The sequence below is a fragment of the Camelina sativa genome, chromosome 19, assembly GCF_030686135.1.
Source record: "Camelina sativa cultivar CO46 ecotype springtype chromosome 19, ASM3068613v1".
NCBI classification, from domain to species: Eukaryota; Viridiplantae; Streptophyta; class Magnoliopsida; order Brassicales; family Brassicaceae; genus Camelina; species Camelina sativa.
This window is the reverse complement of record NC_141898.1, coordinates 24,924,379-25,027,094: the sequence shown is the minus strand read 5'-3', so window position 1 is coordinate 25,027,094 and position 102,716 is coordinate 24,924,379. Positions and strand designations below refer to the sequence as shown.

General features: G+C 35.6%; 20 protein-coding genes, 1 long non-coding RNA gene and 1 pseudogene across 23 annotated transcripts; 9 read left to right on the top strand and 13 right to left on the bottom strand.

Annotated features, from left to right (window-relative positions):
- Positions 1 to 590: 590 nt before the first annotated feature.
- LOC104767264 (homogentisate phytyltransferase 1, chloroplastic) lies at positions 591 to 3,911 on the bottom strand. The gene is made up of 13 exons (XM_087502042.1): positions 3,435 to 3,911; positions 3,126 to 3,176; positions 2,705 to 2,955; positions 2,528 to 2,611; positions 2,385 to 2,459; positions 2,197 to 2,280; positions 2,030 to 2,119; positions 1,847 to 1,948; positions 1,662 to 1,757; positions 1,491 to 1,562; positions 1,269 to 1,364; positions 1,070 to 1,174; positions 591 to 968 (listed from the first exon to the last, which is right to left on the bottom strand). Exons 1-13 carry the CDS (start codon positions 3,472 to 3,474, stop codon positions 927 to 929), a joined length of 1,188 nt encoding a protein of 395 aa, XP_087358168.1. The 5' UTR covers positions 3,475 to 3,911; the 3' UTR covers positions 591 to 926.
- Positions 3,912 to 4,310: 399 nt separating this feature from the next.
- On the bottom strand, positions 4,311 to 8,079 carry LOC109130915 (uncharacterized; annotated as a pseudogene).
- Positions 8,080 to 8,254: 175 nt separating this feature from the next.
- On the bottom strand, positions 8,255 to 9,574 carry LOC147920982 (uncharacterized). The gene is made up of 2 exons (XM_087501323.1): positions 9,176 to 9,574; positions 8,255 to 9,109 (listed from the first exon to the last, which is right to left on the bottom strand). The coding sequence occupies exons 1-2, from the start codon at positions 9,572 to 9,574 to the stop codon at positions 8,255 to 8,257; spliced, it is 1,254 nt and encodes a 417-aa protein (XP_087357449.1).
- A 717-nt stretch (positions 9,575 to 10,291) lies between these two features.
- LOC147920981 (uncharacterized) lies at positions 10,292 to 13,064 on the top strand. The gene has a single exon (XM_087500581.1). It carries the CDS (start codon positions 10,451 to 10,453, stop codon positions 12,953 to 12,955), a length of 2,505 nt encoding a protein of 834 aa, XP_087356707.1. The 5' UTR covers positions 10,292 to 10,450; the 3' UTR covers positions 12,956 to 13,064.
- Positions 13,065 to 13,901: 837 nt separating this feature from the next.
- LOC147920980 (uncharacterized) lies at positions 13,902 to 16,591 on the bottom strand. The gene is made up of 9 exons (XM_087501322.1): positions 16,277 to 16,591; positions 15,958 to 16,186; positions 15,638 to 15,899; positions 15,514 to 15,551; positions 15,244 to 15,443; positions 15,067 to 15,188; positions 14,884 to 15,007; positions 14,653 to 14,727; positions 13,902 to 14,294 (listed from the first exon to the last, which is right to left on the bottom strand). The coding sequence occupies exons 1-9, from the start codon at positions 16,589 to 16,591 to the stop codon at positions 13,902 to 13,904; spliced, it is 1,758 nt and encodes a 585-aa protein (XP_087357448.1).
- Positions 16,592 to 19,868: 3,277 nt separating this feature from the next.
- Positions 19,869 to 22,939, top strand: LOC104767260 (adagio protein 2). The gene is made up of 2 exons (XM_087500580.1): positions 19,869 to 20,540; positions 21,136 to 22,939. Exons 1-2 carry the CDS (start codon positions 20,293 to 20,295, stop codon positions 22,718 to 22,720), a joined length of 1,833 nt encoding a protein of 610 aa, XP_087356706.1. The 5' UTR covers positions 19,869 to 20,292; the 3' UTR covers positions 22,721 to 22,939.
- A 3,296-nt stretch (positions 22,940 to 26,235) lies between these two features.
- On the bottom strand, positions 26,236 to 26,968 carry LOC147920979 (uncharacterized). The gene is made up of 2 exons (XR_015590981.1): positions 26,857 to 26,968; positions 26,236 to 26,527 (listed from the first exon to the last, which is right to left on the bottom strand). It is a non-coding gene; the product is annotated as an uncharacterized LOC147920979 (long non-coding RNA).
- Positions 26,969 to 27,661: 693 nt separating this feature from the next.
- Positions 27,662 to 31,820, top strand: LOC147920978 (uncharacterized). The gene has a single exon (XM_087500951.1). It carries the CDS (start codon positions 30,362 to 30,364, stop codon positions 31,325 to 31,327), a length of 966 nt encoding a protein of 321 aa, XP_087357077.1. The 5' UTR covers positions 27,662 to 30,361; the 3' UTR covers positions 31,328 to 31,820.
- Positions 31,821 to 33,531: 1,711 nt separating this feature from the next.
- Positions 33,532 to 35,300, top strand: LOC104767259 (uncharacterized). The gene is made up of 3 exons (XM_010491310.3): positions 33,532 to 34,102; positions 34,382 to 34,479; positions 34,958 to 35,300. The coding sequence occupies exons 1-3, from the start codon at positions 33,556 to 33,558 to the stop codon at positions 35,009 to 35,011; spliced, it is 699 nt and encodes a 232-aa protein (XP_010489612.2). The 5' UTR covers positions 33,532 to 33,555; the 3' UTR covers positions 35,012 to 35,300.
- Positions 35,301 to 35,547: 247 nt separating this feature from the next.
- LOC104767258 (uncharacterized) lies at positions 35,548 to 39,827 on the top strand. Its single transcript, XM_010491309.3, has 16 exons — positions 35,548 to 35,862; positions 35,932 to 36,117; positions 36,214 to 36,405; positions 36,490 to 36,901; positions 37,043 to 37,161; positions 37,263 to 37,340; positions 37,454 to 37,594; positions 37,712 to 37,756; positions 37,844 to 38,010; positions 38,191 to 38,269; positions 38,347 to 38,423; positions 38,504 to 38,633; positions 38,716 to 38,848; positions 38,934 to 39,100; positions 39,186 to 39,348; positions 39,434 to 39,827. The coding sequence occupies exons 1-16, from the start codon at positions 35,743 to 35,745 to the stop codon at positions 39,646 to 39,648; spliced, it is 2,424 nt and encodes an 807-aa protein (XP_010489611.2). The 5' UTR covers positions 35,548 to 35,742; the 3' UTR covers positions 39,649 to 39,827.
- A 1,286-nt stretch (positions 39,828 to 41,113) lies between these two features.
- LOC109130913 (receptor-like cytosolic serine/threonine-protein kinase RBK2) lies at positions 41,114 to 45,296 on the bottom strand. Of its 2 annotated transcripts, none has more exons than XM_087502926.1 (7): positions 44,753 to 45,296; positions 44,407 to 44,667; positions 44,125 to 44,282; positions 43,936 to 44,015; positions 43,705 to 43,840; positions 43,267 to 43,416; positions 41,114 to 41,471 (listed from the first exon to the last, which is right to left on the bottom strand). In XM_087502926.1, exons 1-7 carry the CDS (start codon positions 44,946 to 44,948, stop codon positions 41,289 to 41,291), a joined length of 1,164 nt encoding a protein of 387 aa, XP_087359052.1. In that variant the 5' UTR covers positions 44,949 to 45,296; the 3' UTR covers positions 41,114 to 41,288. The 2 variants fall into 2 exon arrangements, with proteins under 2 accessions (XP_087359052.1, XP_087359053.1); XM_087502927.1 differs by having other exon boundaries at positions 41,114 to 41,921; positions 44,753 to 45,285.
- Positions 45,297 to 50,654: 5,358 nt separating this feature from the next.
- LOC104768238 (VIN3-like protein 3) lies at positions 50,655 to 52,798 on the bottom strand. The gene is given in 5 exon segments (XM_087500579.1): positions 50,655 to 51,660; positions 51,748 to 52,028; positions 52,130 to 52,238; positions 52,241 to 52,375; positions 52,468 to 52,798. Coding segments are annotated over 5 exon segments (1,689 nt in total). The 5' UTR covers positions 52,787 to 52,798; the 3' UTR covers positions 50,655 to 50,815.
- A 6,428-nt stretch (positions 52,799 to 59,226) lies between these two features.
- Positions 59,227 to 62,181, bottom strand: LOC104767257 (uncharacterized). The gene is made up of 13 exons (XM_010491308.2): positions 61,946 to 62,181; positions 61,811 to 61,848; positions 61,612 to 61,723; positions 61,414 to 61,511; positions 60,913 to 61,099; positions 60,716 to 60,778; positions 60,560 to 60,634; positions 60,397 to 60,462; positions 60,220 to 60,297; positions 60,036 to 60,146; positions 59,861 to 59,938; positions 59,650 to 59,769; positions 59,227 to 59,562 (listed from the first exon to the last, which is right to left on the bottom strand). The coding sequence occupies exons 1-13, from the start codon at positions 61,976 to 61,978 to the stop codon at positions 59,476 to 59,478; spliced, it is 1,146 nt and encodes a 381-aa protein (XP_010489610.2). The 5' UTR covers positions 61,979 to 62,181; the 3' UTR covers positions 59,227 to 59,475.
- A 1,782-nt stretch (positions 62,182 to 63,963) lies between these two features.
- Positions 63,964 to 64,664, bottom strand: VEL3 (vernalization5/VIN3-like protein; the record flags this gene model as incomplete). The annotated part of the gene is made up of 2 exons (XM_019241006.2): positions 63,964 to 64,451; positions 64,538 to 64,664. Coding segments are annotated over 2 exons (615 nt in total), but the record flags the coding sequence as incomplete, so codon positions are not given.
- A 4,298-nt stretch (positions 64,665 to 68,962) lies between these two features.
- Positions 68,963 to 70,906, bottom strand: LOC104767256 (uncharacterized). The gene is made up of 5 exons (XM_010491307.3): positions 70,643 to 70,906; positions 70,349 to 70,439; positions 69,628 to 70,233; positions 69,410 to 69,509; positions 68,963 to 69,310 (listed from the first exon to the last, which is right to left on the bottom strand). The coding sequence occupies exons 1-5, from the start codon at positions 70,726 to 70,728 to the stop codon at positions 69,285 to 69,287; spliced, it is 909 nt and encodes a 302-aa protein (XP_010489609.2). The 5' UTR covers positions 70,729 to 70,906; the 3' UTR covers positions 68,963 to 69,284.
- A 2,016-nt stretch (positions 70,907 to 72,922) lies between these two features.
- On the bottom strand, positions 72,923 to 75,646 carry LOC104768236 (uncharacterized). The gene is given in 11 exon segments (XM_087503351.1): positions 72,923 to 73,058; positions 73,146 to 73,246; positions 73,351 to 73,526; positions 73,622 to 73,811; positions 73,888 to 74,082; positions 74,171 to 74,247; positions 74,338 to 74,470; positions 74,559 to 74,677; positions 74,776 to 75,067; positions 75,170 to 75,298; positions 75,556 to 75,646. Coding segments are annotated over 11 exon segments (1,614 nt in total). The 5' UTR covers positions 75,622 to 75,646.
- Positions 75,647 to 76,072: 426 nt separating this feature from the next.
- On the top strand, positions 76,073 to 76,978 carry LOC147920977 (uncharacterized). The gene has a single exon (XM_087501321.1). It carries the CDS (start codon positions 76,073 to 76,075, stop codon positions 76,847 to 76,849), a length of 777 nt encoding a protein of 258 aa, XP_087357447.1. The 3' UTR covers positions 76,850 to 76,978.
- Positions 76,979 to 77,439: 461 nt separating this feature from the next.
- On the top strand, positions 77,440 to 80,786 carry LOC104767255 (putative glucose-1-phosphate adenylyltransferase large subunit, chloroplastic). Of its 2 annotated transcripts, none has more exons than XM_010491306.3 (5): positions 77,440 to 77,950; positions 78,063 to 78,185; positions 78,295 to 78,420; positions 78,513 to 78,611; positions 80,391 to 80,786. In XM_010491306.3, the coding sequence occupies exons 1-5, from the start codon at positions 77,738 to 77,740 to the stop codon at positions 80,400 to 80,402; spliced, it is 573 nt and encodes a 190-aa protein (XP_010489608.2). In that variant the 5' UTR covers positions 77,440 to 77,737; the 3' UTR covers positions 80,403 to 80,786. The 2 variants fall into 2 exon arrangements, 1 of the variants encoding a protein (XP_010489608.2); XR_015591559.1 differs by having other exon boundaries at positions 77,452 to 77,950; positions 78,518 to 78,611.
- Positions 80,787 to 82,348: 1,562 nt separating this feature from the next.
- LOC104767254 (protein YIP4a) lies at positions 82,349 to 84,634 on the bottom strand. The gene is made up of 3 exons (XM_010491303.3): positions 83,935 to 84,634; positions 82,964 to 83,038; positions 82,349 to 82,871 (listed from the first exon to the last, which is right to left on the bottom strand). The coding sequence occupies exons 1-3, from the start codon at positions 84,448 to 84,450 to the stop codon at positions 82,611 to 82,613; spliced, it is 852 nt and encodes a 283-aa protein (XP_010489605.1). The 5' UTR covers positions 84,451 to 84,634; the 3' UTR covers positions 82,349 to 82,610.
- Positions 84,635 to 85,913: 1,279 nt separating this feature from the next.
- LOC147920976 (uncharacterized) lies at positions 85,914 to 87,300 on the top strand. Its single transcript, XM_087501320.1, has 3 exons — positions 85,914 to 86,786; positions 86,895 to 87,188; positions 87,271 to 87,300. The coding sequence occupies exons 1-3, from the start codon at positions 85,914 to 85,916 to the stop codon at positions 87,298 to 87,300; spliced, it is 1,197 nt and encodes a 398-aa protein (XP_087357446.1).
- LOC104738424 (uncharacterized) lies at positions 86,901 to 89,457 on the top strand. Its single transcript, XM_087502967.1, has 5 exons — positions 86,901 to 87,188; positions 87,271 to 87,552; positions 87,880 to 88,349; positions 88,431 to 88,536; positions 88,622 to 89,457. The coding sequence occupies exons 2-5, from the start codon at positions 87,325 to 87,327 to the stop codon at positions 89,333 to 89,335; spliced, it is 1,518 nt and encodes a 505-aa protein (XP_087359093.1). The 5' UTR covers positions 86,901 to 87,188; positions 87,271 to 87,324; the 3' UTR covers positions 89,336 to 89,457.
- A 178-nt stretch (positions 89,458 to 89,635) lies between these two features.
- Positions 89,636 to 92,155, bottom strand: LOC104738425 (uncharacterized). The gene is made up of 3 exons (XM_087500500.1): positions 91,160 to 92,155; positions 90,180 to 91,052; positions 89,636 to 90,097 (listed from the first exon to the last, which is right to left on the bottom strand). Exons 1-3 carry the CDS (start codon positions 92,153 to 92,155, stop codon positions 89,636 to 89,638), a joined length of 2,331 nt encoding a protein of 776 aa, XP_087356626.1.
- Positions 92,156 to 102,716: the final 10,561 nt, after the last annotated feature.

The following is a 102,716-nucleotide window of genomic DNA, read 5'->3' as shown; positions in this document are numbered from 1 at the left end:
AACGATAAAAGAATCGAACTATTTTAAACCAAAAAAAGTGACAGATTTATTTCTTTAGATTGCGGTCAAAAGAAAATAAAAATGGAGATTTGTTTTCTTTTGTAAAATGATTAAGTTAATAACAAATCTAAACTATCTGTCTCTCACAGTTCCATTTGTTTAGGAAGCTTATAGGAACACAATTTACATCCAGGAGATTTGACTTTGTTGCAGTTAATTAAAATACAGCAAAATAAACCACTTGTCCTTCAAATTTAGTATGAACGCCATTCCCATTATACGTTACCAAACTGCGTTTCAAAATTGACGTGATGAGTTATGTCAACAAAATAATTGGGTTCCCTCGGTTCACCTGAGTCTTAGTGCAATATTGTTCCTAAGGAGATCTTACTAGGCTGCTAAGAGAAGAAAGCTCGGTAAAAGCCATCAGCATGAGCCACCTTGTTGTTATATATATCTTCTCAAGAAAAATTTGTTACGTGGCTTAACATCATCATTTGTGTCTTGGTTAAACTGGATTACCATTGAAGCATTTGGTAATCTTCTTGTTCGTTCAGATGGTCCACAAAATATAGTTTGAGATTGGTTAATGTTAATGAATTGGAAGAACTTGAAAGCAAAATAGCACCGCCAAGTTACACAAACACAACAAAGCTAGTCTCTTCATAGTTCATAAGCAAACAAGCCTTACTTCTTGAGACACTAGAATGGAATCCCTTTTATAACAAGCCCACAAAATTATTATTTTCATATGTGAAACACTTTGCAAGACTAAAGTACCCTAATCTCTACCAAAACATAGTGACTTAACAAGTCAGTGGGGCTCCAGCTGCTTATGTGCTGACCCAAAATGCGGTAAACACTTTGATGAACTTGTCTGAATAAAAACAGAAGCATAGTGATGACTTCTTCTTCTTCTTATAATGTCACTTCAAAAAAGGTAGCAGCAAGTACTCTGCATAAAAGAGCTGATGCAGCAAAAGGAGAAATTATCAGTAAGTTTTCATCAACAGACTCCAAATTGGAGAGAACAAAAAGGCTGTAAAGACTCTTTATAAACCAATCTAACCTTCCAAATGAACATATAACATGAAGTTATTTCGGTTTTGCTAGTCAGATCAACAGACTTAGCTCGAGTCCACAAAGTTGTTGCGAGTATAACATGACCGACAACCTAAAAGAGCAACAGAACGGAACAAAAATGAAACATTAATCACTTAAAACGATCAATTAGCACGCTTTTGATGGGGGTAAAGTAAGATTGTTACCGAGATGACTTTGCTCCAAATGAAAGGAGACGTGGCTCCAACCATAATCGCAACAGCGTAAGCCATTTGAAGTAGTGAAACACATGTCCAAAACACCTGAATTTTACAAGAAACAGAAAAAGATTTATGTTGTCTGTAATCTTATTAATCCAGCACTAAAGCTTCTTTTTTTTTTTTTTTTTTGACAAAGCACTAAAGCTTCTTTAAGTTTCAATATTATACCTTTTCCTGACCCAGAGTTACAGAGAACGAACGTATTCCGAAGATCTTATCCCCCTCAATGTCAGGTATATCCTGCATCAAACCAATATAGAAACCATCTCATGCATCCACAACAGTAGAATGCTTTACTATTGAGTATAGAAATAATGAACTTTCTCCATCTTTGTTAACCTTAAACAACGCAATAACAACAGAGAAAAAGCTCATAAACGCAGTAGCGAAAATAAGAGGCCTTGTGAACAAGATTGGTCTTCCAAACACATGGGTCTGCAACAAAGTTTCACAGCTTTTAGTAACATAAATATCTGATTCTGATGGAGAATATCAAAACATAAAGAAACTGGTCTAGCTAGCACCTGAATATGTAGATAAAAGGCGATTTGAACAATAATAGCTCGGACAGCGAGAATACACATTGCTGCAACCAACGCAAATCTCTTCCACCGTAACAGTGGCAACTGTATAGCAGTAGGAAAATGTTACTAAAAACCTCACTGAGCCAAAATCCTAGTGGTGAATAACTGAATAAACTTGCTTACATTGATAGAATATGCAGTACCGAGTATGAAACTCACGGAAAGGGCCCAGAACAATGGCCACGAACCAACTATCCACCCCAGCCAGAAACTCTATAAAGCAAATCAAATTACTTACTGTGTATAAAGACTTCTAAAAGTTCGAACTTTATGAAAATGGCATATCATACCATGATGGAGAAGGAAGCTACTATCGCAATGCCGGTTGTAACAGAATATTCCCCTGATGCCAATGGAAGGTAAGGTTTGTTAACCTGCAAAAAAACACAACACAGAGTATGATTTAGGCACTAGCAACAATTCATCTCATCAGTCTCTCAAAATCTCATAGAAAAGAATACACACATGTTAATGTTACCTTATCTATTTCAACATCAGACAATTGATTTAGCCCAACAATGTATATGTTCATCATGAGAGCTGCAACAACAGCCTGACAACAAACCCCAGTTGTTCAAACAGAGAAATGAAAAACAATGTATCTTCTCGATTAGTCATTACCTCCAAGATGCCAGTGAAAAGTAACGGAGATATGTCAGAAACCTTCTCTACTGCTAAGAAAGATACAGATAAAATGCTAAGCACCTGCAAATCCAATCACAGAGAGCTTAATGTTATCTACTTGTAAGATTGTTGTGGTTATAATTAAAGAAACACATTTCTTAAGAGAAACTTAACTGTGCCGATAACAGTATGAGGCCTAGAAAACCTGTAAAAAGCATCTAACGAGTCTCTAAAAGATTTCGGTTTGCTATTCGGCTCGAAAGCCTCGGGCTGACTCGCAGTAGCATTCACACGAAATCTCGACTTACGTTTCGGATACAGCAGCCACAATGAAGATGATTCTTTACCATCAAGCCTAACAAGATTGTTCCTAAACTTCGGTTTTGCAATAACTTTACATGAATCACTACGCAGAACTCGGATTTCTGCAAAAATTTGGGTAAAGATAAGTGTAAAGAGCCTAAAATTAATACCAACACAATGTGGATCGAATACAATAAGCAAATACAATTCAGATTCCGTAATGCAATTGCTTAGAACAGTGAGAATTAAGTTACAAGTTACCAAAACCCCATAAAAACCCTACAAAACGCACCTGATAAAGATTGGAGCTTTAGATTCTGCTTCCTCCAGCCAAATCCACCAGCTGATGATAATAAGTTTGAATGCATGAGAAAACAAAGATTCAAAAGTCAAGCCCAGAAATTAAGCTTCTCCACCACATAAAAAAAAGAAAACTTTGTCACCGACCTACTTCGATCTATTAAACAATTCATAAAAAAAATCGAACCTTTTTTTTATTTATATTCATAAAAACTCAAACTTTTGTATAGTTAGTACTCTCAATCACAAAACAGAGCCTAGTAAAGAACGAAATGGGAGAAAAGATCAAGACGAGAGTTACCAGCGGAAACAAGAGAAGAACTAGAGAGCAGAGACTCCATAAAATGAAAGCAAGCTTTTAGTACTTTACTTAAGGTGCAATTATATATAGGATCCCAGGAGGAAAAAAACAAATATATATCAAAATCAAAACAAAGAATTGATTTTTTTGAGAATCAAACAAGACAAAGAAACGATTTTTTTTAGAACAGGGAGCAAAAGAGAAAGGTTTCAGCATGAGAGAGCTTTGGGATTGTGTGTGGGTCGAGGATGATTGTGATTAATTGATGTCATTATTGTTCTTTTGATGTGTGTGTGTTTTTAATCATTTTTAATTAGATTTGAAAATCTTACTTAAACCATTTTGGGAAATTTTAGGGAATTTACTTGGAAACAATTATTCAAAGTCTCTGGAAAAGTATCTATAGATTAAGCAAAAAGAAATGTGGTGTAGGTTTGCCAAATTTGTTTCAAAGTAAAATAAAAAATCTGACGGTGCGAGGGACAACAATATCACGTGTTGCGTCCTTTAGTTTTCTCACCAAACAAAAGTATTAGTGCCTAAAATTAAAAATATTGAAACATATGGGCCAAAAGAAAATATATGTTTCCTGTCTTTTGGATAATGGGATTCACGGTACTACTCGTAGGCCTGGGGAAAAACACTAAACTGAATACTTAAACCAGAACCGAACCAAAAAATCCGTCCTCGAGTATACCCGAAATTTTATCTGAACCCAAATTTTTTTTTTTTTTTTTTTTTTTTAAAACTTAACTTCGATTGAAAATAAAAATTACAAGGCTTAAAAAGCCCATGACGGCTACAGGCCCTTAATTTAGTCAGTTGATCCAGTGCCTACATCTACTTACCAATATACAAAAAATAGGGCGAGATTTTTTACGTAAATGATAGTCCTAGACAATCCCCGAAACCTGTCACCAATAACAGACAGAATACCAAGCATCAATAATGCCAAAAAAAGGGGGGCAAGCAGGTGACCAAAGCCTTATAAAAAGAGTCTAAACTGAGTAAAGTTTCTCCTTGAGCTTGAGGAGCTTGAAGCATGGACAGAGGGAGAAGACGAGCTCTAATGAGTAGCTTGATCTCCTTAATGATGGAGGAGGCGTTCCTGATATTGGTGGAGTGGATGCGCTGGTTCCTCTCCTTCCAAACATGGTAAATGGACGCTTGAAATGCCAGTTTTACAATGGTCTTTAGGTTAGTATTCGCCGAAGCAGAGTGAACCCACACGAGACAAGGCATGAATGGAACCGGATGTTGTAATCCAAACTTGGCCATGAAGAATCTCCAGATCGCACCTCTGAATTCGCATTGAAAAAACAAATGGTCTCTGGATTCAGGATGATTATTACATAGAGGACAAACTGTAGGAACATTTAAACCTCATCCTCGAAGCCTATCTCTAGTGTGGAGACGATTCCAAGCCACTACCCAACAAATGAAGGCATGTTTCAGAATCCTATGCTTAAACCACACTGAATTGAACCAAGGGACAGAGGGACCTGCTGGGTTGAGAGCCAACCAAGTCTTTTGAGTAGAGAAGAGATCCGATGGAGGGTTATGATCTGGTTTCCAAAGTTATGTATCATCTTGTGTATTCACCAACATCTCCCCTACCTCTGGCAAGGCTTCATGTATTAGACGAATTGTGGGATGTCTGCTTCGACTAGATGAGAACCTCCAATCTTGTCCCCGTATAGCATCCCTCACCACCGCCTGCAAAGGTATTCCTACTATTTGGGAAGCATTGGGGCCAGAAACATCTAAAAGTGGACCTAACCCAGTCCAGTTGTCGAGCTAGAAGCTTACCGTCTCCCCAGAACCCACTTCACACACGATGAACGGTCGAGCCAGGGGTCTTAACTTGCATAATTTCCTCCATATCCAGCTTCCCCCCCCGTGAGGTGTTCAGACTCCAGAAGTTTTTGTTTCTGATTAAGTTAACTCGAATCCAGGACACCCATAGGGAACCTGCTGCAGTGAATAAGAGCCAAATAAGCTTCAAGGAAAGCACCTGATTCCATGCAGATAACCTCCTTAACCCCAATCCCCCACACTCTTTGGGAGTACAAACAGTTTCCCAAGAAATCTTCGCCCCTCTGGTCGAGTTGGGGGCTCCTCTCCAAAGAAAGGCATTGCAGATTTGTTCCAGCTTTTGGAGACACTGATTAAAGAGAAGGAAGACGGATGTCCAGAAGTTGATGGTGGAGTAAATAACCGACTTCAGGAGCTGCAATCTTCCCACGAAGGAAAGATGCCGAACTGTCCAGGACGCAAACTTCTGATGTATGCGATCAATGAGTGGCTGGTAGTCCTGCTTCCTCATCTTCTGAGCCATTAAAGGGACACCAAGATATCTTACTGGGAGAGAACCATGTATGAGTTCAAACTTAGCAGATAGAAATCTTGTTCTGTCGAAGTCTCCTCCATCAAGCAAAAGAGTTGTTTTCTGTCTATTGAGAGCTAATCCCGAGCCTAGTTTGAACTCCTCAAGAATCTTCAATATTCCTTCAATTTAGGACTCAGAACCATCAAAGAAAATGAGGATGTCATCTGCGAAGCTGAGGTGAGTTATCACTGGAGCGAGACACTTAGGATGGAGCTGGAATAGATTATTTAGGGCTCCCTTATCAAGTAGCTTCGCCAAAATATCCATTACCAGTACAAACAGGTGCGAAGACATGGGATCACCTTGTCTGATGCCCTTTTTCCTTGAAAGAAGCCAATTAACTCCCCGTTGAAAGCAATGTTGTAGGATGGAGATGTCACACAAGCTCAGATTCAATTGATGAAGGTAAGAGGTAACTTAAGCGCCATTAGAATTTTTAAGAGGAATTCCCAATTGACATTATCATAAGCTTTCTTAAGATCAACTTGTAAGCATCCTCTGGCTGGAACACCTTCAAGGTGGAAATTCTCCACTAGTTCTGATGCCAGGAGAACATTTTCGCATAATAACCGACCTTTAATGAAACCTACTTGGTTCCCTTGAACTGCTTGGTAAATAAACAACTTGAGTTTCTGAGAGATGAGGCGAGTGATCAGCTTATAAATGGTGTTGTAGCAAGCGACAGGTCGAAACTTCGATAAGTGATCTGCCCCTGGATCCTTTGGGATAAGTGTAATTTCTGTGGTATTGAACTTCCTGAGTAATACCCTGGTTCGAAAGAATTCCTGCACCGCCTGGATAGTACTATCCTTGACAATTGACCACGTTTCCCAAAATAATTCTACTGGAAAACCATCCGGTCCAGGAGCCTTGCTTTTTGGCATGCTAAAGAGTGACCTGGTGATTTCCTCCGCCGAAGGAATAGCAGACAGTTGCTCTGCCAGAGAGTCGTCACACCGAAAGGGGTGGATGGCTTGAATTTGGTCGACTGTTAGAGGAATTACCATTGTGTCCTCTGAACCGAGGAGGTGAGAGTAATAGGCGATAGTCATCTCCTTTAGCTGCTGCACATTCTCAATCCGGACTCCATCATTTGTTTCTCGATTTCTGTCTATAGAAGGATTCAAGAGCCTTTGCAAAGAAGTTCCACTTTTTACGAGCCATATGCTCTTCTCTGAAAAGAGAGTCCGTTGGAGTAGAAAGAAGCTCAGCCTGAACTTCCTCCAGCTTGGTCAGAGCTTCCGCAGTTCTCTGTTGCAAGTTACTAAACCCCTGCCTGTTCAATAATCTGCAAGCCTTTTTTGCTTCCCGTAAGTGTTCTCCGAGGAGGAACATAAAGGATCCCATCATTGTATCCTTGTCCCAGGCCTTTTTTATACACTCCATGAAGGTGGGATGGGAAGCTAAGAAAGAAAAATACTTGAAGCTCTTCTTCGATCTTCCCGGATGATTGTCAATGGTTAAGATGCAGGGGAAATGATCTGAGTCCCCTGGAGGGTCAAACATTGCTATGGCATCCAGGAAGGCGTTTGACCAAGCTTCATTCGCTAGGGCTCTGTCCAATTTCCTGATTATTGGATTGTCTTGCTGGTGGTCAGACCAAGTAAAAAACACTCCATGGCTTGGTAAATCTGCGAGATTGTTGTCAGTAATACAGCTTTGAAAGTCCTCAATACCGCGTAAAGGTAAAAGAGCAGGAATGACTGAAAAATGCTCAGTAGAGTCGGCTATCTAGTTAAAATCTCCCATCAAAACCCATGGAGTACTTCACAATGGTGAAGAAGCTACCAGAAAAGAAATATCCTCCCAAAGCTATCTTCTCTCCCCCTCTGTGCTTCTCCCATAGACAAAAGCGACGGCAAAGGACTGAGATAGAGAAGGTAGTTTGATACTACATAGTACCAACTGAGCCATCTTTGCGAATACCAAAAGTGACACTAAGGGATCCCACACTATCCAGATCCTCCCCAGGTCAGAACTACAATAGTTACTGGCTAATCTCCAGCCAGGTAGAGTTGCCGCCATTACAATATTGGCATTCTCCTCTGCTACATGAGTTTCCAAAAAACATCTGGCCACAAAGCCATGAGAATTTATCCAACTTCTTACTACCCGTTGTCGAGAATGGCTATTTAAGCCTCTTATATTCCAGCAAAAAATCGACATACTTACAGCAAAAAACTTGAAACCACAGCTTTTAGAGTTTACCAGCCGCACTCGAGGTCGAGCCTCTTGTGCTAGCTGGGGAGAGGGCATTCTGTTGTGAGAACCAAATCTTTTGAAGCTTCTTCTTGGTTTTCTTAGATAGAGTTTACCAATCCGGGAGAAGTGGGAAGCCCGAGTCTGGAATCTTCACATCATAGTGAGTTTGGCTTTCAGTTAAAGCCTGATACCGGTTTGTAACAGAGAGTGCATGTACTGATACCGCTAATTAGGCAGGGGACTCTAGCGGTGGAGGTTGTCGCTCTGAGGGGGGCTTTCCCAGTTCCACAATTGGATTCGGATTTCCTTTCTCGACCCACACCAACTGCTTTAAAGTAGAGCCCTTATCACTCGCATACCCTTTCTCCTGGCCAATTGACTTTTGTCCATTCCTCTTATGAGGGACACTACAAGATCTCCTCTTCGAACATGATCGGGAGCGAGTACGTTTTGGTTTTGTGGGGAGTGCAGAGTCCTCTGAAGCACGAACGGAGACACCCTCTACCATAGTCCCATCTTGAGACGGGAGGACCACGTTCTTGTGAAGAACTTCTTTTGATCTCGACGGTATATCCTTTTTGAAGGGGGAGCACTTCATTAGGGGCTTAGGGCAACGACTTAGAAGGTGCCCATATCTGCCGCAACTCAGGCATTTTGGAGGAGGTCGCGGATACTCCACTGCCACACATGCAGTGTTACCCTGGACATCCCTAAGAATAACCGTCGCTGGGAGAGGAGCATCTAATTTTATCACAACCTTAACTTTAGTTTGTCCGATATTAACTGGATCCAACCAGGATTTTTCCCTATGGAGAGGTTCACCAATACCGCTGGCTATGACACTGATACCTTCTAGGGAGTAAAGTTGAGGAGGGATATTCTTGAGGATCGCCCAGGTCGGAGCAGTGTGGAGCTCCTCCAATTCTAATGGACCATCTGGAGACCAAGGGTAGACTGTGCAGGAACAGTTATCCGCTTGCCAGAACCCAACATCCGCAACCCACTGTCGAGTAGATAGGGATGGAATGAAAATGAGGGCTGTTGTGTCGGCGATGATCCTGACGGTGATGTTGCTATAACGACCCTAAATAGGATTCAAGTCCGTAAAGATGCGGGATGATGGAGGACATAAGCCGTGAAAATGGGCTACAAGATGGCCCTTCCACATTTCTGCCGCTTTCAACAGAACTGAGGAAGGAGCCATTACCAAGGGAGTGCCGTCTTCGAGAAAGGTCGGTGTGGCCAACTGTTTAAGATTTCGGAGGGAAACCTTGAATGTTGATGCCCACGGAGTTTCCCACTTTGACTTCCTAAGGGCAGCATGATTGTCTTGTACTGTTGCAGGAATGAGTGGAATAGGAGTTGCCAAATCGAGAGGGGGTTCGGCTGGAGAGTCGATAGAAGCAACGACGGCTGGAGGGGAGGAAGCTTCAAACACTGAATTTTCCACCTGAGATAAACTCGGTGCTAATTCAGGAACCTCTACGGAACAACCCATACCCTCAACTGCATCAGGAATTACAATAGGAGAGTTGTTAAAGCTAGTCATTGCGATTTCGCTAGGGATTCCAGGAGTTAAGGGAAGAGATCCCTTTGCCTCGACCGAAATGAGGTAGTCACTTGAGACGAAGGACTGAGACACCCGGTCACCAGATCTGGAACGGGAGAGGATGGCCGAGGACTCGTCACAGAGGAGGAAGCCAGAACACGAGCAAACTTAGAGGTTACCGAAGAGGGTAACACCCTTCTGAGTTTTTTCTTTTTCCTTGCAGTAGTCATTCTCACCGGTCGGCGTGAGGCCAACCGGCGGCGGCGATTAGGGTTATCGGGGAACTAATCACCTAAAAAGGAGAAATTTTTCTCTCTCTCTTTGAACCCAAAATTTTACCCTCCAAAACCGGTTATTTACTCATTATTTCTGAGTATTCGAGGTAAATTTTGGGTATATGTGTATCCAAAAAGAATCTAGGTTTTTATCGATTTTAAGATTTCAACCCTGAACCGATCCGAACTTGACAGTACCTAAACTGAAATTTTACATTTACCGTATTGGATCCTAAATTCCCTTATATCTGCAAAACCCTAACCCGAGCTGAGTATCTGAATGCCTAGGCTAGTTTAACTTAGTATGGTTTGGTTGGATTTTGTTTGGTTTGGTTCGGTTTAATTGAGATTAGAGTCATACGGTTTAAAGAAACAAAATTGTTGGCAAGACTTTAGTAACGCATCGAAAGGCCAATCTTGTTATGCGATAAAGACGAGTCCTTTTTACGGCCATTCAAAATCTCCCAACTTCAACCCCAAAAAGAACCTAAAGGCGCTAACTTTATTTTTAATCTTTTGCTTCATCACTCTCTTCTCCTTCATACACCATTATCAATCACAATCTCCCAATTCGGATAACATCATCATCCAAAAAAAAAAAATGGATGGAGCACTCTTCCCTCACAAACCTCCATACCCAATTCAATCCAAGAGATCTCCACAACCTCATCAACCCTCTAACCAATCTATCAAATTCAGTTCCGCTACACTTCACTTACCTCCTCCTTCTCCTCCTTCTTTCCCTCTCGATTCTCTCCTTCACCATCTCGTTCATCTCTCCTCCACGCCTCCGCGACACGCCGCTGCTCGTTTCCCTTCTCTCGAAGTCTCGGCTGATTCATCGTCACCGACTCATAAATGGCGGCAGGACTCGACGAAGCCCATGTCGTCGAGCTCTGTTCTGGGTGTTGAGATTGAGAACGAGAGAGGTGGGTCTTTGAAACTCTTGTGTAAGAAAGAAGTTGTCTTGGTTAATTCAATCGTTGAACAGCCTTTGCCTGGATTGAATAGGTTCTTCGATTCTGTGAAATCTGAGTTGTTTAGAACTGATTTGGTTAGTTTGGTTAAAGGTCTTGATGAATCTGGGCATTGGGAAAGAGCTGTTTTTTTGTTTGAATGGTTAGTTTCGTCTTCGAATTCGGGAGCTTTGAAGCTAGATCATCAAGTTATCGAAATCTTAGTTAGGATCTTAGGTAGAGAGTCTCAGTACTCTGTTGCAGCTAAGTTGCTCGATAAAATTCCTCTACAAGATTACCTTCTCGATGTTCGCGCTTACACCACCATTCTACATGCTTATTCACGGACAGGGAAGTATGAAAAGGCTATCAATTTGTTTGAGAGGATGAAAGAGTTTGGACCTTCACCAACTCTGGTTACTTACAACGTGATTCTCGATGTTTTCGGGAAAATGGGTCGGTCTTGGAGGAAGATTCTAGTGGTTTTAGATGAAATGAGAAGCAAAGGATTGAACTTTGATGAGTTCACTTGTAGCACTGTGCTATCTGCTTGTGCAAGAGAAGGTTTGTTAAGAGAGGCCAAGGAGTTTTTCGCTGAACTTAAGTCGTGCGGCTATGAACCTGGAACTGTAACTTACAATGCTTTGTTGCAAGTTTTTGGTAAAGCAGGGGTTTATACTGAAGCATTAAGTGTTTTGAAGGAGATGGAGGAGAAAAACTGCCCAGCTGATTCTGTGACTTACAATGAGCTTGTTGCCGCTTATGTTAGAGCCGGTTTTAGCAAGGAAGCTGCTGGTGTCATTGAGATGATGACGGAAAAGGGTGTAATGCCGAACGCAATCACATATACTACAGTGATAGATGCGTATGGAAAGGCGGGAAAAGAGGACGAGGCTTTGAAGCTGTTTTATAGTATGAAAGAAGCCGGTTGTGTTCCGAATACTTGCACCTACAATGCAGTGCTTAGTATGTTGGGGAAGAAGTCGAGATCCAATGAAATGATAAAGATGTTATGTGATATGAAGTCTAATGGGTGTTCCCCTAATCGAGCCACTTGGAACACAATGCTTGCTCTGTGTGGGAATAAGGGTATGGATAAGTTTGTGAACCGGGTGTTCCGTGAAATGAAGAGCTGCGGATTTGAACCTGATAGGGACACATTCAACACGCTGATTAGTGCTTATGGGCGATGTGGTTCAGAGGTTGATGCCTCGAAAATGTACAGTGAGATGACAAAAGCAGGTTTCAACGCTTGTGTTACAACTTACAACGCGTTACTTAATGCCTTGGCTAGACAAGGAGATTGGAGATCCGGCGAGAATGTGATTTCAGACATGAAAATTAAAGGCTTCAAACCAACTGAAACATCTTATTCGTTGATGCTTCAGTGTTATGCTAAAGGAGGGAACTATCTAGGGATAGAAAGAATCGAGAACGGGATAAACGAGGGCCAAATATTCCCAAGCTGGATGCTTTTGAGAACATTACTTCTCGCAAACTTCAAATGCCGAGCACTAGCGGGATCAGAGAGAGCATTCACACTGTTTAAAAAGCACGGATTCAAACCGGACATGGTGATTTTCAACTCAATGCTTTCCATTTTCACAAGGAACAACATGTACGATCAAGCAGAGGGGATTCTTCAGTCTATCCGCGAGGACGGGCTAAACCCGGATCTTGTAACCTACAACAGCCTCATGGACATGTACGTAAGAAGAGGAGAGTGTTGGAAAGCCGAAGAAATCCTCAAGACTCTAGAAAAATCGCAGTTGAAACCGGACCTGGTCTCTTACAACACGGTGATCAAAGGTTTCTGCAGAAGAGGGTTGATGCAAGAAGCGGTTAGGATGTTGTCTGAGATGACAGCGCGCGGAATCAGACCTTGCATATTCACTTACAACACGTTTGTTTCAGGTTACACGGCGATGGGAATGTTTGAAGAGATAGAGGATGTGATTGAGTGCATGGCGAAGAATGATTGCAGACCAAATGAGCTGACTTTTAAAATGGTAGTGGATGGTTACTGCAGAGCGGGGAAGTATAGTGAAGCTATGGATTTTGTGTATAAGATTAAGACCTTTGATGCCCGCTTTGATGATCAGTCTATTCAACGGCTTGCTCTCCGAGTACGTGAGAATTTAGAATCCTAAGACAATTATACATATTTGTTTTTTCTGTAGATTTGGGTTTCTTTTTTTTTTTTTTTGTATTGAATTTACATTTCATTCACTTTAATTTAAGCAAAACTTTGATGATGAAGGACGAATAAAAAGGTTACATGTTTCTACTCTTTATAGAAATAGGAATTCTCAGTTAACAGAATAGAAATTGTCTAAATTTAGAAAGAAAACCAAATTAATAACATGTTTCATAAATAATGTCTTCAACCTTTAGCCATGAAACCTCAAAAGTTTTAGCGGGTGTCAAAATCATGCAGTGTTTGGCTACAACCACCAACCGTGTCTCTCATACATTCCTCGCTCGCAGGTTATTGTTTTTGTCCTGTTTTGCTCTCTGTTTCCGTTTTGGATTTTCTTCTTCGTTGTATATTCTCTATAGACTATAGATATTTTCTAGTATATGTTGATTTTGGAACTTTAAAGATGAAGCTTTGAATCGTCAATTTACACACTTGAGGTTGAGGTTTTTCTTAATTTCTGATGCCAAAATCGATTTTGTCCCTATAGGCAATCGATTTTGTACGTTAAGATTTAACCTAATATCAACTAATTATGTCAATTTATTGCTTGTTTTGTAATAGAGTGTATAACATTTTTTCTTTCTCAGACATAAAGTATAATTGTTAGTGATATTTGAATTATATTGATAAGAAAGCACTCTTCTTTATTATCACAATGAATCAATACAAGTGTTAACGAGACACTCTAGACGCAGCTAGACATATCTCTTGTTCCCTCAGATGACACATGCGTCAATCTGTTCCTTCACAACTAACAAGCATAATAAACTTTTTTCCTTTACAAAGTATATAAGCATTGAGTAAGCCGAGCTAATCACTCGCACGTGTTCCTCTCACGCTACATACGTGCTCCTTCTTCTTTATCTTTTCTTCTTATGTAGACCCGATGAGGCTTATCAATACCTCACTTCGAAATGAAGCTTGTCCTCAAGCACAAAGGTTGGGAATTGTTTTTGCAGTTCTCGTGCCACCTCCCATGTTTTCTTGTCCTCAGGTAAACCTTTCCAGCGAACTAAGGCCTCCAACACGCCTTTATTGTTGTAACGTGTATCGAGTACTTCCTCTGGTTCCAATGACACTTCCTCTGCTTCATTGAAAACTTCTAGTAAAGGAATAACCTGATGATGCGCTCCTAGGACTTTCTTAATCTGAGAAATATGGAAGACTGGATGTATCTTTGAGCCATCTGGTAACTTCAATTTGTAGGCTGCTTTACCAATCCGCTCCATAACTTCATAAGGTCCAAAGTATTTGGCTGCAAGTTTCTGGCACGCACGTTTGGTAACGGACTATTGCCGATATGGCCTCAACTTTAAAAATACCCAATCACCCACTTCTAACTCCACATCTCTTCTGTGATTATCGGCGTTATTTTTCATCAGCTGATGCGCGCATATTAATTGATTCTAAATGTGAGTCAGCATTAAGTCTCTTTCTTTCAGCATAACTTCGGCTTCCATTTTTTTCGTAGACTGCTCTTTGAACCGGACTATAGCAGGAGGATCTCTTCCATACAAGACTTTAAATGGTGAAGTTTTAAGCGATGTATGGTAAGATGTGTTATACCATAATTCTGCCCAAGTTAAGAACTGATGCCAAGTACGAGGATGTGACGATGCAAAATATCAAAGAAAAGTCTCTAGGCACCTGTTCAATACTTCCGTTTGTCCATCGGTTTGTGGGTGGAACGTTGTACTGTATTTCAACTTTGTCCCTGAAAGTCTGAAGCAATCCTTCCAAAAAGTGCTCAAAAGAATACTCCCTCTGTCTGATACAATAGAGGCTGGATACCCGTGTAGCTTCATTACTTCTTTAACGAATAGGTTGGGCACCTCCGAAGCATAGAATGGATGTTTCAAGGCAATGAAGTGGCTGTACTTGCTTAACCTGTCTACTATCACCAGTATCACGTTCTTCCCATGAGATGTAGGTAAGCCTTCTACAAAGTCCATCGATATGTCCTCCCAAACTTGTTGCGGTAGTGGTAAGGGTTGTAGTAAACCTGCTGGAGATAAAGTTGAGTATTTGTGTCGTTGACAAACTTTACATTCTGACACTTACTTTTGGACATCCTTTGTCAAACCTTCCCAGTGAAATGATTGCTGAATTCTCTTTACTGTTTTAAGCACACCAAAATGTCCTCCCAATAGTCCTGCTTGGCATTCTTCCAAGTGGAATTGAATCTGAAGTTTTTGGGATGACCAATTGATGTTTAAACCAAAGTTTTCCATCTCTAACAGTGAATTTGCAATGCTTGTCTGAATTGGCTGCATAAGCTTTGATATTTGTTTGTAATTGTTCGTCCTTCTCAATATCATCAAATATATCTTGCAGTTGCAGTGCAGTAGATACTGTGAAAGCCCATAGTACAATGGATGAAAATGTCCCGTCGGGTTGTGTTATCCTAGACAGTCCATCTGCTGCTGTGTTCTCGACTCCTGGTTTGTAAACGATTTCAAAATCGTAGTTTAAGAGTTTAATAAGCCATTTCTGATAATCCATAGTTACCTCCCTCTGATCTAGCAAAAACTTCAAACTTTTCTGATCTGTGTGTACCACAAAATGACGTCCAGACAAATAATGCTTCCACTATTGTATGGCTAAAACTATGGCCATTAATTCCCTCTCATACACCGGTTTTAGCTGTTCCTTAGCTGTTAATCCATGGCTGAAGTAAGCAATTGGTTTCCTGTTCTGCATCAATACTGCTCCCAAACTGAAACCAGATGCGTCTGCCTCTACTGTGAAGACGTCATCAAAATTTGGTAAAGATAGCACCGGAGCTGTAGACATTGCTTGTTTCAATTTATCAAAAGTAGCATGAGCCTCTGAACTCCATTCAAAGTTGTCCTTCTTCAAAAGCTCCGTTAATGGTCTAGCCAGCATCCCATAACCTTTGATAAACCATCTATAATAACTGGTTAATCCAAGAAATCCTCTTAACTCCTTTACCGACTTTGGTGTCACCCAAATTAGTCATGACTTGAGTTTTGGAAGGATTAGTAGAGACATCTTCTTTGGAGATTATGTGTCCTAAGTAATCCACCTGTTGTTGGGAAAACATACACTTCTTCTTATTTGCAAACAACTGGTTCTCCTTCAAAATTCTCATGACTATTGCTAGATGCTCTACATGTTGTTGCAGGCTATCGGTGTAGATTAAAATATCATCGAAAAATACCTAAATAAATTTCCTCAGGTATGGTCTAAATAACTCGTTCATCAATGCTTGAAATGTTGTTGGAGCATTGGTGAGCCCAAATGACATAACCAAGTATTCATAGTGTCCGTCATGAGTTCTAATTGCGGTTTTGGAAACATCTTCGTCCTTCATTCGAATTTGATGATAACCTGCTCTCAGGTCTAGTTTGGAGAAGAGAACAGAACCATTAAGCTCGTCCAGTAGTTGATCAATCATTGGGATCGGTAACTTGTCAGGAGCTGTAGCTCTGTTTAGTGCTCTATAATCCACACAAAATCGCCAACTGTTATCTTTCATTTTAACTAGGAGGACTGGACTAGAGAATGGACTTTGACTTGGTTTTATGATGCCTGAGTCTAACATCTCCTTTACCATTTTCTCCATTACTTCTTTTTGTGTATGTGGGTATCGATATGACCGCACACATACAACTGTGGTACCATTTATTAGAAAAATAGAGTGTTTTCTTCCTCTGATTGGTGGTAGAGATGTAGGAATCTCAAACACGTAATCGTATCTTGTTAAGACTGCTTGAATGTGCTTCCATCAAGAGGTTCTACCGCTGTTGGATTCACTTGTTGGTTACACAGCTCCATTGCTACTCCTTTTGATTTGATTTCATATCCACTCGTCAAAGACTTCAAAGACATATTATTAACCATTAGGTCGGATTCTCCTTTCAAGGAAACCATCTTGCCTTGGTTAATGAATGACATCTCATTCTTTTCCCAGTTCACCCTACAATCACCCAGGGTTCTTAGCCAATGCACTCCCAATATTACATCAATCTGTCCCAGTTCTAGAACAATGAAGTCAGTAGTAAACTCCAAGTTCTGAGCAGAAAATGTAACCTTCTCACAAACTCCTAATCCATTTACTAATATGCCAGTTCCAAGTTTGACATTTAAGTTTGGATCGTCTCTGTATTTAAGCTTCAATTTCTTCACCACAGCAAGGGAGATAAAATTGTGAATTGTGAGTTGCTTCACCATTGCATCTTTTGGCACTGACCCTCTTAATTTGGTTGTTTCTGGACCAGAGATTCCTCTAAATGAAGAGAACAAAAGTGCCATGCACTCACCCATAGGTTATGTGTATTCATCTTCATAGTTCTCATCTAACACTTCCACTTTGTATCCGTTAAACACTGTTAACACTCGCAACTCCTTGTTGGAACATTTGTGATCTCTGGACCATGTAGCATCACATTTGAGGCAAATCCTTTTTTTCTCTTCTCATCAAATTCCGCATTTGTGTTGTGCCTTCTCGGCCTTGGCTCGACTCTATTGGTCTATCTATCATTGTTTAGTATCGGTTTTGTGACCAAAGTCTTTTTCTTCCATGTATTAGTATTATAGAGAGAATTCCCTTTTTGTTCAGACCCGAAATTCTCCTTATTGGCTAACATAAGCTCCTTTTTAACTATTCTCCTCATAATGCTTGACTCCATAGCTCTGGCTTCTGCTACCATTTCATCCAAATTACGAGGTTTTTGCATATGCACCAGCTCTTGCATTTCTTGTGTTAATCCATTTAAGAATATCCCTTCAAGCTTTTGTTCATCAAGACTGCTTACTTGGGATGATAGATCCTCAAACCGATGTATGTAATCAGCTAAAGACCCAGTCTGTTTAATACAGAATAAGCTCTGGCTTGGTCCCCTGATCTTTAACTTTCCAAATCTCAACATAAAGCTTGACTTAAATTGCACCTAACTTCCAAATTGCCTTGTATTCACCACCCAGTTATACCAACTTAGCGCCTCTCCACTCAAGCTTACATAGACCAATGCTAACTTTTCATCATCGTTATATCTTCCAATTCGAAAAAATCGTTCCACACGAGCAACCCAACTGTAGAATCCAACTCCATCAAAGATTGGCAAGTCTACGTTCTTGATCAAATTTTCTCTAAGCCCAGGCCTAATGTTGCTATGGCAAGGTTCCAGGTTATTGAAACGTACCTGATTGCGGTGATCTTGCGTTTGTAACGACATTGAATGACGCGAACCCCCAACTTCACGAGTTGTTTCAATCCCTGGTAAGGAACTAAGCACAAGATCCAATTTCCTATTCAGATCTTCCAATTTCTGATCCCGCGATCGCATCTCGTTGCTCAAATACTCAATCTTGGATCCCATCTGCGAACCCAATGATTTAATTTGGGTCTCAAACTTGGTTTCCGATTTGCGCATTTCGCTCAACTGATCATAAACGTCGGCTAAGGACTCGTCGTGTTGTTCCGCCTCTGATAACTCGTGAACCGGAGATAACCCAATCTCCATCACCAATGTTGCGATCTTCTTCTTGATAAAACGTAAAAATCCCCAATTACGCGAACCTTATCTTTTCACAGTTGCGTTAGATTCAACCCCAAATCACGACGCACCAATTGATAAGAAAGAACTCTCCTTTATTATCAGAATGAATCAATACAAGTGTTAACAAGAGACTCTAGATGCAGCTAGACATATCTCTCGTTCCCTCAGATGACACATGCGTCAATCTATTTCTTCACAGCTAACAAGCATAACAAACTTTTCTTCTTATACAAAGTATATAAGCATTGAGTAAGCCGAGCTAATCACTTGCATGTGTTCCTCTCACGCTACACACGTGCTCCTTCTTCTTTATCTTTTCTTCTTATGTAGACTTGACGAGGCTTATCACATATACCCTTCATTTAGATATATGGGATACACATTAATTGATGTGTTTTGTACTATTATAGGAACGAGAGTCCATATCTAAAGAGACATTTGAAACCAACAACAGTGTGTTTTGGTTCATTCCCAACATGCTCAAGTTCACGAGAACCGATTATTCATCCATATTTAGGTATAATATGTTATATTATTAATGAAAGCTTGTTTTGTAACATGACGACTCTTCACAGTTCACACTAAAAAACTAATAACTGAAAAATGCATACATCATCATCATCATTCAACCATCGTTTTGCTCATGGCTTGCCAACATTAGCTCTTGCTTCGAGGAAAATTAACCAGAGACCAATAAAAGTATCTAACGATGAGAAAGTATCAGAAATCAAATGCTCGAAAACCGAAGAGAGACCTGAATGGTGGACTTATGTACCTGAACCACGTAACAGGATTTGGCTCGACTAGTTCATTTTTTCGATTGATGGGAGTTTGAAGTTTTGTATTTACTTTATTTTTTTGGGTGCGGCCTTGTTTGTGCATGTTACCGCCTCTAGCGCGACAACAATAAAATGTGATCATTTTGCTGTCTTAGCGATTTTCCATTGAATTATTCTTTTGTCGCGAGACTAGTGATTACGATTTAGTACTATTTTTTTTTTCTCATGTTTGATTTTATATTATATTAAAAAATATATATCAACCATTCAACCTTTGTATATAATTCATTAATTTATATTATATATACCCAAATTTAGCTAATATATATGTCACACAAGAGAGCTTGTTGAAGCATAAAAAGTTACAATTGGCGTCATTCGTATAATGTTTTTTTTCAATTAATAAAATGTGATAGCAAAAGAAAATGTGTGATACACACATGCATTTGGTAAAACCACCAAAAAAAATCTTATCAAAACTCCCAAGATATTTTGTGTAAACCGGAAAGATAAATTAAACCGGGAAGGTAAAATTGAGAAACCGGTCCGGTTAAAGATGGAAAAAAGGAGAGGCACTGAGAAGATCCGAGTCATCGACCGACCCAATCATCTATCTCTCTCTCTCTCTCTCTCTCTTCTTCTTCTCCTCCTCATAGAAGTGGGCGGTGGAGACTTCCATTACCTACAAATATCAGATTCCTCTTTCTTCGCTCGATTCAATTTCAAAAATTTGATCTTTCTGGGTCTCTCTTCTCCTGTTGCTCACAAATACGATTCCTTGGTTTGTCTAAAGTTTTGAGCTTTTTTTCTTTAGGTGGAGACTTCGAGTACCTAAAAATATCAGATTCCTCTCTTTCTCTAACTCTGCTCGATTCAAAACCCAAAATTTTGGGTCTTACTCTTCTCCTGTTGGTGGTGAGGAAGAAGATTCGTGGGGTTTGTCTAAAGTTGTAAGCTTTGTTCTTCTTCTGGGTGTGTGTGTGTGTATGCAAAATCAAATGGAGTGGGATAGTGATTCCGATCTCAGCGGCGGAGATGAAGTAGCTGCAGCAGATGGATGGTTCGGCGGAGATAACGGAGCGATTCCGTTTCCGGTAGGTAGTCTTCCTGGAACGGCGCCGTGTGGGTTTGTGGTCAGCGATGCTCTTGAACCTGATAACCCTATCATTTATGTCAACACTGTTTTTGAGATGGTCACTGGGTATCGAGCTGAGGAAGTTATTGGTCGAAATTGGTGAGTTTGCTTCTTCTTTAGCTTTACCCTAAAATTTATGGCCATGATTTTGCTACTGTAGCGAATCTTTTACCCTTTTGTTTTTGTCTTTGTTAGTTTTATTGGTAGGATGTTACAATAGAGCTTGTGGAAACCTGTTTTGACAGACGTTTATGTTTCAATTCGTTCTTATGGTTCTTGTTGATTTTATATTGACATATCATTTGGTATTTTTAGCTAGCTAGAGCAAATTTGGAATCATGGACTTGTTAATGAATTAGAAGTTGCTGATAGATGAGCAAATCTATGATGTGAGGATTAGATTTAAGCTTCTTGTGATTTGTTTAGCTCTGGATTACTGTTTAAAAACTGCCAACTTTGATAGTTTCTCGCACATGTCCTCATTTGGTAGACTTGGGGTATTGTTCTTCGTCTAATTATATATGTTTCTGTGGAATCCATTACTGTCGAATTGTAGTGTTTTTTTAATCTGGTTTCTCATGTAAATTATATGCATATAGTTTGATAGTTGTTCAGTTTATTAGCTATTTACTGCGATGAAGAGAAAAGAGGGTTTTGTATCTGATTTTGTGCTGTTGTTGGTTTTTTTTGGCAGCCGGTTCTTGCAATGTAGAGGGCCATTTGCTAAAAGAAGGCATCCAATGGTAGATTCTACGATTGTGTCGAAGATGCGACAATGTCTAGAAAATGGCATCGAGTTTCAAGGCGAGTTGCTCAACTTTCGGAAAGATGGATCTCCCTTGATGAACAAGCTGCGTCTAGTCCCTATCCGTGAAGAGGATGAAATCACTCATTTCATAGGTGTTCTTTTCTTCACAGATGCAAAAATTGATCTCGGTCCTGATTTATCTGCAAGGGACATCCCAAGAATATCTCGCTCGTTTACCTCTGCTTTACCAATCGGAGAGCGTAATGTGTCTCGTGGACTCTGTGGGATATTCGAACTGAGTGATGAGGTCATAGCTATCAGGATATTGTCACAGTTGACTCCTGGTGATATTGCATCGGTTAGTTGCGTGTGTCGGCGGCTCAATGACTTGACAAAGAATGATGATGTATGGAGAATGGTCTGTCAAAACACATGGGGTACTGAGGCAACACGTGTTCTTGAGAGTGTTCCTGGTGCAAAGAGGATCGGTTGGGTGCGACTGGCTCGAGAGTTCACCACACATGAAGCTACGGCATGGAGGAAATTTTCGGTTGGAGGAACTGTTGAGCCTTCCCGGTGTAATTTCAGCGCATGTGCTGTTGGGAACAGGATTGTTATCTTTGGCGGGGAAGGTGTGAATATGCAGCCGATGAATGATACATTTGTGTTGGACCTTGGCTCGAGTAGTCCTGAGTGGAAATCTGTTCTGGTCAGTTCTCCTCCTCCAGGTCGCTGGGGTCACACGCTTTCTTGTGTCAATGGATCCCGTCTAGTAGTGTTTGGAGGTTATGGGAGCCACGGATTACTCAACGATGTGTTCTTATTAGACCTTGATGCAGACCCGCCGAGCTGGAGAGAAGTATCCGGATTGGCCCCTCCGATACCAAGATCGTGGCACAGTTCGTGCACACTTGACGGCACTAAGCTGATAGTATCAGGTGGCTGTGCTGATTCAGGAGCTCTACTTAGTGATACATTCCTGCTTGACCTTTCGATGGATATACCAACTTGGAGGGAGATACCAGTTCCATGGACTCCTCCATCTCGCCTCGGACATACTCTAACTGTCTATGGTGACTGTAAGATCCTCATGTTTGGCGGTCTTGCGAAAAACGGTTCTCTGAGATTCCGCTCTAACGATGTATACACGATGGATCTTAGCGAGGATGAACCGAGTTGGAGACCTGTGATTGGCTATGGATCTAGCCTCCCGGGAGGCATGGCAGCTCCACCACCGAGGCTGGATCATGTGGCGATAAGCCTTCCCGGTGGTAGAATCTTGATCTTTGGTGGTTCGGTTGCAGGGCTTGACTCAGCTTCTCAGCTTTATCTTCTTGATCCAACGGAAGAGAAACCGGCATGGAGAATACTGAATGTTCAGGGAAGTCCACCTAGGTTTGCGTGGGGACACACAACTTGTGTGGTGGGAGGAACTCGGTTGGTGGTCTTAGGTGGCCAGACCGGAGAAGAGTGGATGCTAAATGAAGCTCATGAACTGTTATTAGCAACTTCAACAACTGCAAGCAGTTGATCAAGTGATGAAGTTAGTGGCTTTTTTAGATGTTTTAGGACAAAAAGATCTATACATTGGATCAAAAAAAACATGTTCATATTGCTCTGTACATGGTGAGTATGATACGTCCATGTTTTGTTCATCTGTTGATTGTAATGGGTTTTTTGTATATGCAAAATATTATGAATTGGATTGTAAATACCGTCTTCTGTAGTGAATTTTTTGTAAGTGGCCAAATGATCTAAAAACCAAAACCCTATTAGTACTTCCGTATATTTTTTTCATTTCTTCGATTAGAGTTTTGGTTATCCTGTTATCCACCATCACAAAAATCCATGTCCAATCCGGTAATGATAAAAGGATGGGCATGTTTTGCGATTATATCCGCAACTTGGTTTATAAGTGACACAAAACGTTACAAAATAGCAGTAAAAGGAAAAACTAGTAATGTAGTAGTATCATTTTGATACCTTAGGTAATATCACTTTGCGATTAATTTCAACGAAAGAGTGCAAACTACGAAGTTACCAATGCCCGTGGTCACAAGACTCAAAACAAAAGGATGCTGTAAAACAACAAGTAACACGATCAAACAAGACAACAAAAAAATTTAGTTATGAGGAAGTTGACAAAGAAGAGGAAAAAGAAGAGTATATAACAAAGAATCAGACGATAAAAGTAACGATGACAATTATCATGAAAATTTAACAATGAAAATGATGATAAAGAATATTAAGAGTAAGAAAATAATAAAAAAACATGGAGACATGGTTTGGTGGCGGTCAATTAAATATGAGAAAACGAGATTAATTTATAATTCTAAAAATGTTTTGTTTGTCTGGTGGTCAAAGAAACGATTTAGGATATGTGAGGTCACCAATTCGATCAGCTTCGCCTAAACGTCCAGTTAAATTCATGATTCTTTAGATCATATTTGATATTGTAACACAACTGATTTTTTTTTTTTTTTTTTTTTGTGTATCTGAAATAAAAGTTTTGCCTAATTAGTAATTTAAAGTTTTCAATAAGATATTGTATTTCCTAACTTTCATCAATCATATATAATTTTAACAAAAAATATGTCAAATAAACCCAGGCATAGAAATATCTTATATTTTGGTAAATATGTCTTTCATTTTGAATGGAAGTTGAACTTGGATGGCAGTTGCCAAAACAGGCTGCTGGTGTAGATTCTGACGGGAATCATGTGGCTGTTGAAAAAAAAACAAAACTTAGTGGTCAAAATCTGACAAAGCGTTGTCCAGATTCAATTATCTGGTACTTTCAACAACATTTGGTGACGTTTGCCGAGGTCAGTACTCATTGATTCGAGGATGTTGTGATCTGTTAGTGGGGGTGAATTGTGACATCCCGGTTTCAGAGACTTGCAGAGAGGTTTAAGAGAATTGATTTGGCCACCTATATCACCCAAGTGCACTTATTTTTTGGTCAAAGTTCCTAAGAGAACTCCAGAGTTAAGCTTGCTTGAGCTGGAGTAGTTTCAGGATGGTGACCTTTCGGGAAGTGCTTGTCGGAAATGTGCGAGTGAGGACAAACCACAAGGAAAGATCATGTGGTGATTTGTAGGGATGGTAACAAGTCTTTAAATCTCCCAGACATAGCAAACTAGCCGTCGGATATGAATGGGCTCACGGGTCTAGTGAAAGGACGTGATGCCCATTAAAGAAGGTGCGTCCATGGACTAGGACTGAACATGAGGCCCACTGATAGGTGACGATCGAGGCGTTACAATTGTAAACACTTAAGCCTGCTCAAAGATCTTTATCAAACCGGAGTTTCAAGGACTCGAACATCACTAAGCTATGTAAGTTGTGTATATAGATTAATATTAGGTTGTGTAATAAATTATAGTATTGTTGATACATTTTCCATATTTACAGCTCTGAATTTGCTGGCCATTATCACATAAACTATGTGATGAAGCATGGGCGTAAATCTTCAGGAACTCAAACAGAAGCAAAAGAAGTCTAAAGATCTATCTGCGTATATGAAAAGTTTTAATTAAATCTTAGAATGAGGTCCTTCTAATGAGAATGTTTATAGTAACAAATACTTTAAATCCATATATGGGTTTCTTTTTTTTTTTAACAACAAATAGAATCAGCTCAAACGAGCCAATTTGGAGGAAAAGTGTTCACAAACAAAACATGATGCGGAGACAGTCGCGTTTGGCGTGCCAGGGAGTCCGCAGTTACATTCGCAGTCACGGGGAATAGAGATAGGGAGAAAGAAGAAAACTCCGCTTGATCGATCTTGATGTCGTCAAGGTAGGGTGTGAAAGCCGGCCAGTCGTGAGGAGAAGACACCATCTTCACCAAGTCAGAACAGTCCGTATAGAACGCCACGTCCCGGTAGTCATGTCCAATCATGCACCACATAGCCCAAATGAAAGCTTCTACTTCAGCATGTAGGGGAGACAAACTTCGTCGGAAATTGGTTGCTCCCATATTTGACCCCGAGTCTTGAGGGGAAGAACAAACCCAACTTGCTCCTGCAAAAACGTCAGTCGCTTTCCAAGAGCCATCAACGAAACACCGATGACCTGTAAAAAAATTTGGAAGAGAATGTATGGGCCCCCTTTGCCTAGAGTTAGGGACAAAGGGAGGATTGGGAAGATCCTCATCCTCAGCCTCCACCTGGGCCTGTAACCAGGCATTTGCTTCTCCCTCTGCCAACCGAACAACATCTAGTGGATTCTCCATCACATTCTCAAAAAGACGAGCATTTCGCGCTTTCCAAATATACCACATAAGCCACAGAAAAGCTGTTATCTGAGAACCTGGGTTAGAAGAACTTAAGAAATGATCCACATTAGCGTACAGGGACTCTGTCGGAAAAGAATCTGGACCTACGGGTACCTGAGCTAAGGCCCACACCTGACGAGCCGGAGGGCACCGAAAAATAGCATGATTAATTGTTTCCTTCTCATCCCCACACCGTACACACAGTAAATCACACGCAATGCCGCGGCGGCGCAGATTTGTCAAAACCGAAATACACCCTGTCAAAACTGAAATATATGGGTTTCCTTTATCTTAAATTTGTAACTGAATTTATTTTGATACCAAATTCTATGTTTTTTTTTTGAATTTGCTTAGACTTTTAAAATATTGAAGGAACAAATGAAATTTAAGATCATAAAGTTATAATGTATTTATTTTTTTAAGAAACTGGTGATTGAGGCAAACTATTTTATTGAAGATAATTTACTTCACAAATGTTTTAAAAATTTTAAAATTACTACTATATCAAAAAACTATAAATTATTAAATATTTTAAAAAATAAATCTAAAATCAAAAATAATCTACAATTAAACTATTTAAAAATAATTATTTATAAAAACTATTTTCCCGCACAAGCCTGCGGGGAACTTTCCTAGTTTGCTAACTATGTTCTCCACAACTTGAAATACCTTTTCACAAATATTAAGATGTATCAATTGATTCTATTCATAAAAAAAAAAGAATTGAAATATGCAATATATGCTGTTCTCTAAATTCAAAAAAATATATATAATAGATATGGCATCACATCATGGCATGTTGTGTTTTCTTTGTATGATAAGTAAGAATTCTAGAAAGAAAATTTTGTAATTTTTTTAAAACAATACAAATATATCATTATCAGTTGTGAAAATCGTCATAACCACACTTGAGTAATATAATAATTATCAATATATATATATATATATATATATATTGCTTATTAAATAAACCGGAGTAAATGTGACCACCATGATTCTAGCAATTTGACATAGTTTTCCGGATCTAGAACTAGAATTAGTGTCTGCAAGCCATCAACACCTGCATTATGAGAAAAACGAAGTAAACAAAATAAAAAATCTGATTTGAAATGTGTATCTATATATTTTAAATATGACAAAAGTATTTCAAAACTGTCTTATGTTAGTAAAAAATACACGCACATAAAATAAAAGGAAGACTATACGCATGCTCCAAACACATTTCAAACCATTGCAGCAATAAATAATCATACATTGATATTTTCTTCTATACTTTCTAAAATGTCTTGTTCAAGAAATACAATTTCTATTTTCTCAAAAAAAAAAGAAATACAATTTCTCGTCAGTTTTTTATTCCTGATTACGCTTTTTGGGGAGGAGGAACCATACCACAATAACTACCAGGCTTATTACCACCACGGCAGCGATGCCAAACACAATCATCAGTCCCAAATCCATTTTCCTTTACTTGTTTTTCTCACTAAAAATTCTTTATGTGTTTTTTGTGTAGTTTTGTGTGTTATAAATCTTATTATTTATATATCTAAAAGTTGGAAGTACTCGTAGCAATATAAAAAGTAATATTTTATAATTAAAGAGATCTTAACATTGCATTCACATACCCAACTTTGCAGATCATAACATGTGTCTAATATATCTAATATTAAAATACATGTCATATGCAATTTAGTGATAACATATGTTCTAACTTCTAAGTGTATCTAATAGTAAAGAGATGTGACAATATTATATAGATTGTAACATTTGTCAAAGAATTTCAGTAAAACTTATAAAAAGTAATATATGAATATATGAGAGAAGATTTTTTTAAAAAATTTTACTGGAGGTTATTGGTTTGAGATTTAAATAGAATTTTAAAAAACTTTAAATTTTATGTAGATTCTACTGTTATTAGATTAGAATTTTGTTAAACTTTGTTAAAGTCTAGTATTATTAGTTTGTTATTTGTAAAACTTTATTTAAAATCTTAATAAATTTGGGTTATTCGATTTAAATTTTTATAAAGTCAAAAAAAGTTTTGTGTTATTCCATTAAAATAAAAAAAATATAAGATTGTTAATAAATTCAATTATTATGTTATTGATTCATGATTTTAGACACTTTCTTTACAAAATAAAGTCATAGAAAGTATCACAAAAATACATAGATTGTGTGACAGCCCGATTTCAGAGACTTGCCGAGAGGTTTCAAAGAATTAATTTAGCGAAGTGCACTTATCTTTTCGGTCAAGGGGCTGAGAGAACTCCAGAGTTAAGTGTGCTTGAATGAAGTAGTCTCAGGATGGGTGACCTTCCGGAAAGTGGTTGTCAGAAGTGTGCGAGTGAGGACAAAACATAGGGAAAGATCATGTGGTGCTTTGAAGGGACGGTAAACAAGTCCTTAAAGCTTTCGGGACGTAGTAAACCGACCGTCGAATATGGATGAGCTCACAAGCCTAGTGAGACGACGTGAGACCCATTAAGGAAGGTGGACCCATGGACTGTGATGAGACCATGGCCAGCTCAACCAAATCACATGGACATGAGGAGCAGCTTGAACCAGAGGAAGCATTGGAAGAGCAGCTTGAACCAAAGGAAGCATTGGAGGAGCAGCTTATACCGGAGGAAACATTGGAGGAGGCGTTGATTGTTCCGGCGGGCCCTCTTACAAGATCGAAATCCAAGAGGTTCAACCAAGCCATCAATGGACTAATTAAGGAGCTGGACAAGAAGCAAGAAGACGTGGCTCAAACCATTTGGACGATGCTCACAGCTCAAGGTGCTCGGTAAAGGGTTAAGTGTTACTTATACACTCTTTTTCCCTTGTCAAGTTTTGTCCCATTGGGTTTTCTTGACAAGGTTTTTAATGAGGCCTAAGTGACACTTTCAAACCCCTTTTGCCAGCCCAAGTCGTGGTCCAAGGCCCATTACAAAGTCTTGGCCCATTTTCTCTATCTCTTTTGCATTTAATGCTTTTGTAATTTCCTAGACATTGTGCATGAGCTTGCATGAGTGTGGACTCTTGCATGACCTTGCATGAGTTCCACCTTGTGCATGCTCTTGCATGTTCTTCCCCTCTCTTCTTTTCTCCTTCGTCCCCCTTCTCCTATATAAAGACAATGTAGTTCTCATTTTCTAATCATCAAACATTTCAATCAAAAACCTTCTTTCTACTTGTTTGATCAGAGAAATGTGTAGTATCTTCTCAACTTGTTTACTTCTTAGTGTGTCATATATAAGTTGTAATCAAGCTTGTAGTCTAAGAGATCTCCATCTCTTTTAGAAGTATACTTTGTTCTCCCCTTCAATCTGCTGCAATTCCACCTCTTCACCTTCTCCGCCGTTCATCTCTCTATTCCGTTGCATCTTCAATCCATTCATCTTCATCATTTCGTTCATCCCTCTTCAAGACCTTGCAAAGTGTGTCCTTGGGCATAGATCCTCATCCAGGAGTCTATCATGTGGTATCAGAGCCACTTTGCAACCAGGTTTTGAAATTCCAATCGTCACTTTCTGTTTTTTCCAGATTATTTGTTCATCTTGCAAGAATTTTATAAAATCTTATAATTGTTCAAAAATTACGAAATCAACTGTTTTCGAACCATCAAGGAGTCTAGTATTTTTGAAAATTGATTTCAGAATTTTTGGATTCGTTTTCATATTTTTCCAGATCTGTTTTTAGTTACGTATTTTTGGAACTATTTACTTGTTGGATCTTTGATTTGTTTTCAGGTACAATGGAAGAAGAAGAGTCATCCACCTCTAGCATGGAAAAGAGAATTACAAAATCAATCACAGCTGCTATAGCAACAATGCTCGACGAAAAGCTTGGTGCTCTACGACAAAGGCGACACCAAGATCTTAAACCCAAGCCACCAGACGACACATCTAGATCAACCTGGAGCAGCCCACAGAAAACCTCTTACACTCCCAAATCTAAATCTGTGATTCATTCTAAAATCTTTCTGGCTCATAAACTCTATAAATTTGCAGGAAAAGGAGACTACCTTGAGTGGGAGAAAAACATGGACGACTGGTTCTAATACAAGAACATCCCAAGAAATGAGAGATTAGCTTTTGCACTTACCCAACTCACATGAGACGCTTACAAATGGTGGTTGCAAGAAGTTAATGACTGTTGGTATTACAAGGAGCCGAATATCACATTGTGGAGAGATCTTAAGAAACTCCTAAGGAATAAGTATGCTCCACAAGCGCTACACCGTGCTCCCCAAGCTAATTCTACCATCCAACCAGTTCATGAAAAGAAAACTCCAAAATCTGTGGAGGCTAAGGCGCAATCAGATCTTTTTGAGGCATTAACCGAGTACATTAAAATCGAGAAGATGAAGGCTAAGTCAACATCTCAACCAAAAAAGGTCCCTGAACAGATTTTCGTTCATGAGAAAAGTCTAAAATCATCGCTTGACTCAAGTGGAGAACCAAAGCAATGTAAGTCTTCTACACTTTCAAAATCCAAGGAAATAACTGTTCAAGGTTTAGAAAATTCCAATTCTTGTATGATGCACTTGTATTTTCCCAAAAGTGTTGAGATAGGTACAGATTCTAATGGAGGACAATGGAAGTAAGCAGAACAAGAAAAGGAGAATAAGGAGTTTAAAAGAAAGGATCAGTCCAGACCCAAGGAGGAACAACTCAGAGACGGACCCAAGGAGAAACAGCTTGGAGAAGAAGCCAAGGAGAGACAGTTCATTGCTGAGGATGATGTTGTTATAACAATTGGACCTATGACTCCATCTCAAGCTAAGTGTGATATTTCTTCTAACCAATCTGATTTTGTGCTTGAAAAACTAACCTATTTGGAACCGGAGCAACCGAGTAGAATTAATTCTTTTTTACAGGTTTAGGAAGAAGAATCACTAGAAACAAAACAAATGAGTTTGTCATTGATTAGTGATTTGGAGCAGATCAACATTGTGCCAAACCCATTCCCTATACCATATCTTTGTGACTACCCAAGAAAGCACTGTAAGAAAATTGATTTGGTTAGGACATATCCTAATTATTTTGTGATGATTTCTGCTCAAGATGAAAAACTTTTTGGTTTAGAAAATGTGAAAGAATTTTGTGTTTCAAAATCTGTTTTTGACAAAATGATTCCAACTTTTGAAATTTTCGCTTTTAAAAAAAAATTTAACCAAAAAAGGTTGTTATTTGAAAAGTTTCTTGAATTTAACTCTTCTTTGAGAGTTTCTTTGTGTAGCACTGCAATGGAACCATTTAGAACTCAAACTGAGCATGTAATGGTAAAAACTTTTTCTGACATGAGACATTTTCTTGAAAAAGTGTTTTGTGATTTTAAACTGTTCATTGAGCTTTGCAAACCAGCTGTGAAAGATCATGTTTTTGATTTCTCTATTTCAAGTATAATGCATTTGTTTTATCCCATGAGTGCTAAGAAAGGAACATGTTACATGGAGAAACATAAGTACTTTGGAGAAGAAACATGTTCTGTTCAAATCAAGGAGAAACCACCAGATATATGCCGACAGATGATCTATCATTTTGGAGTTAGAATCTGGAAGTATCTCTGGAAAACAACTTCGATCGTCCAAGGATGCTTGATTCTAAAACTCTATTTTGATGAAAACTACATGAATATCTGTTTGATATTTTCCTATGTGCCTGCAATCATCGAAACATCTAAAACCCAAGCCCCCTTCTGGCTTGCTGAGACAAAGCTTGTCCCAAGCCACCCAGTGGAGCCCTCGCAATTAGCAAGACGAACTCAACCAAAAATTAGATATAGCACTAGTAAGCTTCCTCGTGACCGTTTTCGGAAGATGAAAACAGGATATAACAAATGTGGGAACGGGTGTGGCAACATACTTGTTGGGTAAAAAAATTTGTCGACTAATCAACGTGTGACAGTTGTTAAACCATGTGGCGAGTTGGCTAAAAGAGCTAAAAGGTTATTGATGATTTTTAACCGGTTGTTAAGAGGACCGGTTCATTTGATGGAAGATTCTAGACAACCTACAAAGGATCATAAACAACCTGCAAAAAGGTCTACCAACATATACAAGAAGCCTAATTCTTTACCTTGGAGGACAAACAACTGGAAACTAACCATAAATAAAATAGGAAGTTATCAAAGGAAAAAAGAAAGGAAGAAAGCGGTTCCTACAAAGAATTAAGGTTTGGGAACCTTATAAATAAACGATCTCTCAAAGGGAGAAGGGGACATGAAAAAAAAGGAGCAAGTATAGACTTAGCAAAACCACAACAACCAACTTAAGAGCAAGATTAGGATTCATAGTTGATTAGTTGTGCCTTGGTACTTGTACTTGTTATCAACATCTTAATCAATAAAGAGAGACTTTTGGACCTAAATTTCTTGTTTTCCGTAGACTCTCACGAACCGGTTACTTTTGCTCAAACAATACTTGATCATGACCTCTTCCAGCCTTTGGTCAACAGCCTGTCAGGCTATCCACCGGCCCGTGCCTGTAACCGGTCCTGAACAAAAGAAAACCCAAACTCTCTGGTATACCTAAGTAGGTACTCATACCACCCAAATTCATAATCCCCAAAACACCTTTGACTTCCTCCCGTAGATCAGAATCAACCGTATGACCAAATTGAACATAAAATTTTTGGAAATTTATTCGTTGACCGGATATATGCTCTTACTGCTTTAGAATCCGTAAGACAACCTCACATTGTTCCTTTGTGGCGCGACATAAAAAAGGCTATCATCCGCAAATAGTAAATGAGAGATCGCCAGACAAGCAGTCGATACTTTAATCTCCGTTATAAGCTTTGACCATGATATTTTATTAATTTATAATGATATTTATCTATAAATTAATATTTATTATTTTATAGTGTAAATTAATAATTATTTATTTATAGATATATATTTCATGTTTTAAATTCATAAAAGTTATGAATTAAGACACTTTTAGCAAAAGAATATTAGATTTTAAGATGTTATAAATTTGATGGTTTTGGAATTCAATTTGTAATATCTAGAATATATTATTAACAATAAATAATTACAAATATTATTAACAAATTTACCTATACACATGACATAAATAAATTCAAATTTATGAATAAGAAGATCAATTGTCGTATTTTAATAACCTATGAAACTATCAAAATGAAAATAATGCATACATATCTACAAATTAAAATCTTTTAAAAAATTATGGTTGGACTTGGAGTCAATAGCGGACCTAGTAAAGAGAGTGGGAGGTCACTTGACCCCGGTAAATTCCCCAAATACGGTTTTAGTGTTTATGAAATATTATTATAAAATAAATTATATGATTTTATTTTTATAAATATTTTGACCTCCCTAAATTTTTTGTCTGTGGCCAACTCTTATTGTTAAAAACTACTGAACTAAACCCTTACTAGGGTTGAGAAGCTTACTGAATTACTGAATTTGAATTTATGCAAATCGTGACTGCATAATTAATTGCTTAAAACGATTGAATTCTTTTTTTTTTTGACTGAATTCTTAATACGACATAATTAATGGTTTTTTTTGTTCATGTTAACATTAGGACCCATTCTTTTTATTTTATTTTTAATTTAGATTAATTAAAATACGGGAAATTGGCACAAATAACCCAAAAAAAACAATAATTAACTATCTAACTACTCTAACCAAATAAATATCATACACACTATATAATCTACAACATATACAATTTTACCGTTATTCAACACTAACCAATCTCTCTACGTCGTCGGGCCAGCATCGTCGGACCACCATCACCGGAACACCGCCGCCAGACCACTGCCGCTGGGCCGCCTCCAGTGGACCATTGCCGCTGGGCCGCCTCCACCGGACCACTACCGCCATTACACCTTTGTCGGACCACCTCCGCCGGAATACGACTGCCGGACCACCATCACCCACCACTACTCTATCACCATCAAAACTGCCCTTTAGGTAATTTTTCATTGACCAGTAGTATTCACCTAGTTTTTTTTATTAGTTGGTTATTTTCTACATACTTTTTTTTTTTTAGTTATCACAAAAATTTACCCTTAAAATAAAAACCAAAATGAAAATGAAAGATTCGTTGGGAAAGGAAAAAAAAATGGAAGAAATATGACCTTGACTCTTTTTGGTGAAAGTAAAGTACATTTACACTTAAAGAAGAAAAAAAAAAAGAAACACAGAGACGAACGAACCAAAGAAAACCTCATCAGTCTCTCTAGATATCCTCTGAAGTCTGAAACCAATCTATCACTTTATCACTCTCTCTCTCTGCAACTTGCAACTACAACTACAACTACAACTAGCATCAACCAAGAACCTTTACTACTTCTTCTTTCTCTCTTTCTCAGATTCTTGTCTGAATTTATTTTGTTCTTTCCATTTTATCTCAATTTCACACACCTTTTCAAGATGCCGATCAACAAAGACCCATCAACACCTCCTCCTGTCATCGGAAAAATCGGTCCTTACACTGTCTTTATGACTCCTCCGGCCACTCCTAAACCACCTGAATCTCCCTCTCCCACCGTGTCTCAAAAGCCTGTGATGGCACCTCCCGTTCTTCCTCCCCCTCAGCAGTTTAAGTCGGTGGCTTCTTCTGGAGAGGACGGCTCTGTTTTGGGCTTCTTTAAAAACGCCGTCACCAAGGTTCAAAATGGTATTGAAACTAGAGAAATCTGACTGATTTTTGAGCTATAAAGTTTCCTCATTTTTCTGGATCTTGAGTTTGAGATTAGTTTTATATTGATAACCCTTTGATTGATTGATTCGAAATGGTGGAAACAGATGTAAAGTTTCTATCTTTGTGAAAGTGATTGGGATGTAGATTATTTCTGATATACCTTGAAATCTGGATTTTTTTCATACCGTTGCTGTGATTTGTTTAGAGACCTGACATTGTCATTCTTGTTTTTGTGTCTGTATGCTTAAACTACAGCTCATTCAAGTGTGGATGATCATTTGGTGAGATGGTTTGGGTTAAACCAGTCTAAGTATCAGTGGGCTTTGGATGAGTACTACGAAAGCAAAGGATCTGTAAGTGTTACTTTTAATCATTTCTTTCATAGACTGTGTCTATTCTTTCCTTTTTGATTCTCTCTATACATTTTAGTTTCAAGTTCTTGCGGTTCCTGAATCTCTCTTTCTATTATTTCCTTATCGATATCACTCCTTTAGTCCCCGCTTGATTCATCAGCTTTTTAGTTAACTTGCTGGTTGGACAAAATTTAGTTTCATGTACATTTTGGTGAGCTTAGAAGCAAAGCTAGTTCGAGTGTTTTTTTCATTTACTTCTAAGGTAATGAACACAACAAATGCAACCAATGGAAAGGATATAATGTAAATGAAGCTTGATGATCTTCACCCAATATCAATTATAAAAATTGCGTTTGGTAGTCAAAAAATGTCACGGATTGGTTTTGGACTTTTGGTCTCTTTGGTCATTGATTTAGTGCATATGTTCCTCAAGTACATCTTCTGGTTATAGCACTCATCTTGTTGAAATCGGATGCAGGATATCAAGGCTGTGAAAGCAAAGGAGATGCCTGGAAAAGCACAGAGCGTATAAGTAAACCATATATTATAAACATCTTTCCAAAACCTGTTTTTCTAAGAGAGTTAAAAAGCTTCGAGTCTTGAGGAAAGTTTTATTCAGATGATTGATCATGGAATCCATTTTAGCCTTAGAGGTCTCTTTTGGTATATTTTTTTTAAAAAAACCTATGTAATGTAGCTCTTTGTTGTTTTATGTAACAATGGAGATGCCATTCATCCATTTGGGTTGTTGTAAGTTTAATGACATTATTCACTTTTTATTATATTCACTTTTTACCATATATTAATAATTTTTATATGTATGTTACATGTCTCTGAATTCAAAATAATTTGCTAAAGTTTTTTCTCTGACTAGCAAAAAAAAATTTCTGCTTGCTATGATTCAACTGAAAAGTGATTAACAAAAAATTAAATTTGTTTGGCGTTTCATCATTACCTCGTAATTATCGGACTACTGGACCTCGCAATATTCAAGGCCCATTATAAAGACCCAAATTCTTCCCGACAACAGCCCAACTGTCTCTGTCTGGTCATAAATCATCTCAAAATGTTTTAATATCTTTTTTTAACTTTTTAAAAATATTTTCCGGTTTAAAAATATTAGAATTTAAATTTAATAAGCTAGAAAAAAAACCGAAGAAAGGGTTTAGGGCTTTTGCAAATTTGTGCGTCTCCCTTTGCTTCTTCTTCATCCCCAAAATCTCCGCCTCTTCTTCGCCGGAAAAGTAAAGAAAAATAAAAACAATGATTCGCGGCGGAAGAAGCTACGTAACTTCACCTCCTTCATTCTCCAACGACGCTAAAAAGCTTCTTGTTTGCACAGGAAACACTGTCTCTGTTTTCAGCGCCGCCACTGGCTTACAGGTACCTAATTTTTCTCCAGAGTTCTCATGGTTTCCCTTCGAATCCTTGATTTATACATTTCTGTTTTAGATTACATCGCTTGAAGGTCATACAGCTCCAGTAACGACTCTAATCGTAGTTCCTGCATCGAGTCCTGCTCAAAAGATCCTTTGTTATTGTTGGACTGCGTCTCTTGATGGTACAGTTCGTCATTGGGATTTCTCAGGACCTGAGCTTTTGAAAACCATCGATGCTCAGCTTCCGATTTACTCTATGGTGAGTTTAAAAAATATAAAAGTTGAATACTTTTTTTGGGTTTTTGATTAGTCTTTGTGATTGTGAATGTATCTGTGTATTGTTTTAATCTTGTAGGCTATTCCTTCTCTTTTGAGTGAACCTCAAGTACAAATTGATAAACGTCGTGAATTATCTGGTAAGTTGGTTGCTTATGTTTCGGTTGAGGATACAAGTGTTGTTAAAGACGGGTCTAAAGAGTTGCGTGGACATATCAGAAGATTTAACCTTGCTAAACCACGAATTCCTCGTGGAGACACTTTGAAAGAGGTCAGCTTTTCATATATCAGAGTTATATTGTATTGTATTGGATTGTGTTAAGCTCAAATCATTTTTGCTTGTTTCTTTGTGTAGACGGCAGAACCAGAATCTATTGTTATCAGTCCCTCTGGAGAGTTTTTCGGAATCCGTCACAAGTGTAAAATTCATATATGGGATGTTCCTTCTTCTGGAGGAGGGTCAAGGCATGCGGTTTCCAGGAAGATGACACTGCATCATTCAAAGTTTATCAATGCTTTTGCTTTTCATCCCACTGAAAGAATTATAGCTGCTGGAGATGTTACTGGAAGAGTCTTGATTTGGAGAGGTTTCGGTAATAGAAAACTTGCCTTGGGTAATCAAAAGAAAAAAGTGAGAGCTATGGTTGATTTGGATAACGCTGGGGTGAGAGGTGAAGATGATGCTGAATCTTGCACTACATGGCACTGGCACTCTGCTGAAGTTAATGTCCTTAATTTCTCTTCCGATGGAGCATATTTGTACACAGGTGCGACCAAGTTATTTCTCGCTTACATTTCCTCATGCTTGTGTTTATATATGATGTTGGGCCAATATCCATTAGTTTATCAGCCGATACAAAAAACTTATTGTTCTCACTCTGAATGGTGTGTGATTTTTGACTCTTTAGGAGGAAGGGAAGGGGTATTAGTTGTTTGGCAGCTAGACACAGGGAAGAAGAAGTTTTTACCAAGAATAGGGTCTCCCTTGTTGTACTTCATGTGGTCTCCAGATCCAACTCTTTCTTCTGTAAGTCAGTTAGAGCTTACTGTTTCAATCTCATCTAATACACAAGCTGCTGAAAGCAAAAGGAAATGTTTTGCTGATTTAACTAAGAATGAGAGCTGCAGGTGGTTTGTGCAGATAATCAGATCCATTTGCTTAAAATGCCTTCCATGGAGATCTTAAGGACCATTTCTGGAATCAAGGTTCGTCTTAGAAACTTATTACTTAACCACTAACTGCTAAACCTGGGAAGTTACTAACCTCTCTTGGATCTTCCTTTCCTTTGGCATTTACTTCAATGTGTGTTATTTTACAGCCTCCCCCATCATTGCCTAGGATGTATGAAGGCTTGGCTAGTACTGTTGCCTTTGATCGATCTTCTGGCATAGCTGCTTTGTGCACAGAAAATTATTGTGTTCAGCTATACAATCTTCTTAATGACCGGGGAATATCAGAGGTTAGTAGCTCCAATATACCCCCTAATGAGCTATTTTCCACTTTCTCCTGTCTATAAATTCTCTAAGTCGATACGCGTTGATTGTCAATTAAACTTTTGTAACCAATTCTTTCGCAGATTCAAGTTTGTGAAAGAAACCATCAACCAGGCGATGAAATCACAGTAAGTACATCTCCTAGCTGTTTTATTTGGTTTTATATCTAGTGTTTTTTTTATTACATTTGGTGATAATTTGAGAGTACGGTGTAGGTTGTGGTGACAGCGGTTGCTCTCTCCCTCGATGGCTCAGTGATGAGTACAACCGAGGTGAAACTTCCGGAAGATGGCATAGGAGGTTTAGTGTCCCTCAAGTTTTGGGTGTCTGAACCAGACAGCAAAAAGTTCACCTTATCCACAATTGTATATGAACCTCACAGGTTAATAATAACTCACCCTGCTAATGGATAATGCTTCATTTTTTCATCATCACCTAATTTTCTTGTCATTTATTATCTGTTGTAAACATAGCAAATCTGGATTTCGATTTCTCTGATTTAGTCTGCAAACTGCTATATTCTGTACAGAGAGTGATTTTTCTCTTTCTGTATATCTTACAGGGATGCCGGTGTCTCAGCCATTGCGTTCCACCCTACCCGCTCCATGGCAGTTAGTACATCATTTGGTGGGGACTTCAAGGTAGTTCTTAAACTGATTTTACATACATCTCTTCTTTTTTATTTTTGTTACTATTGATCTCACGTTCGCTCTTTCAGATTTGGGTTTGCAATAGCGACAAGAATCAGGCGGATAAGGACTCTAGCTGGATATGTCACGCAGTTGGCTCTTACAAGTAATTGCTTCTGTATGGATTAGGAAACTTCAACATTCACGAATTATTTGCTCAAATTAATATTCTCTGCCCTTTTGCAGGAAGAAGCCAATGACTGCTGCTGCTTTCTCGGGGGATGGCACTGTTCTGGCTGTTGCGGCTGAGAATGTTATTACGCTTTGGAATCCAGACAAGAACATTCTCTTGTCTGTTCTTGGAGCGACACTGACGGTAATTTTCCTTTCAGTTATCCATTTAAAATTTGGAACCTTTTTTATAAAGATGGTTGCTTAAACCTCCCTTTTTATTTCAGCCTATCACAAAGCTTTGTTTCGCTGGGACATCTGAGTTCCTTGTTGCTGCATCCCATTATCCGAGACCTGAATTGTCTCTTTGGAATGCATGTAATCTATCTTTATCATGGTCATATGGATTACGCATAGAAGGTAAATATTATAACACTTTCTCGAACTACTCCATGAAAATTCTTGTTGTGATTTTGCTTAGTCAATGTTTCATCTCGTTTTGCAGCTGTCACCTCCGCAGTGGATTCATCGTCTTTTGCAGTATTGGCTCTGATCCCAAAATCTTTTAAAACGGATGAAACTAAGGAGAATATCTTCCGCAGTAGAGATGGTGCCATTCTCTTGTTTAACGGATCAGATCCTAAGCCGGTATCTATATGGACTGTGATGAAGGTATGACAAAAGAAAAAGCCTGCTGATATATAATTGTAAAGAAGGAGAAACGAAACCAACGAGTTAAACAATGTCTAAATTGCAGGCTAAGGGAGGATCAATTTCATTTTTAGAAGGAGATAAGTCTCAGCCTCGCCTAGCATATGTAAATGGAAGCCATGAGTATGTTGTATTCGATCCCAATAGCGACGAGTCACAAGAGCGTAGCGCTATTGACTATGACAGTCTTGCTGGTCAGGAAGAGACAGGTAAAAGCAAGTTTTAAAACAAGCTATGAAAGAAACTTTATTGATTGTACCTTGTTATTAATCGAAAAAGTCTCAAATCTTTTAGGAGACGCCGGGTACACATCCTTGTATGGGCAGTTACCTGATTATGACAAGAAGAGAATGGAGGATGCTGAGTCGTTGGCAACACCGTTTGTATCGTCAGAGAGACCGTGGGAAACAATATTCAGCGGTTCTACTCTAAATTTCCCGCCACTTCAGAAATTATGTGCTGAGTTCTTCGAGTCCCTAATGGAGAAAAGAACGACCATTGTGGAATGAGAATTTACTTACACAAAAAGGTTTTGTAAGGTTTATATAGAAGAGAAGCCATCTTTGGTGAGCAAAGTTGTTGAGTTTTTGTTCAGGAAATTTTGTAGCTTCTTTTTGTTGTGAGATTCGGTTCGGTTTATGTTGTTGCTACCATATTGTGGTTCAAAAATGAAGGACTCTCTAACCAAGTATGCTCGGTTTGACTGATAGAAAGAAAAAACACGATCCGAAAACCTTACTACGATTTTGTATGCTTTATTGGGTTTTTACTATTTCTACTCAATAAATATGATTACCTAACTATTGGAAAAAAATATGATTACATAACTAGTAATCTAGATGGGGTAACCAAATTTAAACCGTGATTTTGTTTACAATTCTAAACATATCAAATGAAATAGAGTGACAAGCAAAAACAATTTGGGGTTTTTACTTTTTTTTTTTTACTTTAGATTCTCAATAATTGTGAAACGAGTCAGGTGCTCCTCCTAACCCACCAAGAGAAATTATTCGAAAATCCAAAATATTTCAACTAACATCTTGCATTATATTATTTTTATTTTTGCATTATGCATTATTAAGTTGGGAATACAAATTGATATTTCATATTTTATTATATTCGTGGGCTATCTATATAGGTCTTTTGATGGTGGTCCAATATGTTGAGCTAATATTATTCTTTTAAGTACATGAAAAAGGTAATTGCTTTGGGGACACTTAACTTTTTATTTTTATTTCCACATGCATATGTAGGACAATACTGTAGTTTGTAAGGTTTGTGTTACGTATTGGAAAAGCTTTCTACTTTTGTGAAAGAGATGTAAAAAAAAAAGATCACTGTTTTCGCTTAAAACAACAAATTAATTATCCAAGATCAATGCAAGTCTTTAAAAAGTTACTCCTACCAAAGTATTATGGTTCCTTGGATACCAAAATAATATTTGTAACACTCAAGTTCAACTAAATTAAGTGAGGAGGGCGATATAAAACATCAATTGTTTTATCGTATTAACATTGAACACTTAAGATACTTGCCTGTGCCGTACACCTGGCATGGGCTCCCACCAAACAAATCAAAGTATCCACATTTTGAACTTATTGTTCTTGTATTGATCCAAGACTGCATTATTATTAAGAAACAAATTATGTAAATACAATGATTAATGTTTTTGGTTTTAGATAGAATCATTGATCATCAAATTGGTATCCTAGGTCGTGGCATGCTCAAATTGGTTGAGTCAGGGATCTTGAAGACTCATTGTTAATGATATTTCAATTGAAAAATTATTTTATTTTAAGATATGACCACTCATTATTTTAAGATATTTGCACTACTAATTTCAGAAGATATTTGATGAAAAAAAAAAATGATTGTGTTTGCTTATACTAAGAAACAATGTAATTAGTAGATGCAAAACAACGTGACCCTAGCTCTTAAATGTCTTCTACTGAGATGATATCATGCCCATGGGAGTTTGCAAACTCTTCTGGATAGAGTTTGGTTATAGTAATATTATAAGCAGTCGACATCCAAAAATAAATAACACCTCATTGAATACTACAATTGTTTACGGAATAGACAACTCTAAACAAATATATACAATAAAAACAAAATTGAATTTTCAACATTTTACAACTAAGTTTTAGATCTAGCGACTACGATGCGAAGAGCTTCGATTAGAGATAGAGTCAGGAGGGGAGAGTGAGATTGAAGAATCACATTCACAATCCTCAAGATCTTCATATCCCCAAAACTCTTCTTTCACTTCTTCTTCCTCTTCCATTTTCCATTTCTCCTTCTCTATATCTTCTCCTTGTAGTACTTCTAATACCTAAATGTACCATAGTAAATCCACAAATAAACACAAAAGAAATTAGCAATAATTATGAATATATCTTAACAATCAATCTTGTTATAATGTAGTAACATCTTCTTGATGATAACAATAATTAAGTCGTAAAAACTGCAGCTAATCTGGTTTAATAGTTTTTTATATAATTTATATAGTATTTGATTAAAGTTAAGCGTCGGTAAATGAGCCTCTGTAAATCATAATACTACTTTTCTTGGTTATTCAATCAATACAATAAAAGTTGAAATTTTCTGGTGTTGACACCTAAGCTTTTTAAACTCTTCTAAGCATGACACATCATTAAAAACTTAATCCAATCAAATTATAACAATTAATACAACTAAGTTTTATGTTCCAATAAAAATCAATCTCCTTTACACGTAACTTTTTCTCCCTTCTCCCGATCAGGGCCATGCCGCTATGTCAATCCTTCTCAAATCGATGATTGAAGTTGAAGTGAAGAAGAAATCGATCAGAAGAACATATCCAAAAACGTTTATATGAAAAATCTTTAGAATGCGTTTAAGGTTATAAAGGATCTTAAAAAAATGGAGCTATAACGAATCCAGATGAAGGAAGGATGGTTGGAGAAATACATTTGATTCTATCTATACTTTATGTGAGAATATCATATTTAGCAAAGTTAGTATTCGTTCCTACCGTGTTTAGTATTTTGATTATTTGGTTGGCAACAATCAGTTGCATCTCTGATCTTAGACAAATATTTTATCTGCAAATTAAAGTGTCAAAAGCATTGAAAATGAAAGCTTTGAAAGATTTCTTAAAAATTCTTAGTTCTAAAAAGCTTAGTCTGGCGATATGATATCTGGCAAGGTTAGATCAAGATACTAGCTGATCAAGGGGTTTCTTAAGGTTATTTGATTATTGATTCTATGTCTCATTGAGATAATATAAAGTTTATTGTTATTACTCTATATATCCTGTTTTTAATGTAAGAAATTTAAATGAAATTTATTTTTAAATCTATTTGGAGACAGTATATTTTTAAACATTTTTTTCAAGAAAACAAACAAATAAATGCTCTAAAAATTACATGAAGCTTGTATATGGAATTTCAGTATAAGGCGTTCACCTCATGTATTGTTTTTCAAAATTAAGAGGCATATCTATTTGATTTAGTTATAGTTTTAAACAATATGATTTATATTACAACTTATATGTATTATTAAAAAAAAAGTTCTAAAAAAAATCTTACAGCGTAGCACGAGTGTCAACCTAGTAATCATAATAGAAATATAGTGCTTGTTTTGTTTTATATGGGACTGTGATTAAGATTAGGTGTCGGTAATTGAGCTTTTTCATATATTATAGTACGTGTTTTTAATTAAATTGAAAAGTTGAAAGGTGTTGCTTTTTTCATAAAAAAAAAAATCAATAACAAAGAAAAAGTAACATAATATAAGGTTTGATGTATATGTCGTATTAAATAATGATGTTTATAGTTAAGGACCAAAGACATTTTTTAAGTCACGCAGCCGATGAGCTAACTGAAAAGCGATCGTTGAGTAACATATCGACACGATTACGTCTCATTTATGAACCAATCATCAATAACTATTTTCTTTGACGAAAAAAAAACTATAATTTCATGGCACTTAGTTATTCGTTTGTTGCTCAAATAAGGGTTTCACTTATACTATAAATGAAGGGAAGAAACAAACATATGACTCACTATAAAAAGAAAATTAAACTAACATATATATTGAAATATACTAGTATTAATGGTTATGATTAATAAGCTTCATGAACGTACCTCGATCATGGAAGGTCGACACAGAGAGGATGATCGGATACAGAGAGATGCCGCAAAAGCTATTCGATGAAGTTGTTGGATATCGAACTCTTCACTGATCCTCGGATCCACCAGCTTCTCAATCTCTCCATCTTTTATAATCACTTTTGCCTGAATTACAAAAATAAAAAATTAGCAACTCTACAAATTCGTATATATAAGAAAATACATTTTTTTAGGTAGTGTAAGTTTGATTGGTAAAACTATATGATGAAAAAGTGATAAAACAGCTGTACAAATTTTCCAAAACTTTTACCAATCACATTTTGGAAGTATATGGATTTTTATAATAAAAATGTTTTGGAAATTAGTCAAACCAAAAAAAATAATTAAGATAACTTATGCCATGAAATAACCGATTAGATCATAAATAAAAATCAGAGTTAATTTAGAATTTACCCAGCTGTGTAGGCTCTGATGAGAAGCATCAACAGGTTTTTTACCGGAAATGAGCTCAAGCAAGAACACTCCAAAAGCAAATACATCAGTCTTCTCATCTACAATCCCATGTGTATAGTATTCTGGTGCTAAGTGCCTGTTTGGTTTATTTTAAGAAATGATCAATTAGTATCACTAAACAAAATTAGAAACTTTGTTAAAGATAGAAATAAAAATTTGAGTAAAGAGTACCCAAATGTGCCTTCAATTGGAGCGATGGAATGATGAGACCATTGAGAAGGCAGCCATTTTGCCAACCCAAAATCAGATATCTAAAAAACAAAATTTTTTTTGACTCTTTTAATAATATATAACCAAATGAAATAAGTGATTAAACAATAAAACAGTAGAAAATTAAGAATAAAAAAACAGAGGAGGGACCTGTGGTTGATAATCTTGGGTTAAGAGAACATTAGAGGATTTAATGTCTCTATGTATGATCCTTCTCTGACAACCTTTGTGTAAATAATGAAGCCCTTTTGCTGTCCCAATTGCAATTTTATACCTTGTCTCCCACTCCAGTGGTGCTTGATTCAAATCTACACCAATAACAATATAACAATGGGTCTTTAATATACCAAAAAAAAAAAAAAAAAAAAACAGCACATAACTCAAGAATTGTAACAACCCATTAGCACATAACTCAAGATATTGTGGGTTTACCATGAAGGAGGGAAGCAACAGAGCCTCTAGAAGAGAAGATGAAGACAAGATAGAGACCATTGTCAATACAGCAACCAAGAAGAGACAAGACATTAGGGTGCGAGACATGTCCAATTGTTCCAATCTCCATTAAAAACTCTTTCTCTCTCCTCTCATCATCTCTGCCTCCTCTTGTTATCCTCTTCACAGCTATCTCTTCGCCATTTTTACTCAGTACTCCTTTATACACCTCTGCAAATCCACCTCTACCGACCAAGTTCTCTGCAAAAAACACAAACCCTTTTAGTCAAAATGGCGTATAATAGGAAGTGAAGTTTTCTAGAAGAAAGAGATGAACAGAACAAACCTGAGCTGAAACCGTTGGTTGCGTCGTAGATTTCATCAAAGGAGAAACATTTCCATTTGGGTCTTTGAAACTGCTCTGTTTCTTGAAAACCCTCGACGCATTTGGTGCGAGGAGTTGAGTTCTCGGAGTCAGAGTCGAAACTGCGTCGTTTGAAGGAGAAGAGACGTTTCAAGCTGTTGCTTCGAATGTACTTCATTTGTGGATGGAACAGAGTTAAGAAGAAAACCCGAGGTTTTATGCAATCACAAAGAGAGAAGATGGAAGAAGGAAGAGATGAGAAGGGAGAGAGAGAGAGATTATTATTATCTGTCTGTTTTTTTTTTTTGGTGCTTTGTGAATAAAAACACAGAAGAAATAAATTTGGGTTGGTGAAGGTTTACGGTGAGGTCGACCACAGAGAATTAGGTAACGTTAAGAAAAATTGTGTTTGGCGTTTTTGAGATTTCCACGTTTGGCGATTAGAGAGTTATGAGAAGAAGTGTTGTTTGTTGTGTTACACAAAAGGATGAATGAATGAAAGAACATTGTGTTGTGTGGTGTGGGTGAGACTTTAATGGTTTTTTATGCTTTTTTTTATCTCACAAGGCAGGTAGCTTCGCTGGAGGATATCCATGTTCTCATTTTTACTTTTTATTTTTTTTTCTCTCTTTTTTTTTATATATAAATTTTGCCATATTTGTTTCACAAATTTGAGAGTTCGGAAATTATAGGTAAGGAATAATTTTACGGGTAGAAGCAGAATGAAATTTTTGGTTTGCTGTGATATATCTATATATGTAATGTATCATATATGTAATCTATTTCGTTTTATTCATATAGACATTTTTTTTTTTCATAAACAGTCCACTTTGGAAGTAAACGGATATTAGGTTATAATTTATCATTTTTAGTTAAATATACGTTCCGTTTTCTAAATTTGAAAAATATTAGATTGATTGATGTTGTATGTGTTTTGCTTCGAAAACTTACGATTATTCATATTATTTTTTTCCATCATTCAAGATGAATTGTACATCGAAAATACATAATACGTATAAAAGGATTATGACGCCATATTTGTCTCCGGCCATTTTTGAATATGTACAAAATGAGTTATATAGTACCATGCCAAATTTATTTTTGAAACGTAAACATCGTATTTGAATTTGGCTACAAAGACTGCAATAGAAACATACAAATTCTTAAATCGATTGAGTTAATGACGTTTAGATATTTAGAGGAAGTCTATTGGGTGTATTTGGATTCGTCAAATAACTGTGGTCAGATTATTGTCGAGTTAGTAGTTATTATGTAAAAAAAACAATGCTACTTTTGACAGAGATATATAGGATTCTTTTATTTTTTTTGGTGATGTAGAATGGATTCTTCTAAAACTCTCTTTATATTTTTTAAAAGTCAAGCCTAACATATTTTGCTTATTCAAGTGAAACTATAGTTAGGTCGTCCAAATTTGCATTCTCTTCGGCCTAACTTAACACTCGTCAGTTTTACTAGCCCCAATCCTAGCTAGAGTATCACTATTGAGTTATTTATGTTTTATCCTCAAATGTAAACATATAAACAAATGTATATAAGTTCTGTTTTTGTTTTTGGGTTATCTTACGTTCAACTTCAAGTTATGAAGAAGTTATGGCTCTCGCCTTTCATTTAAAGCGGAGTTGCTTAAATTGCAATAGAGAATCTTTTAACTATAATTATGATAACATAATTTTTCGTATAAAAGGGGACTAGCTTAGACTTAATTAAGCACTGGCAGATACAAATAAATACGAGCACCAGGTCAACCCTCTTTTGAGTTCATTTGAAGATGATAAATACTTATCTTCAAATCTGGATTACCATCAAAGCAACATATCAAAATATCAATCTAGATATGTATCATTATAGAGAACTATAAAGAAAGAAGACTGAACTATGTAAAAATTGTAATATTGTATATTTAATTTGTACATTTTAGCTACTCATTAACTTTTAATTTATATATATATACATTAATATACGTATGTTTAATCTAACTAACATAACAAGTGAAGAAGCAAAACATGTTCAGTTCAACTGAATGTTTCATCTTCTTCTGATTGTCTTCTCTACTTACATTTATTCAAGTGTCCAAAGATTATTGGCCTGTATACATGTATATTAATTAAATATTACGACCTCACATCAACTTTGGAAGATCAGAAGACGACACATGGCACTTTATTTGGACATGATTGATCTCTGTGAATGGAACAGTTTACTTAATTTCTCTACTGAGATAATGTTTTGTTTTAAAGCGACGTTGTTAATTAAATTGATACTGGACATGAATAAACAAATTGACAGAAGTACATTATTAGTGATCGAGGTTGTTTATAATATTTAAGTTACACTAGACGAACCTTGGTTATTTATCGAGAGGTCTTATCTAGAAGGGACTTTGATTTGAGAATTTTTTATATGATACAAAGGAGTTAATATATATATATATATATATATATATATATATATTGGGAAAATTCCCAAAAAAACATCAACTTATTTTTATTTGGACATTTAATATCCAATATTTTTTGATTGGAATAAAAATATATGATGTATTAAATTAGTGTTAAATAAAACTTTATCTTTTAAAAATTAGTCAAATTAAACACACGACCAAATATTTGAGTATTGGGTATTTTTTATTCCCCAACTTATTTTTTAAACCAAACACACGACCAAATTAAACCCCAACTTATTTTCTATTCTAATCAAATAGTATTGAATATTAAACGACCAAATAAAAATTAGTTTGATTTTTTTTGGGAATTTTCCCTAAATATTTTGTGTGTGTATGTGTGCACAAGCTACACAAGTTTATTTGTATATGTAGACTATCTCTATTCATAATAGTTGATGTTTTGAGATTTTTTTTGTTTCTATAATGGGATCGAATTTGTAGATTAAAAACCTGAAATAATTTTTTCATTTTTTTCCATGTGATATGTTTATCTAATGTTCCTAATTTTCTTTCTAATATAAAATAATTATAAATTAATTTATAAATAAAACTATAATATTTTCTTAATATGTGTAACAATATCAAAACATCAATCTACTATAAATAGAGGTAGTATTTTAGAAAAATTAATACTGAATGTCCTAATGTCATGAGAACGCTTGACTTATTTTAGGGATAAAAATATTTTAGGTAGAATTAATATACGAAAAACATTTGAATCAAATTTCAAATAAGACCAAATTTACTAGCAAAGGTTGCATCAAAAATATCTAATATATATACCACTGATTACCTTAAAAGTTATATCCAATATATATATATACCACATCTCCATCACATTCATATTAAATTTTGTTCTTACAAAAATATGTTTTTTTCTTTTCAGCGAAATTTCTGCGACCAAAACGCTTTTTATAACAAGTTTACATATATTAATTGAGGAAGAAATATAAGACCGTCGGTCGAAGACCATATCAAAGTGAAGACTGAAGAGCACATCCAGACATGTAACCAAAGCTATCAAGACGGCGACATTTTACTTTTGTTCACGAGACCCCAAACCATTCTCCATTGAGAGACCTCGATTCTTTATATCAGATAGCGACAACAACCTTACATTTTATTGTCAGCTAAGCATTTCATATTGGATTTTTTTATTATTGTTATACAGAGATACATTTTTGTTTGTATCATATATCAAAATTATTTCACCCGTGAAGATCTTCTTTAGATATAGTTATCGAAGTTGCTTAACATTACAATCTGAATTTTTGATTAAATGTAAATTTAGTAAGATTGATTTGGTAAAATTAGTAAGATTATATTTTTCATTCCATTATAGTTTTTAAAAGATATAAATGAAAATTTAGTAAGATTGATTTGGTGATACATCATTATTCATTAGTCATTACCAATCGGAATCCATTATTTCAGACTTGACTAGAACGTTTGGCTTATTAGCTATTTTGTATAAGACCTGGGGTCCCCAAAATCATTTGAATGCTGTACATTATAACTCTCTTTAATTACTTTTCTAAATCATTAGTTCATTTTGTATATTTCCGATGCTATAGGGAAAGTACAATGTTTTATAAAATGTCCTAAGAAACCTTTTTTTTTTTCGGGGTTTTCCCTGTCTTTAAATTTACAAAGATGACTAGGAAGAAATCTATTTTTAATTGTAGATTTGTATATCAGTATATAAAACAACATAATTCAACCGAATATATAGTAGAGTAACAAAGTAAATAACACAATGACCAGATTAATTCTAAAATGAAATAATTTTTAAGCTGGAAATTTTATAACAAGTACTAGTACATTAAACTATTTGCACATCATTATAAAAAGTTGAAACGAGTAATGTCAGTTAAAAATTTTATATACTCGAGAAGTTTGATTTACTTTACGGGGGAGAAATAATTGACTAATGCGATTTTTTTTATAGAGGTTCGAATTTTAAAGATAACATAATTGGACGAGGAAATGGTCCCCAAGAGACGAACAGTAAAGAGTCTGGCCAGTTTTGTTTTAGTGAAAAAGAAAGATTTTCGTATTTTACCGATACCGAAGTTCGCATGCATGCAATAAAGTTGGCCTTTGCATTCTTCACGAGATGGTGGAGAAGCAACGCTACAAAAACAGTGCCCTTTTATTAATGACGGTTTCGGTTCAACCGTTTCTGTTTGAGCCACATTCAACTAAGTTAGGATTTACTTTTGGTCGTCAATGCTAATCATATACTTTTTGTAACTAAAAGAATGGCCTTTTTGAACTTCTTTAAATAGATTAAATTAAAAAAAATGTTTAAACTCATAATTTTTAATATTTAACTAAATTAATGGTATTAATACCATACCAAATGTCAATCTCAAAAAAAAAAAAAACTCCAAATGAGAGTAATATGTTTCACTTTCCCAAATTAGAAGATGTTTTAGAGAATAGCACGAAAATTAATTAAGAAATCATTTTTAACATTACACATCAGTTAATAATTAGTTAAAAATATAATTTAATTAAGCACAAAAGGTTGCAGAATTCAATTAGGCAAAAGTATCAAATAACAAAAAAATATGTATAGTAATTTATAAAACATCTTATAAAATGAAGCAAAAAAAAAAAATCTTAAATATCTTATATTATGGGACAGAGAGGGTGTTTCAATGAGAATCTTGAGAGCTAATATAGTGAATTGCAATTTGTTAAAGTGTGTGGAAACTAGAAAGTAGTTAGAAAATAACAACAATTTGTGTGGAAAATAAAAAGCATTCTTCTAAGAACAGGAGTGTGAATGAGATATCTGATAATGATTAAAGAGTACATCTCACAAGGGAACTCTTACCATGCAGTCCCCGCCAAATAAAGTGTTGGAACTTAAAATGTCCTGTATGTGACAAGAACACCGATCACTAGACAGACAACTTTTCCAGGCTGATCGTATTATGAGAGACTGACATTGAGAATCCATGCTCGGAATATAACAAACGTCTGTATATAATATTTATAACACTCTAATTAAATGGGTCTAGTTGGGTTCATTGACCGAGAGCTACTCCAACAACAAGATCCAGGTCCACCATTAACTCGAGTCTCGAAACCAAACCTTTCAATTTTAAATAATTTCACATTAGTAGTAAACAAAAACAAAACGAAAGATATTTCCAAGACTACCAAAAATAAATATATATACCACAAACTTGTGCTTCAAGAAAAGTTCCTAACTCATTTAGCTAGGGCACGGACACCCTTGCTTTACGAATCTTTCTCCAAATTAAACTGTACAAATTCGTAGAAATTTTGAAACTATATAAAAAAAAAAGATTTGAAAAAATCATTATTTCAGAAAAAAACCAAAAAATCTACAAAAACTATTAACGTAAGGAAGAATCTGACCAAGTAGAGAAAATATTAAAATCCAAAATCCAAAATCCAAATCAATAACTAAAAGTTATGTTGTTCAATGTTAATGTTCCAATAATGCTAAAATACCAACTGAAGAAGAAAAAAAAAAGCTGAATCCTTTCTAAATAGTCCAAAAGAGAGTTTAAAGAAAAGAAAAAACTTCAATCAAATGCTTATCATCAGATGCCACCACCATCAACCGCATGACGCTTTCTTGAAATGCAATCAGAGAATGTATCAATGAGCTGCTCAGCAAGGGCTTCTGTATCTTCTTTAAAAGTAAGAAGAAATATTTTCACCACATACTTGTCTTTAGCCGTCGCACATACGCTATACCATGTGAGAAACTTCTGTCTAAACTCAGTTGTAACTTGCCCTGAGCATTCAAGCTGCCTGATTAGCTTGAGACACTTTTCAAACCCAAAGCTGATGCAGCCTGCTACGTCCTCCACTTTGTCCGCATTCTCGGGTGTACCTTGATTGTCATTGAGTTCGTCTGACCTGAATCTAGGAGGCGGAGGGATGGACAAATTCTCCCGGAACAATTGACAAGAACCGTTTTGCTTGATCTGTATGACATCAGAACCCGTTGCGGTGCTGAGCGTTTCTCCTTCACCGTTGAATTCAGTCTGTACTAGTGAAGGCTGTGGAGTTGAAAAATTGTTGCAGTTTGTAGAAGAGCTTGAAAGAGTCAATAAAGCTTCTGCTGCCCCTGCCGCTTCATCTTCTGGGACGGTTTTTGTAGAGACATTGGATTGGGATACGCTCAACTCTTTGGCGCCGCGAGAGGAAACAACTTTGAAGCAATAATCTGTAGCTGGAGTTAGACCAGAGACCACAAACCTTGTGTTTGGACTGAACAATTTACAAGTCGAATATTCTGGGTAATGTTGCTCTGTGACCTTACGATGCCACACGCTGTAATGGACGTCGGTGGTTCCCCTTGAGGAAGATTCTTCCGCGGCGCCAATAACTAAAGTGACAGAACTCGCCAAAACATCCACAAATCTAATGTTGAATGATCCTGTGGTTCACACCGAATCAAGAACTTAACAAGAAAACAAAAATAGTACTGTATTAACTGATCATAAGTGTTTATTGATCTTATTACCATCGATCAGCGCCTTCAAAGCAGAAAAACAATATTGCTTCACGGTCATCGCACATCGAAGTCTGTTAACGAGCCCTCTACTCATATATGATGGATCATCATCCGTAAGAGGATCACTACGGAATTCAGTTTTTAACTCCTCCACAGCTTTCTCCACATCTTCAGATATTGCTTTGTACTTCTTTGTGCCCTTTAGGAGCTTCTTAGCCAAGAGAAGACGGATATAAAGTACGCCTATTCTTCTTTCTTCTTTTGCTATAACTAATTGCTTCTTCACACATCTGAGAAGAAAACAAAAGACAGAACATAAGTATATCCATCAAAGATTGTATTAAAAATATAGAAAGTGAATTGTAGAAGAATAATGTGATTGATTTTTTACTCAAGTATACTGCTAGGCGTGCCACATGAGACGCAGATGAAGCATCCATCAACATCACTAGTTTCCTTGTACTCAAGTATACCCGATTTATCACTCTTGAAAGCGCATTGCAGGTTAACCAGTAACTAGGATCTTTATTGGTATCATACTTATGGCAGATACAACATGAGCACCTTTTGCAAAAAGGGTCTACCTTTTTCAGTTTAGCCTGGCAAGCCAAGTTTTTACAGCGGATAGTACCCTTCCCTGATCAATGCTATGTTCAAGTTAGCATATAGAAACAGAAACAGAAGAATGCTATAAGTGGAATATTTACTACTGCAGAACATGTTGGTTACCTTTAGCTTGAGCTGATGGAGTCACATCGTGCGAAGGCTCAGGATCTTTCCTCTGTCTTTTTGGTGATGGATTCCTCTCTTCTACCTCACGTTCTCTAGTGTTTTTCTTTGATACGGTTTTGTAAAGCCTGTTGATGATCTGATCTTTCGTCAAGCCTGTGTATTTTCTTACTTTCACTGATTCTGCACGTAACATCTCTCGAATTTTGTCGCAGGACCACTCATGCAAGGCTTCTTTAAAGGTAATCTCTGAAATTTTTGACAGTTCGTAGACACGCTGTCTCCTTTGACCAAAATTACTCATATTATTGGTTCCCATTGAGTCACCTGCAGCTCCTGCATGGAGAGAAAAGGATGTTAATTTACATTTCAATCGCAAACACAACTCCTAGAATTACAAATGCATTAACAATAATTCTTCATGACAGGAACGCAAAGACTGTTTCCAAGAAGCTACATTAGCTTGTTAACCAAATTTAGAAAGCAGGGTTTCAGATCAAAACTTATGCAACAAGAAATTGTAATCTGGTCCCATGTACAGTAAAACAAAAGAAACCTCAACTAGCACCTTAGAGCAAGGAAAGTTTCCTCTTTTATGGTACAACACATCATATGAGCTCATGGAGATTGAAAATGTGTTTTAGAAGCAACAAACTAGAAAAGTAGGAAGACTCACGATCAGGAAACTATTCAATTAAATATATTAGATTAGAGGATGTAGAATCTAAAAAGGGTTTGTTTGCAAAATAGTACATTTTCAAAACTTAATTTGATTTTTAGTAAATTTACTATTTATAATTAGAGAAATAGGTAGGTTTTAGTATTTGTGTAATTAGAGCAGTAAACTAATAAACCATCACAACGCTACGGTCATCTTCACAAGTCTCAAACTTTCTAAAAACTATGAAATGCAGAACCCAAAAATATATATTAAAAAAAAACGTTACCTTTATCATGAGAAGACGCCATGAAAGAGGATAGTAGAGAGCCTAATCAAACCCACGCCGCGTTACTATCGGAATCTTAAAAACCTGCAACAAAAGAGTGATAAAGAAAACAAAATGAGACTAATGAAAAGAAAAAAAACTGAGATCCTTGAAAGAAATTAGATTGTGACGAGACTGGTCGTTCATGAAAAAGAAGTAGAATACAGATTCTTCCAAGTTCCACCAAGTTACAAAAAAAATCAAATGGTTCTTCTCTCTATTCGTCTACAAAAATATTCAATTCTTTTTGTTGAATGGAGAGAAGAAAGAGACGAATTAATAAGATTGTTTTCTGAGTTCCTTAATAGTTTCTATTTTTTTGGATATCATTTTATACAAATTTGCTCATAAGTTTAGCTAATAAAGAAACCATTTTTCTATGTTTCCTTGCATAAGAAGCTTCCTTTAACAAAATTTCATTGCGCACTTTCCACAAATACCAACAGATATAATGTGCATGGGAGGGACTCGGATGAGATTCTTTTAGGGGGAAGGCATACGACCGTAACTGTAGAGATCCAATTTATAAGTGGGGACTTAGGATAAGGGAGAGGTTAAAACTCAAAGAGAGGAGAAGGGGTGGCATAAGAGTTTTAATCCCAATTTTTATTAGCAATGCATCACTGAAAGTCTCAATATGCCGAATGCCTAAACCACCTGCATTTGTTGGTCTCGTAAGCTAATCCCAAGCAATCCAAGACATCATATTTTCATTAGGTTTTGAGTCCCACCAAAACCGTGTGAGAAGGGATTGGATTTTCTTACACAATGAGAAGGGATTGAAACACGGCATGGTATAGGAAGGCGTGGAAAAAAGGACTGATTTTAACAAAGTTTGTTTTTCTTCTGAAACCAAAAACTTTGCAAACCAAGAGTGAGACATTTGCCTGATACGGTCCACTAAGGCGCCAAAGATGTTCATCTCACGCCTTCCAAATTTTTTAGGAAGCCATAGATACTTGCCGGGTGCACCTTTATTTATGATTCTTAGAATCCTCATAGTGGCTTGTCTTTGAGCGAAGGGCGTTTTGTTGGAGAAAATGATTGAATACTTTCTTATATTGATAGATTGGCCATATGACTTTTTATAGCTTTGGAGGATGTTGGCTAGGTTGAGGCAATTTTTATGTTTGATTTACGTACAAAAGAACATTGTATCATACGCAAAGAGAAGGTGGCTAACTGTCAGACTGTTTCGAGAGATTCAGATACTCGACAAGGATCCATTATCTTGAGTTATACGGCTAAGACTCGGGAAAAATTATGTACAAAGGATGAAGAGGTAGCTAGGGAGGCGAGGGATTTTCTTGCTAGAGTCCTCGAGTGGGGAACATATTTCCTTGAAAGGAGGCATTAACAAGGAAAGAGTAAGAAACTGTTTAGACACATTCCATAACCCACTTTGAGTTGAAACCGAGTGTCATCATCACCGCTTGGAGGAAATTCCACTCAGTTGTGTCGTAAACCTTACTTATGTCCATAAACCTTATTTTCTTTGCATCTAAGCTACTAAGTGTATGTAGGATCTCGTTAGTGATGAGGACATTATCCAAGATTTCTCGTGATGGCACAAAAGCAGATTTGTTCTCCAAAATAAGAGGCGTGAGGGGGAAGGAGTGTAGGAAGTAAAAAAATTATATTCTGGAACTGTTTCTGAAATTCGCCTCAAAAGTTTGATAGATGGGAGTCCTACTGACCCTCTTGGGAAGGGGCGTAGGGTTTTGAATTTTCTCCTTGATTCACATGGTTCTCATGTCTATCAGTTTTCCTGGTTGTGCGATACCCGAATTTGTACAGTGATGGATCCAACTTTTGGGAGTAAAAAAGTTATTAGAAGTAGTTGTCTGGACCATCTTCGCCATTGACCGAAGGTGAAGACACCAAAATCATTAGAAATAGTTGTACTCTTTCCTACTTCGGGTTTGTCCCAATGGGTTTACCGAAGAGGTTTAATGACGCAACAAGCTCTAATGCATCATCACGTCCATCCCAATGACATGGTGATCCTATCCTTTCTTTTAAACTTTTTTTGTGACCGTTATTAAAAAGGGCAATGTGTGAACCTTAGTTTCTAGCCACATGTTAGGGTTTTTGTGTCTCCTTTATGTAAGTCAGCCTATAAAAAGGCATATAACCTCTATTGTAAAGTTAGTATTGCTTGAATAAACAAAAGGTTTTCTTTCACTTGTCTCACTCTACGTTTTCTCTGATAGCCTTAGCTAGAGAATACGAAAATCCTAGACGACTTCGAGCCAGGTACGCCTCTTCTAGCAGTCGGATCACGAGTCCTTCCATAGCTCTTGTGCTGCTACATCAATCCATCGCTAGCCATCAAGGAAGATCACCGAGAGGGTCGTCAACCCGTTCAATAGCAACCATATTGTTTCCATCTCAAGCCATCGAAGCAGATCACCGAGAGGGTTGTGTATCGTTAGCTTGAACCTCTATCCACCAAATCAAACCACTACAGAGTCACTTCTCAGTTCGTGATTACGCCGTCCGTGACCCAAAGTCATCCGTCCGTCTGTCCTATCATTATTCCAACCCGGGGTCACATCAGAGGGTAAGCTTTTTTGCCTTGAAAACTACAGTGTTGTTGCTTTACATGATATAGACAGGGGCAAGATGATATAAACTAGAGGCTGTCGTGACCCATTTCTCCTTTTTCACTCTCGAGTAGGGGTGTCAATCGAGCTGGTCCGGTCCGAAACTCGTAAAGTCCGCATATGTTTGAGCTCCTAAAATATTTTCGAGCCTATATTTCAAAACTTGACCCGGCCCTAACAGGGCTATTGGGCTTTTCCGAATTTATCTTACGAATAAAAAATTCAAACTTATAAGTTTATAATAGATCTTAAAAAGCAATGTTTAAAAGTGCACTATAAAACAAATCAGTCAAAATTTAAATAACTCATCAATATTCACTAAAACCAACTTAATTTAAAAGAAATTTTTTAAAATCAAATAATTTTTTATACTTTAATCAAATAAAATAATATATAATCATATAAAATATCATAGTTAAAGATTTTAAAAGTAATAAATAAGGTTATTAAGTAAATATGAAAAGTAGGATTAGATTTTAAACTTTATTACAATAAATCATTTATCAAGTATTCCAATCAAACAAAAATGTTAACAAAAATTAAAAATTAATTTTTTAAAAGACTTTTTGGGCCGGCCCGAGGCTGATCGAGCTAAGCCCAGAAAAACCTATAGCCCAAACGGGCTAAACCGAAAGGCTCAATTATTTGGAACATATATATAAGTCTGAGCCTGATGTTTTTCAGGGCTGGGCCGGGCCAATCCGCGAGCTTCGACCCTAATTGACATGCCTACTCTCAAGTAATATAGAGACATACTAACCGAAGTTTGGTAAAAAAAAAACAACTTAAATCGAAGTTTCAAAGTAACTTCAGACAGAATAGATCAGAATACTATAAAGGACTAAATGAGCTAGTACAAACTGTGCAGGACCACAGAAAGGTAGGTACTAGGACCTCAAGATCTTGTCAGTAAACTATATTAAAATTTCCACATCACCCTTAGAGGGGACATGGTAGCTTCAAAACGAAGATAAACTTTCGATATAGTGAAGTGAAGAGAATTGGTCACTTGGACTTACCCAATTCTTGGATGAAGAGAATTCGGGTAAGAAGCAAGAAGGGAAAGATGGCCAGGACCTTCAAGAGTCAACAAGATATCAGTCAGAAAGAAATTGGGGAAAGAATGAATGCATGATCATATGAAAACTGGAATCATAAAGATATCAAAACCTGATGGAGAACTATACCATGTGTGACTTCCAATCAATTCTAAAGGTAAACATAACCTTTTCCAATGAATTTCTAACAATCTAACATGGATAAAGCTCGTAGACCGAACCCAAAATGACCATTATTAAAGGTGTAATTATTATCCGGAGACCGATATCTAAATCTTGATATTCTAAAATCTCGGATATATGAATTCGTTTCACACATAACCAATACACTGTACACATTTATTCTTATCTTAGACCCAAGATCTTAGCAAAATCTCATTGAACCCATATACATAATAGCATATCAGTTAATACAATCATAATTTTCAATACAAATGGTCTAAGGAAAATATTTTCACATAACAAAATCGAATCTGGAACACTCTTAAGTTTATTTCTTGTTTCTTACAATTTAAAAATCGACTATTCGATAAAAATTTACAATAAATTCAAAATGTGTTAAGAGAATTCAACAGATCATAAAAGAAATCTAAAGTTAGGTATTTGACATACCCTATGAGATTGCAGTGAAATAAGCTTATCTCCTTGAAGTTGCTGAGCGGAACAAGTTGTGTACTTCGCACAGATCTAGTCTTATGTGAATCAAGATTAAAAATTAATGAGACTATATAGGATTTCTCTCTAATAAGAGTTCGAGATTTGATTGGTGTAAACGAAGAACTGTCGCTCACTCTTATTTTTCAGCGCCGCTCAAAAATATGTGTGAAATCTCATTATATATGAAAAATTTTGGAAAACTTCAAAACCCTAGAAAGTATGAAATATTAGTAGTCAAAGGCGGAATATCTAAATAATTGGCGGACTAAAGCAATTTTTTAAAATATGACCCTTAAATTATATAATAAATTTAATCACTTTTATATCTTCATAAATTTTTACTATATTTCTTAATTAATTGTGGTGGACCATTTTTTATTTAATTAAATTGTGGTCAAAAGCAGAATGATATAACTATAAATTTCTTTCTTTAATAAGTTTAGAGTGACACTTGATGTGAGCCATGAGATTATATCTACTATAGTAATATATGTGAGATACCAATTTATAGAAACTGTTTTGGTGTACCCTCAAAACCTTAGAATAACATTAAATTTTTTGGCTATCGAACCTCAAAACCTTAGAATAGATAAAATTTTAAATACATGAATTATTTCTCTAATTAAAATGATAAATACATATGTATCTTACAATTAATAAATGCAATTGTTAATTAGTTTTTGGCATTTGTATTTAATGGTTACTTTCGTTCATCTTTAAAAAAAAATTCAAAACGTAAGTGTAATTTAATTTCTACCACTATAAGATGCGGTTTAGTTTGTCGAGATACCGGTGTGGGTGTGGTGTTTTCTGAACATATTTTGTTTTCAAGTAAAATTCTATCTCCCCTACTGATACTCAAAATATTCAAATGTATTTACCATGATTAAGTATATATACTTTTTACATAAGTTTGACGCTGGTTTTTTCTTCAAATCTGGTTAATTTTGGGGTTTGGAATGTTTTTAATTTATATTGCTTACCTCCTTTCACCTTCTAGATTTGGATACCGAATATGTATCACACTCCATTACGATAATCTTATAATTTGCTAAAATGCGTCAGTTGAAGTTATTGATAATAAATTTGAATTTGTTTTTGTTTGTATAAGGGAATCTATCTCTACCTTTGTTATTTATTGTCTATATATTTGTTCAAATTCAAAACATTTTCTGTTTGTTTCTTGAAATACGATTAAATTAAGAAATTTACATCCAAATTTACATAGGTTCAAGAAATTAGCCATACGTGCTTTCTCAATGTTTTGTATCTTGTTAGAAAGCATGATAATTGCTTAAGCGTCAATTGGATTGTTATATGGTTTACACTTAACACTTGACATTAATAGTCTCGTAACCTCTATTTTACTAGTACTAACATTAGTTGACTACAATCATTAAAGATGATTATTTGCATTTGGGATCCTATTGTGAAGAAAAACATACCAACACATGATTACAGCCTATCATTCATTCATCTATAATAGTAGTAATACTCTACAGCTTGCAACTTGCTGTCAGCAATTGTTCTGTACAACGTTACAAATACGAATCCAACAACATTCATATCAAATCTTATATAACTCTTTATGTTATCTTCCTGTAATTTGATTTAAAAGACATAAGGCATTTCTTTGTTAAAACATGAGAAATTACAGGAAGAGTTTTTGATCTTTGCACCTGACATTCGCAATCTAATCTTTCAGCCACGCAGTCCATTGACAGACTGTGGAGGAGCTGAGTTCCTTCTCCGATCTGTCTTAGGTAAATGTTTAGACATTATAGATTCCTGCATCAGAAGATTGTAAATTTGTCATTCTTTTTGATGATGAAAGTAATTGAGAAAAATCAAAGAAGACCAGGTTTTATAACTTACCTGTTCTTGAATAATACTGCGTGCCTCGACGAGCTGTGCTTCAAGTTCAAGTTCCCTCTCTGACGCTTCTGAAGTGATAGACACATCTTTTTGTGCATCTACTAACTGACCCATACGTTCCTTCATTAATCAAAACAAACAAAAAATGGCAACAGGTTAGTAAATGAGAAACTATAAAATACTGTGAAATCGTAAACCTCGAGTTTTTTACCTTAATGGAAACCATCTTAGTGCGCAAACTATCTTCTATTTGACCTCGAGCCATACGAAAAGGTAGGTCGAACACGTCCTGTCAAGACCGATATTGGTTCTTGTTGATATATATTTGGTGTTTTTGGTTGGGAATCAATTGAAAATTGAATTAGCCTATAATGAAATTCATGTACCGTCTTCCCGCCCAAGGGAGACTGAGAAGGGTCTGAGCCGTGTCTTCCATTAGCTATCAAAGATTGGTTGGTTAATCCACCGGAAGCATTCAAGAAAGATCGCATGTCACCCTGTCAAAAGGTGCCATAGTCTTCAGTAAAAAAAAGATCACAAAGATTCTGTGATAGGAAGAAAGATGAATACCTGTGTGGATCGCAGTAACGCTCTCAGATCGGTGTTCTCTGCCACTAGTTCTTGATTTTTCGCTTCATATGCATCCACCTGAGAAGATCATACCGCGCCAATAATATTATAAGTAACAACAAATCAATTCAATGGAGAATATAAGGCTTGCGAAGTCAATTCAGTCACTGTGGTTACAATTTTTTTGTAGAAATCAGAGTCAGCTTTCTTCCCGGTCCATGTCCCACGCTGTCTGCCTTCTTTCTGTGCATATATATACCAGAGAATATTCATTAGCCAAAGGAGATTTATTCAAGGATAGCTCAATGATTGACTATATATATAAAATCCAAACTAGTACCTGGAGTAGATTCATAATCTCCATGCCTGATCTCGTTTCCTTCTTTTTCTCCATCAACACTTGGTTTAACCTCTCCTAAAATAAGATCAATTCTTCATTAACTAAGATTCGAGCCTATATTAAAAACACTTAGGAACTTGTAGTGTGAACCCATACCTGTAACTTTATGTACTCCTTTTCTTTCTTCTTTGTTTCATGTAATTGTTGGGTCTTGACTTGCTTTCATACACAAACAAAACAAAAATGTTCAAAGGGGCATTGTATCAGCATTCCCAAATTCTTTGAAACAATCCACATTACAGAAAAAAAAAAACTAAGAAATCTAGCTTGTAATTTTAAGCAAGGATCCAAACCTGGTTAGCAATCACCATCCGTTGAAACTCATCTCTCTCTTTCTGTAACTTCTCGTTCTGCGCCTTTAAAGCCGCTGTATTCTTAGCTTCCGTTCTTGTGACAGAACCAAGTTCCCTCTCTTTGGCTTGCAATTGAGTCTCAAGCCTTTCAACTTTAGCCTCAAGTCTCCCCATGTCAGATAAAAGTCTGAATCAAACCAAAAAAAAAAAACTTCAAGATGCAATACATACAACAAAAGTAGGCAATTTCAGCAACTTTTTATGCCAGTTGCAATTTTGTCTTCTTCATTACTCCCAAAAAAATGGATTTCACCATACCACATAAAACCAAAAACAGAATTTATCTATATACACAAAATGATCTAGATCACAGAGTCGATCTCATCCAGAGCAATATAAGCATTACGATTGAACACTATCATAATAAGGCTACCACATAAATCCAAAATGCAACACTGAAAAATCAACATTGAGGTACAAGACGAAAAAAAAGAAAGTCACCGTTGTCTCTGATCATTGGCAGATTCTCTGAATTCCACATCTCGTTGCCTCTGTTGAATCAAAGCGTATATACAATTGCAAGTTCTAGCAATCGAAACCTGAAAAAACAAGTTCAATCGAATCAGATTCATCAAACACAAATCGATTAAAGGAGTAAAAAAAACACAAACGATTAGAGATTTTGAATTAGAAACGCACAGGATCGGTAGCGAAGAGGTCAAGGGAAGCTGAGAATCCATAAGTGACTAAGCTCTGATTCAAATACTTAACACAGTTCTCGAGATTATCAACATCGGCGAAATTATGCTCCCTGAGATCGATGAACAGAGAAGTCAAAATCGAATCCAATCGAAGAAGATAAACACACAGAAAACTACGGGGAACAAAATAAACTCACCTGATCGGTGAAAAACCAAACTGAGACGGCGGCGTCGACTACAGAAAAAAATGAAGCAAACACGAACCTTAAGATGGAATCCGTTAAACAGTATCAGTAAAATAAGAGAGAGAGAGAGATAGAGAGAAGACATACTCTGAATCCGAATTCTGGTACTGTCAATGACATCGTTGACCGTCGTGGAGCCGCCGTGAAATTGACGCCGGAGAAGAAGAAAAAAGAGAAAGAGACAAATTAAACTTTTCACCAAAATCAAAAAAAAAATTAAAAAGCAAAAAAGTGAGTCAAAAAAACAGTGAATGTGTGTCTCTCTTGGATAGATCTATCTTTCTTGGGGGCAGTGAGCTGATATTAATATTTAAATTAAAAATGAAATTTAATTATTATTAATAGCTGTTTTGATTGTGTACGTTCCGGTGCACTCAATGAATCCATGTTTCTTCACGTGATTGTTTACTGGTACGATTAGTCTCGCGTGTTTTGCTTACGTGTCATATTATTAGTGGTTGAGATTAGTTTTGATGGGTCTGTCGCATTACTGAGAATAATTACAAAAACATTCGATAACTAACTTTACTGGATTGCTGGGCGGGAGATGCCACGTAGGTTGGTTCTCAACAACGTTCGTTGGAGTCGTGCTGAGCAATATCTTCCTTGAGTATATTATAAATTAATTTAATTTGTTTGTATAAGTTTTGAAAAACTTTAGTATAGTATAAGTAACATTGTACTAATGTAATCTTATTCGTTTTTTGGTCAACCTAACATTAATCAAAATAAAACTCTTTCATTAGTTGCCTAACAACAGGATAGGTGTTTACAAAAGTAATTTTCGACACTAACGATCTAAAACAATGAGCTAAACAATCAGCTTTCACATTGAATGTCCGAAGGATTTTGGAAATAGTGAAAAGAGTCAACAAGACACTAAAAAGCTGGAACTCATCGAAGAGCATAGAGAAGGCCGGTCACTCCTCCGGAGTTTGCACAATCGCAATGTTATTCGTTTTCTAATATGCTCATATACGTGTTTTATGTTCTGCTGCGTTTATACTTTATATTTCTCTTAATTACCATGATTTTTATGGTTCTTATAGTATTTTATGAAAGTTTTTCCATATAATTTTGTCTTTATTGTGTGTGATAAAAAAATTCATGAGAAAATTCCGAACCGACATCTCAAATTTTGATATTTATGTGGCTTATTAAAGAGAGCACCAAATTTTCAAGAAGAAAAAACTCATTAATTACTTGTTTAACATTTTCCAAGATGATCAACATCAAATAACTTGCACAAAATTTTGATAAAGCAAAGTAGCAAACCGTTCGGTTATAAACCTAATCCAAATCAGCAGCCAAACTTTTTTATATATATACTCCATATATTATAGAAATAATGTTACTGATTTCTAAGAACCGGAATCAGTACCGTACTACCAAACGACGGACGAAGTCTCTGACGACTAGGTATACAAGACTTGTCGAGAACACTCCTTTAACCACAATGATCAAAACCAACCTAATCTATTTCAATTCCTAAAATATGTATATAAACCATTTGAGAAAAAACACAACTGTAAACATTTCGAGAAGAGAATTTCTTTGTATACACACATTTATTCAATTTCATCAATACACATTCTATTTCAATTTTTACAATATCGACTTTTATATTTCAATTTTTTTTTCGTTCGTGTAAACTGATTATGTAAACCTCTTTTTATATTTTGGATAGCTTTGAATATTTATGATGTAAAATTTCTTTCCACAGCAATCTTAAGATAGACATTAGTCACATTACAAACAAACGAATTAAAAAAAAAAAATAGTAATCTAGATTTTTTTTTCATTTTTTATTTTACCTAATTTATAGTTTGAGGTTTGGAAAAATTGTTCGGCCCTAGATACAATACAACTATATATAAAGATTAAAGAAAATGCTAAAACTGAGAATCAAGTATTCTAGACTTGTTAAAAACAAAAGTAACATAAAATAATATATTTTTTTGAAACTTTTAAAGTTACAAACTTTAAAATGAGGAAATTAAAACGAAAAATTCATATCAATCACTAAATTCAGATAAAATATAAGTGATCCCAAACAAAGAAAACAGACTCAAACTTCAAACAATGCTTGTAATAACCTCCTCTAATTAATATCGCGGCTTCTTACATGACGCACCACTACTGCCACCTCCATGGCCTACACCAATCGTCCCAGAACCCTTTGTCGATACGCAATAAGAAAATATGTCAACGAGCTGTTCAGCCAGAGCCACTGAATCATCCTGGAAAGAATGAATGAACGTCTTGACAACACTTATCTGCTCGGTCGTCGCTCTTAGGCTAAACCAAGTCAAAAATTTCTGTCGAAAGCTGCTCTCTAGGTGACCTGAACACTCTAGCTGTCGTATGAGCTTGACACAATGCTCAAAGTCAAAAAGTTCCAGACTCTTTGCCTTCTCAGGTCTATCTTGACGGTCATTGATTTGGTCTGACCTAACTAGAGGAGTGACAATGGGAAAATTCTCCATGACAGGTTCTTTCAGGACCACTCCACAAGAATAGTTTTTCTTCATCTGTCTTACATCAAATTCAGTTTTGATGCAAACTCTTTTGCCTTTGCCCTTGATGTCAGTTTCTAATGAAAAAAAATTGTTGCAATGTGTGAGAAACTAAAGAATGATGTAAATGGACAATAACAAGTCCCAAACATGTTTTTTTAACCTGAAGTTTTACTAGTCCTCTTCCCATAGGAACTTAAATGACGAGGCTTAGTGTTTTTCCTTCGTCTCTTGTTATCATCACTTATTTCTATAACCTTTGAGGTACTTGCACCTCCTGCGTGAAGTAATTAAAATGACCGACCAATAGAATTAGCATTACATCAACCAATGAGTTCATGGAGCTTGGCAAGTAATGGAAAGAAAACCATTAAATCACTAGCTAGTAAGTAAAAGCATCACTATCTTCATGAGTTGAAAAAGAAAATCCTAAACTTTCAATTCTATTTGATTTGAAACTATGCAAGAAAAAGAATTCCAATAGTTCCGAGGCTTTATCTTAAAACCCAAGCATAATAAATCTTGAAAAAAAAAGATTTATAAAAACTATGAAATCAAGAACCCAAAAAGAGAATTACCATCGAAAGAAGAGGCCATAGAGAGAACTGTAGAGAGCCTAGTTAGAATATTCACAGCCAGCTGCAGTGAAAGAGAAGAAGAAAGTGAGATTTTTTTATTTTTATTTTTGTAAAAGCTTTTGAGTATGAAATAAAACAGATTGGGAAGAATAATAATAAGGTTCTTCCAAAAACTACAGAATCGAAACGTAACGTTACTTAATAAATTATACTATGTTAATATCTAGTATCATTTAGGTAGATAATCATATCGAGTGTGATATAAAATCGAAGTCAAACCGTTCCTAGATCACAAAGTGGTTCAAGGGTTTAACGCTTGATGCCTTGCGCAAGTGTTGTTTCGGTGGAGATGGAAGCGCGTAGTAACCAACACGAATCAATTAACGAAGGGGAAACTTAGCAGACAAACTAAACTTTTATTGCTTGAAAATTTCGTAAATGAAAAGAACAAAGAAGAAGATCTTATATAGACTCGAACCAAAGAGACCTCCAACAGTCAAGAAATGAAACTAAGGAAACATATATTTAAAATATGTGATAACTTAGAATTCTAGCGGTTGGGGATAAGTGGTGGCGATGCGTTGGAAGCTCTCGAAATACCGGTCAAAAAATCGAAAATAAGAAATTTTCAAAATATATGATATCTTGGAGCGGATGTGATATTCTAGCCGTTGGGGATAAATGGTGGTGATGCGTTGGTGTCAAGTATGGAAAAAAGTGGGACGCGTCTTAGGGATGGGAAAAGAATCTCGTGGCTTGATTCTTTTGGTTGAAAATGAGGCTTAGCTGTCTTGAGGATTTGTGCAGCTTTAATGCATTTGTCCGGATTTTATCCCTTTGGGTAAGAACATGGTAAGTGTCTCCAATGTAAGATCTCGAAACAACGGTAAAAAAAATCGAAAATAAAAAAACAAATTTTTTAAAATATATGATATCTTGGAGCGGATGTGATATTCTAGCCGTTGGGGATAAGTGGTGGTGATGCATTAGTTCAAGTATGGAAAAAAGTGGGACGCGTCTTAAGGATGGGAAAAGAACCTCGTGGCTTGATTCTTCTGGTTGAAAATGAGGCTTAGCTGTCTTGAGGATATGTGCAGCTTCAATGCATTTGTCCGGATTTGATCCCCTTGGGTTGAACATGGTAAGTGTCTCCAATGGGCCGAGAATATATCTTACGTTCTTATAGCACGTGCATCACTAGAAACTGTAAGAATCTCCTAATTTCTATTATTTTAATAATTTAATATATTATTATTTATTTAAAGAATAAATCATTAAAAAATATTTAACCACTAACAATTTACCATTTGTCTAGAAACTTTTCTATGAGTTTCTCAATTTAGTATTGTTTTTCACACTCTCTTTTATTTTATTATTATTTAATTAATAAAAAACCTTTTTAGATACTAACAATGCACATGGTCTAACAGAAATGAGTTCTTCAGAATTTTGAAAGTTTCCGCACGAGTTAGAAACTTCGAAATAGACCAGCAGAGGGCGTGGGGCTGATATAGTAAAAAGCTTTCCTTGTGTGGCTTCAGTTTGGTCCTTAGGTAAGCTAAATTGATGGTGTCTCGACCATCTCTTGATTCAGCTCAATAGACTAGAAGACCATCTCCATCCCTCATCTTATGGAAGAAGTCTTCCCACAATTATTAAAAAAAAAAGAATTATTGTTTTAATGTATGAGTGATATTGGGTCTTTAGTGTCTTGGTGGAGACATTTTAGAGGAGAATTTCTTCCTTTTATAGACCATTCACAATTAATTATTAATACTTTTTGCAACTTTTTAATATTGTTAGAGACACTCCCCAATTCCCAATGTATGTGCAATGGAGATGTTCTAAGTGATGCTCATTAAGCTACTTAATAAATTATCTATATTGGTCATGTTCGTTTTCAAATAGCTTAATGAGCGATTACGACAGAAAAAACAGACAAGAACAGTCATCCTGCTGTGGAGAAGTGAAACGACGCAACCCGTTTTTTTATAATAAATAATAATAATAATAATAATAATAATAATAATAATAATAATAATAATAATAATAATAATAATAATAAATACTCTACAACTAGTGGTCTCATACTCACTAGTTCCCTAACCACAATCACACCAAACAGCAGAAATAACAACACCAATAAATAACCAATAATCCAATAATAAATATCCAATATTAATTCCAAATCATAAACTAATGATCCAACCAACATAAACCAGAGAACCAACAATCCTAAACAACATTCTAGGACCCAACCCTAGCAACCTAACAGAAGCCCGACAATCAAGCGAGCCACTAGAACATCCTCCTCTTCATTGTCTTGATTCCACGATCACACTTTGTCTTTACATGTACCACAAACACAAATTGCAATGCATGAGTATTTTAAAAACACTCAGTTAGACAATCCTCCCATCTACTGGGCTATAAACACAAGCAATAGAGACATCTCTAACCATCAACCAACAATCAACAAATATCAATAACAAACCAGGACTCTGCATCGACCGACACCAAGCATGCATCGACCGACACAAAAAGGGGGTTGCATCGACCGACACAAGCTTGCATCGACCGATGCACATACCGAGCATCGCTTTTCTCCTGAAGCTTTTCGCCGGATCTTCGTTCCTACAACCACAAAACTCGATCCCAAGCCACAAGAAAGCTTCCTAACGTCCCACATAACACTCTAACAAGCTACACAACACAGAAACAAGCAGATCAGAGAAATCTCCAGCTTAGATAAGCCATGGTCATGCACTTACCTTTGCCAAGACGATTCTGAACCTCAAATAAGCAAGAAAACACTTTCAGGAAGCTCCTACAACGATCCCAGCTACAGATCTCTACAGGAACAACTTCCAAACTCCCAAAATCCTCAAGAACACTCAAGAACACTTTTCTCTCTTTCTTTTCTCTCAAAAGCAGCTAACCCCCGACTAATGCTACAGAAAGTCGAGTTAAGGGTTTTCTCTAACCCAAAACGCAGCGTTTAACTTAAAGTTTCCGCACAAAACCGACCTTGCCTCGACCGATGCACTATTCTGGTTCGCGGATGTTACAAGAAGAGTCGCTACCGGTGTGAAAAAGAGTTGCCGCACCGTTTAGATGAGCTGTCACAACAGTCGCTAGAAAATCTAGCGACTCCTCTCTCTCGCCCGCGAAACTTTCTCTCTCTAGCAGACACATCGCGTCTTCCACTTCCCTTTACCGTTGTTGTTTTGCTTTTTGGTTGCCGTTATCACTACCGTTTTAAGCTGTCGCAGTCGCTCGTTCAGTGACTTGAAAACAAACAGGGCCAGTGTCGATGGATCTTCAGCCCCACACTCAATTGAGGGTTTGAAATGCTGGATTGCAACATTGGCGGCTTGTCAGCGACTTCATCAACAAGTACATCAACTACTCTGTCAGCGATGTCCACATCAAAGTACAAGTCTTATATACAACAATTCTTAACTTATGATATTAATTATATGGTGAGAGACCCATCCGCTAAAGAACACAATAGTTTGAGCACATAACCCTCCATAATTTCAAATTTGTCTTTTTGCATTCGTATCATAAAATGATTTTGCAGAGTGTAATAACTATACCTTCAATTAGATAACCTCGTCTACTTTGGTTTTAGGTAAACAATTTTAAGGCCAATCATTTGCACTCCTAAGTTTCAAGACACATATCCAATTAGCCTAAAAATTTATAGTATCCAGAATCTTTCGATCAGATGTTTATATACTAACAATCTCTCCAGATACTATTGACTTTTAAATTTGGAGATAGATAAGTTATGACCAAGAGAAAATTAACTCTTTTTTGTGCAAAGAGAAAACTAACCATGATTGAGAAATTAACTATGAACAAACTGGACCGTAACTAAATTTTGATTAAAGGATCAACAAAGCCGGCAGCTATATAGAAGCCGGTATAGCTAGGAATTAGAATGACATAACCAAGTAACAAGATTCAAGTTCTTGGTTTAGGAAGCAAATTGTTCTAAAAAAACATAGCACAAACCTTGATTTCTTATAGCTTTGTATGGTCAAACATCTACGAAACCATTTACATCTTTATCAATGATAGCCAAAGCCGTAGTATATCAACTCTACCCCGTTTACTTAATCTTACAAATTTGTTTGTTTTTCTATATGTTCCCTGAAGAACCAAAGCAACAAATTAAAGTAAATATATGCAAATTACAATTCAGAAAAGAAAAAAAGCTTATTGATCTCTCTACATGTTCTTGTGGGATGATGAATCCTAACCATTAGGTGCAAACGCTGATCTCTTTGGCTTCTTCTTGACAGTTTTCGAACCGTGGTTGAATTCTCAAGATGAATACACTACAAAGGGTACTGCATCGGTTTAAACAAGGGAAAAAATCAACACTCGTTAGCAACCTTTAACACTCTCAATATCGAAATCTATATTAGTAAATAAGTAGAGTGACTCACATAGAAGGAACACCATTAGCATTAAGGAAACGGTGAGCTTGATCGGGTGATTAAATGGTAATCGTATCGGATTCTGGAAACAACCAGTCTTGTCAAGCAGCTGAAAAACACACAAACAAACACACACTAAACAAGTAAGTTACTTCCTCCTATCATGACTCATGATTCATGAGTAAAAGCTATTGTTTAATCAACTAATAGTGAGAACTCTCACTCACCTGATTATGATCAGGAAGCCTCTGCATCCACAATACAGACTTAGTTCCTTTGACCTTAGGAGTGGCTTCGATTTGTGCCACCAGTTTCTCGTTTACTTCGTCATTACCACCAGGAACTATAATCCTCAAAGAATTGAAATTTGGTGAACTACATATTCTTCTCATCCCAGCTGACTTCTCTACTTGGCGTATCCTCGCATCTGCATTTACTCTTTCTACAATGTCTATAACACATTCAGTGCCATTACCACAACCTTTCACTTTCTTGAATGTCTCTTTTCTACAGTTTACTTCCATTCCTCGAAGATTATCAACTAGAGAACTATTAGTAGTAGACTCTCTCGAGTTAGTGCTAAAACTCTGTGAAGTTCGAGAAGAAGAAGATCCAGAGAGAAACATGGCCAAGTCATCACGCTCTTCTTCATTAAGATCAATCCAACGGAGTGGTTCTTTGCCATTCTCACTGTAAGCCTCTTGCAGAGAAGTTTCCACTCGATCAATCTGGTTTACAATAGCGGTAACAAACTGTTTACGCCGTGTCAAGGCAGAATCATCATCCCCACAACGTTTATGGCTCAACCTGACAGCTTTCTCAAACTCCTCCAACTGAATCACACACACAGTTTCAAAAACTCAAGTTAACATAATGAAGTATCATGAAAACACACAAAAACTTTTCAAGAACTCCACAAGAACCTGAGCTAGATGATTGAAACTGTACCTGCCATTTAGCAGTACCTAAAGCTGCTTGGAGTTCTTTACAGATCTCATCTTTCTTATCTCTAATCCACAATCTGTAAGTAGACTCCATTCTGATAATCCAATAAATCAGAATTAGCATAAGCTTAAACAATAGCAAACTAATCTCAATCTCTTCATTTAGGCAATTTTGATGAACTCTGACAAAAAGATCCTAAATTTCTTTTAAAAAAAACATCTGAAGCTCAAAGAGATTACAAGAAGAACACCACAAGCTATCATAAAAAGCTCAAAATACCAAAAGTTTTACACATACATATCAGCAGATTTTTGAACCTCTTCAGCTGCGGAGAAGAAAACATCTTTTTGCCATAGATCAAAGCTGTTGTTCACTACCATCATCTTCTTCTTTTACTACTTCAGGAGAGAGCTCTACCCCACAAAACACACACACACACCCAGATAGAGAATCAAACGAAGCTTTTACGAGCAAAAGAATTGAAAAAAACCAATCTTTTTGTTTCTTCAATGCTCTTTGGACTTGTTATTATTTAAAAGAGCTTTATGTAAATTTATTGTCAGTGTCATACCAACTTGTGTCTCTATTATAGGAACGTGGCTCATTAGTATAGGGTTAATCAGGAAATTAATATGCTCTTTGGTACAGGAGATCCCAGCTCTGCGTTAGAAAGCAAAGAAAACGACAAAAAAGTGTATAACCTGGAATTGTGGGGTCCGCCAATTTGCTGCCACCAGCAGCCACATTATTTTCTTCATTCATTCATTCTTTGTTTTTGATTTTGTAATATATTTTTGTTAAGTTTTTATGTTTACTTTTAACAATAATATGCTCAAAATACTGATAATTCTCTGTGCCCCACATAAAAAAAAAAGATGACAATATAATATATAGTCTTCTTAGTTAAATGGTAATGAATCTGATGACTCATTTGGCATTCAGGCATTGAAAGGTTGCCAAAAAAATAAGCGATGAAAATCTATATAATGTAATGTAATGTCTATAGGTTTATACAGGTCTCGCATCACATGTTTTCAAGATAACATACAATAATAAAACTGGACTAGAATTTGTTTTTTCGTTTCTTTTTTTCACATGAGTGTTAATATTGCCAGCACAAAATCTAACCAGAAAAAAAAAAAGCTTTAAGAAAGCAGAACTGTTTAACTACTAAATTACCATATATAATGCTCACTGACTATATATATATCTACATGCTTCGAGTTGGAATCTTAGTCATACCCTCTTTTATATATATATGAGGTGGAGTTTTCACCACCAAAACCTACTTAAACCACCTTGACCATTTAAGAATAAGTGTAAACCTACTTAAACCACATTTTTTTATTTTCTTTTTCTTTATTGTATTCTTTTTTCTTTTTTTTTTTGTTGTTTTTTTTTGTATTCTTAATCGGTTAGATACGTGTATCATTAACAAACTTATCAGAATAAAATTCATTTGGAGCCATTTTTTTATTAACAGTTTCATATATAGGATAGGGCATGTCAGATCATATAGGACACTAAAATAAGTATTTGAATTGTTTAATTGTGTATTCAAATTACCAAAATAAATTATTATAAAAATTCTCTAAAATTATTTAATTTATCCAAGATGAATTTGACTGAATTAATGCTGGTTTTCATGAATAGAATTGCCAAAAAACGTCATGGGTTACTCACTTTCACTGTCGTGGGTTATTCATTCGAGCCGCTTATGTGGTAAAATAAAATTGCCAAAACGTCATATATATGTGATGTATCTGTGTCATTAAAACTTAAAGCAAGACGTGTCTGTCAACAATTACCAATAAAAATAGTGTCTCCACAGCAAAAATAAAATAAAGTAAAATATAACAGATCTTCTCAAGACCATCATCATACCTTAGAGACGTAGATGGAAAGACAACAACACGGGATGATGCTCATGGTCCTCATGTTCTTGTGCTTGTCCTTCATATGGATAAGTATAAGATGGGTTACGACTTATGAGTGATAAGTTCACATTCTTATTTCTATTTAGTCATCTTAATCTTATACACATAATCTTATACACATGAAGCGCTAGCAGAAGAACATGAGAAGATAGAGGCGTTAACTTTGTTGTTGGTGAAGCAGAGAGAAAGATTGACTAGGGTTTTTATATTGGAGAGGTAGAGTTAGGGTTTTTCTGCTTATGGGCTCAATGATTTTATTAGCCAAGCCCAATCTTATATAGAACACGTGGGATGATATAAGCACATAATCGAAGTACGTAAACGGGTGTCAACTAGGTTAAGAATACAAAATAGATGTGGTTTTGTTATTTCTACTAGAGCAATTCTCTTTGGCTTTGAAGAGTGACTGAAATTAGCTTTTATAGCTATTCACCTTCGTATGTACGTGAAGGTGAATACGAAGCAATTCAATAAGCAAAAAGAGATATGTCCCTTGTGAAATTTTGATCATCTAAAATGTTTGAGAACTACAATATTACAACAACAACTTAGACCTTTCTTTCAACCGGTTTGATGATACATGTATGTAGAACAAACAACTTAGACCTTTCTTTAAAGATCCCGTCTCGTTCTGTCTTGGCTAAACCTGTGGTTTAGTTATTAAGTCTTGAACCAGTTTGATACCTGCAGAACATGAATCAAGAATGGAAGAGACAATCTTTCTCTGCTGCTCTTTGAACTCCATCACCATTTTAACATCCTGATCCGCGTTTTCTCTGTAAATATAAACACGAATGAATAAGCCAAACTAGCTCGCCTCTGTTTTCAGCTTTCGTATATCATAAAATACAAACTACTTTTACCTGTCGATGGAATCCGCATCGCCGAGGTTTTGCATCATGTCGTCGAACGTGGATCTGAGAGTTCCGAGTACTTCCATCTCAATTTCCAAGTTCTTCCACAGCTTAAGAGAATCAAGAAAAGAAATAAACGTGTTAGATTCAGAGATAGAGATGTAAATTACGGCCTAACAGAAAATTTATAAGAAGGTGATCAAGATTTAGATACATCTGTTTCAGAATGATGAACAAGACCATGAGCTCTCCGCAAGTGGTTCAACAAGGGAGTAGGTAAGCCGTAGTGGAAGATGTCATGATTGCTCGATAGCCAAGTCCCACGTAACATGTGAGTTTTCCAAGACGAAAAATCAGTCTCAATGTCTTGATCATCAATGACATCAAAATCTGCAAGGAAGAGAGATACAAGTTTAGGCAAAAGAAAATATGTAAAAGAAGGTTGAGTGTGTGATCTCAGAACAATGAGGTAAGGTAAAAACTACCTAAGGGAATGACATCATACGGGTTATCGCCTTTTGGTAAAAATCCGTAAAATGTTAACAGATGCGAACTAGAGTAGTTTCCATAGCTAAGAAAACATTGTTCCCCTTTGTTGCAAGGCCTTGAGACTGGGAACTTCAAGGAACTCGTCTCAGTGTCTACTTTTCCATATTTCACTATGTGTGGGTATACCTGCAAACCCGCCAAATCATGAACCAGGAAAGTGGTAGGAGTTTCTTAGTAAACCAGAAAGAGAGAGCAAACATACAGAATGGTTGAGAAAACCAGCGACAGGAATCAAACAAGTCTTCAGCTTTCCATCAGGGAATTTGATTTGCATGCTATTTGAGTAATACAACTCACAAGCCCATAAGTAGTGTTCCCATGTATAGAGCTCCGTTGGAAATACATGCTGGTGGTTCGATAAAAGAGGAACCAATTCATCATACCTCTCACGCAAAAGCTGCAGATAAAAGAAACAATGGCCAATGGTAAAAATAATACAGATCACACAGAAACAAAAGATAAGAGAAAGGGATCTAGTCACACACCTCTTTAGCTTGCATTATTTCATCTAAAAGCAATGTACCATCAAGCTCCATGATTGCATCAACTCCGAAACTCAAACCTGCAAATGAGAATCAATGTTTGTTATATCCCTTTGAAACAAACACTGGCTACAGGAATTGGATGATTTAGTTCACTAAACAGTTTTTACCACTACAAAAATTCTCCTGCAGCGAGTCTTAGTATGGTTTGAATTTCGAGTCCTGGTTATGCTTCTCCCTCATGGTCCATAAGAGCAGCATTGTCTCAGATGTGATCCCATCAATTTTCTCCAATATCGGGTACTGAAGACAAGAGAACACTCATCATATAGCATTAATATGATGAAACTGACACAATCTTTAAATCAAGATGAAAAAAAAAATGATATACCATGTCGGAGTTGTATACATACTCCTCAGAAATAATACTTGAGATAGGAATCTCTAAAGCAACATCCCCAAATATCAAGTCTTCGCTAGCTCTAGCTCCTCGTCCACAGCCCTCAATTTCTGTCCAAACAAAACACATAGTAATAAACTTAAATCTCTGTTCATCATTTATGTAATCTCTTAACTTCATAACAGAATAAAAAAACCGCTAAGCTTACGAGCTATCTGCAATTTGGTTTTGACGCCATTGTTATGACCCCATTCTACTAATCTGCTTTCTTTTTCATATCCATAGCTATCAACAATCCTAGTTTCCTCCTTTTCCACTCCAACAACCTCACTGATTCTACCTTTTACAGCGGCTCGTAGAGCTTCCAAGTTAACGGCATGTGTTTGTATATTACAAGAAACTGGTATGAGCCAAAGGATCCAGCTCAGAGCTGAGATTTCGTTTCTAACGCTGTAAATTCCTGTTGGAGTGCAAGCAACCTCACCAAAGTAAACTTCCACCTGCATTTCATTCAATCATCATCTAAAGAAACTTCACAATCAAAAACACAAGCATGAGAAAGCAAAAACAGGTCCACAATAGCCTGTGATATTTGCTTTTACCTTATCGAGGTTGGCTATTCTTCCAAACTGAAGCAACTTTTCCAATGCAGCATTCAACAGCTGTTCAGATAATGATCCACTAAGGTTCAATGTTTCCTTTATGCCTAAACCTTTGCAACTCAAGAGCGTCTACAGACAAAAAAATCATAAGAAAATTCACCTCTACATCAATAAAAATCAAGCAATACATGAAACATGAGAATAATGCCTGTTCCCACTTGCCTAGAATATTATCTATCTAACAACAAATTAAGTTCCTAAACTGATCCACACGACTCACTTAGCCAGAATAAAAAAAGGTCTAACCTTTAGACTATAATGGCAAAAGCTAATGGAGTTTTGAGTATTGAGATAACAGAAGAGCAGATAAAATTAGCAAAGCAGACCTTTTTATGGTGATAAAAGGGATCATCTTCGGGCAGCTCTAAATATAAATCACCAGTCTCTGACATGATATTTCAAAGCACCAACCTTGCAATAAACCAGCAACAAGATTTATCATGAACACACAAAAACACGGTACGACACATGACACTTTCTGTTTTACTGTTAGCAGAGGTTTCACTAAACAAAGTCTATTACAGAAGCAGCAAGGAAACTTAGGAGTTGAAGATTACTACCTTATAAGGAAGAGTTGAGAAAGTGAGGAACTTAGCAGTAATATCAAAACCAGCTAGTGAGGCCCCAAATCGAGAGTAACGGAAGAAGAAGAAAGGGAGAGAGGATTTAATTGAAGGGGAAAGAGAAATCAAAAGTATTTCAGAAGTGTGTAAATCAAAAGTGTGTAAGCTCCGCTCTATAGCGAGATCCTTTATCGTGTGTGAGGTGATATCGGGATCTACTTGCAGCTTCTGGAAAGACAACTGGACATCCTTGGGACCTCTCTTAGATATCACGGGAGAGATGGGTCCTCGTGTTACAGGGCTTCACCAGGATGCTTCGGTAGCAGACGCTGTTAGAGAAGGCCAATGGTGGATATCTAACAGTCGTACTCGGAACCCCATTGTTCTTCTCTTAAAACAATGCCTTCCTCTCCCGACGATAGTTAACTCACAACCGGATGCAGGGCCCCATCAGTTTCTATGGAAGATTGGTGATGCTGCGGCCTCGGATACTTTCTCTACTTCAAAAACTTGGTTCTATCTGAACCCTCCAGGACCTCGAGTTTCTTGGTATGAGGCGGTTTGGTTCAAAGGTAGGATTCCCAGGCATGCTTTTATCTCTTGGCTCAACTCTCGACACAGGCTACTCACGAGAGATCGACTCCGCAGTTGGGGACTAGCGGTGCCTCCTCTCTGCTTACTCTGCAACACAAACGATGAGTCACGACAGCATCGTTTCTTTGACTGTGATTATTCCTCGGAGATTTGGAAGTATTTCACGACACGAGCCCATGTTTCTCCTCCTCCTCTGTTTCAAGATGGAGTTACATGGCTGAAGAATCCTTGCAGAGACAAAAACACTGCTTTGATTCTTCGGCTAGCGTGTCAAGCATCGGTCTACATAATCTGGAAGGAACGCAACTATCGTATTCATACCAACACTTTTATCACGGCTCAAACTCGACTTCTGGAAGTTAAGAGTATCATTCGGTGTCACCTTGATCCCTTGTCACGAGCTCAGCGTTTAGCATCGCCATCAGACTCTTTCTTAGTTACCTGGTTCCGTCTATTTCAGTAACTCTTGTAAGCTGGTTGTAATCTTTTTCTTGTTACTATTGTAGGTGATTCTCTGTTTAGGAGACACCAGGATGTAAAAGGGTTCCCACCCTCTTGGGGTTAAGCATTAAAAAAAAAAAGTATTTCAGAAGGTTTTCACGCTCTCTCGGTTTGAGGATTCTGATTTTAAATTTGTGAGCTGTTTTAAACCTTTCTCTGACTGTTTCTGTTTGATACTGTATCTCGAGAAACCATATGAAGTAATGTTGGTAAAAAAATTTGTATTCATGTTCAAGAAGATAAATGTGAGCCAGGCACATACAAATGGGGATTTCTTTAGCCAAAACCACAAAAAAAAAAAAAAAAAGGTCAACGAACATGTTTATACATATGACCATTAGAGCAATCCCATTGCACAACTCCTTGGAATGTCTTTGATTTGTTTAGTTATATAAGGAGAAAAAAGAAAAGTTTTAATCCTAATTTTTGAGAGACACAGCTCTCTGCCGCGATCGTTTTAGAGAAGCAGAGACCTGACACGTGTATTGTTTTTATTGGTTAAGTTTTGTTTTGTTTTTTTTTTTAATTCAGTTTTTATCTTTTCTTCGTTTTCTTCTTTCTCTCGACAATATCGAAACGAGAGAAACACAAAATCACGAGAATAGCTCTCACATTGTCGTCTTCTTCTTCCTGCGACTGTTGTCTTCTAAATCGATTCGATCTCGCCTCGTCGTCGTCTTCTAAACCGATCTCGCCTCGTCGCCTTCTAAATCGATTCGACGCAAGTCTTCGATTGGGTTTGTGTTTTGGTTTCTCGATCGGGTTGTATCGTTTGTGTTTGGGACGAACCGTCGAACAAAAACGAGCCGCGCCATTGTAGTCTCTAGAAGAACTCTCTTCTTCAGTTTAGATGGGAAGCCCTAACGACGACACCGCTGCCGAGACGGATCTTACAAACGATTCCATCGGAGAGACACGAAAGGACTCCGATTCTGATACAGAGTCAAAAAACGATTGCGGCGGAGAAGACTTGCCTCTTCTTATTCTTCCTCCTCCTTCTGGTCAATTCGAAGAAGGAGAGAGAGTCTTAGCAAACCACAGTGATTGCTTTTACGAAGCCAAGGTAGTGAAATTTTTTTGAGGAACTTGTTTTATTGATTGCCTATACTTATTTTTGAGGAACTTGTTTTATTGATTGCCTATATTTGATTTGGATTCATGTTTTTGTTTATCAGAAAGCACAATTTTCTATGTTCGAGAGAAGGAGAGCAGATCCAAAGAATGTGGCTGCAATCATTCTAGGAGGAGGCGATGGAGCTAAACTCTTCCCTCTTACCAAGCGAACAGCAACACCGGCTGTGAGTGATTATTGATGTAAACGGTTTTGAGAAATATGATGTTTGTTGTGTAGAGAGGAAGTCTTATGTTTCTGATTCTTGAAACACTACTGTTAAACAATATTTGTAGGTTCCGGTGGGTGGATGCTATAGGATGAAACAGGTTCTCGCTGCTACACAAACTCCTGGTGAAACTGGGAAAAAGTGGTTTCAAGGAACAACAGATGCTGTCAGAAAATTTCTATGGGTGTTTGAGGTATGAATAACTTATGATCACTATTGATTGTTGACATTACAATGTTTGTCTCTATGATAATAATAGTTTCTCCCTAATATCTTTTGTTGCAGAACAGAGTTTACTTGTTTTTTGAGTATGCTGCTAGAGGTGAGCTTTGCAAGGAGCTTCAAAAATGCAAGTACTTCGGCGATCGCTGCTTCTCAAAGAAGGTAAGGTTAAAAAGCTTTTTTAAACTAGAATCCGATTAATTGTTGACATTGAAAAGGTAGTCTTGTTTGTAGAATAAAAAGGTATTGATTTATTGTATGTTGTCAATGCTTGGTAGTTAAGAACTTACTAAATGTTTGGTAGTTAAGCACTTAGTAAATGCTTGGTAGTTGTAACACTTAAACACTAAAATCATTTGTAGAATAAAAAGGTAGTCTTGTAGAATAAAAACATTTGTAACACTTAAACTAGAAGGTAGTCTTGTTTGTAGAATAAAAAGGTATTGATTTATTGTATGTTGTATTGGTAGTTAAGAACTTACTAAATGCTTGGTAGTTAAGCACTTAGTAAATGCTTGGTAGTTGTAACACTTAAACACTAAAAACATTTGTAAACCTAACCTTAAAGCTTTACAATAAACCCAACTACCAAACTCTTCCTTCTCCTTCAACGCTTAAATGGTCTCCTTCAATTTGCTATTTAAGTCGCTTCTATGGTCTCCTTCAATAACCTTAAAGCTTTACAATAAACCCAACTACCAATTCTTCTTCTCTCCATCTTTCATAGACTTTAGGGTATGAATTCTTTTTCTCTAAACTTTACAGACCTCTTGACTAGCCAAGTTGGGGTGAATAATCCAGAATCTCTTCCATCTTCACCTATTCAAATAAGCTCATCACCTATCCCTCAGTTTAGTACACAATTTAGTGATCTCAACGAGGTAGCTGAAAACTCAAGGGAAGCTAGAATCCGATGGACTGCCCAGGAAGATGTTGTCTTGATCAGTGGTTAGTTAAACATTAGCAAAGATCCAGTCATGAGCAATAGGCAAAAGGGTGGTTCCTTTTGGGAGCGTATTGCATACTACTATGGAACGAGTGAAGCAGTAGCGGGTAAACCAAAGAGACAGGCCAGTCAATGTAAGAAGAGGTGGAAAAAAATAAATGAGACTGTCAACAAGTTTGTAGGAGCTTACAACCAAGCTTCAAGTCGGAGAACCAGTGGCCAGTCAGAAGATGATGTTCTCCAAATGGCAAACGAGTTGTACGTCAATGATCAGAAAATGAAGTTCTCTCTAGAGCATGCTTGGAGGCTTCTTCGTCATGAGCAGAAGTGGTGTTCTTCGAATGCTTTGAGAGGACCTGAAAACACCAAACGAACAAAGTTTGATGTGTGAGTGGCACATATTCCTCCAGTTCAAATACAACTTCTCGTCTTGAGGAAGAAGCTAATGAACGCCCTCCAGGTGTTAAGGCATCCAAAAGGAAAGCAAAGAACAATGGTGGTGGTACAAAAACTGAGGGTAATTCTCTACAAAAGTTAGAGAAAGCGTGGGAGATCAGAGAGAGAGAAATAGCTGCGAGAGAACGAATGTCCAAGCAACGACTTCTAGCGAGTCTAGTCAACAAAAATGATCTGTCCGAGGCTGAAATCAATCTGAGAAAGAAGCTAATTGATGAGATGTTAGGATAGTTGGTTATTAGTTTGTGTTTTTGTTTGGTTAAAGTTTGTGTTTTGTGTTTTGTTAAAGTTTGTGTTTTGTGTTTTTTGTATGAATCGTTGTAATCAACGTTTAAAGTATGTTTAGTGAATGTTTATGTATCGTTGATGAATCAACTAAATCAATGTTTGTGTTTAGTTGATGAAGCACATTTGTAGTGAATTGTAACAAATGGTAACAAACACAATGTTTAGTTGATGAAGCACATTTTTATGTTTCACAGGACTCTCTTTTCTTCATTTTTGTTTGTTTTAAATCTTTTCTCATGTGTTGTTAGCAGGTTTCCTTGTGATCTCAAGTCGGCACAAGAGAACAACAAGTCTCTGGTCTTCGATTCTGCTCTTCCCGTGACTAAACTCGTGAGCTCAAGTCGGCACAAGAAAACAACAAGTCTTTGGTCTTCGGTGAATCTTGTGATCTCAAGTCGGCACAAGAGAACAACAAGAAAACAACAACCTTCCCGTGACTAAACCCGTGTCTCAACCTTCCCGTCAGAACGCCCATGAACTTTTTTGTGTTTTTCTTTCCCCACTTGATGTTCAGTAAACTTGTATATATAGCAAACGAGAATCGGCTACTTCCCAACTGTCTCTTAAACGATAATCGACTACTTCCCAACTCTCTTGTAAACTCATATTCAGTCTGCTTTATTCTTAAGTTTTAAATATTTTCTCCATCCCAACTCTCTCTTAAAAAATCTCTCATTTCTTATTGTCATGTCTTCCCCAGATTTAGATGATGAGTATGATGAATTTTTTGATGAACATTTTGGCAATCTATTCCAAGATTTCCTAGATGATTATGGCAATGATCAACAACCAACTACTTCAAGGCGGCCAAGAGCTTATATTGATAGACAACACGAAGAAGGGCATATTCAATTATGGAATGATTATTTTAGCGAAAATGCTACGTTCTCTACTAGTAGTTTCCGTCGTCGTTTTCGAATGAACAAATCATTGTTCATTCGTATTGTTGAGGCACTATCCAATGAAGTACCATATTTCCAACAAAGAAGAGATGCTACGGGAAGGTTGGGTCTGTCTGGATTACAAAAGTGTACAGCAGCCATTCGTATTTTGGCATATGGGTGTGCAGCTGATGCAATTGACGAATACCTCCGCCTCGCAGATAGCACCGCAATGCAATGCTAGGAAAATTTTGTGGAGGGAATTATATATTTGTTTCAAGATACGTACCTAAGAAGACCTACATCAGAGGATCTCCAATGATTACTCAATTTAGGAGAGGACCGCAGATTTCCCGGGATGATCGAAAGCATTGATTGTATGCATTGGGAATGGAAGAATTGTCCAACAGCTTGGAAAGGACAGTATTCTCGTGGATCTGGAAAACCTACAATCGTTTTAGAGGCTGTGGCATCGCAAGATCTCTGGATTTGGCATGCATTTTTTGGTCCTCCAGGTACTTTAAATGATATCAATGTTCTTGACCGTTCACCAGTTTTTGATGACATCTTAGAAGGTCGAGCTCCGAGAGTAGATTACTTTGTCATCGGACGACATTACAATATGGCTTACTACCTCACTGACGGTATATATCCGAGATGGGCAACATTCATCCAATCAATTTCACTTCCACAAGACTCGAAAGCATCGTTATTTGCAAGGTGTCAAGAAGCTGCCTGAAAAGATGTCGAACGTGCTTTTGGAGTCTTGCAAGCTCGTTTTGCGATTGTTAAAAATCCTGCACTTTTTTTGGATAAGGCAAAAATAGGAAAGATAATGCGAACATGTATCATATTGCACAATATGATAGTAGAAGATGAGCGAGATGGATACAACCTGTCCAATACAGCAGAATTCCATCAACGAGAAGGAAGCCGGACTTCACATGTCGATTTAATATATTCTACAGATAGGATTAACAATCTCGACGATGTGGTGGGCGCTTGGAATCAAGTTCGTGATACAACGCAACATCGACGACTTAAAGCTGATTTGGTTGAACATATCTGGTAAAAATTTGACACAACTCAATATTAGACCGATGCTAATTATGTTATTCATAATGCTTTCATATGTTTCTATCATTCTATGTTTTTTTTTTAATTATTGTATTCAGTTTTAAGTTTGTGGTTTTTTTAGGATTGTAATATATGTTTTAAAGTTTTTTTTAATGTAATATATTTGTTTTTTTAATAAATGTATTCTACTACTAGTTTTATTTTCTTAATATTGCATAAATTATATAACTAACATTTATGACATTATAAAATATACTTTAAACACTTTTTTAATAAAAAAAATTAGACACCCAAGGATGACTAATGGGAGGACAAAAGTTCAAAGGAAGTATGTGAAGAAATTTGTATTATCTTTAGTATTATTGAAAGATATAGACAATCAAAATGAGTATGTGCATTGGGTTTGCTCTAAACTCAGAATTGTTGGTGTCTCTGTATGTATGTAAAATTTCTATCCAAGCTGATTCCCATGAATACCCGTGATGATTTCTTTCTTTTTCTTCAAAATTGGATTCAATTAATGGCGATGATGAGGAAACCGACTGACACATACATGAGGAAAACGGGGTATAGAGCGAGTGCTTTTCTTCTCGGGTTAACAGCCGAGCTCATGAACGGGTAAGCAGCCCAAGAGCTCCATGCAAGTGTTACAGATACAACTACCATTTTCAGTATTACATTGTCTTTCAACATACAGATCACGGCTCCAACGTCTAGCGGAAATAGACAGTAACCTAGAAGACTCAGGCTTTGGAAGAAGATTATATGTCCACCCTGTTCATGACACGATACAGCAGTGTATAAGTATGAAACCAAACCAAGACATCTGCACGGGATACAAGAGCGAGAGAGCAGTTGAGTTTTACCAGGAGAAGCACATTTAGTGTAAGGATCACTGCCCCTGCTGCTAGTAGCGCAAATGCCACTGCAAATACCTCGGACTGTAATCAAAGGGAAAAAAGAATGAGACAAAGTCAACATGCAATTAACAATTATGTAGTGTTCTGTGAATTCAATGAGACAAGATGAAAACTAGGAAGGATGGCTCACTCAAACTTTCAAGTCTAGTAGACCAAAAGTTCACATTCAAATGACAATAAACCACAGATTTGGATTGGTTAACAATCACAAAAGTGTGTCACAACAACATTTGGACAACTATAAAAAAGAGAGTCAAAACAAAGCACAAAGAAAGAATAAGAACGTGCTATTTAATCAGATATATCATCCATACCTAAAGTGCAGCAAAAATAATACATAGTAAATCAATGCCATCTTTGGCATTAGTGATTTAAAAGTCAAAAATCTCAGCATCTTCTGAAATCTAAATTCAATTTTACCAATTCAACACAGAAATCAACAAAGAATTGGCCACATCAAGCCACTCAATATTGCCAAGATAAGATGTAATCACAGCACAGCAGATTCAAACTAGATCCTTTAGTCCTATACATCAAATGCTCATAACATAAGAGTAAATGGTGCATCAAAAGCGCTAGCTTGTGAGTCATAACTCTACATGAGCCACTGTACAAGGAAGAAACTTTATACAAAACCTATAGCCTAAGAATCAAATGAGAAGCAATGCCGCAAGAACAGCAATTATAGAGGAACCCTCAGTCCTCTTTTTCGTCATCGTGTTCCATCTATAATCTAAAAACCACAATTGAAGAAACAATCTTAATGCAAAGAAGAAGTAAAACACTATCTTCTATAGGGAACAGAGACATTCTATAGAACTCTATCAAAAAGATCACATTTGCATCGCACAAGCTCAAAGCTAAGAAACTAGCCAATGCAAAAGTAGTTTAACCTCTCCAATGATCTAAGAGCTAACCTTCTTGACGGAAGCTGACCATGAAAGAGTCAATCCCAAGAAGACAATGAAGAAGAAGGGACCCCAAAGATCCCAATCTCTAAGCGCCTTCCCAGGATCTTCCCTATACGGATTAGGAAACACCACAAGCTTCAAATTACTCACGATCCGAGACAGATCTCGCTTCACAGTATCCCACACAGGCTCCGTCAACGTATTAGGGGGAGATCCAAAACCACTCGCTCCAATCCCCTGGGAGCCTCCTTGAGAATTGCTGGAATTACTTACAACCGGAAGAGGCGGAGGAACGGGGACAGATGTCACTTTCTGAGCTGATGACGACGGAGGAAGCGGGGGAAGATTCGATTGCATAAACGGAGAAGAAGAAACTGGAATCGAAGGTCTGGTTGGGCTCGGTGGACGAGCGGCGAGGACGGTTCCGGGACCTGATTGGATGCTTTCGTTGATGAGATTCTCGATCTCGTCGATGTCTGATTGAGATGATGGATGAAGCGGTACTGTATCGCCTTGTGACATTTTTTTCCAGTTTTTTTATTTTAGATTTTCCCGGGAAAGTGATTTTAGAGCAAAATATTTTCTCGGGGAAGAAAGTGATAAGATCTGAAGACGATGAGTAGAAAAAAAAAAAAAAAAAAAATCAGAATCACGTGATCAAAGAGATGGACGCAACGTGCGAAGATCCTATGAAACGCCGTCGTTTGAAAAAAAAATTTCATTCGCTTGCGGATTGATCTTGAGGTTTAAATTTCATTCGGTTATCTCAATTTTTGTCCGTCTTAGGTCAAGTTTTATCTGGTTTATTGAATCGATGAAAATTTGAAAAAAAAAAAATTGGAACACGATTTAGTTATTTTCATCCAAAATTATGTGAAAATAGACTAGATTGATACAATTTGGAAAAAAAATTGCTCGATTGACACCCTCTCTTAAGAGAAAACTAGATTGACACAATTTTGTGTCTAAATTACCAAAAGCCCAATTAAATTGAATTAGAAAATAAAAACTAAGTGATTAAATAAAAAATCAAAATATTCAATTAAAACCTCTCACCTAAAAAACCCGACAATCCTTTTTTTTTTTAACCCTTCTTCGGCTTTGTTTCTTCCGCCGGCGAAGAAAAGCTTTTACAGTCCAGCGAGATTCTGAGGTCGTCGACGTTAGATCGTTATTCCGACGGCAACGGTGTTGGGTCGTTTATTCCGACGGCGAATTAAGAACCCTAGTGGCTTCGGTGGTGGTTGATTTTCGGATTCGGCGCCGGTGTTCTTGAAGCCCTCGCCATTGTTACACCCTTTGAGGTATGAAAGCTTTCCTTTTTGTTGCTTTTTGGCTTAATTTACAGGACAAAAACAACCCATCAAATCACATGTCTTCCCTTCCCCTTAATTTGTTAAATTAGTTTTGGTCAGAGTGATTTTGTACAACTGAAAATTGTAGATTTTCGGATTCGGTGGTTATTGATATTCGGATTCGGTGGGTGGTTGTGTTTTTTCCTTTATAGAATCGATTACTCAGTTGATTGAAATTGTATTAACCTTGATTTTGTTTTGGGTCTTGTTATTCAATAGTTTTGGTTTCCACTTCAAGCTCGTTTTTTGAAGTCTGATTTGATTTTGGTAAGTGTTTATCTTCACTGTTTAATTTCTCTATTGTATTTTTGATGATTCAGATCTTCAGTTCCAAGCACAATTTAAAGGAAATCCAGTTTAGCATTCGTCCAGCTTCTTTTAGGTTCATTTAGCTTTTTATTTGGTATGCTGTTCTTCTCTGATTGTTTTCATCGGTAATATATAATAAGAACTCACGTTGTGAATGATGCATTGTACTTTTTTGGGTCCCCTTTCGTTACTTCCTCTTATGTTTTAGCTTCTTTCATATTATATAAGTATTGTGTGTGTGTGTGTCTTTTTAAAACTGCCAACTTGTGAATGATTTAGTTTTATCCTAACTGGTTTTTTTTTTTTTTTGTATGTTTAGGAATGGCATCATCAAGCAATATCATCAAATATCCTCCTCTACTTTATGAAGAAGGGAAATCACCTCTCCAACATAGGAGCATGAACCACAATTGTTTTGTGTCCAAAATTGGAATCTTGAGAGAAGGATTAGGGGTGGACGTGTGGGATAAACTCAAGGACTCATCTCTTGGAGTGTTTATAAAGTTTGCTGAATTGGAATACACCTGGGCTGCGCAGAGAGTTCACTTTCTACTCACACATCAGCTGAGAATCAACAACATTCATGAGGTTTGGTCTTTGATCGATAATAGGCCAATTAGATTTTCTTTAAATGAGTTTGCAGAGATAACAAGGTTAAATTGTGATGCATTTGACCTTTTAGAGAACTTTGATGTTGATCACCATGATTTCTGGAAAGAAATGAAAATACCAACAACCCTTGATGGTCCTATGTGGAGTGAGTTGGTAAAGGTTATTGATTCTAGCAAAACATGGCATCTTGATAAGAGGATGATGGTTGGTAGGTTATGTTTGTTGTCAGTATGCGTACATGGAATTCATCATACATCTAGAATCCCGTTGGCAACCGCTAAGAGAGTTTTAGATCCAGTTGCTTTTGAAAAACATCCATGGGGTCGGGTTGCTTTTAGTAGTCTAGTGAATTCTGTGAAGATGGTTGACTATGACAGAGATTCATACACCATACACGGGTGTGTTCATGCTTTGTTAATTTGGTTGTATGAGAGTGTTACTGGAATAGGAGAAAGTTATGGGGTTAGAAGGATAGAAACCACTGGTGTTCCACTTCTTGATTGGCGATCATCTCGAAAACGTATCAACTTCACAAACTTCATCCAAAACGAGAAGAAGTTGCATGGACAGATTAGTAGTGGTGCTAGTTTGTTACTATCTTTTAAAAAAAAAATACTTTTGACATCAACAAATAATTTGTGTGAATTTAAAGTTATTACCAGTGTTAATCACTTTATTCATGGCATGTAGGTTCGTGTTAGGCATATGGTTCATGTTTCAGAGGAAAACATGTATCCTCTATGGTCTGACACAGATGAGCATACGGATCTACACCTAGACGAGCTACTTAAAGATCTCATTCATAACCGTTTGTCTCTAGATGCTTGGAGTTGTGTCAAAACAGTTGGTATAAGTTCAAAAAAGAAGAAAAGAAGTGCTGAAGCTGATAAGGTGAATGACAACAGAGGGTGCAATCCTAAGAAAAAAAGATTGACAGATAGTGATCCTAAATGTGAACAAGGAGAAAATGTAACCAACATGGAGGTAAGGTTTCGTTTTCCTTTACCGTAATTGATTAACATTTTTTGTCTTCTCTATTATGATATTAATGAACATGTTATTGTAGGATGGTAAGGATGACAAGTCAATTTCTTAGGATATTTGGAGGGCGATTGAGAAAATGAATGAGACTATTTCTGACTTGGGCAAAACACTCAACAGTCGAATAGATGCTTTGGAGAGTAAATTTGAAACATTCGTTGAAAAAAAAATGACGGTGTTCAAAGAGGAGATGGGTGAGAGGATTAAAGCATTGGAGAAAGAAAGAAAAGAGCCTAAAGACGCTGATGTACGGAATGATGCCACTTCGCACACCATTAACGATGATGAGGGAACAAGTAAAACACATGTAAGTTACATTTTCCTTTACTTCTCATGTTCTGTTGTTGTCTAAAACTTCTCATGTTCTGTTTTTAAAAAACTCGACCACGTCGTTTTATTTTTTTACTTCTCATGTTCTGTTTTTTTTTTAACTTCTCATGTTCTGTTTTTTTAAAACTTCTCATGTTCTGAATTTATAAAACTTCTCATGTTCTGTTTTTTTTAAACTTCTCATGTTCTGTTTTTTTTTAAACTTCTCATGTTCTGTTTGTTTTTTTCTTAAACATATCATGGATTGTTTTTGCTTCTCATGTTCGATTTTCTTACCTCCTTGGAATGTTCTGTTCGGTTGCAGTCATGGATTGTTGAGATGAAGCAGACATCACAAGATGAATTTCCAGTTCAAAGGGTGGTGAGGAAGGAATCTGTGAAGGTTGGGAAGAAGGAAACTTCCAAGAAAAAGAAGATTACTGGTCTTGCTTCTGACGATGTTGAGGATATCACTACCCAAGTTCAGAAAGCTAAATTGAAAATAGCTTCCAGTTCTGAAGATACATGGTCCAACAAGGAGGATCAGTTGGTACATAAAAAACTTGAGGTGACATTAAACCGCCATGGAGAGGCTTTGACGAAGTTGGATGGACCTGGACCTTCGAAGACTTCTAGACGCGTGCCCCAGTTGGCAGAATCGCAGAAGTATCCTTACCTTGGTAACTCGACAGTCAAGCGGATCATTACAGAGGGTGATAATGTGTTAGGCGATCATCTTAAGCCTGTAGATGATGAGAAACATCAGAGACTTCTGGATTTTCTCAGCCTTGATAAGTATACATCAACAACTCTGAATAGTTTATAAAAGTTACTATCATTATCTATATATGTACTAACTCTTTCTTATATTCATAGGGAAGAGCCACTTAGCACCAGCAACGCAGCTGTGAGATTCTATTGGAAAATTATGACTCCAAGGAAACATTGGCCAAGCTATGACTATGGATGGTTAACAGAACATGTAAGTTTATTTTTGATAATTTAGTATAGGCGTTTATTCAATACTATATTTTCGCTTATTCTAGTTTTTATTTTTTTGAATGTAGCACATGGGTTGTGCAATGGCTATGTTCCGGCGAAGATATATGCGTGAGCCTTGTCCGTATCCTAAAGAGCGCATAGCTTTCTTAGACCAAGATCTGATGACTACATTGAAGAATGACTACATACAGTTTGATATGGGGCCTAAGAATTTTGTGTTTCGGGATTCCTATGTGAAACACGTTTTTGGTGAATATCCTGAGGAGTCAGCTACGAACAAGAAGTGGTGGATTGATGTGGATAACTTATACGCTTGTCTTTTTGTCAATGGGAACCATTGGGTGGCTTTGGATATTGACTTGCGAGGTAAGAAGATTCACATCTATGATAGCATACCAACCTTGGTGAATGACGAACAAATGGCCATTGCATGTTTGCCTTTAAGGCGAATGATTCCTGCGATGTTAAGTGACATGATTCCTGAGACAAACCGTAAAAAGAGCAGAGCAATGTTGGAATTGAGAAGGGTGAAGAATAATGTTCCTCGGAATGAAAATCCAGGTGATTGTGGTGTGTATGCTCTTAAGTACATTGAATGTTTAGCTCTTGGGAAAACATTTGATGGGCTTTGCGATGAGAACATGTTGGCTCTTCGGATTAAGCTTGCAGCGGAATTATACGATGAAGTCAGAGAATTAGCCATACCACCTAATATGACTGATTCACCTCCTCGAGCTAAAGCTATTATCATCCCTTCCCTAGTTGATGAGTCCTTGTAGACTATTTTGTTTCATTGCCTTACGTTTTGTAATAACATTATAATTGTAGACTATTCTTCTTTTGCATGTGAATTTGAACGTGAATGATGATAATATAACTTGAAGACTATTCTTCTTTTGCATGTGAATTTGAACGTGAACGATGATAATATACTCATTTTAAATTTTAAATTGTTACTAACAAAAGAAGTGGAGAATACAAAAGAAATTTGAACTAAAAAGAATTCTATGTCAATGAAAGCATTGTCATTTTCAACAAAAAAATAAAGAGAACTTGGGAAGATAACAAAAACTAGGAAATTATAGAGTACATGTCTTGCGATTATGTCCTACTTGGTTGCAATTACCACATGTGTATTGTTTTCTTGGCTTCTTCTTTTCCATTGCAATTTCCAATGCTGATTTGATTCTTGAATTTTTTGGTCTACCTGATTGTTGTTTTGGAATCGGTGGTCTACATACCTTCGTTATCACATGTCCAGGAACAGATTTATCAAGCTCCCTTGGCATGATGGCATTCTCGTAGGAAGTGTAAACGTAGTGTTTCCGATAATAAGGATGACTCATTGAAATGCGAGAAATGTTTCTGAATTCACCGGCCGCAATTGCATGTGCATAAGGGAGTTTCTCCAAGTCAAACCGGCGACACGTACACTTTTTATCTTTCAAATTGACAACATGCAGAGATGTTCCACTTGTTACTTGTACTTGGTGTGCATCGATATCTTGGACAGTAAGTAACTTAGCATAGTCCACACGACCCTATAAAATAATAGCGACATTATATTAGAAACTTAGTTGTATAACATACACACTTGCTAAGAAAGGATGAAAACGAACAGACCTGGAGAATTTTTTCTACACCACGAGTCAAGTCTGTTGCCATCTTCAATGCATCAGTCCTTCTATCTGAAAACCACCTAGTCATCATGGACCTTATTTCTTCCAATAGTTGTACAATAGGAAAGCTCCTAGCATGTGACATGACCTTATTCATTGATTCTGCAATGTTGCTTGTAAGCAAGTTGTACCTATCACCTGGGAAATGTACACGAGTCCACATACGCACATCAGCCCTTACGAGGTACTCATGTAGTGCTGGATTCATGGCTTCTATCTGATCAAATGTGGTTTGAAAGTCGATAAGTCTAAAAGCATTTGCCGCCTTTTTAACCAAAGCAAATTCTGCTCGACCTTTAAACCGAACCAAAATATTCTTGTACATATGGTATGTGCATATTCCCCTACTAGACTTCGGATAAACCTTTTTAATAGCTTTCCCAATTGATTTGTGCCTATCAGAAATAATGGAAAGACTTTCATCATCAGGTATCACACAGCTGAGTTGCTTGAAAAACCATTCCCATGATTCATCATTCTCTGTATCAACCACGGCGAAAGCAATTGGAAAAATCTGAAAATTGCCATCTTGAGCTGTTGCTGTTAGTAGTGTCCCTAAGTATTTTCCCTGTAAAAAAGTACCATCCACAACAACCACTTTCCTCAAAAACGGAAATCCCTGTATGCTTGCACCAAATGCTAGAAAACAGTACTTAAATCTTTGAGCTTCATCAACATCAAGCTGTGTAAAAGTTCCAGGATTTGCCCTTTTTATCATATACAAATATGTAGGAAGCTGCTCATAACCACTCTCTGGACTACCCCTGACCAACTCGCGAGCATGCCTTAACGTTCGATATGCTTTCCAATAATCCATCTATCATCAACAAATATTTTTTTTCATTGTTGTGAAAAAAAAAACGGAATAATGCTAAAGCTAAACAAAATAATCAAAATAATGCTAAATAAATGGAAAAATTATACCTTGATTTGAAAGCGTTTATTTAACGCTTCAGCAACATGCATTGGCAGTACCTTGGGACCAACTCCACCAACAAAATCTTTGTACAACTCTTCTAGAATATGATGATCTGCTTGTCGAGCACGTGTAGAGCGCTCTGTTACAGAACATGTATGTGCTGAAATAAACACACGGACCTCAAACTTTGGAAAGTGATTTATTGTTGCAGCTCTTACCCTCCACTTGCATCCTTTAACCCAACACTTGACAATCAATAGTGTTGGTCTCGATTTGTAAACAAAATAATCAAACCTTTGTACCAAGGTTAGTATCTTCAACCGTGTTTCTAAGTGCTCCTTTGTATCATACATTTGCCCAACAGCCAAATTCACAGAAGCCAAGTTTACCTTTGAGACATCAACATGTTCCTTATTTTCTTCAATATAAAAAAATGAACTCCTGTTCTTCATTGGCAATTGTTGATCCTCTTCTTCTGGTGGAATTCCATACATGGTAAAATTCTCATCATCAGAATCTGTTCCGTCAGAATCATCACAATAATCAAATCTACTATCATCTTCATCGATCTCTTCTTCATTTGTGTCGATGGCCATATCAAGATACTCTTCTCCAACCTGATCATTTTCATCTCTTCCTCGTTTCTTACCTTTGTGATTCAAATCAGACTGTATTTTCTTCTTCACTTCAACACAAAGTCGACCTGTAACCCTTTCCAATTGTCCCAGAATAGTGTGCAACTGACGAGAATTATCGATAATAACTGGCGGTGTATCACTGGGTAAATCCTGCAATAACCTCTTCGAGATCTTGTAACTCAAGACAACATCAAATACCTTGTTATCCAGCCTGTAATCCTCATATACCATTTCAATGCAATCATCAAATCTGCTTTGATCGTTACATTGTAGAATTCGTGAACCCCTTTCATTATCAACAACAAACAACCATTTGTTGTTGTCAAAGATCCAATTACCACAAACGAGAATCACATGCTTCATATTCTCTTGGTTGTGTAACAATCACTCTAAAACGTGAAGGAAGATATAGGAAAAAAATACCACCTTCAAAGGAAAATAATAGAGAAGTCGATTATGAACCCCAAAAGGAAAGAAAGCATGATTAAATCCACATTGGAGAGGAGGAAGAAGGAATTTATGGAAAAAATAAGATGAACCCAAAAGAGAAAAAAAATTTCAGTCGATATAGGGAGAGGGGAGGGGAGGCACGATACAAAAGAGAAAAAAATAAGGTAAAACCTAGATTCTCGCCATATATGGCAACTGCTACAAAAGTCTGTCGCTTAACTTTAAAAAAATATGTCACAAAAGGCACTAATAAATCTGTCATTACCCCTAAAACAACTGTCATAACATAAGAAAATCTGCCATAACGTATATTGTGCATGTGGGTCAATATAGCAATTTTAAAAAAACTTTCGAAAATCTGTTATCAAACAACAGATTTTTCCATCAATCCAAAAATCAGTCATAACTTACAAAAAATCTGTCACCACTATATGTCAAACTAGCAATTAATTTTACGTTTATAAATCTGTCGCAATGTGACAGATTTTTTAAGTGAAAAATAAAACTGTTACAACAATCATAAAAAATCTGCCACAAAATTCCTAGAAAATTGACTAAAACAATGAAAATCTGTCATGACTTTATAAATAAGTCTGTCGCGTTAAGAAAATCTGTTGTTCACAAAAAAACTGTCGTTACACACTTCAAATAAATCTGCCATAAAAAAAAAATCTGCCGTCAAACTCTCTGCAAATTAATCTGCCATCTAAAATAAGTCTGCCAAAGAAAAACTGCCATCGACAATAAATCTGCCACTTACAAATTAATCTGCCATTACTTGTATGGCAGACTTTTATAAAAAAAAAAAAAAAAACGAAATTGCAGGAATTTTTAACCAAGGGTAATATTGACTTTTTTTTCCTAACAAAGAAAAAAGGGTATTTTCGGTATAAAACTAACCCAACTGACCCTCAAATTTTAGGAGTTAATCTAGCAATTAACTGCTCAATTTGGGTCAAACTAGTGATTTTCCCATATCTAAAAGTAACACCAAAAAAATGGAATTCGAGTTGGTTATTTACTTATTTTCATCCAAAAATATCTAAAAGTAACAACACTAAAACAAAATTGAATATACTTCAAACCGAGTGAAATTGTTGACAAACAAAAATGGTTAATGGAATTAGTTTTAAGAATTGAATCAGTAAAAAAATAACTAGTCATGCTAACTCTATACATTTTTCTAGGATAGTGATCTTTTGCCCATTACCGGAATTAGCGTGAGACCATAGCTTCGGAAATTTAATTTCTTTGTATTTTTTATCTTGAGAATTTAAACCACGACAAATATTTGAGAAAGTGAATTCGACATTCACAATGTTTTTGGCGAAAAAAAAATGAAAATTAGATTTTGTGGCAAAAAAAAAAACGAGAGTACTATTTGGTGAGTAATTTAAAATTTTGACTAAATATTTTTCAAGGGTAAGATGTCATTAAAATTTTGAAAAATATAAAATCTAAAATCGACAGAAAATTAAGTATTTTGAAAAAGGTAGTTAGAAAATAGTATTTTTAAAGAAACTCATGATTCTAAAACTTTTAACCCAAAAGTTACCTCTCACGTTATAATTAGTCTTATATATTGATTATAGGTTATGGGTATTTTATTTGTTACATGAATCAAATCAATTTATTTAATCTTTCTTGCATATGTTCGACAAACTTTTGCTTGATTAGTCTATTTCGAAAAACATCTTCAAGAGTGAAGAGAAACTAACGTCAACTAATCAAGAATATTTTGCAAGATTTTTAATTATTTGTGTGTGCAAAATATCTACAAGATTATCTCATACTAAGACAATGTGTTTGAGTCCACATTTGTTGGAGGCACTTCTATTCAAAATGCTAAAAAATGATTAGAATTGATAATCACAATTACTATAAAAAAAATTTGGGGGATTTTCAAAAATACTCTTTTTACTATGTCACTTTTTAAAAATCACCTTTTATGTTGTCCATTTTCAAAAATACTCATTTTTATGTATAAAACAATTAAATTCTAAGTACTAAACTCCAAATACTAAGTCCTTATACCTCAAAATTATATCCTAAATGTAAAATAGAGAATCCAAACTTAAAAACAAAATTCTTAAATTTAATTTAAGATTTTATAATTGTGTAAAAAAAGGGTAAAAATGAATATATTCAAAAAAAAAAATTGAAAAAGAATATCCCAAAAGAGGTATTTCTAACAAATTCTCAAAAAAAATTGACAAAAAATACAAAAACATTTGATTGTCGGTCACACAGGCCAATCATCTCAAAATTCTGTAAAATCCATTTGAAGTCAAATAGGAAAAAAAAATGAATCACTAATATACAATAATTAAACACAAATACGAAAAAACAAGATGTAAGAAGATAAGAGGTCGAGATAGATAACGACCGGAAAAAAAATTGAGATAGAGATAGAAATACATGGATATGAAAAGATACTCCTACATTTTTATATTTATCTCAACAACAATTTTCCTATGAATGAATTTTCGAAAAACCAAAAGAATTGTCATATAATTTGAGAAACATTATCCTAAAGGCCTAAGCTAATGTTCTTTAATCAAAATCCCAAGAAATAAAAAAATTAGGGTTTTATGTAAAAAAATTAACATTATATAGTAAAAGCTCTATAAATTAATAATTAATATAAATAAATAAAAATTCTATGGTCCAAAGTTAGACTAATGTTAGACACTATATCATAATATAATAAGACAATATTATTTTTTGAAAATCTTTTGTAAATATATAGTCTCGTCAATATGTTAAATTAATTATTATATAAAATTACCAAAATATATGTATATACACACATATTAACCTTTTTAGAGTTAATTTTTTAATATTTTATTATCTCAAAAACTTTTACCGTTCTCAGACATAATAATTGTTATGTTTGTTGTAAATGATTCTAGTGGGAGGTAGGTGAACCTTCAAGCGACTCTCATGTGGACAGCTCTTGTTCACATTAGATTGCCAAACCTTCGCATCTTCGTATATTTTTTCGTGAACTACACAATTTTGAACATGTGTCCTTTTGCATTAAAAAAAAAACTAGTTATACTTATAACAATTAAATTTTATTTTAAAATATATATTTTGGAAAGATTACCAAATTAAGAAAATTTCTCTTTAATTAATGTCTTTATAAATTTACAGATTTTCACGGTTTCAGTAATATTAATTTAAAAATATTTTTACCGTAACAATTTACCACTTTTTACAAAAAAAAGTTGAAAATAATATTTTTCCGCGCTTTCTATAATATTTTTATAATCAATAATGATGAAGACAATATATTTTGTGTAGGGGTGTCAAAATGGGTCAAGATTAATGAGTCAACCCAATTCAACTCAACTCATGAACCTTAATGAAGTAATGAGTTAAAAATTTTGACACTAATGAGTTGATGGATTAAATATGTTGATGATTAAATTAGTTCATGAGTCAAATGAATTTGGTTATAATGGGTTTATGAGTTAATCACTAACCCATCAATTTCTTCATTATCAACCTAATATCATCAACATCATCGTACTATTATCATCATCATAATATCAACATCATCATACTATCATCATCATCATCATATCAACATATATATCATAGTCAACATCATCATACTATCATCATCATCATACCTTCATGTAACTATCATCATCATCAACATTGTCATACTATCATTATCATCATCATCATCATACCTTCATAATCATATTAATATCACCATCATCATATCAACATATATATCATAGTCAGCAACATGATGTCATCATCATCATCTTATAATTTTCCCCAAAATCTCAAACTTGCAATTTTCCCGCCAAAATTTTGAACTTATAATTGTCCCGCCAAAACGCAAATCCGCAATTTTTTCGCCAAAACGCAAATCCGCAATTTTCCCGCTAAAATGTAAAACCACAATTTTCCCGCCAAAACGCAAGTCTGTAAATTTCCCGTCAAAAATGCAAAACCGCAATTTTCCCGCCAAACGCAAATCCGTAATTTTTTTGTCAAAAACGAAAAACCCGTAAATTTTCCCGTTAAAAATGCAAAACCGCAATTTTTCCGCCATAACGAATACTTGTAAATTTCTTGCAAAAAACCCATAAATTTCCCACCAAAAACGAAAACTCGCAATTTTCCCGCCAAAATGCAAATCCGTCAATTTATTGTCTAAAACGCAAACCCGTAAATTTCTCGCCAAAACGCAAACCGACAATTTTCTCGCCAAAACGCATCCAGAAAGTTATGATGGTGATAATGATAATGATGGTGAAAATGATGATAAAAATTAATTATAATTATTTCCTATTAAATATAATTAATCATATACATAAAAGTAAGGTTTTGATCTCTCCTTATTGGTTGATTTTTATTTAATGTTTTCTAATGTTTTTATTAACTTCTAATTGTTTTATTGCTTTAAACAATATTTAAGACCAATTAATACAATACATTTAACTCACACATTAAAATAAAATTATAACTGAAAATAAAATCTCCTCCTCTCCTACCAATATCAAATGTTGTTATATCTCATATGTGTTGTAAAAGTTTGATTATATATTTTAATTTAGAAATTATTATATATATTTAACATGGTTTACAATTTTTATTTTATTCATATAAAAAATAAAATATTTCTTTTATATTTCTTGCCTTTCTAATCTATTCATATTTATTTTTTAAATTTCCATAGTTAGATTTAAATGCACATATGTTTGTTTTAACAAAAAAAAAATCAAGTTTATTTGAGAATTAGATATTCCTATTCCTTTTATTGGTCCATTTGACATTTAATTTTAAAATTTTAATATTCATTTTTAATTAGCCAAGACATTTTATTATATACATTAATGCATACTTTAAATTCATTTTTTACTACTGAATTATAACTGAAATTACAGAAAATGTGAATTGACTTTTTCTCCTCCATTCATTTTCATTTAAACACACTATTAATTATAATTGTAACTTTTTCAAATTTAATTATTTTAGAAATGTAACTTCCATCACTTTTTATCCTATAAATAACCATTCTCACATCCTCCTCCACCATATCCCAAATCCTAAATAATTTCTTTGTTTTTTTATAATGTTCTTGTAAACCCAAATAAGAGTTTGATTAAATTTTTTGTTTACTATATATTTTACATTGTTTTGAATTTTATTGTTTCTTTGTTTTATGTACTTCTCATTTTCTTCTTTGTTTTCTTATATTATTTTGATTTAGAATACATATGTATTCTAATATGTATAATAAATTTTTGATGACCATAATAATATTTTGGTTATAACCATCTCATAATAAGGGAATCAAGCTAAAGAAAACATCTTAAGTCTTTACTTTAGATGTTTGATTAGTTCTTACAAATTCATGTATATTTATTTTATTCTTAAAATTTGAAATGTTCTCATGAAGGAAATTTTTGTAATATAATTATCAAATCAATTTTTTTTACCTCTCTCTTACCTCCAACAAAATTGTAATAAATATATTTTAGAATACTCATCATTATATTTCGTATGTGATTCAACATAGAATTATATAAAATCCATAATTTTTAAATTTAATTCAAATATGCACTTTAAGGATTTTGCTATATAAAAAAGTAATTTGGTATTTATTTTCTTTCTAGCTTTTACTACAAGGATGAAAGATTGAAACTAATCCTAGCAATATAAATTAAATTAAGGGGAATATAAAAAAATTGTAATATAATTATCAAATCAATATTTCTTAACTCTCACTTACATCCAACAAAATTGTAATACATTTATTTTAGAATAATAATCATTATATTCAGTTTGTGATTCAACATATAATGATATAAAAATCACTATTTTTTTATTTAATCCAAATATGTACTTTAAAGATTTTCTATATAAAAAAAAACAAATTGATTTTTTATTTTCTATCTAGATTTTAATTACAAGAATTAAAAATTATAACTAAACCTAGCAATATATCTTAATTTATGATTCTTAAATTAAGGGGAATATAAAAAAGATTTCTTTATCGTATTTTAAAACTTTGAATGCACTTCATATAATTTTATAGGAAATATGTATTTTTTACTTTCAAAATAGTTTAGCTTTTAATTATTAAATACTTTAGATTATGTGTTAGTTTATATGAAAAGCTTAAATTATATATTTAAATCACATAGTAAAATTTCGTTTTTATTATTAATAATATTTTATTACCTCAAATGCTTAAAAATACTAATAAAAATTATTATCAAAGTTGAACAATAAAAAATAAATAACTTTAAGAGATATGTATAATGTATGTATGATTATATTTAAATAAGTTATATATTTTGATATTGTATGATTTGAATAAATAAAAGTATCAAAAATGTTAATGACATTTAAATTAATTTGTTAAGTTTTTTGATATGATTATCAAAGAAATTTAAATTAATTAATATATTCTATTATACAACAATCCGCGCATTTGCGCGGGATATTATCTAGTTTATATTATAGTTGGTTAACCCAATTATTCATCTAACTCATTTAACTAAATGGATTCATGGGTTAATCTAACACAATTGTTAAATCAGTTGAGTTAACTCATAAACTCATTTTACTTTTAACTCATTGGATAATGAGTTGAGTTGGGTTGGGTTAACCATTTTGACACCCCTAATTTTGTGCAGTTGTAATAGTCATAATATGAGAGTATTACTTGTGGAAAAAAAAATGTGAGAGTTTTACTTTTAATACACTTTTATGATTAGTAATTGTATTCAAATATATATGAAAAATACTTATGTTCACTCCTAAGGTGAACCTTGTTGTTCACTTCCTCATTTTCAACCAATCAGAATCCTCTATATATTATTTCATTTAATAAATAAATCAAAATTAAATTAAAAAGCAAAACAAATTAAGGAAACAAATTTTGTATACTTTTAATTAAGGAAATTTAAACATTGGCTTGGTTTAGATTTTACGATTAAAACAAAATTACGTGTCGGTTTGGATTTACAAATAAGATGATTAGAGTTTAGATTTAACAATTAAAATAAAATTATATGTCAGTTTGGGTTTACAAATGAAGTGGTTAGAGTTTAGATTTTATAATTTTGGGTTTACAAATGAAGTGATTAGGGTTTAGATTTTATAATTAAAACAAAATTATATGTCGGCGTGAGTTTACAAATAAAGTAGTTAGGGTTTAGATTTTATAATTAAAACGAAATTATATGTTGGTTTGGTTTTACAAATGTAGTGGTTAAAATTTTGATTTTACAATTGGAATGAAATTATAGGTCGGTTCGGGTTTATAAAAGAGCGGTTTGAGTTTTTAATTTTATTATAATATATACAGATTTTGTTTCCTTATTTTATAAAGAAGTTAATAAATAGATTATTAAATATAGTATGACATGTCAGATTTTTATTAATTAAAATAATAATATATAAGTGAATTGTTCAATATATATTTATATTTATGCCAAATTATAGTACATGATGACCAATTAGACCAATATGTTTTTAAAAATACTATATGATTACCTCATTCTAGCTATGATTACCTCATTGGGCTATAGCTATGCAAGGCTAGAATTTAGGCTACGACCATACAGCAAAATTGGAAACAATTTTGTAATATGTAGAAGATAAAATGGATTATGTGTTGTCATTCTGTTTATTTTAATAGCTATTCAAACTTAAATTTGGTAACGATAAGCATACTCTAAAATCATGTAAATATAATTAATTTCAAACTAAATACATGTGTTAAGCATGTCTAAATATATTAATGTAATAAAAAGATGGCTAGCTACACCAAATATTGGTGAATACATGGTCACACATACCAAGTATACTATTGTAACTTCAGCTACACAAAATATATGTATTACATGGCCACATGCATAAAATATATGATGTCATGTTCACAACACCATAGATATACATTTCTGGTATACTGGTTGACTAAATCGGCAAAGACTGACGTTAACTCCGGCGTTGACCAATATTGACCAATTTTTTTTTTATATTTTTTATATTTTTGTATGTACTATATTATAACCAAAAACAATAAATTATTGTATTGAATCATTTATGGTTTTGTATAATTAAAAAAATATTCATATTCAGTCTAAACATTTTGTATATATCTTTAATATTTCATTCTTATAATACTTAATTATTTTCAATTTCAAAGCTAAACTAATAGTAAAATAATAATCATCGATAATTATTTTGAAAATATGAAAATTTAATTTAAAACTGGAATATCCTATTATAATAGATTAGTAAGGGAACTGCTTATTTTTACATTGTCAATTAAAAACATTATCTTAGTATTTAATCTATTTATTTAAATAGAAAAATGTTTATTTTATTTAATGTTTTTCAACCATAAAATATCAAGAAAATCAAACTCAATGACTTTAGTTAGAAAATAATACTATGCAAAGTATTGAATATAGACTCTTTAGTCTAAATTTGCATGGTAAAAGTTATATAAAATTTTACATACTCGTTAATTTAAAGTCTACATACTCGTAATAACATGTAAATGACACAAAAACAACTCACAATATTTATTTTTAATATATAGAAGATCCAAAAAAATTATGTTAGCAAAACTAATATATATATATATATATATATATATATATATATAAATAGTTATTAATGATTTTATTTATATAATAGGTTTAACTTTGAAATTAAAAATTAACTTATTATAAGAATGAATACATTAAATATATATACAAAATATTTAGATATTTAAAATAATTGTTTATTATTATTATAAAAACCATAAACGATTTAATATATTAATTTATTATTTTTGATTTTTAATAGTAAAAAACAAAATTAGAATACTTTTTAGTCAATATTGGTCAATGCCGGAGTCAATATCGGTCTTCGTCGGAATTAATTGACCGGTGTACCAGAATTATATGTCTATGGTGTTGACCACATAACGTTATATAGTTTATGCATGTGACCATGTAATACATCTACTTTGTGTAGCTGAAGATACAATAGTATAGTTGATATGTGTGACCATGCATTCTCCTATAGTTCGTGTAGTTGGCGATCTTTTTTCCTAAAAAGATCTCTATGTATTGTATAGGATAGCTAGTCATGAGAATTGGGCACTCATGAGATAAATAAAAACTACATTGTTTTAATTTTATTTTAATTTCATTGATTTGGTATGCTTATCGTCTCTAGGTGGAGTCTGTTGATATATAGTTAGGAAAGAAAGCATGGAAAAGTCCATTACGAGGTGAAGAGCTAAAAGGAAAACTATAGAGGGGATGAGAGTAGCTAGTACAGACGATTACAATAAAGATAGCTTGGGGTAAGAAGAAAGATATAGAGCTCTCCAAACCAAATAACATATTTTGGACATATAAGCAGAATTAAGGTCCTTGAAATTAAAGTTTATCAAGTGTACATGAAGCTTATGAAAAAGTGTTAAGAAGAGAAGAAATGTTTGTGGTTTCGTATATTTCCAGAGAGGACATTCTCTCGTCTGCTTTTAGTTGCAAATCTTCCATCTCTCATATAAAATACCGAAATAGCGCATCTCTGATTCATCTAGTTTAGTTGTTCGTTGCTATCGACCTCATCAGAAAATCTATGTCGACGACCTTAGAAGTTTTATTAAGTATAGATTGGATATGGGAGTATATGATAAGTACATTTTCTTCATTTTCTAGATTGAAGAAAGAAAAAAAAGATTGTCAACAACTTTTTCACCACTTTCAAATGGGAAAATATATTAATAATATTCAGCCGCAAAGTTTTTGCTTTTTTACCATTTGCTATATATATAAATAAAAACTTTCTCATCCCATATATAACCCACACAACGAACAAATCACGAGTAATGAATCTTAACAGAAACCAAGACCCTAAAACTCTTTAAATGCTTAAAAACAAAATAGTCAAAAATCTCAAGACTTTGTGTTCTTGTTCTTGTTTTTGGCAGTGCATTCGACTGGCAAACCCTTAGAAAACCGTATCTTGTCCTTATAATAATTGTAAACCATGAACTTTTTCTGAACCCATCAAAGTACTTTCTGGCTTGAAGAATCCATCCCTCTCTCCGAAAACCACTCAGTAGTACCACTTGAAGAAGAATACTTCGAGCCACCAGGGCTACAAGGAGTAGAGGTCGTGGTTCCATTATCAGTGGACCAGCCACAAGCATTCTTGGAGTTGTAGTTTATGAAAGAGGCTACGAATGGTCCCTGTGACCAGTTTGTCTTGACCAGGCCTCCCCCGTGGCCCAATCGTCTCCGTTCCGTAGACTATACATTCTCATGGGTTGTATTATGATATATATGTATTATTATATCAGTAAGCTAAGCTTCCTTTTACTTAGCTCATCTCATATTGTATATAAATGACTGATGTACTATCTGATTCATTAATGAGAAAACATTCTTTCAAAATTAATATGGTATCAGAGCTCTGAAACGCTCTCTTTTCT

Coding starts and splice junctions, on each gene's coding strand:
- LOC147920982 (XM_087501323.1), bottom strand. CDS start 9,574: ATGACTAGCTTTAACAACTCTCCTATTGTAATTCCTGATGCAGTTGAG. Junction 9,110..9,175: donor AAATGTGGAAGGGCCATCTT/GTAGCCCATTTT, acceptor AATCCTATTTAG/GGTCGTTATAGCAACATCAC.
- LOC104767256 (XM_010491307.3), bottom strand. CDS start 70,728: ATGATGGTAGTGAACAACAGCTTTGATCTATGGCAAAAAGATGTTTTC. Junction 69,510..69,627: donor GGCTTCCTGATCATAATCAG/GTGAGTGAGAGT, acceptor TGTGTTTTTCAG/CTGCTTGACAAGACTGGTTG. Junction 69,311..69,409: donor GCTAATGGTGTTCCTTCTAT/GTGAGTCACTCT, acceptor AAACCGATGCAG/TACCCTTTGTAGTGTATTCA.
- LOC104767255 (XM_010491306.3), top strand. CDS start 77,738: ATGGGAAGCCCTAACGACGACACCGCTGCCGAGACGGATCTTACAAAC. Junction 78,186..78,294: donor AGCGAACAGCAACACCGGCT/GTGAGTGATTAT, acceptor CAATATTTGTAG/GTTCCGGTGGGTGGATGCTA. Junction 78,421..78,512: donor AATTTCTATGGGTGTTTGAG/GTATGAATAACT, acceptor CTTTTGTTGCAG/AACAGAGTTTACTTGTTTTT.
- LOC109130913 (XM_087502926.1), bottom strand. CDS start 44,948: ATGAAGTACATTCGAAGCAACAGCTTGAAACGTCTCTTCTCCTTCAAA. Junction 44,283..44,406: donor TGTTGCTTCCCTCCTTCATG/GTAAACCCACAA, acceptor TTATTGGTGTAG/ATTTGAATCAAGCACCACTG. Junction 43,841..43,935: donor CCAATTGAAGGCACATTTGG/GTACTCTTTACT, acceptor TAAACCAAACAG/GCACTTAGCACCAGAATACT.
- LOC104767257 (XM_010491308.2), bottom strand. CDS start 61,978: ATGTCATTGACAGTACCAGAATTCGGATTCAGA. Junction 60,298..60,396: donor CTGATTTCTACAAAAAAATT/GTAACCACAGTG, acceptor TGATCTTCTCAG/GTGGATGCATATGAAGCGAA. Junction 60,147..60,219: donor CGTTACTGCGATCCACACAG/GTATTCATCTTT, acceptor ACCTTTTGACAG/GGTGACATGCGATCTTTCTT.
- LOC104767259 (XM_010491310.3), top strand. CDS start 33,556: ATGACCTTGACTCTTTTTGGTGAAAGTAAAGTACATTTACACTTAAAG. Junction 34,103..34,381: donor CGTCACCAAGGTTCAAAATG/GTATTGAAACTA, acceptor CTTAAACTACAG/CTCATTCAAGTGTGGATGAT. Junction 34,480..34,957: donor ACTACGAAAGCAAAGGATCT/GTAAGTGTTACT, acceptor AATCGGATGCAG/GATATCAAGGCTGTGAAAGC.
- LOC104767264 (XM_087502042.1), bottom strand. CDS start 3,474: ATGGAGTCTCTGCTCTCTAGTTCTTCTCTTGTTTCCGCTG. Junction 2,120..2,196: donor TAGCTTCCTTCTCCATCATG/GTATGATATGCC, acceptor TTTGCTTTATAG/AGTTTCTGGCTGGGGTGGAT. Junction 1,563..1,661: donor TTGTTATTGCGTTGTTTAAG/GTTAACAAAGAT, acceptor GGTTTGATGCAG/GATATACCTGACATTGAGGG.
- LOC104767254 (XM_010491303.3), bottom strand. CDS start 84,450: ATGTCACAAGGCGATACAGTACCGCTTCATCCATCATCTCAATCAGAC. Junction 83,039..83,934: donor GGTCAGCTTCCGTCAAGAAG/GTTAGCTCTTAG, acceptor CTTTGATTACAG/TCCGAGGTATTTGCAGTGGC. Junction 82,872..82,963: donor CACTAAATGTGCTTCTCCTG/GTAAAACTCAAC, acceptor TGTCATGAACAG/GGTGGACATATAATCTTCTT.
- LOC104767258 (XM_010491309.3), top strand. CDS start 35,743: ATGATTCGCGGCGGAAGAAGCTACGTAACTTCACCTCCTTCATTCTCC. Junction 38,011..38,190: donor ATTGTATATGAACCTCACAG/GTTAATAATAAC, acceptor TATATCTTACAG/GGATGCCGGTGTCTCAGCCA. Junction 38,634..38,715: donor TTCTTGGAGCGACACTGACG/GTAATTTTCCTT, acceptor TTTTTATTTCAG/CCTATCACAAAGCTTTGTTT.
- LOC147920977 (XM_087501321.1), top strand. CDS start 76,073: ATGGGTCCTCGTGTTACAGGGCTTCACCAGGATGCTTCGGTAGCAGAC.
- LOC147920978 (XM_087500951.1), top strand. CDS start 30,362: ATGAGTTTGTCATTGATTAGTGATTTGGAGCAGATCAACATTGTGCCA.
- LOC104738424 (XM_087502967.1), top strand. CDS start 87,325: ATGAATGAGACTATTTCTGACTTGGGCAAAACACTCAACAGTCGAATA. Junction 88,350..88,430: donor GATTTTCTCAGCCTTGATAA/GTATACATCAAC, acceptor TTATATTCATAG/GGAAGAGCCACTTAGCACCA. Junction 88,537..88,621: donor ATGGATGGTTAACAGAACAT/GTAAGTTTATTT, acceptor TTTTGAATGTAG/CACATGGGTTGTGCAATGGC.
- LOC147920980 (XM_087501322.1), bottom strand. CDS start 16,591: ATGGAGAAAATGGTAAAGGAGATGTTAGACTCAGGCATCATAAAACCA. Junction 16,187..16,276: donor ACGGACACTATGAATACTTG/GTTATGTCATTT, acceptor AAATTTATTTAG/GTATTTTTCGATGATATTTT. Junction 15,900..15,957: donor TTTGGGTGACACCAAAGTCG/GTAAAGGAGTTA, acceptor GGTTTATCAAAG/GTTATGGGATGCTGGCTAGA.
- LOC104767260 (XM_087500580.1), top strand. CDS start 20,293: ATGCAAAATCAAATGGAGTGGGATAGTGATTCCGATCTCAGCGGCGGA. Junction 20,541..21,135: donor GAAGTTATTGGTCGAAATTG/GTGAGTTTGCTT, acceptor TTTTTTTGGCAG/CCGGTTCTTGCAATGTAGAG.
- LOC147920976 (XM_087501320.1), top strand. CDS start 85,914: ATGGCATCATCAAGCAATATCATCAAATATCCTCCTCTACTTTATGAA. Junction 86,787..86,894: donor ATGGACAGATTAGTAGTGGT/GCTAGTTTGTTA, acceptor CATGGCATGTAG/GTTCGTGTTAGGCATATGGT. Junction 87,189..87,270: donor AAAATGTAACCAACATGGAG/GTAAGGTTTCGT, acceptor ATGTTATTGTAG/GATGGTAAGGATGACAAGTC.
- LOC104738425 (XM_087500500.1), bottom strand. CDS start 92,155: ATGAAGCATGTGATTCTCGTTTGTGGTAATTGGATCTTTGACAACAAC. Junction 91,053..91,159: donor ATAAACGCTTTCAAATCAAG/GTATAATTTTTC, acceptor TGTTGATGATAG/ATGGATTATTGGAAAGCATA. Junction 90,098..90,179: donor GTGTAGAAAAAATTCTCCAG/GTCTGTTCGTTT, acceptor ATTATTTTATAG/GGTCGTGTGGACTATGCTAA.
- LOC147920981 (XM_087500581.1), top strand. CDS start 10,451: ATGGATGGAGCACTCTTCCCTCACAAACCTCCATACCCAATTCAATCC.